Source organism: Callithrix jacchus, chromosome 20 (assembly GCF_049354715.1).
Source record: "Callithrix jacchus isolate 240 chromosome 20, calJac240_pri, whole genome shotgun sequence".
NCBI lineage: Eukaryota > Metazoa > Chordata > Mammalia > Primates > Cebidae > Callithrix > Callithrix jacchus.
The window spans coordinates 16,589,111-16,733,289 of record NC_133521.1 but is presented as its reverse complement, the minus strand read 5'-3'; the positions used below and the strand labels follow the sequence as shown (position 1 = coordinate 16,733,289).

Genomic DNA, 144,179 nt, shown 5'->3' with positions numbered 1-144,179 from the left:
GCCTCTCTATTGCTGACATCAACCATTGAGGAGATGAAGAAAAATCTCATTTGTGCCAGTATCTGGCAAACTAGCACAAGTTAATTTGTCAATTAAACTATCAGTGTAATAGGGAATGTTACAAACTAACATTAGCAGGTTAAGAGTGGCGAGCTGTATAATTCATAAAGAGAAACCCAAGTCCACAACAGGAGTTCAGATGTAGCTTAAATAAAGATGAACCACGGCAAAACTAAATTAAAGACAGGGTCTTAGTGACCTCTAGTGTTACTGAAAAGCATATGAAGAAAGTAAAAGAAAATAGCCCATGGTTCTGAATCCCGTGTGAGTGTGTGTGTGTGTGTGTGTGTGTGTGTGTGTGTGTGTTATAAGCTTCATAGCAACATAGTTATCATTTCATCCATTTAAAAGTCAACTAAGAAACAACATGTAGAATTTCACATTTCAGTCTTCATCACTGAAACTCTCTGTACTGACTTACTGACTTAGTATTAAAATGTCTTCTTTTGTATATATACAAAAGTTTAAGATCTCAGCCTTACTATTCAAATGCCTTTGGAGGGAAAAAAAGTCTTGTATTAAATTTTAAATAACAAAAGTTTGCCCAATTGATATTGGGAAAAGGTCAAGGGAATACAGAGAAGCAATAAAGTAATTCCAATTTTAGTGTTCAGAGAGAATGCTTATATTCAGTTGCTTCACCTTCTAATGTATGCATTGATTTTTCTAAAAGCACAAGCTCTGATCACCTTCCATCAAGGTTCTTCAAAACCCTCTGATTGCCTACCAAATTAAGAACCAATTCTTAGGTGGATCATTCAAGGGCTTCCATGAAATGACCCCTGACCTTCATTTCCTCTGAAGAAGGCATTGCTCTGTCACCACACCGGTACCATTCTTGCACATGCAAACTTCCCACATACTAATATCTTTTTTAACTTCTAGAATTGTGCAAACCTTTGTGTAAAGATAGTCCCAAATCTTGGAAGGGCTTGCAGCTTATTTTTAATAATGTCCTGACTTCAACTCCTATTTCTATCACTTGCTAAATGTGTAATTTTTTAAAAATTGCTTAGCCTAACTTAACTCAGTTTGATCATCCCTAATATAAGGATCATGAATATATTACCAGCGCTACTGCTGCATAACAGAAAGTAAAGAAGGGTAGAATGAAATCAAGGTCAAACACCATCTCTGTCATTGATTAACTTTGGGATCCTGAAGAAGACGGTTAATTGTCTCAGTTTTAGTTTCCTGTCTGTAAAACAGGTACAACTATAACCAACTTCATAATATCAACATGAGTATTAAAATCACATGACTTGTATGAAAAAGAACCCAGTGTATCCTAGGCACTCAATAAGTGCCTACATCTGTGCACTCTGGGACCAGTGCCTCTGCCCAACTCTTCCATTTGGGGTAGGGGCATGGATGTTGGGTGATGCCATCAAGCTTTCTAGTTGGAGTTTCTGCTTATCCTAGACCTCCTTTTCCATTGCAAATGTAGGTCAAAGATTCAATAAGATGTTAACACTACATCTGAGGCATGGTGACTACAGGCCATCTGATCATCACATTTAGTTTTCACCTATGATCTTGACCACTTGTGTCTTCTACTATAACTTACAGGATGGCCCATCCAGTTTTAAGCTATAAGCAGTAAAATCATTTTAGCCATAGTCTTGGTCTAGCCAGGCTCAGGATGAAAAGTTAAAACAAAGCTTTATTTTGTGTTTCCACTAATATGAAGCATCTAGAGTTGTCAGTCTCATAGAAACAGAAAATAGAATGGTGGTTTCCCCAGCGGAAGGTGGTAAGTTGTTTAATGGGTAGAGTTGCTGTTTTGTAAGATGAAGGTTCTGGAGACTGGTTGCACAACAATGTGAATATATGTAACACTACTGGACTATACGCTTAAAAGTAGTTCAGATTGGCCAGGCTCTGCAGCTCATGCCTGTAAGCCCAGCACTTTGGGAGGTTGAGGCAGAAGGATCACTTGAGACCAGGAATTTGGGACCAGTCTAGGAAACATAGCAAGACCCTATCTCTAAAAAATTAAAAATTAAAAATGGTTTCAATGGTTAAGATTATAAATATTACATTATGTGTATTTATCACAATTACATTTTTTAAATTAAAAAAATATGAGCTGAAATTCATTATCTCTTACATACAACTTCTTTTGGCATTTCCATGGCAGGTCACATAACACACAGTGAACTTGCATACAAGCACACACATACACAGAATAGGAAGGGTTGTTTGTTTGTTTGTTTGTTTGTTTGTTTGTTTTGAGACAGAGTGGTGCTCTGTCGCCCAGGCTGGAATGCAGTGGTGCAATCTTGGCTCACTACAAACTCCGCCTCCCGGGTTCAAGCAATTCTTATGCCTCAGCCTCCTGAGTAGCTGGAATTACAGGCATGCATCACCATGCCCAGATAATTTTTAGCGTTCTTAGTAGAGGTGAGGTTTTATTATCTTGGCCAAGCTGATCTTGAACTACTGGCCTCATCAGCCTCCAAAAGTGCTGGGATTACAGACCTAAGCCACTGTGCCCGGCCTCTTTTTTCTTTTTAATGTAAACAGAATTACAGCATGAGGTAGGATAGTTTTTGTCTAACAACATAATTTTTCTAACTGGCCCCACACCAATATCACAAATTCAACATTGTTTGACCCCATGTTAAGGATGGGAAAAAGTACACCTCCTTGAATGTCACCTAGCATATAAGAAAAGGGTTTGATTCTAATTCATTTGGCTAAAAATAAAAGAAATAAAGGGATCAACATTCATCTTCCACCTAGAGCAACTTGGGCAGAACCTGAAATAAGAACCCAGTATAAATAGCTTTGAATTCTTTTCCATTATTACCAGGATTTTGTACGATTCTTAAGATGATTTCTCAACAACAGTTAGCAGCAATTCCTGATGCTCCTGGAAACTTAGTAGAGCAAAGAAAGGAGTCCCAAAGCCACCTCCAGACCTGTGGCTATTCCGGCTGAATATACCAAAAAAAAAAAAGAGAGAAAAAACTAAAACTCTGCATTGCTGCTTTCTCAGGTTGGAAGTTCCAAATTACTTTTAAAGCCTCCTCATGAATGTGTCTCTCTAATAGCCTAGCCCCTATTATTGGCCTGATGTACAGAATCTTTAGAGCTTGATGAAAAAGGATAAAACTTGGGAGTTTCAGGTGTAAGTGAGCTGAAACAACCTCAGCCTATTTATTCTCAGATCCTTGTCCCTCTCAAGTCAGTCTTCACTATGATGCTATCTCAGTACTTCTTGGCAGATTCTAGCAATCCTAGGTGTTATCTTGCTAATGCTCATATTTTATTTAAGTTAGTCGTTTTAACTTTTTTTTCAGATTGTCTCACTCTGTCACCCAAGCTGGAGTGCAGTGGCGCTATCTTGGCTCACTGCAACCTCCGCCTCCCCTAGTTCAAGGGATTCTCCTGCCTCAGCCTCCCAAGTAGCTTGGACTATAGGTGCATGCCACCACATCCGGCTAATTTTTCACATTTTTAGTAGAGACAGGGTTCCACCGTGTTTGCCAGAATGTTCTCAATCTCCTGACCTTGTGATCTGCCCACCTCAGCCTCCCAAAGTTCTGGGATTACAGGCATGAGCCACCGTACCCAGCCTGTTTTTAATTTTTATTGATGTATAACATACATACAGAAAAGTGCACAAATTCTACTTGTACAAATTGATAAACTTTTCACAAAGTGAACATTTCTGCATAGACAGCACCCAAAGAACAAAGCATTCCCACAAAGTCCTCCTGTGCCTTGAACAAATTACCCAGGCAAGGGTAACTAGTATACCAATCAGGGTGACTTCTGATATCATGCATTCAGTCTGCTTCTTTTTTTCTTTTTCAGAAGTTTATATAAACAGAATCACAAAGAGTGATCCCTAAATTCATGAGATTCATCTATACTGTTCTAACTGTAGTTTGTTCACTCTCATTGCTGTGCAATATGAATGTATCAAGATCTGTCTATCTGGTTGTAAATGCAGGTCTCCTTCTATTGCAATTAGCCCATCATATTAGAGTCTGTGAATGCACATCAAATCATCGTGCCCTAAGTTTCTAGCAATGCTCTAATGATGCTCTGACAGCAGCCCCAGAATGGCCTTGTCAACCCCCTGTCTATGCCAGTGATTCCCAAATTCCAGCTCTTAGGTCCAACCAGCCACTGCCCCATGTAAGAACCAGGAAAGTTCTTTTTCCAAAGAACAATAAACCTTTCTATGTTTGCAGACATTCTGTTATTGCCTTACAGATTATTTTTGATATTTCTATATTCTGTCTGGTTTAGTTCCAGTCAATAAGTTTTATTAGAGTTCTCTCTTGGTACCAAGCACTGTGCTTCTTGCTGGGCTATGAAATAAAGGAAAGTATAGTCCCACGTTTGGGGGAGCTTGGACGCTATTAGAAATAAACATGAGGCTGAGCGCGATGGCTCATGCCTATAATCCCAGCACTTTGGGAGGCCGAAGTGGATGGATCATCTGGGGTCAGGAGTTCAAGACCAACCTGGCCAACGTGGTGAAACCCTGGCTCTACTAAAAATACAAAAGTTATCCAGGTGTGGTGGCACATACCTGTAGTCCCAGCTACTAGGGAGACCAAGGCAGGAAAATTGCTTGAACCTGGGAGGCAGAGGTTGCAGTGAGCCAAGGTCACGCCACTGCTCTCCAGCTTGGGTGACTAGTGAGACTCTGTCACCAAAAAAAAAAAAAAAAAAAAAAAATTGAAAAGAAAAATAAAAGAAGTAAACACGATATTGCTTATATGCCCCCCTCCACCAAAGTATATGTGCTGTCCAAATTTCTCATCAGTGTAGTTCTAACTCCAGGGAAGGGTAAGCAAATAGCCCTGGGGCTGGGGGAGAATCAGGGAAGTCAAGTAATCACTTAATTATCTTAAGTGTAAAATGCCATTTTAGTATTGTATATCAGTAAAGATTAGCTTATTAATATAATCATGCCTGCTTTAGTAGAAAAAAAATTTCCCTTCATTACTGTTAGTTAAAACACACTTAGGGACAATGTGCCCTGTTTAACACCTGAAATTTAGCACCCCTATAATTCACTAATATTTTAAACCCCTGCAGACATCACCACTGAAGTTTGAAAAGGACAAATCTAAACAACCTGCAAAAATTTACCACATAATAAAAGAAGAGGAGGCACCTCAATCAATCTTGTAGATGAGCCACAAAAACGTGGCCAAATTGTGTTTTCACGTATACTAATTGACCTGTTTTCCCAGGAGGTAAATAATTCTTCAGATATTTTATTCACTTTAAACAACCATGCACATCGTAGTAAGATCTGAGGCTTTAAATCACAAACCTCCCTAAAACACAGCCTAAAATTCTTGTGTCACTCATATATTTAATAACCAAAAAAGTAATACTCTTGATTTTCTTAACTGTTTGAAAGTAGAAATTGACCCTGGGAAGGCAGAGAAGTCTATTCGCTATGAGCAGCTTTCATTTCCTACTCTTAATTCAAACCTTCCATAAAATTCTTTGAAGTCTTGGCACAGTAGTGTCATTCCAATGTAGCTCATAGGAGGACCTTTTAGGAGGAACATTTATATGTAAAATACACTCTGCATATCAACCAAAACAGTCTGTGCATTTCAAGTCCTTAAAACGAACATCTTTTTGACCACAAAGAAGGAAATGGATGAGAGTGGCACAAGATGATCAGAACTAAAGGTGGCAATCCTTCGAGTACTCTTATTTGGACTTGCTGCATCTTTTCTGTGAAAAGAGAAACATCATCTTGTATTCGATCATATGCACATCCTCTAAGTCAGGGGAGGTCCAAGGGTATGCACAATTGGAAAACCTCAGGATGTAGATAAGAATTAAATAAAGCTTTGAAGTCAAACTATATCATCTAGGCTAAAGAAGAAAAGAAAAGATGCATGAGGTCTAAGCGCAAATCTGATCCAATATAGAGGGAGGGAACGGGACAGGCTGAAAGCGAACTTTAGAAGAAGGATCCTATGGTGTAGGAAGACAAACAGGAGTGTGGGGTGTCTTAAAAACAAACAACCAAATCAAAAAATGGGCAAAGGACATGAATAGACACAAAATGCTCATCATCACTAATCATCAGATAAATGCAAATCAAAATCACAGTGTCATGCCATCTCACACTAGTCAGAATGGCTTTTATTAAAAAGTCAAGGCCAGGTGTGGTGATTCATGCCTGCAATCCCAGCACTTTGGGAGACTAAGGCGGATGGATCACAAGGTCAGGAGTTCAAGACCAGCCTGGTCAAGATGGTGAAACCCCATCTCTACTAAAAATACAAAAATGACCCAGGCATGGTGACAGGTGTCTGTAATCCCAGCTACTCAGGAGGCTGACACAGAGAACTGCTTGAACCCAGGAGGCAGAGGTTGCAGTGAGCTGAGATTGTACCACTGCACTCCAGCCTGGGCAACAGAGCAAGACTCTGTCAAAAAAAAAAAAAAGTCAAAAAAATAACAGATGTTGGTGAGGCTGTAAAGAAGAGGGAACACTTACACACTATTGGGAAGAATTTAATTTGTCCAACCACTGTGAAGAGCCGTTTGCAGAATTCCCAAAGAACTAAGCGTTGAACTACCATCTGACCCAGCAATCTCGTTACTGGGCATATACCCAAAAAACAGCAAATCATTTCACCAAAAAGACACATGCACCCATATGTTCATTGCAGCACTATTCACAATGGCAAAGACATGGAATCAACCCAGATGTCCATCAGCAGTGGATTGCATAAAGAAAATGTGGTACATATACACCATGAAATACTACACAGCCGTAAAAAAGGAATGAAGTCATGTTATTTGCAGCAATGTGGACAGAGCTGGGAGGCATTATCCTAAGTGAAGTAACGCAGAAACAGAAAACCAAATACCACATGTTCTCACTTATACATGGGAGCTAAATATTGGGTTCTCAGGGACCTAAAGATGGCAACAATAGACACCCGGGACTACTAGAAGGAGGAGAGACAGAGGAAGGCAAGGGCTAAAAGACTACCTATTGGGTGCTATGCTCACTGCCTGGGTGATAGATTCATTCACACCCAAAACCTCAGCATCAGGCATTTTACCTTTGTAGCAAACCTGCACATGTACCCTCTGATTCTAAAATAAAAGTTGGAAAAAAATTATGTTGGGGGGGAAAAACGTTTCAACAAGAAAGGGATAATCAGCCGAGTGCAGTGGCTCACGCCTATAATCCCAGCACTTTGGGAGGCCAAGGCAGGTGGATCACGAGGTCAAGAGATCGAGACCATCCTGGTCAACAAGGTGAAACCCCGTCTCTATTAAGAACACAAAAATTAGCTGGGCATGGTGGTGCGCACCTGTAGTCCCAGCTACTCAGGAGGCAGGAGAATTGCTTGAACCCAGAAGGCGAAGGTTGCGGTGAGCCGAGATCATGCCATTGTACTCCAGTCTGGGTAACAAGAGCAAAACTCCATCTCAAAAAAAAAAAGGGATAATCAACCATTCCAAAAGCTGCTCAAAGGCCGAAAAAGTGAACTTTAAGAAGTGGCCAATGATACGAGCAAGATAAAGGCACCAATAACCATGACAAATGAAGTTTCAGGAGGTCGGAGGGCAGAAACGAATGGAGCAGAGGAAGTACAGTGAAAATGCATAAATAGGGGATACAGGTACTTTTAAGAAGTTCGCAATAAAGAAAAATACACAAGTTGACAGTATCTGTAGCAGAGTTTTTTTTTTTTTTTTTTTTTTTTGAGACAAGGTCTTGCTCTGTCACACAGGCTGGAGTGCAGTGGCATGATCATAGCTCACTGCAACCTCAACCTCCTGGGCTCAGTGGATCCTCCCACCTCAGCCTCCCAAGTAACTGAGACTACAGGCACATGTCACCATGCCCAGCTAATTTTGGTAATCTTTGTGGAGATGAGGTTTCTCCATGTTGCCCAGGCTGGCCTCTAACTCCTGGGCTCAAGAAATCCTCCTGCTTTGGCCTCCAATGTGTTCAGATTACAAGCATGAGCCACTGCACCCAGTGAGGACTTTTAGAAGGTGAAATATATGAGGCCATGTGTTTATTCTAATGAGATAAATCTGGCAAAAAGAAGAAAATGAATGACTCAGAAGAGAAAGAAGTGAATTCAGGCTTGAAGTTCTCAAGCAGATAACAGACAGGTATGAGGTTTAGTATCTGAGGTGCGTGAGGAAGAAAAATAGATAAGAGCTGGACATTTCCTCCTCTATGAAAGAGGGATTGGCAGAAGATGCAGGCATTTGGCCAATTTATCACGGGGAAGCTGGAGCGATTTTCTTCCAATTGCTTCAGCTTGTTTCAGTGAAATAAACAGGGAGGTGATAAGCTAGGAAAAGAGGAAAGAGAGGTATTGAAATTTTGAGAAAAAAAGGGATTGATTTTATAATTCTGATACCCTGTGGTGTTTTCCTCATGGAGCCCCAACTATCAGGAAAAGGATATCAAAAAATTCTCTCACAAATGCACAACAACAGTGGAGAAGAAGCCAAGTGAAGAAAAATAACCGCTGTTGGGATAGTAAACAAGGGAAACCTACTTTACCTGGGAGTGTAGCTGAGGTGCAGAGAAGTTACAGGGGGCCTCTCAGATCCTGAGACCTAAAGTTTGAGTTGGCGTGTTCCTGAAAAGCATGCAGGGAATAGTAGAGAAATTTAGTGAGTTAAAAAGATGGAAGCAAAGCCCAGTGACTAACACCTGTAATCCAGCACTTTGGGAGGCTGAGGTGGGAGGGTTGCTTGAGTCTAGGAGTTCAAATCAAGCCTGGGCAACATAGCAAGACCCCAGCTCTACAGAAAAAAGAAAAGAAAAAATTAGCTAGGTGTGGTAGTGTGTGCCTCTGGCCCCAGCTACTCTGGAGGCTGAGGTCAGAGGATCCGCTTGAACCCAAGATGAGGTCGAGGCTGCAGTAAGCTGTGATCACACCACTGCACTCCAACCTGGATGACAGAGCAAGACCCTGTCTCAAAATAAAATACTGAGAGAAGACCATTGTGGATACAATGAGTTGACGGGGCATGAAGTGAGTCTGCAGAAACAGGTGGAGGCCAGACCATGGGGTCTTCTGCGTCAAGTTGGGGACTGGGGTTTTTGTTTCAACAGTGTTAAGAAGCTCTTGAAGGCTTTTCAGCAGTGTTCACGGCAAAAATGAGCAAAAGGGCTCATTACACTGGTCCATCTGACTGCAGTATAGAAAATGACTTAGAAGTTAAAATAGTATAATTGGGGGAAACAGGCTATTGAAGAAGAGAAGATGACAGTGTCTTAAACCAAGGGGGTGATAATGAGATGGAGAAATATTTCGGAACTAGAAATGACAGGATTTATCATTAGCTTACAGACAAGGAGTAAGGAAAGAGAGATGTCAGAGATGAATTACTAACAGTACGGCATTGAGGTGGTGGGGTGGATATGGAGTTGAAAAGGAAAAGGGGGGCAATTTGAGGAAGAAGTAAAACAGATTCTAGTGGGCCAGGCTGAGCAAGAGACCATCTAACACTGGTCCTGGTGAACTTCAAATGCCTGCACCACATTTATCCTCATACCAAGCCCCAGCCCCTTGTTTCAAAGCAATGTAAATCTGGGGTCGGGGGGAAAGCTGGAGTCATTAGAACTTGCCTATGGGACTAAAGGGTTCTATATTCAGAGATGTTTTACTTCAGTCAAAATACGAAGAAAGAGAAATGTTAATTATCCAAGCCAGAACCTAAAGAGTTCAAGCTAATGACTCATAGCACTAGAACCAATTAAACACTGAGGTCTGAGAGACAGTATGGTAGCATTGCTCATAAAATGCAAACACTCTATATCATTCATGAAATGTGGTCCCACTAAATGAAGAAAACAATGAAATAAAGGAAGTCTTCACAAGCTATCTGTTGACTTCCTTCTTGACAATTTGACAGACAAGATACAAAAAGCTTCCTTTTGGAGCTGACTCCATTCTAAGAACAGTAACCAACAATCTGGCTGGCTGGCTAAAGTTAACAGTTAAGAAAGTAAATGAGTTTTCCATCCCATTCTCAACACTCCCCTCTTATGCTTTCCCCTTCACATATATTTTGAGATAGAATGAGAACCCCATCTAGAGTTTATCACAGGAAATTGCTCAAGTAGAAAACTATATGAAAATAACTCCACTTGAGAGAAATGGTTGAAAAATACTACTGGGATATCTTTACATGATTTCTAGATGTACTGTTGATCCAATGCGGATGGTAAACACAGACCTTATTGATAAATTAATACTGATGTATGTGGATATAGATGTAGATATTTGTGCAGAGCTTTGTAACAATATGAAATTAACATTTAAGAAATTAACAGAAAGTGGCCAGGCATGGTGGTTCACCCCCTGTAATCCCAGCACTTTGGGAGGTTGAGGCGAGTGGATCACTTGAGGCCAAGAGTTCAAGACCATCCTGGCCAACATGGTGAAACACTGTCTCTACTGAAAATATTAAAATTAACACATGCCTGTAATCCCAGGCACTCAGGAGGCTGAGGCGTGAAAATCACTGGAACCCAGGAAGCGGAGGTTTCAGTGAGCTGAGATCATACCACTGCACTCCAGCCTGAGTGACAGAACGAGACTCTTGTCTAGGAAGGAAGAAAGGAAGGGAGGGAGGGAGGGAGGGAGGGAGGGAGGGAGGGAGGGAGGAAAGAGGGATGGAAGGAAGGAAGGAAGGAGAGAAAGAAATTAACATTAGGAAATTAACATAATGTATCTCACTTCTTAATATGATTAGCACATTAAGACACACAGTGCCTTTTTTACATAGCTGTCCCACTCAGAAACATTTTAAAACATTAAAAGTACATCTGCTAACGTCTTCATAAAGAACGGTGTGTTCAGCCTGTTCTTTGAAATGAAGTGTCAGTCATCACTGCAATTCTTAGAACGAAGATGTTAAGAGTCCGTGGTGACAAGAATGGGCTCATTGTAGGCTGCTGCTAGTACAGACTTCTAGAAATATCTCTGTGTACTTCTGAGCCATGTAAATGATCCATGCCTAATGGATCATGAAGAGCATTTGAAGCCCCCTTGTCCCTGAACGTCATCGATTCTCAAGACCTTGTCAAAAACCACCAGTGGTTGCTACAATGATATCTCCCAAGTGCCCCTTCCCCAATGCAACCTTCAAATGCATTTGAAGGCTCTCAAAAGCTGGCAGCAAAATTCAAGCGGAATTCAACAGTGTACATCCAAGCTTTAAAAAAAAAAAAAGTTAAACCTGAAATAAGATTTGAGAAATTGATGTTTCACAGTGGGAAGAGTAAGCTATTACTACTTGGGAGTTCCATTTTTATCCAGTTAGAAAGTAATAATAGCCAATAGTGATAGAACGCTTGCTGAGTGTCAGACTAACAAATGCTTTACATTTGTATGTCCTTTAACTTTATGGATGATATCCTCCTAGATGCCAACAGACGTCTGAAGAGACATTCCTATTTAGTAAGTGGCGAAATGGTGATTCAAACACAGGTCTCTACGGTTCCGGAGGGTGAGCTTGTGAGCACCTTCCAAGGGTCCCATATGCTATTATATGGAAATCTACAAGCTCAGAAAAGTTTCCAAAACTTCAGTGGAAACCATACATTTACTCATGAAGAAACTCCCAAAAGAGAAAGTTTGGGGTTGACAGAATTAGCTTCAGATCCCAACTCTAACATTTGTAGTCTATGCAACCTCAGGCAAGTTTATTTAACACCTCAGTGTGGTTATGAGAAACTCAATGAGGTGAATGTTATAATTCCTATTTTTCAGATGAACATGCTGGTTAAGAGTAACCTTGAGTGTGACTATAACAAGATTGTTGATCCCTTTATTTGAAGACATTAAAATTTTTTTAAAGTGGTGCTTAATTTTACTCAGTCTCAACTAGACCACAAGATTGAATAAACTAGACTTTGGGACTACACAGTAGTCCCCCTGTATTCCATTTTCACACTGCTGTTTAAAAAAAAATACCTGTGACTGGGTAATTTATAAGGAAAAGAGGTGTAATTTTTTTAATTTATTTTTTTAAATTTTTTATTGCATTTTAGGTTTTGGGGTACATGTGCAGAACATGCAAGACAGTTGCATAGGTACACACATGGCAGTGTGTTTCTCCCCTTTACCCACATTTGGCATTTCTCCCCAGGCTATCCCTCCCCAGCTCCCCCCCCCCGCTGGCCCTCCCCTTTTCCCCCCAATAGACCCCAGTGTTTAGTACTCCCCTCCCTGTGTCCATGTGTTCTCATTTTTCATCACCCGCCTATGAGTGAGAATATGCAGTATTTCATTTTCTGTTAAGAGGTGTAATTAACTCACCATTGCATGTGCCTGGGGAGGCCTCAGGAAACTTACAATCATGGTAGAAGGAGAACGGGAAGCAGGTACCCTCTTCACAAGGCAGCAGGAGAGAGAGAGAAGGGGGAAGCACCAGACACCCATCAAACAACCAGATCTCGTGAGAACTCACCCTCATGAGAACAGCAAGGGGGAAATCTTCCCCCTTGATCCAATCACCTACCACCAGGTCCCTCCCTCAACACTTGGGGATTACAATTCGAGATGAGATTTGAGTGGGGACATGGAGCCAAATCATATCACTCCCTTTATCCATGGGGAATGCATTTTAACATGCACAGTCGATGCCTGAAACCGTACATAGTACCAAACCCTATACACTGTATATACTATGTTTTATTCCTATACATACATATATATGATAAAGTTTAATTTATAAACTAGGCACAGCAAAAGATTAACAATAACTAATAATAAAGTAGACCAATTATAACAATATACGGTATTAAATGTTTTGTAGGCCAGGTGTGGTGGCTCATGCCTTCAATCCCAGCACTTTAGGAGGCTGAGACAGGTGGATCACTGAGGCCAGGAGTTTGAAACCAGCCTGGCCAACATAATGAAATCTCATCTCTACTAAAAATACAAAAATTGGCCTGACATGGTTAAACATGCCTGTAATCCCAGCTATGTGGGAGGCTGATAAACATGAATATTAATCCCAGGAGTCGGAGGTTGCAATAAGCCAAGATCGCATCACCGCACTCCAGCCTGGGTGACACAGCAAGACTCTGTCTCACTTTAAAAAAAAAAAAAAAAGGGGGGGGGTATGTGTGTTTGTGTGTGTGAGTTTCAAAATATCTTATTTTATATAATGCTTTCTGACGCAGTTGACCTCTGGTAACTGAAACGTCCAGTAACTGAAATTGTAAAAAGCAAATCTATAGATAAGGAGGTACTATACTGATATGAGTTTATTGTGCAATTAACTGTCTTGAAGGGATCTCAGGTCCCAACTACATTCCCACAGATTAGAGCAGAGTTTTCTTAAAGTGAAACAATATTTTCATTCTTAGCCATCCTGCGAAGAGGTCCTTCTGGGGCAAGGACTTAAGGCAATACATTTGATATTGTCTATTCCTGGCCTCAGTGACACAGTTCTAGAAAGAAACAAGAAGCCACGCTGGTGAAAGGCCCTGATACTGTGCCAGAATTGTAAATTCTGCATGTTTTACTTCTCTTTCCTTATTACCAATCTTCAGTAAAATCTCTGCAATGAGCTAGGACAAAATTCAGCAAACATCTTCTGTAAAGGGCTGCATAGTAAATATTCTAGGCTTTGTGCCCATGCTGTCTCTGTCACAACCACTTAACTCTGTTGCAGAAAAGCATCCATAAATATGTAAATGAATGAGTGTGGCTGTGCTCCAATAAAACTTTATATACACTGAAATTTTAATTTAATATAATTTTACATGCAATAAAATATTATTCGTCTTTGGACGTTTTTCAACCACTTAAAAATGTAAAATTCATTCTTAGCTCACAGGCCATACAAAAACAGGCAAAGGACCAGATATGAACCATACATTAGAGTTTGCCAACCCTTCCTCTACGAAATTAAAGAGGAGGGCATGTTCTTCCGGAAGGCAGTTAAAGAGAAAAAATGTGCCCTTCCCTGAAGATTGAGGATGGAAACCTACTGCGACTGTCACCATCAGAAGACAGTCACATTCCACGGAATGCTGAACTTCCTTAACCAAGCCCACAATGACTGGATTTTAGGATGTCAGCGTAAGGGCAACAATGCCCTCTAAACTGCTAAAGACTGGCTATTACTGAGTAAAGCATCAATGCTTTAACCACACTTGATTCCTTCTTTTCTTCCTTTTTTTTTTTTTTTTTTTTTTTACTGATTTTAGTTTCAGTGTGATTATGTTTAATGTTTGCTAGGGTTTTTTCCTAAGTCTAATAGAAAAATAGGAAAGTCAAATCTTTATTATTTAAAACATAGTTAAGATTTTAGGGCTGGACACTGACTCATGCCAGTCATCCCAATCCTTTGGGAGGCTGAGGTGGGAGAATCATTCATTGAGCACAGAAATTTGAGACCAGCCTGGGCAACATAGTGAGATCTCTTTTATACAATAAAATATTCTTTTTAATTAACCAGGCATGTTCACATGTGACTGTAGTCGTACCTACTCAGGACACTGAGGTGGGAGGATCAGTTGAGCCCATAAGGTTGAAGCTGCAGTGAGTCATGAATGTGCCACTGCACTCCAGCCTGGGTGACAGAGTGAGACCCTGTCTCAAAAAATATATATAGTTAGTTATTGGGTTTTTTTTTTTTGAATGATTGATTTCTCAAGACCTATAGTCAAGGGAAAAAAAGTAAAATAAGACAGTATACAAAAGATTCTTTGATGGTGGTCTCTACCATTGCCCCCATATGAAAATTGCACCACGTATGTCTTTTTCTCCAAGTTCTATGTACACCTTTGTGTGTGTGTGTGCACACTCACATGCATGTGGGCCTTCTCCAACCTTTTGTGCACACTTTGAAATAAAATGTTTCATTAAATTCTCATCTTTTGGATTAGCCAGAGGAGAGCTTTGTAGACATTAATGCAGCATAGAAAATCAATACATCACAATTAGTAAAAAGCAATTGGAAAGTCTCCTGGCTTATTTTATTTTGTTTTTACTCATATACATTCAGTTTGCTTGAACAGAGAATAATTTTGCTATTCATTCCATCAGCCAGAATTCTTGAACCAATGAAGCCAATGGACACTAATGAAAAGGCATTTTTCATGTCCGTCACATTTGACTTAACACCAAGTTGCTTAATGAATTACATTTGGGTTTCACCTTAGAGTTGATTAAATATTTAACATTTGGAACAAAAATATAAATGCATTTGGTAGGTTAAGGGTGAGCCACGAAATGGTTTCTAGCAACTGATTCTGAAAACGCATTATAGGAAACACTATTAAAAATCATCTAACCCAATAAACCAATAGGTTAGGCTAGAAAACTGAGGCCCAAGAGATCAGGTGGCACACTCAAGGCAAGGTCATCCAAGGTCATTTTTTTGGGCGGGGGGCTGCATGTTGACTCCTTTTGAGAAGCAGAAGATGGGACATTTCTTTCAGGATTGTCCAATCCTAGTTTTCAGAGATTGGCCCTCTTTTTGAACAGGTGTAGATTTCATAGCTGATCTCAGTGTGCATGTGTTTCTAATGCTCCCAAATAAAGGTTCTGCTCTAAGGGAATATATGGATTTTAGCTGCTGCTGTGGGTAGGGCAGGGTTAAGTGCCAACGTGTTTAGGTGCAAGGTTTATTCTTGAAGTTTCCAGCTCTAGCTAATTACAGATGTAAAAGATATTATGCTGATTTTTAAAATATATAAAAATAAAACCAGCACTTTGCAATAAAACCACAAAATTTTTTCATTGTGCCCCTTCTTTATCTAAGGACAATTACACTAGAAAAAGCAGATTGATAAAAAATACTCTTTTATCTATCTCTTTTTTTAATAAAATACCCTTTTTTAATAAAAAAAACATTAAAAAGATTCTTCCCAACTTAAATGCAATTAAGGAAAATTAACGTTTGGTTCTGATTTAGAAGTTGTTTTGGGTCGCAAAATTGTAAGCTGCCTCAGAACAGCTATTTCCATCCAATTAACGAACTAATTTTAGAGCAATATTGAGGCATAATTGATACAATAAGCTACACATATTTAAGGGGCACAATTTGATTAATTTTAAGTTAATGTATCTATGTCCTTACAACTAATTCAGAACATAGAAAAAAAACAAACTATTGATACTTCAACAGCATGACTGAATCTCTTAGTCATTTATGGTTCTGAATTACAGAAGCCAGACATACTATATGATTTCATTTCTGTACATTTCTAGAAAATGTAAACAAAAAGCAGCTTTTAGCTTTTGGTTCAGAGGAGACCAAAGTGCAACTTTATTCTATCATCTCACATTTGGGTTTATCTAACATTGGTTGCCCCCACCATGTAGCCCAAGTTCAAACCCAATGGCTAAAACCTGCTCAAAATAAATAAATAAATAAATTGGACTTCATCAAAATTAAACGCTTTTGCTCTTCAAAAGACACTGTTAAGAAATGAAAAGGCAAGCCGCAGACTATGACAACATATATATCGGATGAAGGATTCGTAGTCAGGATATACAAAGAATTCGATAAGGCCAGGCACAGTGGCTCATGCCTAGAATCCCAGTGCTGTGGGAGGCCAAGGTGAGAGGATCACCTGAGGACAGGAGTTCAAGACCAGCCTGGGCAACAGAGAGAGACCCCATCTCTACAAAAAAAATTTAAAAGAATTATCTAAGCATGGGGTTCATGCCTGTAGTCTCAGCTACTCAGAAGGCTGAGGCAGAAGGATTGCTTGACCCCAGGGGGGTCAAAGCTGCAGCGAACTGTGACTGTACCACTACACTCCAGCCTGGGTGACAGAGCAAGACCTTGTCTCCAAAAAAAAAGCTAAAACTCAATAAGTAGACAAACAATAGACCAGGGACTGACCCCAACCTGCTGACTCTTCGCGGCCAACCTTCCCTGAGACCCCTGCCTAACTTGGACTTCCTTCCTCCTTCCTCTCTTTGCTCTTGGACTGTTTGCCGGCATCTCACCTGGAATCTGCTCTCGTGATCTCTTCAGCTACAGGATTGGATTTGCTCATAGTATGTGCTATGGATTGAATGAGTCCCCTCCAAAATTCAAGCACTGCCAATATAATAGTATTAAGATCTGGGGCTTTTAAAAGGGAAAGGACTCCCTATTCACTAAGTGGTGTTGGGAAATATGAATTGCCATATGTAGAAGAATAAAATTGGAGTTCTATCTCTCACCATGAACAGAAAGTTAACTCAAGATGAATTAAAGACTTAAACATAAGACCTGAAAGTAAAATTCAAACATAAGACCTGACACTATTAAAATCTTGAAAGGGAACCTAGGAAAAATTCTTCTGGCCATTGACCTAGGCAAAGAATTTATTATAAAGACCTCAAAAGCAAATGGAACAGAAACAAAAATTGACAATGGAACTTAATTAAATGAAAAAGCTTCTTCACAACAAAAGAAGTAACAGAGTAAACAGACAACCTACAGAATGGGAGAAAATATTTGCAAATTATGCACCCAACAAAGGATAAATATTCAGAATGTACATGAAACTCAAACAATTCAATAAGGAAAAACAAACTCATTAAAAGTTTGTCAAAGGACATAAACAAACATTTCTCAAAAGATGACAGGCAAGCAGACAACAAACACATGAAAAAATGCCAGCCAGGCACAGTGGCTCTCACCTGCAATCCCAGCACTTCGGGAGGCTGAGGCAGGTGGATCACTTGAGGTCAGGAGTTTGAGACCAGCATGACCAACATGATGAAACCCCATCTCTACTAAAAATATAAAAATTAGCCAGATGTGGTGACGTGCACCTGTAATCCCAGCTACTTGTGAGGCTGAGGCAGGAGAATCTCTTGAACCCAGAAGGTGGAAGTTGCAGTAAGCAGAGAATGCACCACTGCACTCCAGCCTGGGCAACAGTGTGATACTCTTGTCTTCACCATAACTAATCACTAAAGAAATGTAAATTAAAACCACAATGAGATATCATCCTACCCCAATCGATATGGATGTTACTAAAAAGTCAAAAAATAACAGGTGTTGGCAAGGCTGTAGAAAAAAAGGAAACACATACGTTTTTGGTGAGAATGTAAATTAGTTCAATTACTATGGAAAATAATATGGAGATTTCTCAAAGAGCTAAACATAGACCTACCATTCAACCTAGTAGTCCCACTACTGAGTATCTACCAGAAGGAAAAGAAATATTTGTATAAAAAAGACACCTGTACTCATATGTTCATCACAGCATACTCATGGAGCCAACCTAACTGTCCATTAACAGTTGACTAGAGAAAGAAAATGGGATATACATACAAAATGGAATACTATGCAGCCACTAAAAAGAATGAAATAGTGTCCTTTGCAGCAGCTTGGATGGAACTGAAGGCCATTATACTAAGTGAACTAACTCAAAAACAGAAAATCAAATGCTGCATGTTCTCACTAATAAGTGGGAGCTAAACAATAGGTACACATGGTCAGAAAGTTGGAAATCGTAGACATTACTGACTCCAACGAGGGGAAGAGTGTGTGAGGGGAAGTTGAAAATTACCTATCCAGTACAATGTTCATTCATCCCTACTAGTATGCAATATATGCATATAACAAACAAGCACATGTACCCCCAGGATCTAAAATAAAATATACTTGAAAAAAAAATTGTAAGGTAATTAGGCCATGAGGGCTCCTCCCTCATGAATGCGATTAAGGCTCTCACAAAAGAATCCATGCAGAACTCAGTTAGCTTGCCCTTCCACCTTCCTCCATGTAAGGAATATTGCGTTCTTTCCCTCCAGAGGATGCAGCCCTCACCAGACAACGGAACCTGCCAATGCCTTGATTTTAGACTTCTCCACCTGTAGGATTGTGAAAAATAAATTTCTAATTTTTTATAAATTACCCAGTCTATGGTGTTCTCTTATAGCAGCACAAAAACAGACTAAGCAGTATTTGTAAACTGAGCCCATTCATCCCAAGGCTGACACTATACTTACAGATATGTATCTCATTGGTGGTTGCAGACTACGGCAGTCACACTCTCTTGATTTACATGTGACTCAATAGCAGCTGAGTGGACAGTTTTATGTGAACTCAGCCTAACCTCATAGGCAGCATCTTGCCTCAAGGTACACTATGCTCTCTGTCTGCCCTGGAAACTCCCTAATCCTTGAGTTGCCTCTTAGCCTATGCAAAAGTGCAAGTAAGTGAAGTTCTTCCTCCTCTCAGTATGTGAAAGAATCCCCTTTTGGATAAGGTAGCCTGTGTACATGGCTCTAAAGATAATAGGAGCTTTCGCCATGCTAGCAGATCATAAGGTGTATACTGAAATACACAGGCTTATTTTGATATTTATAATCAGCACACTTTAACAAAGTATTTGCTAAGTGGTACCCTGGGCAAGACACCAACGTTCTTTCTACCTCGCGTCTCCCCTCTATAAAGCAGGCATAATAGAACATGTTGAGGATCAAATGAGTATGGCATTTTCCCAAATGAACCAGGCTCCCCAGTGATGTCAAATTATCTTCAGAAACAGTTGGAAGAAATTTCAAAGAACTCACTTAGGACAATGTTCAGAGACGGAAATTCTAGAAAAGATGACATTTTTGCAAGCGAGGATGTCTTTAGCAAAAAATGAGGAATCTTTGTCGCAACTGTGGATGCTGGTGTGTATTTTAAACTGTTGAGTATTTGATGGTTATTTCGGGGGGTCATTGTGATTGTAGACTATTCGGAGTGCACATTTTAAGCAAGGGGTAAAGTGATGTCAGCACTATATTTTATCATCGTTAAAAGTTATAGCATTTTTGGAGTACCTTTAAAAGGAGCGCTGGGCCAGGCATTGTTGCTCACACCTGTAATCCCAGTACTTTGGGCGGCTGAGGTGGGTGGACCACTTGAGCTCATGGGTTTGAAACCAACCTGGGCAACATGGCAAAACCCCATTTCTACAAAAAAAAATGCAAAAATTAGTCAGGCATGGTGGTGCACACCTGTGATCCAAGCTGCTCAAGAGGCTGAGGCACAAGAATCACTTGAGCCTGGAAGTCAAGACTGCAGTGAGCCAAGGTGGGAGGATCACTTGAGCCCAGGAGATTGAGGCTGCAATGGGCCAAGATCGTGCCACCGCACTCCAGCCTAGGCAACAAAGCAAGACTCTGTCTCGAAAAAAAAAGGCACTGAAGAGTTACTGAATGACTGCACTCCTCAGGCGTATTCCATTTCTCACCAATGCTCCCCAAACAGAAGATACTTTCTCACTCACTATAATCCAGGGAGTCATAGTGAGTATTACTTAATAAAGCCAAAATTCACATCCCAGACTGTGATCACTAAGTAAATCTTTCACCACCCAATTGTATCTGTTAAATATTGTACCTCTGATTATATTCTGAAGTGTCACAGCTCACTCAATTTCTAGGGGCAGTAAAAATTTTATATTTGAGCAGAGAAATCTGTGAGACAGAGAGAGAGAGAGAGAGCGAGAGTGTGTGTCTGTGTGTGTGTTTGTGTGTGAGAGAGAGAGAGAATCTGAATTGTATTCTTTGTATTCTAAATACCTGTAATCACAGAGAATATTCTAGATGTTATAACTCCAGAAGAATTATGCCCAGCAATTTAAAACAATCCAAGTTCAAACACACACAGAGACATACACACACACATGCACACTCACACACACACACACACACATACACACACACACACACAGAGACATACACACACACACACACACACACTCAGTAAAGCTAAATCAATGAGGCAAATGGGTGAAGAGAAAGGACTACATGCTTTAAAATGAAGCTGACCTTGGTTGGAATTCGGGCCTGCCACCAACTTAGTATGACTGACAGCATCATTCCTGCAGACTGGGCTGAAAGCCTGATTCTACCATTTCTAAGGTGTGTGATTTTGGACAAATTATCTGGCTCTCTTTGTCTCTAGCACTTCATTGTAAAATGGGGCAAAAACAGTACTATCTCATGGCAACGTTCTGAGTATCAGGTGATAGAGCACTTATAAGAACTTGGGAGGGGCCGGGCACAGTGGCTCATGCCTGTAATCTCAGCCCTTTGGGAGGCTGAGGTGGGCAAATCACCTGAAGTCAGGAGTTCAAGACCAGCCTGGCCAACATGGTGAAACCCAATCTCTACTAAAACTACAACAATTAGCCGGGCATGGTGGCACATGCCTGTAATTCCAGCTACTAGGGAGGCTGAGGCAGGAGAATCACTTGAACTCAGAGGCAGAGCTTGCAGTGAGCTGAGATCACACCAACTGCACTCCAGCCTGGGTGACAGAGTCTGACTTCATCTCGAAAAAAAAAAAGAGCTTGGGAGAGCACATAAGTAGAACTCAAATATCAGCTATTATCATCATTATGATGATCATCATCATGATTAACTGAGCACACATCCGATGCAAGTTACTACTCCCCTTATGCCGGTTTCCCCTTCCAAAAAAACAGGTTTAACAGATTTCTGTAAGACTAAAATGAGACAGTGGTAAGGAATTATCTGGGACAGTGCCTGGGTGAGGAAGCCCTCGCTCAGTCATATGGGAAAATGTCATCTGAGTGTCCGGGGTTTCATGGTCACTAGTCAAGAAACACTACACACTTTGAAGTAAGCGGAAGTGGTGAAGCCTGGAGTGGTAGCCAGCTTTATTTATTGTCAAGGCCAGCACTCTTCATCAACTATCCTCATTAAAATTTGCCAATTAATGAGCAGTGGCATACCCCTTAGCAAAGGTCAGCAGCAACCTAAGCAAACTTATCAAAAATTCAAAGAGGTGCAGAGTTTGGGAAAAGTTCATTCTTCCCTTAATTAACGGATCTAATTACAATCCTGACATAACAAAATGCAAAATTCGCTCTTCAAAAGACACCGAGTCAAAGGTTTAACAGCCCAGATAACCTTCTCCTTTGGTACAGGCTGACCCAAATGTAGAGGAGGAGGGAGGAGGGAATCTTAGAGTACAGTCAACAGGGTTGATGAAAGGGCTTTTCAAGAAATTAAAGCTTAGAAGCACATCAGAATCCCAGAGCAGCAAAGGAATTGAGAGGGAATAAAAACACTCCTACATCCTGGGATCTCAGTGAACATAGAGGCAAGGCTTTCACTAATCTCCCTTCTTAGCAAACGTCAAAGTATTTATTTGGCGAGTTTTTCTGGTTAGTTATGGATAGCACCTTAACATCCTAGAGTGTGGGTCTATAATTGTTGCCTCGTTTAGATCACACCTAAAGTGAGGTAAGATGGAACAGCTCTGCTGTGCTTAAGATGTTTCTGAAATAGCAGGTCCAGAATTTCAAACCGGGTATTGCTAACCACGGGCTTAGAAAAAGGCAGCCTCTCCAAGAAATACGGGACTATGTGAAAAGACCTAATTTATGTTTGAATGTGATGAAGAGAATGAATCCACGCTGGAAAATACTCTTCAGGATATTATTCAGGGTAACTTTCCCAACCTAGCAAAGCAGGACAATATTCAACTCCAGGTAATACAGAGAACACCACAAAGATATTCCTCAAGAAGAGCAACCCCAAGGCACATAATTGTTAGATTCACCAGGGTTGAAACGGAGGAGAAAATACTAAGGGCAGCCAGAGAGAAAGGTCAAGTTACTCACAAAGGGAAGCCTATCAGACTTACAGCAGATCTCTCAGCAGAAACCCTACAAGCCAGAAGAGAGTGGGGGCCAATATTCAACATCCTTAAAGAGCAGAACTTTCAGCCCAGAATTTCATATCCTGCCAAACTAAGCTTCACAATTGAAGGAAAAATAAAATCTTTTATGAACAAGCAAGTACTCAGAGATTTTATTACCACCAGGTCTGCTTTGCAAAAGCTTCTGAAAGAAGCACTATACATAGAAAGGAACAACCAGTATTAGCCTTTCTAAAAATATACCAAAAAGTAAAGAGCATCAACATAAAGAAGAATTTATATAAACGAATGTATAAAATAACCAGTTAACATCAAATGGCAGTAATCCTAAATTTAAGTTGACTAAATCCCCCAATCAAAAGATACAGCCAAAACCCATCGGTATGCTACATCCAGACCCATTTCACATCCAAAGATACACGAAGACTCAAAACAAAGGGATGGAGAAAGATTAACCAACTAAATGGAGAGCAAAAATAAATAAATAAATAGAAAGCAGGAGTTGCAATTCTCGCATCTGATTTCAAAGCAACAAAGATATAGTGGTAAAAGGATCGATGCAACAATAAGAGCTAATGATCCTAACACCCAGATACTTAAGACCCATGAAGAGATTTAGACTCCACAAGACAGAAAATTGATGAAGACAACCAGGACTTTAACTCAGATCCGAACAAGTAAACTTAATAAATATTTATAGAGCTCTCCATTTCAAATACACAAAATATACATTCTCCACTTTAAATACACAAAATATTGATCTGCCATTATTAATACCCATTTTTAGAATAAAGCAATATTCCCATTCTCTCTCTTTTTCTTCCTCTTTCTTCCTCTCCTTCACTTCTTTTTTCCTCTTTCTTTTCTTCTTTACTTTCTAAGAAAAAAAAAAGAAAGAAAAAGGCAGCCTGACCTACCCTCATAGCATCAGATGTGCTTTTTCCACTCATTTAGTCATTTAATTGTCCGATAATTATTTAATGGACATCTTGCATGTGTTAGACCTTGTTTAGTCACTGGGAAGTGGTTGTGTGTCCAAAGAAGACATGATGTCATAGCGCTTGCCTTCTACTGGAGGAAAATAGACAATAAAACCAACAAAGAAGCAGGAAAGATGCATGTGGGATCAGTGCTTACAGAGAATTAAAGCAGAGGAATGTGATAGTGACCGGCTATTACAGATGGAGCCACCAGGGAAGCTCTCCCTGAAAGGTGACATTTCAGCTGAGACTTGAGTGGCATGCAAGCTATTCATGTGAGGACCCGAGGGAGGGCATAAAAGCAGACAGGGATGGTTGGTGCCAAGGCCTGGGGCTGCTGAAGGAGACGATGGAGGCACAGCAGAGCATGGGTAGATAATACAGGACTCTGCACATCCATGATAGTGTGTATGAATTTTATTACAAGTGAAATAGAATCCACTGGAGGGTTTTAAACAAGGAGTGATCTGAATTCTCTTAAAAAGATCATCCCAGCAGATGTGCAGAGACTGGATTAAAGGAGACAGGAGGATCAGGAAAAATAACTAATGGGTGGTAGGCTTAGTACGGGTGATAAAGTCATCTTTACAACGAACCCCCTATGTTTGTTGTCTATGTAACAAACCTGCACGTGTATTCCTGAAAAGTTATAAATAAGCAGAAGCAGGAGAAGAGAAGGAGGAGGAGGAGGAGGAGGAGGAGGAGGAGGAGGAGGAGGAGGAGGCGGCGGCGGCGGCGGCGGCGGCAGCGGGGGGGGAGGAGGAGAGGAAGAAGAAGAAGAAAGAAATAGTTCTTTAGGGCCAAATAGATGCCTATAAGATGCCCATGTGAGATACCAGCAAGACGACTGGATATAGAAATATAGAAACCTGGAATTCTAGGAAGATGTCTGGGATAGGGGCATCCAGTTGGGAGTTACCACCGAAGGGCTGTTATTTAAAGTCATGGGATTGGATGAGGTCACCGGGCAAAAGGAGGAATGCTTGCGAAGCAGCAGTCCACCCCGCTCCTTTCCAAGAGGAGCTCTGTGCTTTTTTATCTCACACACAGCAGTTCTTTGACAGTGCTTGAAAATAACAAAGGAAGTGAGGTGACTCTCGGCGTCCTTAGACGCAGCGTGTTTGGAGTTGGTGCCTCTTCCCCATAATCAAAAGGCCCTCAGAGGTGAGACGCGAAGACGCACACTCCCTGTGATGTGCGGCAGAGTGAACCCTGGTCCCTTACTCAAGTCCTTCATAAAGAAAAAGGGGAAAAAAATCAATCTGCTTCCACGAAACTGTTGAGTTTTACTTACTGTGCACATGGGAGGAAAAAAAGAAGCCGCAGCTCTTTTCTCAGAGCCCGGGATGAGGCTGCCCCCTCGTGTCCACTAATGGTCATGACCCGCTCAGCAATACAAAATCCATTTTTCAAAGTTGGAGCACACAGAGCTGCCTTTATTTCCTCCTCGCTTTTTTCTTAAATAAGCACCATTTTCTAGAAATCAATCCTATGACTTTCCATTAGAGGAAAATAGAAGCACTAGGAAATGAAAAAGGTACAGATGACTTTAACCACCACTGAAACACCAAAAGATGAGCTTTTTAGAAACACATCCTCCTAAAAGGCACTATTGTTTTTAGGAGGGAAAAAAAAAAGCCGAACTCCGTGACTCACCGTAATCCCAGCACTTTGGGAGACTGAGGAAGGAGGGTCATTTGAGTCCAGGAGTTTGAGACTCACCTGTGCAACATAGCAAGAACCCTTCTCTACAATTAAAAAAAAAAAAATTGAAAATTTACCCTAGCATGGTGCATGCCTGTAGTGCCAGCTACTCAGGAGGCTGAAGTGAGAGGCTCGCCTGAGCCTGGGAGGTCAAGGCTGCACTGAGCTATGATTGCACCACTGCACTCCAGCCTGGGTGGCAGAGCAAGACCTTGCCTCAAAAAAAAAAAAAAAAAAAAAAAAAAAAAGAAAGAAAGAAAAATAACACACATCTTTCCCTATCGCACAAGTTATAATTCTAAAGCAGTGATATTGATGGCTTAACAGATTCCGATACCTGGTGTTCCTTTAAGATGCCCTACAGAGTATGATCTTGATGTGATTGGTGGGGCTGATGAACCAGCGTCTTGATGTGGGCTCCCCTGAAAGCAGAACCTGAGACAAGGATTTGAGTGCAGGTGATGTCTGAAGGCCAGGAGCAAAACAGGAAGGAGGAAAAAGCAGGTCTGGGTTATTGAGCTGTTTACATTCAGGTCAATTGGAGCTCAGACCCACCAGGGAACTTCTGAGAACCTATGTAGAATTGTGCAGCTACAGAGCAACAGTCTGGTGTCTTTTTCTTCTTTTTTTCTTTTTTGAGACAGAATCATTCTTTGTCACCCAGCCTCAGCTCCCAAGTAGCTAGGGTCACAGACAAATGCCACCCTGCCTAGTCATTTTTATTTTATTTTGGAGACATGGTCTTGCTATGTTGCCCAGGCTGATCTCAAACTTATAGTCTCATGCAAATCTCCTGCTTTGGCCTCCTAAAGTGTTGGGATTACAGGTATGAACCACCACACCCAGCCTCTAGAGTTTCTTCCCTAAAGGATTCTACCATCTTTTAGAGAAGACAGATATTATACACATCCTTATGGTTAGAGGCATTTAATATTATCTTCTCAGGTAGACCACAGTGACCTTAATATTATAAATTATATTTTATATAAATTATATTTTAATCACCTTTTATTTAATCAACCAACTCTCATTCCCTGTTGAAGGATTGGTCTCTTGCACATCTGGGATAAGGCAGTTGACTGTCCTTCCATGGCTTTCAAGAGTCCTTAAGGCAAAAGAGAACAAGACACACATGGAAATGCTTGAGGTGAGATGCTGGCAGGAACAGGAGCTGTCCACCTCCACTGGGCTGAAAAAGATGGGCAGAGTTGATGTGGCCCGGGTATGACCAGCATCTGTGTCCTCCAGGAAGAGTCTCATCTTGAATAATTTAGAGGACACGGTGCCACATTTGCTATTTGCTACCTGTGCAAGCTTTGGCAAACTTCTTTGCCCTCTAAACCTTAATTTCTTCATCCATAAAGTAATTACAATGGTAGTTATAATTAAATGCTCTTCTAAATAATAAACGTGTTAATATATGTGAGATGCCTAGTGCAAGAAGAAAAACACATTAAGTTGTTATAGTATTGTTAATAAAATAATAATTATATGAGTAATATCTCATCTGCCTACTGCTTTCTAATTTTGGTTCACATTTATTGACTCCGTTTTAGTCTTGCTCTTACTCAGTTGCTTCTGTTTATTTAGATACATGGTGGTTGCCTTCGCCGGTTTCCTCTCTTCCTTCTTCCTTCTTCCTTCTTCCTTCTTCCTTCCTAATAAACACTGATTGAGCCCTAACCGTGCTTCAGGCACAGTGCTCACCTGACTCTATAATCTCCTTTGTTTCTCAGGCTGTATTTAACGTTCTTTCCTGAAGTACTGGAAATTCATTGCTTGTATAAATACTGGCTCCAACTAACGCCTATTCTGCACCACATCAGTACTTTAAAATCTTGTCATGCCACACTGGAAGTGCAATAAAAAGACCAGAACTTCCATCTGAAGGAGCAGACAGTCACCTAGCAAAGTTGCACAATCCACCTCTCTGCACCTGCACCCCAAGCATGCATTTAGGGAATGGTACAGAGTTGGTTACTGCTTTTTATGTATTTGAAGACAAAAAATGATTTTTATTTCATTTGTAGGAATATGCAACAACAAACACAAACACAGGAATTACACAACACTGAAGACCACATCTTATTCTTTTGCCTCCCCCACTTTCCACCTCCCCTAGTAACCTTCACTTAGTAAGTATACAATAAGCGTTAACTACCGTATTCATTTCTTTATCAAATATTTTAAGCACTTACTATAATTGATCATTGATGTATTATGTGATAAAAAAGGAACACCAAGGTGATTAAAATATCGTTTATAATATCAAGATCACTGTGGTCTGCCAGAGAAGATAATATTAAGAGCTTCTAACTATAATGGTGTGTGTAATGTGTCTGTCTTCTCTAAAAGACGGTAGAATCCTTTAGGAAGAAACTCATGTTTGTAGTCCCCAAGGCACATAGTAGGCTCTTCTACCCATATAAGAACTGGCAGAAGAAGAAAGGAAGAAAATAGAAAACTCAGTTGCTTCAAAGGAAAGAGAATACAGTCCACTGAAAAAGGATCTTGGAGAAGCTTTATAATGGTTTGAATGGTTGTTCCTTCCAAAACTCACATTGAAATTAGCTACCATTGTAACAGTGTTGACAGGTGGGGCTTTTAAGAGGCGACTGGGCCATGAGGGCTCTGTCCGCACGGGTGGAATTACTGCTGTTATAAAAGGGTGAGTTTGATCCCTTTTGTCTCTTGGCTCTTCCACTCTTCTGCCATGTGAGGAATGGTTTCTCTCTTCCAAAAAATGCAGCCTTCAAGGCCTCATCTTGGGAGTGGAGACTAGGCCTTCACAAGGCACCAAGCCTGCGAGTGCCTTCATCTTGAACTTCCCAGCCTCCAGAGCTGTGAGAAATAAATTTCTTTTCTTTATAAGTTACCTAGTCTGTGGTAGTCTGTTATAACAGCACAAAATGGACCAAGGCAAGTTTTGCAGATACGTTGAATTGAAGTGGAGAATATTTCAACAGACAAAAATGTGAAAGAAAGAGTACATGAGGCCTGGCACATTGGCTCACACCTGTAATCCCAGCACTTTGGAAGGCCGAGGCGGGTGGATCACCTGAGGTCAGGAGTTCAAGACCAGCCTGACCAACATGGTGAACCCCTGTCTCTATTAAAAATACAAGAATTAGCCTGGCATGGTCACAGGAGCCTATAATCCCAGCTACTCAGGAGCCCAAGGCAGGAGAATCACTTGAACCCAGGAGGCAAGGCTTGCAGTGAGCCGAGATTGCGACACTGAACTCTAGCCTGGGTGACAGAGCGAGACTTCATCTCCAAAAAGAAAAAAAAAAAAGAAAGAGTACATGCCCACCAAATGTTGTTTAACAAGGGAGGACACATTCTGAGAAATGTGTTGTTAAGGGATTTTATTATTGTGAGGGCATTATAGAGTATACTTACACAAACCTAGATGGTATTGCCTACTACACGCATGGCTATGTGGTAAAGACATCGCTCCCAGGCTGCGAACCTGTACAGCATGGTACTGTACTGAATGCTCTAAGCAACTGTAACACAGTGTCAAGTATTCATCTCTCCAAACATATCTAAACATAGAAAATATAATGTGTGGTGCAATGACATTAGGACAGCCACTACATCACTAAGCAATAGGAATTTTTCAACTCCCTTATAATCTTTGGGGACCGCCATCATATATGCAGTCCATCAGTGACTGAAACATGGATGTACAGCACGTGGCTGTACTAGTCAAAGGAAGCACAAGCAAAGATACAGAGTCGGGAAATATTTATGCACACCCTGTGTTAAGAGTATGCAGTATGATGAGAATTGAGAGGGTTTATCAGGGAGTCACAGAAGAATAATCTAGAAAGAAAGTTTTAGACCAATTAAATGATTGAATCTTATGGATGGGGATCCACTTATCATCAAATGCAATTACCAGGGCACTGCGGGAAGAAGATTTACACCTTATTATTTACCAGAGAACGGCTATATTTTGTTTAACCATGAAAGGGATATTGTCCAGAACAGTGATTTCTATAATTTAGTCCATAAGTTTATGGAAGGAGCTATCTAGATATTACACATAGTACATGAATCTCTATTCGAAAGATAATAGTCTATAGTTTTTATTTCATACGTTTTTGGGGAACAGGTGGTGTTCATTACATGAGTCATTCTTTAATGGTGATTTGTGAGATTTTAGTGCACTCATCACCCAAGCAGTATACACTGCACCCTATTTGTAGTATTTTATCCCTCACCCTCTTCCTACCCTTCCCCCTGAGTCCCCAAAGTCCATTGTGTCATTCTTTTTTTTATTGCATTCTAGGTTTTGGGGTACATGTGAAGAACATGCAAGATACTTGCACAGGTACACACGTGGCAGTGTGGTTTGCTGCCTTCCTCCCCTTCACCTATATCTGGCATTTCTACCCATGCTATCTCTCCCCAACACCCCACCCCTCACTGTCCCTCCCCTATTTCCCCCAACAGACCCCGGTGTGTAGTGCTCCCTTCCCTGTGTCCATGTGTTCTCATTGTTCATCACCCACCTATGAGTGAGAACATGCAGTATTTCATTTTCTGTTCTTGTGTCAGTTTGCTGAGAATGATGTTCTCCAGGTTCATCCATGTCCCTACAAAGGACACGAACTCATCGTTTTTGATGGCTGCATAATATTTGCATCCTTCCACTTATGAGTGAGAACATACGATGCTTGATTTTCCAAAAGACATAGTCTATAGATTGAATGAATAATGTTTTGTACACATTTGAAATATCTATGTATAAGGTTTTAATAAACAAAACAACTCATTTAAAATAGCTCAACAATTTGTTCAAAATCAATGGAAAATATAAAGACTATCACTATCTTAGCGCTGATAATGGATCTAGAGATGATCGAATAAAAAATAAAACAGAGACTCTGGGTCTTCACAGATAATAATCTGGGGCAAGGTAACTAAAACTCATCATCAAAGTTTCTCTTTTTTTTCCCAACTTTAGCAACAACCACTGTTTGTTAGACACTATGCCTGGAGAACAGTTGGAAGGAAGGTGGATTGGAAACAGTGAGACCAGTTTAGTAGTGACAGTGGCAGTGATTTAAGTGAGAGGTAATGAATGTCTGAAGGTGATACCAGAAGAGGAAGCAGCTATGAGAGATGAGGTATCTGCAAAATAAAAAGGACTAGTTGAACGAGATTAATTGGTATGCCAATGAGGCATACGTTGAGAATATCGCCTATGTTTCTATGTTTCACAATTCATCCTGGTACAACGGGATGAATTGTGATGCCTTTTTCTGCATATGTTTGCATACCAGTGTGTGTCAAGAGGTGGAAGGAAGTGGCAGATTTTAAGTTCAGTTTTCTTGAATTAAGGAGTATTTGGAACATTCAAGACAGACTATTTCAGTACAACTGGCCAACAACACACTCTACCAAATGTGCCATCTTAGGTTCAGTCAGGACCTTTATAACACTCATAAAAACAAAGTTTGAATTTTCAGAAAAGGGGAGAGTTGTTTCTCTCCACAAATCTGAGCAGAAAGCTCTCACTAAGTCAATTCACTGAGAGTTTTCTATTAACTCGTAGCTCCTCAAGGGAAGGCACACTCTCATTTATCTCAGTAGCATCAGAACCTAGGCATTCAGGAAATGTTTGTTGAATTAATGTTAGAATATATTTTTGTTCTGTTCTTAAGAGTCTAAAGGACTGCTGAAAAGGAATCCAAGCCTGTAAACAGGACTCTTTGGGAATCGGGCAAGAGGAAGGAGGAGCTAAAGAAAGCATCTTCCAGGCTAGGTATGGCAGCTCATGCCTATCATCCCAGCTCTTTGGGAAGCCAAAGTGGGAGGATCACTTGAGGCCAGGAGTTCAAGACTAGCCTGGGCAACATGGTGAAACCCGTTTCTACAAAACAAAAATTTTTAATTAGGCAGCGTAGTGGTGGTATTAAATTAGCCAACGTAGTCGGAGGATTACTTGAGCCCAGGAGGTTGATGCGCAGTGAGCTGTGATCCAGCCACTGCACTCCACTCTGGGCAACTGATTGAGACTTTGTCTCAAAAAACAAAAGGGCAGGGGCAGGTGATATCTTCAGAATATAGCCAGTTGCTTCCTCCTACACTCATCCCCTGCCACTTGATTTCTATATAGAGTCTCAAACTAGAGAGATTAGCACATGTTTTAAAGAGGGGGAAGAAGAGGAGGAAAGGGGGGAGAGAATAAGGAGTAGAAAACCTGCCATAGTTCCCACTGACTTTTCAGTGTATTAGTTCCAGACATTTATGAGGCCTGGTTTTGTGTTCTTTTGATACTCTTCTATCCTTTTCTGTTTAAGCTTAACCAAATTTAAAGAGTCTTCACTCTTTGAAACCAAGTCTTTATGAACTTAGCAAATAGTGGACACTAAAAGCTGATGAAGAGGAAGAGAGGATGGAAGGAAGCAAGGACAGAAAGAAATCTCTTTACATAGGCTGGCTTTCATGCATGGTACTACTGAATGTCAGTTTTTCTAAAGCACTCAAGAATTTCACAGAGAAGCTCACTCATCTTCAAACCTGAAAATCAGCGGAAACATTTAAAAAATTAAAGAGGGCTCAAATTTTGGGTCAGTGACACACCTGTTCCCAAAGGGTAACCCAGTTCCTGTGGGGATTGAGTCTGATATGAGATAATGTGAAGGACCTGGGCTTGATCATTAATCCTGGCCACAGTCTATGGTGTCTGAGGGAAATAGAAAGGAGGCAGTAAAGAGGAACAACTGAATGCTGAATTCAGTTGATAACTAATTAAAATGGGCCTCAAGAATGAGTAAATTCACATAATCCATGGAATAGGTCACTTGGGGCACTCTACTAAGACACTGGTATAACCAAGGTAACTAAATATGGGTGTTGAAATGCACTTCCCTTTTTTAATAACAATGCAGCTTGAAAATAGGAAAAATATTCATTCCCAAAGAATTCTCTGGAGGAGCTGCAAAATTACCTGCCTCCAGCTGGTGTCTTGCTCTGTTAATGATTTGTATACAGGTGAACAAAAGGTTCAGTGCTCCTATTAATTACCTAAAAAAGGATTAATCTTCTTTTCACCAGGGAATTAGGAAATCAAAAGGTACATCGCCTAATACTTCTCTGTATCACAGATGTCAGAAATAAGTATTATTTCTTGTACACTCACCATGATTTTCCCCAGTGTTCTTTCTACTCCTATTCTGTACACTGGTCTAGCACACTGGGAAAAAATAAATTCATATTTGTCTTGGCTTTTGCTCAAATACTGGAGGTAGAAATAATGAGGCATGGACTTTGTAACAGAGCGCATGGTGGATAACCATACCTTTCACTTCACCATCAGAATGTCCCCTTCCCCTACATTCTCCCATATCAATCACTCCCTGAATGTGTATTTCACTTCAGTTGGTCATGGGATCCTCAAAATGTCCATAGCCTTTTTTTAAAAAAATGTTTAACTTTTATTTGAGGTTAAGGGCTACATGTGTAGGTTTGTTATATAGGTAAATTGTGTAGTGTCACTGGGGTTTGGTGTACGATTATTTCATCACCCTGAATTAAGAATACTACCAGATATGGTTTGGCTCTGTGCCCCACCCAAATGTCATCTCGTAGCTCCCATAATTCCCACCTGTTGTGGGAGGGACCCAGTGGAAGATAACTGAATCATGGGAGTGGATCTTTCCCGTGCTGTTCTCATGATAGTGAATGAGTCTCACAAGATCTGATGGTTTTACAAATGGGAGTTTCCCTACACAAGCTCTCTTTGCCTGCTGCCATCCATGTAAGATGTGACTTGCTCCTCCTTGCCTTCTACCATAATTATGAGTCCTCCCTAGCCATGTGGAACTGTAAGTCCAATAAACCTCTTTCTTTTGTAAATTGCCCAGTCTCAGGTATGTCTTTATCAGCAGCATGAAAATAGACTAATATAGTATCCAATAGGTAGTTTTTCAATCCTCACTCTCCTCCCACCCTCCACCTTAAATTAGGAGCCAGTGTATACCATTCCCTTCTTTGTGTCCCTGTGTGCTCAATGGTTAGTTCCCACATATAAGTGACAATATGTGGCATTTGGTTTTCTGTTCCTGTGTTAGTTCACTTAAGATAATAGCCTCCAGCTCCATCCATGTGGCTGCAAAGGACGTGATCTCATTATTTTTTATGGCTGTGTCATATTCCATGTTGTCCAGTCTACCGTTGATGGGCATTTAGGTTGATTCTATGTCTTTGCTCTTGTGAATAGTCATGGAGTTTTCTAAAATTACACTAGGCTTACTCATTTACTATACTGACTATGGTTGGAGTTTTAACTGTAATAGCCTCCAGCCTTGCAATTCACCTTCCATTTGTGACCTCTACTCTAAACTGTAATGTGGATTTTCCCCGTCTTCATTGCCTTGTGCAAATATCCCACCAGATACAACATTGTCTTAGGGGCACTCTACCACGTTCCAATTCTCAAGAAGAAGAGCTTTCTGGAATGTTCACCCCAAATTAAGTACACTAAATAGAACTTAAATCAAATAGAATATTCAGTAAGATATTTTGTGTTTTTCTGAAACTTTTTCCTGTGTGTCGTCATGTTCAGGAGTTGTAATAATCAGCACTTAGATGGATATGTATTACATTACATCTAAGTCATTAGATGTAATGACTTAGATGGAGATGTAAAAGGTAAGAGCTCAGCCTTGCAAATAACATGAAGATGTGGGGGAAGAAACTATTGAGTGAAATGCAATAGGCAACTGTCTATTACATATGAATAAGATGCCTTAAAACTTAAATCCTATTTTATCATAACAATCCCCGTAGAGAAGTTCAAGGCTGCAGTGAGCTGTGATTATGCCACTGCATTCCAGTCTGAACAGCAGAGTGAGACTCTGTCTCAAAAAAACAAATCCCTGTAGAGTTGCTATTGTTATTACCATATCACTATCTCATAGAGGGAGTATTAGGCTTTATCATCCCTAGAGCACAGATGAAAAATCTATTGCATCTGAGAGAAGGGAACAGACAAAAAAAAAAAATCCTCTGCTTCTAGGGAAGTGGCAAGAGCACATGCTGAGCCTAGACCATTACAGGCCTTCTAGCCCAGTGCGGTGGTTCACACCTGTAATCCCAGAACTTTGGGAGGCCAAGATAGGTGAACTGCTTTGAGCCCAAAAGTTTGAGACCAGTCTAGGCAGCATCATGAAACCCTGTCTCTAAAAAAGTAAAAAAAGTGGCCAGGCACAGTGGCTCATGCCTGTAATCCCAGCACTTTGGGAGGCCAAGGTGGGTGGATCACGAGGTCAGGAGATAAAGACCATGTTGTCCAATATGGTGAAACCCAGTCTCTACTAAAAATACAAAAAAATTAGTTGGGCATGGTGGCACATGGCTGTAGTCCCAGCTACTTGGGAGGCTGAGGCAGGAGAATTGCTTGAACCCAAGAGGTGGAGATTGCAGTGAACCAAGATTGCGCCACTGCACTACAGCCTGGGCAACAGTGTGAGACTCTGTCTCAGAAAAAAAAAAGTAATAAAGTACAAAAAAATACTTAGCCAGACATGCTGTAGCCAGGCAGCACATGTCTGTAGTCCCAGCTACTTAGGAGGCTGAGGTGGGAGGATTGCTTGAGCCCAGGAGTTCGAGGCTGCAGTGAGTCATGATCACACCACTGCACTCCAGCCTGGGCAACCGAGCAAGACCCTGTCTCAAAAAGAAAACCAAAAAACAAAAGCAGTTTATATTATTACATTTGGTATTAAGTTAAATATATATATATATATATATATATATATGTCCTCTAGCTAGTGGGGAGAGGAGCAGGACCCATAGAATAGCCCATCCTTCTAGACCCAAAGAAGAGTGCCAGTCTGATATAGAGACTTTGTCAGAACTACAGAAAACATGAGCCCACCCCTGCTCTCACCCCCACCAGGGGCCTATTGCTGAAAAGAGGCAACAGGGAAGACCTAAAGCTGGTGATAGAGTCTGGGCATGGTGGCTCAGGCCTGTAATCCCAGCACTTTGAGAGGCAGAAGCGGGCACATCATCTGAGGTCAGGAGTTCACGGCCAGTCTTGTCAATATGGTGAAACCCCATCTCTATTAAAAATACAAATATTAGCCAAATACACACCAGTAATCCCAGCCACTGGATGGAGAGGGGATAGTGCTGAGGCAGGGGAATCACTAGAACCTGAGAGGCAGAGGTTGCAGTGAGCCAAGATCTTACCATTGCACTCCAGCCTGGGCAACAGAGCAAGACACTGTCAAAAAAAAACAAGAAAGCCCTCTGGCAAACCAGCCTCATCTTAAGGATAAAGAAAAACTAGAGGAATTTGAAGCCTATTGAGGGTGTTTGAGTTGTTTCCCCCCTAAAAAAGATATGGTGGTAAATTTCACGTTTTTTACCATAATTTTTAAGTATTTATTTGGCACAAGAGGTAATATGAGACAGATGGCCAGGAGATCACCTACTGAGCCTAGCCTAAGGACAAGGGTGAGCAGGGGATAGGTTTTAACTTTAAAAGGAAATAGAGCTAACCAGTCAACACTTCCTCCCAGTCCTTTCTCTTTTGGGTACAGGTGAGCATAAAATCTTACCAACTATCATAGTTAACAAACAAACCATAGCAAAATATGTCTCTATGCTTTTCCTCTTGAGAGCAAAGAGTATGGGTAATCTTTCTTGGACGGTTCCCAGGACTTAAGCCAGGAAGGGAACTCAAATCTCTTACCTCTTTGTAAGGCATGCCGTCTTCAATAGGCAGAACTAAAAGAGTGATATGTTGGAGTCCTGACTCCCAGGACCTCAGCCTATGACCTTATTTGGAGATAGAATCTTTACAGAGGTAGGCAAGTTAAAATGAGGTCATTACACTGGGCCCTAGTTTAATATGACCAGTGTCCTTATTTAAAAAAAAGAGAGAGAGAGATAAATTTGGACACAGAAACAGAAAAACAGAAGGTGATGTGAAAAGACACAAGAAGAAGATGGCCATCTGCAAGCCAAGAACAAATCCTTCCTTCACAACCCTCAAAAGGAATGAGCCCTTGGCCAGGCGTGGTGGCTTACTCTTGTAATCCCAGCACTTTGGGAGGCCGAGGCAGGTGGATCACGAGGTCAAGAGTTCGAGACCAGCCTGGCCAACACAGTGAAACCCTGTCTCTACTAAAAATACAAAAATTAGCCAGGTGGGTGCCTCCCAACCCGGGAGGCTGAGGCAGGAGAATCACTTGAACCCGGGAGCAGGAGGTTGCAATGAGCCAAGATTGTGCCACTGCACTCCAACCTGGGTAACAGAGTGAGACTACATCTCAAAAAAAAAAAAAAAAAGAAGCGGGCAAAATATCTGAGCAGACACTTCACCAAAGAAGACATACAGACTGAATAAAAATCACATGTAAAGATTCTCAGCATTAGTGATCATTCAGTAAATACAAATTAAAACTATGTGATACTGCTATACCCCTAATGGAATGACTAAAAAAGAAAGAAAAACTAATAATACCAAGAGTTGGTAAGAATGCACAGCAACCAGAATTCTCCTGCATTGCTGATGGGAATGCAAAATGATGCTGACACTTGGAAAAATAGTAGGGCCATTTCTTATAAAGTCAAACATGCCCCTTCAGACATAACAATCCCACATATTCATTTTACCCAAGTGAAACAAAAACGTATGTTCACACAAAAACCTGTATGCAAATATTTACAGCCGTTTCCATCATCTTTGCCAAAAACCGGAATCACCTCAAATGTTCTTCAACTGGGAAATGGATAAACAAACTGTGGGACAGCCATACAATGATATACTGCCCAGCAATTTTAAAAAGAACTGATACAAACAATAACATAAATGAAGCCAGGCACGGTGGCTCACACCTGTCATCCCAGCACCTTGGGAGGCCAAGGCAGGTGGTTCAATTGAGGTCAGAAGTTTGAGATCACCCTTGCCAACATGGTGAAACTCCATCTCTACTAAAAATACAAAAATTAGCCAGGTGTGGTGGTGAGTGCCTGTAGTCCCAGATACTCAGGAGGCTGAGGCGGGAGAATTGCTTGAAACCCTGGAGGCAGAGATTGCAGTGAGCCAAGATCGCACCACTGCACTCCAGCCTGGTGACAGAGTGAGACTCTGTCTAAAAAAAACTAAAAATAACATAAATGAATCTCAAATGCATTATGCCAGCAGTCCCCACTCTTTTTGGCACAAAGGACTGGTTTCATGGAAGACAATTTTTCCACAGAGGAGAGGTTGGGGGTAAGAGGCAGTGGGATGGTTTCGGGATGATTCAAGCACATTATATTTATTGTGCATTTTATTTCTATTATTATTACACTGTAATATGTAATGAAATAATTATGCAAGTCACCATAATGTAGAATCAGCGGGAGGGAGCCCTGAGCTTGTTTTCTTGCAACTAGACAGTCCCATCTGGGGGTGATGAGAGACGGTGACAGATCATCAGCTGGAGTTCAGGTTGGCTGATTCATCCCCTTCCCCTGTGTGCATGAGACAGGCAGGGCAGAAGAGGCACACACACCGCCTTTTCTTCTGCATTCCTGCAAAGTGGATTCTGAAGGTCCAGCTGATCCAGTTGAGCAGCTCCGCTAGGGAAGGGCTTCAGAAGAGCTGCTGGTAGATTTGGGGTTGCGATAAGAGGTCATGCATCTACAAAGAGCAGTGGTCACTGAGTGGGTGGCTGAGTGTCTTCCCACAGACCCAGAACCGATAGCATGTCAGAGGGTCATGGCAGGCTGGCAGGGACCCACTGATTCAGGTGAAAGCCCTGTGTGTGTTTGATGATTCAGCCTTGCCAGTCCTCAGCCATGATCACAAGGAAGCATGTGAGGTCCCCATGCCTCTTGTGGTCCCCAGAAGGTAGGTTCTGGCTGCTTATGGTGAGCACTTTCAGGCACTGCAAGGGATGCAGGAATGGTCAAGCGTGAAGGCATTGCGCCTCCTAGAGTGTGGCCCTCTGCCCCACTGAAGAGCCTCTTCCTTGCTCCTCCAGGGAGTCCCACCTTCCACTCATAGATCTGGGACTTCAGGGAACACCATGGCTGCTCCTGGCTCCCTGGAAGGATGTGCTCAGGTGGTGTGCCTCTGAGAGGGTTCATCTTCAAGCCCTTCTGAAGGCCCCACGGCCACTGGTCTTCACAAGAAAAGGACATCCAGGGCCAGTTGTCTCTCTTCCCAAATGTGGTCCTGGTCTGGGTGCCTCCCCAGACCCCTCCAGTGGGAAGGCCTATTTCTCGCCCCCCTCACCAGTTCCTGGCTCCCATGCCCTTTGCACTTCTGCACAATTCCCAGCCCCAGTGCCTCATGCACCTCCCAGGTCAGCCCCAGTGAAAATGCTCAGGAAGGACAGTGGGCTACCCTCAGCCCTGTTGGAGGCATTGGATAGGTCCGGGTCTGTGCTCTTGAGCAGGTTTCTGCCCTGGTTCACACGTATGAGGCCTCACACACTGTTTAGGGCTCTGTCGGGGGCAGGTTCCCAGGGCCCTGCGTTCTGGAACAACTCCACTAGCACAGAGCAGAGTGTTATCATGCAGTGGTTTAATTGTGCAGCTGTGTTATCATGCGTGATCAAATTTTCAGCTTTACACTTTCATTTTCAAATTCCACTCTGAACACTAGAATTCTGGTACACACACACACACACACACACATCTGCCTGCTGGCTAGCAGGGATCCTTGTTGGCAAAGAACCTTCTCCCAAATGTCTCTAGAGGACACCCAGGCATTGGGGTGGCTGGCAAGACCACCTCCTCTGTGTGGGCCCCTGTCTCAGGTGGGCAAGGCCATCAGAGCTTCAGGGCTTTCACAAGCTCGCCCTGCTCTCCTGGGGCAGCCCTCATGCAGGGGTGGCCTGAGGACTTCCCAGTGTCCCCAACTTGAACACTGCACCTCCGTGTGTTTCATGGGATTTTGAATGGCAGATATTTAGAGGGAGGAGAGAGGTTCTATGATCACTGAATAGGCATTTTCCTTAGAAGATACACAATTTGCCAATTGGCTCAGTTTCATTGGTTGGTAAAAAAAAAAATACAAGTCAAACAACAAGTAATACTAATTAACTGACACCCACTTGAATGGCTATAGCAAAGGTACAGTGACAAATGTTAGAAAAGAAGTGAGGAATGTGGAACTCACATATGCTGGAAATGGGAGTGTAAAACATTGTAGCCACCTTGAAAACAAAACAGAACTAAACAAAACAAAAATGGGGCTATCCCTCAAAATGTTGCACATAAAATCACTAGAGGACACAGAAACTCTAACCCAAAGTTAGTATGCAAAAGAAATAAAATTCCTATCATCATAAAGACTCTTACATGAATGCTCACAACGTGTGGTCTTGTCCATGCAATAGAACACTACTTGCCATCCAAGAGGAATGATGTAATGATACACGCTACCACAGAAGTGAAACCCGAAATCATTAGGCTGAGTGAAAGAACCAGACCCAAAAGGCCACATAATTCACGATCCTGGGTAGTAGACATTTTTATAATAGGCTCATGTATAGAGACATAAAATTGATTGTTGTCTAGATCTGACATGGCAAAGGAGAGTGAATGCAAAGTAGACCCCCGGAAAGCATTTTAAAAATAAACATATCAACATACACTAAGGTACTTTCGACTTTCAGAAACCCAAGTCACACATTGTAAAAATGAAATATATTTCTGGTCCAGTTCAGAGCATAATAAAGAAAAGGGAGGCAGCAAGCTAACCGGCACGTGTTTGGTTACTGACCTAGGGGTATTAATGGGCAGGAACCACGTGATTCATTTAACCAGGTCAGAAAAGCAAAGGAAATGATTTTAATTTGTTGAAGACTGCTGTGACTCACAGAGTGTTAGGAATGTGACGCTGTACTCGCAGGGTTGGGCATATCCCTTATCAAGCACAGCTCAAAAGAGCCATCGCACAGGGAGGTCAGCAAGACCCTCCTGATCCCAGTTGCCTGGAGCTTTACAGTTGCCTATCCCAGCCCTAAAACTACATTCAGTCACTCATTCTAAACCCAAAGTAACAATGAAATCCAATACAAACCCCATATTTCATGACTACCACATTCAATAATTTGCTTTTTTTTTTCTTTTCTTTTTCCCCAGCCCTCCTCATTACTTCTGTTTGTATCCCTACCTGGCGTGGCTGGTTCCGGAACAAGACTCTGTGTCAGAAATAAAAAGAATCTCAAAATCTCAGGCTGTGGGTCTGCGTTTGGTGCCAGCACAGGAGCTATGGGGTGGACTTGGTGCTCACAGGGTGCCGATGGCCCCTGACAGTCCTTGGAGCCTAGATGTCACCCTGCACCAGGCCGCGGTCCCCTCAGCGCCAGCTTAGGGGGTCAGATTTCAATGAACCCTGCGTCTGGCAGAGAAGGAGCAGGGGAAACGCCGGGCCCACCCTCAGACTTGCACATCGCCAAGAAAACCCAATTCCAATTCCACAATAAAAGGATGCAGAGGTGCATAGCTCCACCTGTTCCTGCTGCCGGCTTTCAAGGGGTGGCCCATCTATTCCCCAGGGCTCAAGGAGCTTCCCCGCCCAGGAGCCCCAGGACTCCCTGAAGGGAGTTTGCCCAGCGCCAACCAGGCATAGGGGAGGAAGAAGCCAGTTTCATTTCCTTGCTCCAGGACCCAAAAAGGTCTGACCCTGGAAAACACCCCACCTGGGGTACCGGCGACCTCAGGAGCCCCAGGGATCATCTCTCATACGCCCTACAGAAAGGACCTGCAAGACAGGACCTGCTGAGGCCCCTTCCTTCCACCCCTGACCCCTGGGGGGCCCATTATTCCTGTGAGAGCTCCCCTGGGTTATTCCCACCCACCCCGCATTAACCTCCAGCCTTGGAGCACCCTCACACTTTCCCCAGCCTTTGGGACTTCACAATTATTCCCCTCCAAAGACCCCTCCCAAAACTGCCTCCTGGCATCAGCGATGCTGTCACACCTTGGTGACTGCCTAGGCTGCCCCCTTCCCTGCCCTAAGCACCTCTGAGTCTCCATCATGACTTTCCCAGGTCTAGGGCTGTACTGAGACTGCACAGCGACCCTGACACACAGGGCTTCCCTCCAGCACTCCCTCAGACATCCTGCCCACCCTACAGGGGAGATGAGGCTCCACCGCCCCTAAAAAGCACAAGGCACCTTTGCCACACAGGGGCAACCCTATGAATCCCTCTCCAGATATCCTTGGGCCTTCCCCCAAGGGAGACACCATAGGCGGAGGACTCCCCTGGAGGGGATCCTCAGAAACCATCCTCAAAGCCCCCATCACAACCAGAAAGACCCGAGGAAGAAACATGGCCACGAAACCCATCTCCACATACACACTCCCGCCAGTGGCAGCTCTAGGGACCCCACTCATGGTCACCTCACCCCATGGTGACCTCAAGACGCTCCCCCCAGGTTAAAGGGAAAAGAAAGGAAGAATCCAGCAGAATTCCCACAGGAGAATTTATTTTCCTTTATTCATTATGCATTGGAGCTAAGTGCAGAGCATGAAGGGTTTTATAGAAAATTTTAAGTTCTTAGTATAGTTTTCCATGGAAACTTTAAAAATTAACAGTGATAGAGATAATAGATAATAAACCCATTATGAGTACATTATCACTAGGTTTTAGCAAATCTCATTCTGCTGTTTAATTTCAACGATCAATTCCAAATATTCTAGGAGTTTTTTTACATCAAATATAAGATACAATATCATTAATTATGGAAGAATGTAAGTAACTATATCTAACAAATGAAGATAAAAGAGAAAATATCATTATCACATCTAATAAAAGTTTTAATATTTAAAATAGATGAATTCGTGTATTCACCAAAGAGTAGACTCTACAACCACTGAAGGCTTTGCATGAAATGTTTTAACATGTTTCATCTAATATTTCGTCTTCAGACACAAAATATCAATACACAAAAATATTCAATTATGTATACAGGGCCACAGACTATGTTTGGAGGAGGAAATCACAAATCAACAGTGGGATATTCCAAACCGCTTTATTGTGAATGTAAATGCAAGAGGCCAGGCATGATGGCTCTCACCTGTAATCCCAGCACTTTGGGAGGCTGAGGCAGGCAGAATGAGGTCAAGAGATCAAGACTGTCCTGGCCACCGTGATGAAACCCTGTCTCTACTAAGAATATATAAATTAGCTGGGTTGGTGGTTCATGCCTGTAGTCCCAGCTACTTGGGAGGCTGAGGCAGGAGAGTCACTTGAACCCTGGAGGCAGAGGTTGCAGAGAGCTGAGATCCTGCCACTGTGCTCCAGCCTGGCAACACAGCAAGACTCTGTGTTTTGACATGACCATTATAGGCCTGGGGGAAGATAAACTGATTTCATCTCTCCCTTTATAACCATGATGTGGGTGCCTCATTTCACGTGCACAGATTCCCTCCAAAGACTAGATGAACAGGCCTGAGCCCCCAAGGTACTTGAAGTAATGACAGCCTTGTCCGCATGCCATTCTCTCTTTCCACACTTGTTTTGGGCCATCGTACATTCAGTGCCTCCGTGGACAGAGATCCAAACCAAATTCCAAAGTTGTTTGAATTCCAGCTCAGCTCAGACTGTCACCTGCTTGGGACTGTGGGTGACTGTGGACTCTGAACTGGGATGTGCTGTGTCCATGTGACACTCTTCCTCCCCAAGAGTTGTTCAAGAAGGTGGTGCCCTAGGAATGCCATCTGGACTCAGTGGAACAAGAAGGGCAGGTAGCACCTGGCACCCACTGTTCATGCCACCATCACCCAGCTTCACAGTGTGGTTATTTGAAGAAGTCTCCACTCTACAAAAATCCTAATCAACAACAACAATAAAATTTTTTTTAAAAAAGATAAAAAAAGAAAATCCTAATTTTTCTGGTCTTTTTCAGCAGGAGAAGTGATATTTTGTAGTCCCTATAGTTGACAAGTCCAGGACCTTATAATGCTAATTTCTCTCTTTAATATAAGATGGCATTAGTATGCCTAATGCCGATGAAATCCATGCTGACGGCCCTTGTCATAGCGGCGGCATCTTGATGCAGGTCTTTGTATTCACATGGCCGTGACATAGCCTAGGAAAGTCAATCAAAGAGAAAACAGGCACAATTTTTTAAAAGGCTCCAGCATTTTTTAAAAGGCATCACTGATGAGAAGCCACACATACAGATTCCTTTAGAGGGTTCCCTTGCAGCTGCTTTGGCTGAGGTTTACACTCGGCCAGGTTCTGAGGATGCAACTCCCTGCCCATTCACTAAGGACGTCTCCTTTAAAAGCTATGAAAAGACTGCCAGAGCCAAGAGGAACTTACTTTATAATTTTAAAATTGGGCTCATTGCTTGATGATACTGTCACATAAAAAATAAAATAGTGCTCCTAAGAGTATTGTGACAAGCTTGTGACAATATTATCTGTTACCTGTGCACTTGTTCCTTCTAACATAGTCAACATACACTTGTGCCAAACAATCAGCTTATTCAGCGGTTCAAATTCTACCCAATCCTTAGTAGTTACTACACACTCCAAGCAGATTTTAATGAGACAGGCACGTGCTGGGCTGTTTTGGAACACCCAAGAAGTCTACTAATTGAAGCTACTTTACTTGCACATTGTGGTAAATAAATGTATTGTTCCAAAGTACCACCAAAACACCAGAGACAGTACCAATTTTAAATGTGTCTATTTCAGTTGGAATTTTCCTGTATACTCACCAACAGTCATAAACCATAAATCTTACATTGTCCCATGAAGCCATTTTCACTAAAAACCCATGTCCTTCCTACACCTAGTACTTGAAATACAGTCTAAGCACAAGTCTCTCAGCCACTACTGCTTTGTCTGATAAACTCCTGGGACTGCACCGAGATATATAGAATAGACAAGGACACAAAATTGCAAATTGCTTAAGTAAAAGACAGTCAAGAGCGGGAAGTGCATTGTCTATTTAGATATAATTAGGAATACATCTGCATTTATTAATGAATGTTATGTGAACAAGTAGAGATTAAAAACAAAACCCAAAAGAACAGATTAAATTTAATTAAAAAGATTCTGAATTATGGTCAAAGCAGTGAGAATATCAACAATTTTTTAAAATACAGATCCTTGGCTGGGTGCAGTGGCTCATCCCTGCACTTTGAGAGGCCAAGGCGGGCAGATCACCTGAGGTCAGGAGTTCGAGACCAGCCTGACCAACATGGAGAAATCCTGTCTCTAATAAGGATACAAAATATCTGGGCATGGTGGTGCATGCACATAATCCCAGCTACTTGGGAGGCAAAGGTAGGGGAATCGCTTGGGCCCAGGATGCGGAGGTTGCAATGAGCTGAGATCGCACCATTGCACTCCAGCCTGGGCAACAAGAGCGAAACTCCTTCTCATAAAATAATAATAATAATAAGGATTCTTGTATAAAACATAAAAGACAAGAAATACGATGCCAAAGAAATAAGCACTTTAGTCTGTTAATTTTAAGGCTTTCATTTACCTAATCACTACTTAATATGATTTTGTCACAGATGTTGGCTTTTGTGGCCAATGGGAAACTGCACTAAGTGACTTCACAGCCTTACCTTCAATTTCTCTGCTTTATCTTTGTGAAGAAAACTAAATTGAAAATCCAGTTCATGGTCGTATGCCAAGGCACACAGGTCAAAGTAGTATTTTGCATAAACACTGGCAGACACATGAATATTAAACTCGAGTAGCTCCAAAAAACTCTTCTCCATCTTACTCCTGGGGGAGGAGAAACACAATAAAGCCAACACAGGTCAATTTTAGTCCAGTGGGTTATCTTTAAAAATATCATTCTGAGCTACTAAGATGCTCCAAATTCTGTTTTGAAACAAATAAAGGCTGACTGGTCGGGTCCTTACACTAATGTCCAAACAAGGCACAGCTGCTTGGGGTCTCTTCATCATCCCAGCACCCCAAATTTTGGATGAGGCCTCTTCTGCACTCCTGCTACTGACCTGGGGCTTATTTTTCACAGTTCCCTTAGGGCAGCTGCACAACTCAGACTCCACATGCACTCACAAACCCCGCAATCACGATCAGATGACAGGAATGATGGGTACCATTTAGTAGCTCTGAAGAAGCTCCAGGCGTGTTTACCAGGATGATAACAAGAAGGGACTTACTGAAGTAGAGAAGCACCAACAGGAAGATGGGGCACATCACCATGGCAACAAATGGACCCATGGAGACCCACCCTATTACCTCGGAGGAGGAAAAAGCTCTAAGGAGGATTCATCCCAAATAAATACATAAGCAAGATACATCCCATGGCAAAAAGAATCCCCCTCCCTCTGCTCCAGCACACAAGGCTAGGTCAAGGAGGCATAATGCAAGTTTCTGCTCACCTTAATATTATGAAGAGACTGGGGAAGAATAACATTTACAATTTGAAAGGCAGAAAAGTGAAGGAGAGACATTTTGGCTAGACTAAACTCATTTTATAATGTGATTTATAGTAGGGCCCTGGCCTTAACACATGCAGTGTTGCTCTTGGGTTGGGAATGCAACCCTGAAGAACTCAGTATCTGTCACCCCTGGGCAGAACAGAATATGGGGCTGTTGGATGCAATGGGAGAGGAAAGGACTGGGAGCCGTCCTCTGCCTCACGGTCATCCAGCTGCCCTCACCAAGGCTAAATTAATAGGTACACAGTTAGAGTCATTCTGGCTGCTTTCAGAGTAACCCCTGTAATAAGTTAATTGCTTAAAAATGATCAATATCTGAACAATACATTTGGTTTCTTGGTTTGAAAATTTTAACATTTTACCCACTGGCTAAGTAAGCAAATGCTTGAAAGTGGAGGACAGTTAGACTACGAGCCAAGATGTGGGGATCTCATTTGCTGAACTGAAAACCCAACTGAACCTACTTCCAAAATTAATTTCCTGTTCACATATCCATAAGTCTATAGAAATGTAAATCAAACAATATTTGAATAGACAGCTAATCAGGACCTGACTTACTACAGGAATTAATGGCACTTTATGAAATTAACATATCTATTAATAGAGGTTTAATCACTGAAGAGAAGAATTCTGTGTACAGACTATGCATCTTCTAGGATTTCTGGTTTTTGAAAAGGCTAGATGATTGAATAGCATACCCTTTATGACACAGCATTTCTGAATAGTGGCTACTCAGTTTTACTAGAAAGAAAATATATTCTAGGGACACACAGAGATGTTGGAAAGTTTTAAGAAAAATCGGATGGATAGCAGTTTTTATCTGTTAAACTGACACTCAAAATGGGATCACTGCAAACAGTCAACAGAAGGGGGGTGAGACACATGTCTATTAAATGCTTGGACGTAATGCCTTTCAGCTTCCCAAGATCATACACAGAAGCATCCTGTTCAGAGCATAGCTCCTGGTGTTTTTCCGTTCACACACAAACAGCTGTGTTTGGAGCCGGTCTTCTTGGGGCTGGCCTCTGCCTCCACTGCTCCTGGAGCTCACTTCTGTGGAAAGCTGCACATATCCCCACATGCTCTCTGATCTTGAAACTAGAAATCAGAGCCCCAGCCAGCTTAGCTGCAGGTTTTGAGAACAATTCAGCTGCCAAAATGGCAGAACTAAGTGTTCATGATTACAAATTTGAAACCACCTTTGCAAAAATTGTAACTGAGAAAATTATGACAGTGAAAGTGGGTTGATCTGACTTCATCTCACTTCTAACCTCCAAGCTGTCCTTGTCCATTCCTATGCGGAGGCCAAACTAACTTTGGAAGGAACTTAGTTTGTAGTTTAACTTTGAAACAAAGATGGTAACGACCCTTTCCCAAAACAAACCCCTTTCCCACCTGGGGACTGGATAGATGACCTTTCCAGAACTAATAAATTAGCCACAAGATTAGAAATTGTGGCTTAGGAGTCATGAGGCTGAAGGCTGCAAGAATCTGAACCTCCCCATATTGCTCCTGGGAATGACATCACTATTGTAAAACCTAAAATCAGTCCTTGAGATATTTTGCAGACCTTGTACTGGGATCAGGTGGCACCACCCTAACAAATAAACGTGGCTCTTCTGGTTTTGTGGCCCCCACCCAGGAGCCAACTCAATGCGGGAGGACAGCTTCAACTCCCTATGATTTCATCGCTGACCTGACCAATCAGTACTCCCCACTTTCTGACCTCATACCCACCAAATTATTCTTTTAAAAAACCATCCCAGGCCGGGCGCGGTGGCTCAAGCCTGTAATCCCAGCACTTTAGGAGGCCGAGGCGGGTGGATCACGAGCTCAAGAGATCGAGACCATCCCGGTCAACATGGTGAAACCCCGTCTCTACTAAAAATACAAAAAAATTAGCTGGGCATGGTGGCGCGTGCCTATAATCCCAGCTACTCAGGAGGCCGAGGCAGGAGAATTGCCTGAACCCAGGAGGCGGAGGTTGCGGTGAGCCGAGATGGCGCCATTGCACTCCAGCCTGGGTAACAAGAGCGAAACTCCGTCTCAAAAAAAAAAAAAAAAAAAAAAACCATCCCAGAGTTTTCAGAGACACTAATTTGAGTAATAGTAAAACTCTGGTCTCCCGTACAGCTGTCTCTGCATGAATTCAACTCTTTTTCTATTGCAATTATTCTGTATTGATAAATCAGCTCTGGCTAGGCAGCAGGCAAGGAGAAATCAGGCAGTCACAAATCTTGCTTCCTTTGAGGGACCAGTTTGCAAATGGATGACTGTGATTAAAGTCACTTTAGCATTTGCAACTTTCAAAATACTTCCATTTGTTTCAAATTCATTTGCTGTCACACTCTTTGCTAAAATGGCTACCACAAATATTGCATGATCACTTGCTTTATACTCTTAGCAAAGTGGTGGCAAAAAAATGGTTTTTTTTATTTGTTTCTGGACTGCACACCCAGGACTGGAGTGCAGTCACGTGATCACAGCTCACTACAGCCTAATCTTACCAGGCCCAGGCAATTCTCCCACGTCAGACTCCCAAGTAGCTGGGACTACTACAGGCCCCTGCCAACACACTTGACTAATTTTTTTAAAAAATTTTTGTATGGACAGGGTTCACTGTGTTACCCAGCAGGTCTGAACTCCTGTGCTCAAGCGATCCACACACCTCGGCCTCCTGAAGGGCTGGGATTACAGGCATAAGCCACTGAGCTCAGGCGCCAAGTAGTTATTTTTGAATGTAGATAGTACACATTGCAGCATATCTACAATATACACTATATCTTCATTTGTAGACAAACACTGAGGTGATTCTGAATAACAGTCCTATCTGGAGTCATGGGCAAAGATCACAAAACTAACTTGTGCCACTGCCTGGCATCATCTTTTCTGCTGCTGCTCAATGTAAACAAGAGCTGCTCCCTCGTCTTGCACCAGATGCAGCTGACACAGCTGTCCTCACTGTCCAGCGGGCACCCAGGGCGGCTCTGCTGGAAATGCCCCCCTGCTCACCCTGCCTGCCTGCTTCAGGTCCCTTCACTTCACAGCAGTCACAAGGCCAAACTGGAGGGGAACCCTGGGGAAGCTGTGTTTCAGTATCATGTTGGTGCATCCGGGAGGAACCCCATGACCCTGCAAGGCTCCCCCCACTCTCATAAACAACTACTGGCCCCCAGCCTGCTTCTGTGAATGTCTGAGTACCCAGGGAGCCTGTGAGTGTGGTGGGCATGGGGTGATGCCCCAGAAATGCTTCTCACACTGTGGGAGGTGAACGCAGAAGCTTCTAACCGATTTCCAAACACATGCAATGTTCCCAATAGGGAGGAGCCAGGGCACAGAACATCATACCTCAAGGTTCCTATAAAAACAGATCTTCAGATTAAAGGGGGAGACAGGGACCAGCAAAAGCAAATACACAATGGGTGACTTAGGTTAAAGCTGTAACTTCTGCATAGTCCAGAGACCTTAAGACCTTAATAGTGGCCAATTATTTCGAAGACTAGATGTTTGCCCCTTAAAAGGGGACTGAAACTGGCAGGCGGCTTCTAAAAAGCTATAAAGATATTTACTGTACTGTGTCATTCTGACAGCACACTTGTAAGAGGTTTGCCAAAAAAAAATCAGAAAAACATTTTCCAGTTTATCAGCCAGTTGTTACAACAATAACACATCAAGACTTACCCATTAATGCTGGAAAATACAAACTGTTATACTAAGGCTGGATAGATTGAAGTCTGTGGTCTTATGCCTGTTTCCTTTATCTGCACAATGAAACCTATAAAGATATTTCTTGCAGTGATAACTTGGAGAGCAAATGAGGCATGGAAAATGATGACAAAGTTTGCCAAAACCTTAGAAACTCACATGGTCTCAACTGCAACATCCTTGGGATTCTGGCTGTCATCCACACTCCACAGACCACGATCTCTCCAAACCTTGGAGGCCAGATGCCCGGCTCCGTGGACAATTTGTTTCCAATTCGCAGGACAAAGATCGATGTCAGCATTAGTTAAAAGGCGTTCAATGTACACCTGCAAAATAGAGCACTTGTCTTTGATTTCAGTTCCGTTTCAGTGTGGTGATAACATTTAAGAAAGACTTCTGGTTTTGGCCAGAAAGTAAGTGCCTTTTATTCTTACATTCTGCAGAGACTTTGCTCAAAGTGAGAGGCCATGTCACAGTCATCGTCAGATACCTTTGCAGCATACTCTGCCCACAGAAATTTCCATGCCAATTTCATTCACAGGGATGTGAGCATGAAGAAAGGCACCTTCGGCACCTTCACACTCATGAAAGGCAGCACAAACACAGGCCTCAGGCAGATTCAGGTTGTTCAGGAAACACTACTGTGCCATCTGCATGCAGCGTCACACCTGGTTGGCAGGTAGATAGGAATTTTACAGGTGTGCCATGCTCGAATGTGTAGCACCCAAGTCATACTGAGAACCCTGCTGTCTTCTCCTTTTCACAACAACTAACCCACTCTTGGGACACAGGTTTAGTGCCTCCCAGTGCCTGCCGGGCAGACGCATGACAAAGGCAGATCTCTGTTGCTGAGAAACAGTCCCTGTATTCAGTGCCTTGATGAGGAATGCATGTGAATGAATGGAGGGTCCTTCTCACAGCCCCTATTTTCCATGTCTCCACAATCACTTCATGAAAACTTATTTCTTGTCCTACAGTATCTGCATTCAGTCAATTCTGAGGGTTTGAAGGCAGAGAGAGCTGCCAGCCTCTGTATCCTTGGGGTAACTCTAAATCTGTCAAGCAGTTTGTGAGATAATCTCAGAAAGTATTTCAGAAAGTATTCTCTATTTATCCAATCTCTATCCTATAAAGAACTGGGTGAGGGACCAGCTGAGTGGAGGTTACAGAGATAAGCTGTGAGGTGTTGCTACCTCAGAGGGTGCTCTGTAGAAGAGTATGACTCTATGCTACTTGAAGTCTTTGTATCAAGGTGAAAAGAAAACAGTTCATTTTAAGAGAGTTCATTTATTGTCTGAACATTATCAGATTGGCGGCTCAGATCTGGCAATGTTCTCCAAAGTCAACTGTGTTTTCCAAATCACATGGCCCTTGAACATAACATGTTCTTATAAGAGATGCTGCTCCCTTTCTCCAAAACTCTGCACTGTCGGGTATCCAAGGAAGAACCCTCCCTCCCAGGGTTCAACTCCACAGGACTCATAAGAGAGCACTGAAACAGCACTGGCGAGCCCTCAACTTCCTGTCATCTTTACTTGTAAGCCAGTGACCTGCTGACACTCATCACTACCACTTGCCCTCCTGGGCCAGTGAGATAGTTCCTCTTTTAACATTGACTCTTCTATCAGCATGATGGATCCTATCCCACTTTTGCAGAACACTGTTCCCCAAATCACCTCTTCTTGAAGACCTTCTCCCTCTCTGCCAGAGATTTTCCCAAATACAAATGTGTTGCCTGTTCCCATCCTGCTCCCCACAGCTCCTCCAGGACATCCTCTCATTTGCTCACAGTGTCATGCCCTGGTTTCGGCTCCTCACCTCCCATCTCTCCTTATCCACCCCCCACCCCCATCACTCACCTGAGACTCCTCTTGCCAAGGTCCCTGGAGCCTTCACACCCACAAACCAGAGCCCTTCACCCCAAGGCTCCACTCCCCAACCTGGCCCTAATCTTGTCCAGGAAATTGCCATTGGTCTAGTTCCTGGGGATTAATACTTACATGTGAGTTACCCTCCTCCAATCCGTGTGCAATCCCTCTATGGCTACCTTCACTGGTAGGCTGCCTGCTTCAGATTCTGGGCCACCATGTGTCATGGCTCACCTATAACAGCCTAGTTGCTTCTTAGTCCTCTTCTCTGCCCCAACCCTCCTCCCGACTATGGTCTACTCTCCCCAAAACAGTTGGGATAACCTCTAAATTAAGAACACTGCACTCCCCTGCTCAAGATCTACCATTAGTCCCCGCTTCAAACTGGAATAAAACCTTAACTTCGTCCCCTGGTCTGCAAGCCAAAGGGCTCTGTGAGCTATGGCACTGCCTGTGCAACCTCATCTTTTCCATTCTTTCCTTCATTTCTCTCACAGGCGGGCTCTCTGCTGTCTGTTCCTTGAACACACATGAAATGTGTTCCTGTCTCAGTGTTGGCACTCATCCCACAGCCTGTAATGCCAGCACTCCTTATCATTCTCGCTTTATAGTCAGGTCACTGCTCAGATGTGACCTCTCTAGAGAGGCTCTTCCTGATCATTCTATCAGAAACAGCGAGCCCCTCCCGTCACTCTCTCTGTATCCTGCTTTATCATTTTGCTATTTGCCATTACCTAAAAAAAGAAATGCTTTCCTCATTAAAACAAATGTCTCATAAAGACAAGGACTGTGCTCGACCCGTCCTCTTCTCTGCCCCAGCACTTAGAAGAGTGGCACAGGGTTGGCATCCCAGGGGTGTTTATGGAATGGGCACCTTCTTGGCAGCATGTAGCACTGTGACCACAGCCTTTCCTATTGTGAACACTTTGTTCTTATTTTTTTCTGCTCTTCCTCCTCCGACTCTGGCACTTTACTGGGGGGTTGTCCCTCACATGCTGGTAGTCTTTACAGAGCCATCTTTTGTCCATCTTCTCTTTTTTTCATTTTCCTGAGTAGCTCCGACTATAGGTGTGTCCCACCATGTCCGGCTTGCCCACTTTCATTCTAAACACCTTCTCTGCGTTTGAGCAGCTACTCTTTTTTTCTTTTTTCTTTTTTTTCCAGAGTTTTGCTGTTGTTGTGCAGGCTGGAGGGCAGTGGTGCAATCTTGGCTCACTGCAACCTCTGCCTCCCAGGTTCCAAAGATTCTCCTGCCTCAGCCTCCCAAGTAGCTGGGATTACAGGTGTCCACCACCATGCCCAGGTAATTTTTTGTATTTTTTAGAAGAGACAGGGTTTCACCATGTTGGCCAGGCTGATCTCTAACTCCCGACCTCAGGTGATCCACCTGACTTGGTCTCCCAAAGAGCTGGGATTACAGGCATGAGCCATCATGCCTCGCCTTGAGTTGCTACTCTTATTCTTCATTCCTTACCTCTAGCTCAGATTCATGCTCCAGTCCCATAGATCCAAATGATGACTACACTGCTCAGATTCATGCTCCAGTTCCGTAGATTCAAATAATGACTGCACACGTCATTCTGCTATCTCACAGGCACACCAAATTTAGCCTGTATACAGTGAACTCCCCCTTCTTCCAATCCAGCTTTCCCTCCTGCATCAGCTCTCTCTCTCTCCATCTGGAAGTACCACTCCTGCTTCCCTCCAGCATGTGCTGAGCATTCCCAATGGCTGCAGCTCCATGAAATGGCCTGCATCTGATCCAGTGCTCACAGAGAGGTTTCTATGCAGGTGTCCAGCAGAAGTCTTCACCCCTAAGTTCTAGCCGGATGCTAAAGGAGAGGGTACTGCTCTAAGTATCCTTTCTCCCCAGGCCGTGTGGTTGACATTCCTCTACAGGTTAGTGTGAGGAGGGGCCAAACAATCCCAACCATCTGAACAGGACTTTATATTCAGAATGAGTCTCACCACAGGAATTCTGTGAGACCCATGTAGAGGTAAGGACACAGCTATGGCTTGTCAGGCTAACTAGCAAAGCCCATGTCCAAGTCTTACTGGTTCCACATTCCTGGGCAATTTCCTGAGCAGGCACAAGAGGTCACCAGGAACAACAAAGCCTTCAGAGCAGCAGCTTCAGGTCAGAACTGTGGGGAAATACAGCCTGGAACTCAGCTTAGACCTACATGGGAATCTGTTGAGGGAGAAACCAGAAGTCTCTCCTGCTGCTTTTAGTAGCAATTATTCTCTGATAAGAAAAGCAATGGCATCATTTTAAAACACAACGATGATTAAACTCTAATATGTGTATTTACTTTGCTTGCATAGGCTTCTCTTAAAAGATCTGATGATAGCTTTAGGAACTGACTTTTATTTAGAAACATGGCCATACGCTGTGTAGGAGACCAGTTATTAAAGATGCTTTATAGATAAGAAATAGCTTACCAATGCTACGATTGCACGTGGAGCTGTTAGTTTTGTGACTAGAAAAAGAGTACAGAAATATCTGAAAATGCAGTGGTGTGTGGGATCATCCTCAAAGGATTTCCCTGGAATCTTTTCTTGCTGAAAGAAGAAAAAAGGCAATATAAATATTCATTCAAGAAAACTTCTTAAGTACTCTTAAGATGGGAATGTTCAAATTTGTGCCCACATGTCCCTTACAATAATTTTGCTGGGATAAAATGTCTTTTAGTTCTAAAAATATAAACAGTAGGATCTTAAAATATTTTTGGTTTTCTGTAAACATAGGTGCTAAGGTGGCCCTGTGGCTATCACATACCTGAAGAAGGAAGTTTTTAAGTTTTTATAGCATTTAAACAAATTTAAATTTAAATTGTTTTCTTATTCTATTCACAGAGTTTGTGCATATTTGTTAGGACTACTTACAAATATTTATATTGTTTGCTGCTATAAAAAATTATCTTTTAAAATGACACATTTTGTTATTTGGATGGTATGTTTATTCCCCTTGGCGCACAAATTAAACAAAGCTATAAGTCAGCTCTTACTCCAGTGTGTCCAATTTACAACACTCCTTACATAAGATGATTAGACACAACTTAGCGAAGACCTAATGGTGGGTGATTTTGACTTCATCAAGAAATAAACACGACTCTATAAGACATAAACAGAACCTCAGAGAAAGTGACACTTACTGAAAGTGGATGTATTGGCTCATCAAAAATAGCCAGAGATCTATTTGCATATCTGTAAAAGAAGAATGTGAATTTAAGAAATTAATTCAGGAACTGTTAATATCTTAGTAAAGTATCTGCTGGGAGTAGGGCATGGAGGGTGGAGGGAGATACTTCTTGTTTGCTTTGGTAAAATTTGTTCACCAAAACGGTTGTTGCCAATTTTTCTCCTGGATCCTGGCCTTCAGAGGGTTTCTTGACCTCTTTTTCATCAGCACATCACATTCTGAACTGGGAAGTCTTTTCTACATTGATGAGCCAGCCTTGCCTTTAAATACTGACCCCCGCTAACAGGCAGTGGGAATAAGCTGTATCTATTTTTACTCCTCTAACCTCATGGCGGAACACAAGAACATTTTAGAAAGCAGTAGTTGTTGGCAATAAAAATTTTAGAACTTTTTAGAATCAATTAAGATTTCCCAAATCTTTATTATACTTTATGTTTGCTGAAGTAGTTTGAGTTACAGACTTAATTGCCTTTTTATTTTAAAAGAGGCCAGTCTTTAATGAACTTTAAAAACTAACACATTATGTGATCATTAAGGAAACCAGTGGTTCTCCCAACGTGGTTTGTGGACCCCTGAGGTTCCCTAGGAGACCCATGATGTCAAAACTGATTGTTGTTGTTGTTGTTGTTGTTATAGGATTTTGCTCTTTCACCCAGGATGGAGCACAGTGGTACAAACCTGACTCACTGCAGGCTTGACTCCATGGGCTCAAGCAATCCTCCTGCCTCAGCCTCCCAAGAGGCTGGGACAAAATGTCCACACCACCATGCCCAGCTGATCTTTTTTTTTTTTTGATAGATGGGGTCTTGCCACATTGCCCAGGCTGGTCTCAAACACCTGATTCAAAGTAATTCTCCCATTTTGGCCTCCCAAAGTGCTGGGATTACAGGTGTCAACCACCATGTATGGCCCAAACTGTTCTCACAAGAATACTAATTCAACCTGAGAAGCTGATTGAAAATAAAACACACAATTTATTACTTTTTTAAAGTATTAAGACATTGACTGCTTTCTCCCTGTTCAACACTTGTAATGACTGTTTAAAAGCAAAAGTGGGTAAAACTGATGGTTTCTCAGTATGAATAAGGGCAGTGGTACCAAATTATACCAGTATTCATTCCACTCTTCACTGCCCCTTGCAGTTTTTATTAAAGTAGCCTGTTTCACTGAAGAATGTCCTTGATGAAATAGTAAAAATTAATGTTGTTATTAAACTTTGACCTCTCTTTTTAGTATTCTAAGTAGAAAGTTCACATAAAGCGCTTCTGCATACTGAAGTATGGTCATGTTAAAGAAAAGCAGTTGTGATTTAATTGTGAGCTGAGCAAGCCAATTTTTCACAGAACACCATTTTTATCTGAAAGTATAACTGACTATTATCCATAAAATTTTTCAGGGAAAATAACAAGTATTTGTCTATAATAAAGCTAAAACTTTCAAGGTAAAAATCAGGACTTTGAAAACTCATACCTACTACTGTGAGCTTGACAGCATCTCCATATCTGAAGACATTTTTATAATGGTGGTGATACTAATGAAAGTGAGTTTTTGACACTATAAATAAACCAAGTAGCCAAGACATAACATTGTAAAAGCCAGTAAGGGGAAAGATCCATTTATTGTACAAGAAAGATCAGTGACTATTAGTGAACGAATTCATTGATATGTACAATCCCGCTATAACCATTTTAATCAGTTAGCACTTCTGGAGTTTTGGTGGGGTTAAAGAATACCCACAGTTACCTGAAAGCTTCAAAAATATGCCTTTTTTCTACTATATATTTGCGTGAGGCTAGGGCCTCTTTTAACTGCTTCTTTACAAATAAATTGCAAACAAAGACATAAAGAAATACACTTTGGAACCCTTAATAATTTAAAAGAGTCTTATGGACCAAATAACCCACAAATGATTCACTGTAACCCTGTAAAATAAGCACTCTACAGCTTATAATGTCTAGAGTTATGACCTGACAGCATGTTTCGTATGACACAAAGTGATGAGCTGGAATAACAAGACAGGTTTCAAAGAGCTCACCTGTGCTTTATGTTGTAATATATTGCCAAAGTCACACTGTGGAGGGAAAAAAAAAAATTGTAAGAACTGATGTTATCATTTGTTAGGCCTGAAGATATATTTCTAAAGTGGGGGAGGGAACCCTCTCAGTGGCCCTGAAATCCTCTCTTCCAAACAGTACCATATGAGCACTTTCCTTTTGTTTTAGTCCTCTGGCTTTACAGCAAAAATAGGAGAACCAAAATGCTAGGCAATGTGCTGTTAGAAGACTTGTGTCTGCAGATGGTTATTATGTGTAAATAATGACATATTTTCCCTGTCATTTGCTCTTCTGCCCATAGAACCTTTCATTCTGTGCAAGTTGCTTATATCTATGTGTACATATGCTCACATTTAGGCCAGACAGTAGTGTTTTCCTTTTAAGTTGCTGGCCCCGCATGTTGGCTGATTTAGTTCACCATCACCTACTCACCCATTTGTCATTGTTTCCCTAAAAGCAGAGAATGAATGTGCTTTATACCAAATAAAGTAATTTAAAATCACCTATGCATGATTAGCAGAAAATTTATTAGTAAACATTATAATGCATCCAAAAATCGATGACACTTGTAGCGCTCGTAAAATAAGCAGTACTAAACACAGAGCGTAACACCACATCACACAACATTAATGGCAGGTACTTCCTCATTAGTTTAAACAAAGTATGAATGAACAAATACAACTCTTCGGATGGATGTTACTGTGTTCCAGTCATCCACAGATGTTGTGTGTCAGGAAACTGGGGCTTCTCTTTGATAAGTTCTGGCCTTCCATTCACCCTCAACATTTAAAATGAGGCTCAGAATAATTGAGAAGGCAAATTGGAGTTGTAAAAAGTAGGCCTTACAACATTATTAGCATCTAAGATAGATATTTCTATAGTGCTTCCAACAGTTTCATCTCCACATTTTAAGATCACAGAATTGGAAGTTACATGCTGAAAGGGACCACGGAACCTCACGTGACACTCCATGCACCACCCATTTTACAATTAAGAGAACCAAGGCTTAAAACTGATTTGCCCAAGGTCCCCGATCAGTGCTACTGTGAACTGCAGGTGTTCACAAAACACTATGGTATGGTATAAATTGAAGCATAAGCACACATAGATAGAAATGACTCGCACAGATGAAAGTCTTTATGGGTAAAAAGAAGAGCAAATGACAGGGAAAACATGTAATTTTTATATTAGAACCATCACTTTTTCACACAAAGGCAGCAGCAGCCTCCACATTCGCTGCACACTGGATCACCTGGAGAGCTTTAAACAGGGCCTCAGTGTCAGCTGGAGACTTTCTGATTTAATTGGCGTTGGGAATGCTTTAGGCATCAGGGTTGTTGGTAAAGTTCTCCAGGTGATTCCAATGTGCAGCAAAGTTTGGGAATGACTGAATAGGGCTAAGATCAGAATCATCTGGGATGCTTTTACCCATATAATGATGTCTCACATACTTCCCCATTTTCCTAAAAGGCTTGTGAGTGCCCAGAAATGGAGGGAAGGTGGAGCTGGGAAAATGCATGTGTTTGCAGACAATATATTTTGAAGAAACAGTGTAAGTGATTCTAACATGGCTCACTTCTTCCATTGAGAACAATGCTCTATTATCTATGAAATACATTTTTCAAAATCTTTCCCAAAAGCCAATTTGCTATATTAACTTGCTCAGTAAACCTTTATTTCATCAAAAGCAAATATACCAAATAATCCCTTCTAAAACTGGAGAGTACATTAAAACCTACTGTGCTTCAAAAATAGACTTCTAGCCCAGGCATGGTAGCTTATGCCTGTAATCACCACATTTTGGGAGGCCGACTTGGGTGTATTGCTTGAGCCCAGGAGTTTGAATCCAGCCTGGCCAACACAGCAAAGCCCCTTCTCCAAAAAACAAAATATATATATTTCAATTTTTTTAAAAACCTTGTAAAATTTAGGCTACGCTGGAAGAAAAAGAAGGACTTTTACTTGTTTGAACAAGGGTAAGCTTAAAAACTACTTTTGAATTGCATACTGAACATTAGAATCTTTTGAAATCAGAAGCAGCCAGGGACTCTAGCTGAAAAAGGGTGGCTTTTTACTTAGGACTGAATACAAACACTGAGTGATGACACCACAGAGGTCAAAGTGCAGGGCTTTAGACGCAGGTGGAGCCCAGTTCTTGCTGAAACACAATTGGATCTCAATTATTGTTACACACGAGAGAGGAAAGTCACATTATTATGAGTATAAACTGCCATTTTTGATTAAAGTAGAAGTTACTGACAAATCAGCTTAAAAACTAGTACATTAGAGACAAAATTAAGCTTGTAACTTAGTCATGTTTATAGACCAGGAAATCAAGTTAGGGATAAGGAGATTAACATTCTGAGGTACCACCTGCCAAACTGTTTTCTGAAAATCAACACTCATAATGAAAGGAGATGTTAATAATGTTTCCTGGACATCTCCATTGGAGCTGGCCTTTTAAACCAACTTGAACCCATCTTTCAAGGGTGTTTTGAAAGGACATCTCTGATTGTGGCCTATGAAGTGCTGGTGCACGATGGGAAAATTTAAATGCAGATACACTATGGTGCTGCTGGAGGACAAGCTGTTCCTTCTTCCAAGAGTAGTTTCCAAAGTAGTGCCCATCGTCTTAGGCCTATGGCCCATAAAGAACTAATAATTTTTCCTAGAAACATCCGATAAAAAGCACCTCTCCTGTCCATTAGGTTCAATACTGTCATAACATAAATGCATCAAATAAATAGCCATGCTATTTCTGGGATTGCTTATTTGCTAACTGGCTTTCCCTTTTACCACGCAGTGTCTAAGATTAAAAAAGAAACAGAAAATTCATACTTAGGTCCTGAAAAATCCATATATCATTGACCACAACTTCTTCAACTGCTTGCTGAAAGGGGCAATCAAATGGCTGAAATAACAGCAGATGGCCGGGATGCTTTTAGCATATGGCGGTCTGTCACTCAGCCCTTGGAAGCCTCGTTGTGCTCACCTTTCTAATATGTGGCTGAGATCAGGCTCACTGACTGTGCTGTTATCTAGCAATATGGTGGAACACGAGCTGTATTTTCTATCAAGATGCCACGGAGGTATCTGAAGAAGAAGGAAGATAGAGAAAAATATCACAGTAGGCTGAACTTACAAAAGTGTGGGTTTTTCCCTTTGTCAAAATGTTGAACAATAAAGCATTAAGGTATTTTTTATACCCCATGACCTGCCTGAGTGTGGTCTCATGTGCAGCTCTATGGGAAACTCATTGGAGGCTCTTAACTTTCACAGATGATGTTTGAGAAATGGGTTACAAAATGCTGCCCTGGATATGACACCGATCATCAAACCTGGTAAGCCTCTATTATAAATTCCCTTTATAAATAAGGGGAAACATTTAAAATGGGATTTCAGGTTTTTTTCTTATGCAGTAAAAAGCACTGAGATTTTCTATTTCCGTTATTCATTAACTGCAACAAACTGTCATACATTAAACAATATTGACACAAGAGCATTTGAATGCAGTAAATGAAGACCTAATACTACATTTACTAAGTTACTAATCCTAAGCGTGTGCATTAAAGAGAGAGTGTGATGGAACCAGTGTGTTAGAGTCAGAGGCTGTGTGTGCCAGAGCTGCTCAGTCACCAAACAAGTGAGGGGCCATAGGTCTCCCTGGGCCTGTTTCCTTGTGGGAGGATGGAAAAAGTACTGCTTTAGGACTCTCTCACATCCAAAAATCAGACGATGAAAACAACTTTGGGAATTTAACTTTCACTTCATGTTTCCATAAGACTGCTATGACACTACTCAAATGAGAACTTCTGAGAATACTCTGCATTCATTTCAAAAGTTAATTGATTTCATTCTTTAAGTTATTTGATGCACATTATGGCACATTCCTGCCTCACTCGTGCTGCTGTCTGTCTGGAATATTTATTCCTTTCCCCCTTGTCCCAGCAAGCTTGACCTCATCCACCTTCTGGGATCCCTTTGCCTGCAGCCACACCACAAAACATTTCTGGTTTTGTGACTCAACAGTCTAATTCACCATGTGTTACATGATACAACTGCCTGCAGAGCATCCCCTCATGAGAAAGTGAGCCTCTCCAGGGGACGGAGGACCCCTTCTCTCCTACCTGCAGCTGCTGAGCACAGAATGTGAGAGAAATTAAGGAGTTCAATAAGAGCTTGACAAATATTTAAATCAGTTACAATTTGGAAAGTAAATCTTCCTGCAGATACAAATCAGTGAAAATTCATCCACAGTGCTATCAGAGATATGACAGTGAGCCCTGTAGAAAATAAACTATCTCTAAAACACTTTCAAAGTATCTATTCATTTGTTGAAAGTGCAATAGTCAATACGGAAGCTGCCTCAACTATGTTAAGTAAATGTTCCTCCTTGCCAGGTGAGGTGGTTTATTCCTGTAATCCCAGCACTTTGGGAGGCCGAGGTGAGTGGATCATACGGTCAGGAGTTCAAGACCAGCCTGGACAAGATGATGAAACCCCATCTCTACTAAAAATACAAAAATTAGCCAGTCGTGGTGTTGGGTGGCTGTAATCCCAGCTATTCAGGAGGCTAAGGCAGAGAATTGCTTGAATCCCGGAGGCAGAGGTTGCAGTGAGCTGAGACTGTGCCACTGCACTCCAGCCTGGGTGACAGAGCAGGACTCCATCTCAAATTTTAAAAAAAGAAAGAGAGAGAGAGAGAAAGTGCTCATCCTTAAAAATAATCCCAGTAGCCAAATGCCAGTCACCAAATCGTTGAAAAGATCAACAGCATTATTTAAAACCACAAAATACCCATTATGTTAACTGGAAAAAAAACTAACTCGGATGAGCCTTCCTTCCTCCTCTTAATATGCTTGTTTGCATCATGTTATCACACTCTTCCATCAGGGTCCCTCACAAACACATTAAAGACAGAACAGGTTTGGATCTACTACTAATGAGCTAGTATGAAACAAAAGGCAGGGTAGGGAGAAGATCTAGCGGTTGTTTATAAAACTACACTGCATTTAAACATTGCCAGTAGCCAATAATCAGAAATATCCATAGAGTCCAACAGCATTTTGCTGCTTCAGATGGTTTTTACTGCAAATTCACTTATTTCTTAACCAAAATCCAAGATGTTTTTGAACAATATTACTATTTGAAGGACCAAATTACCCTTTAAGATAGAAATGTTTTAACTCTAGCTAAAAACTCTTAATGTTTCTTAAGCTATTCTGTTACAGTTTACATTAACAGTGTATGTGTGTCAACGTATATACTTTTATTGTCTCAAAAACAAATATGGCATAAAAAATAAAAATGGACTCATTCAGACACTTTCATTCAAAGGGAAAGAAGGTATCCCTTAAGGTCACTACTATTAGGGATAATGCAGCGTAATATTTTAACATAACAAAAGTCAACTCTGAGGAAAATTCCATATATGAGAATAAAAATAACAGGAAAAATGCACCAAAATACAGACTAGTTGGTATAGCTTTAGGTGATATCTGTCCCCATTTTTTTTTATTTAAAATTTCCTCTCACTCACTGTGACCTCCACCTCCAAGTTCAAGCAAGTCTCCTGGCTCAGCCTCCCATGAAGCTGGGACTACAGGAGTGTGCCACCATGCCTAGCTAGTTTTTGTATTTTTAGTAGAGCCGAGGTTTCACCATGTTGGCCAAGCTGGTCTCGAACTCCTGGCCTCAAGAGATCCACCTGCCTCAGCCTCCCAAAGTGGGATTACAGGCATGAGCCACCACACCCGGCCTTCAAGATCACTTTTTTCTCCCCACTTTTTTATAAGACATGTTTTAGACGTTTTTAAAATAATTAATGACTTTTAGCTAACTTGAAAGTTTCCAATACTTTGTGTGCTAACAAAATCATCTCCATCTATGTTGCACAGCAATGGGACCACATGGCAGGTATGGAGTTTGAATAGAATTATTACATAAGGCCTGAGTGGAAAAGTGTAATATGCTTATTATAGGTATAACTAGAAAATTGTCTGAATTAATGTCATAATTATGTTCAATTTAAACTTAGATTTACACTTACATATAGGTTCTAAATTTGGGTTAAATATGATGAATTGACCACAAAATATGATGGATTGACCACAAATTTATTTTCTCTTCCTTCTGGAATCTCATGAGAATTAGTCATAAAATAAACACAATACACAGGACCAGGAGACAGGATTGACAGCAGATTCTGAGTCAATGTTGCAGGGTGACAAGCAGATAGAGGAGTGGTAACTGACATGAAAGCACAACCCTGGTGCCCACAGGGAGTGACCTGAACAGAAACAAGCAATCCTGTGTATTTTGAAGGACCCAACACAGTCTCCAAAATCAGAGCACATGGTACCAGGGAAGGTAGGGTGAAACATACAACAGAGCCAACAAGGTCAGTAGTAAATCTGTGGTTAGAACCTCAGGTCCACCTGTCCTCCCATCTTATAAGGAATGTGGATGTGTATTCTCTGGATATATTATACCTGAAGGTTTCTGAGCTCAGACCTACCAGGACTGAAACCTGGGAAATGGGAGTAAATGGCACACACAAAGTGAAACTCCACCTTGCTTCCCAACCCTACTTCTGGAAAGCCAGCAGCCATGCTTACACTGCCCAGGCAGAAAATTGGGAGGCCCTTCTTGGAAGAAAACTGAACCATGGCAAAGAAAATACCCTCATTCCCTCATATATACACTGATGTCCCTCAAAGGAAACGCTGCCTCGACATCCAAAATCCTACAGTGAGACCCCTCAGTGAAAACAAGGTCCTTCTTTCAATGAGAGAAAGCCAAAGACCACCACACATTTGAGCAAAGCCTCCAATGGGAGATCAAAACAACAGGAAAAAGGAATTCCTGGGACCAGTAAAAATTCAGGAGCAAAACTTTTTTACGAATCTTAAATCACCCTTAAGGAGATTTTTTAAAATTCAATAGAAAAGTTAGCATGGACAGTCAAAGAATCTCTAAGAACAGAACAAAAGATAAACTGGAAAATCGGAGGTAAAGAAGTTACAGATCAATGCAGAAATACTGGTCTAAGAGGTCCAACATCTGAATCATTAGACTAAAATAATAATAATAAAACAGAGCACACAGAAAAATTCTCTAAATTTTATTTTAGACTTAATGGTCACAATAAAATAAAAGGTCCCTACCAAGCTTTGTGTTACAATTTCAGAATCTCAGGGATAGAGAAGGTCCGAAACCTTGACAGATGGAAACGTTGATTACATATGACGTATCACACAATGGCAATACTTTCAAAAACAGTATAATAAAAATGCAATAGAAAAATGTCTTCAAGCCATGACATTTAGTTTTCACTCTAGAATTTTATACTCTATATCAAATGAGGGATTTTAAGAAAGCCCAGATCTCTAAACATGTGTGTACATGAGCCTTTCCTCAGAAACTGCACTCCAGCATTACTGGGGAGTAACACAAAGCAGAGCGCAATTCACAGTCTAGGACTCAGGGACCCAACATTAGTCGCCCCAGATTTCAGAGAGAGCTCCCAGGCCAACAGGTGCAGGGCAGCCCAGGAAATCACAGTTCATCCTGAGGATGATAATGAAAGGCCAAGGAAACTTGCTTCAAGAAAAAAACATGGAATGTATATTTTTTTAGAAGATAAAACACATTTTTGATAGGCATGTGACAAATGTTACAACTCTTGGGGAAGAATAGTTGTTAGAGAGCCAAAGGAATATAGTCAGAAAATCAATCACACACACACACACACACACACACACACACATGAAGGATGTGAAAACAAAGAGACCAGCGGAGGCTAATGGTCATATTTGGCTTTATGAGCCATCATGGGCTAGGAAAGGGGAGGTTATCTGGGAGAAGTGCAGAAGTGTTCAGGTTTCAGAAATATTTAAGAGAAAGAATGAAGGATGTATAAGGAGGAGGCACACTCAGAACATTATATGATCAGCAGTGAATAATATGTGCATAGTCATAATCATGTAAATATCAATTCATGATTTAATTAAAAGTGTGTTACAGGTGGAAGAAACGGGGAGGGAAATAAGGGTGCAGTGGAGTGAGGATGCTGCGCTTTCAGCTGCTATGACGGAGTCAGCAGAAAGTGTTGAAGAAAATGGACTTGACTATTTTCAATTTGATTTGATTTTAAAAGATTAAATATTTAAGGCAGATCTTTATATCACAACCAAATTATTTAAATTTAACTTAAATGTCAAACAGCCTTAAAAATGGGCACAGTAAGTTAAAGACTTTCCGGCATAAATCTGACACTTAGGAAAACAGAAAAGAGTTAGAAAATTCACCAAGAAAGGATCATGCTAACAGCACTGGGTCCCTGTTACATTTCTAAGGAATTATGACAGATAGACTTTTAATTTAAACAATTAATTTCTTAACTTTTCAAAAGCTTACTTACAGAATATAGGCGAGAGCTTCTCCTCTTTCCTTGCACTAAAAATAAAAATATAACTAATCAATTCTGGTATAACAAAATACCACAGAATAAAATTAGATGCTAATCATCTGATCATCACTATATAAAACAAGATAAATCTGATTATCACTATATTAAAAATCAATTTTTAAAACATTTTTAATTTAAACAAAATTTAACATTTAAATAATCTGGCATGATGAATCTCATAATGTAAAATTTAAAAACACAGTTTTACTTTTTGACCTAACACATATTCTATTATGTTCAAATGAAAGAATCTCCATGTACATAAGGAAAGGCAAAACAAATTAGGCAAAGTGTGTGCCCTCCAAATCTCATGTTGAAATGTAATCCCCAGTGTTGGAGGTGGGGAAGTCTTTGGATCACGGAGGCAGATCCCTCATGAATGCCTTAGTGCCATCCCCTTGGTGATGAGTGAGTTCCTGCTCTGAGTTCATGCATGATCTTCTTGGGGTTTTGTTGTTACTGTTGTTGTTCTGAGACGGGGTCTCACTCTGATGCTCAGGCTGGAGTACAGTGGTGTGATTATGGTTCACCGCAGCCTTGACCTCCTGGCCTCAAGTGATCCTCCCACCTTCCCCTCTAAAGTAGCTGGGGCTGCAAGCATGCACCACATCTGGCTAATTTTTAAATTTTTCATAGAGACAGGGTCTCACTATGTTGGCCCAAGGTGGTCTCAAACTCCAGGCTCAAGTGATCTGCCCATCTCAACACCCCAAAGTGCTGGGATTGCAAGTGTGAGCCACTGCACCTGGCCTGATCTGCTTATTTAAAAGCCTGCAGCAACTCCCACTCGCTCTTGCTCCTCCTCTCACCATGTGAAAGATGACTTCTTCACCTTCCACCACGATCATTAGCTTCTTGAGGCCCTTGCCAGAAGCCCATGTTAGCACCACACCTCCTGTACAGCCTGTAGAAATGTGAGCCAATAAAGCCTCTTTTCTTTATAAATTATCCTGTCTCAAGTATTCCTTCATAAAAATGCCAAAATGTGGGACAGATGAGAAATTTAGCTAATAAAAACGTTTACCTATTGTATTTCTGAACCCCTATGCAGCAGTGTTTTGTTTTCTGATTCTACATTTACACATAGCTTACTTTCATTACCAGGATCTAATAGCTGACAGCTCTAAGAACCAGTTTCTGGCCAGGGATGCACTAGATTCTCGAGATGCATTAGAATAACTGGAAGCATCCCAAATGACTTCTCAGTCATCTATTCCTACATTACTGAAAAATAAATGGGTCTTTACTCAACTGAAAGGTAGCCTATCTTAAACTTAAATATCAAAATGAGTGTGCCAACCTAACTGCACGGGGTATCCTCAGCACACACAATCATTTTGTTCTAACAAAGGTCCAAAGAATAAAAGCTCCCAAGAGGGTCTTGGGCCACACTTTCTTCCCTATAATGCCTCCTCCTTTGAAGTTGAACTGGTCTCATTGACACACATTTCTCACCACTGAAGTGACAGGGGCAGGGGATCGGTTTTCTTCTATTTCCATTCACTATGTGTGAGAAGCCCATGGCTCTTGGAAGAAACTGAGAAATAGAACAATCCTAACCAGAAATTACTAGCTCAAGTCAGACAAAGTCCACACAAATATGAAAATGCAGGTGAACAACCCCTTTTTTATGGTGCTGCATTACTTCAGATGTTATTCTAGAACCCCCAGTTCTTGTATTCTTGTTGTTAAAATTAACTGAAAAACATGGTGTATGGCTTTTTTGAAAATAAATTAAGACAACAGAATGTTATGTAACATAAGCAACAGTATAGAAAAATCCTACACTTCAAATTCTCATCCTAAAACAGGCAGGATATGGAAACTTTACACTAGTTTCACACACTAAAGCTAATACAGAAAACAGCACAGGGCATGTTACATTTCTATTACATTCCAATGAAAAAGTTCTAGCATCGACTTGGATGTGACAGTGGTCAGAGCACTGTGAACAAGGAGCCAAAATCACAGATCCAATCTAGAACAATGGATTCTTTTGATTTGCTCAAGTGAAATCCAAGCTGTGACCTAAATCCTATCAGTCATTATTAAAACATACTCTTTAGAGCAAGGGGAAAATGGCAAAGACGTATGAAGAAAAAGGTATAAATCTGTGACTACTACACTAAATCATGTGGCCAATTAATCATGTTGGTAAAAATGTCACCAAATGTGTAAACACAAAGTCTATATGTTTCCATGCACAGTGACAACTAAAGGGAATTATATCACATATGAAAATAAGACAAGGAAATCTATGAGAAGTTGAACATTTTTAACTAATATCTGAGTTTCTCTAAATACTTTCTGTAATACACAAGACAGAAAAGTTTTAGGTTTTCCTTGAAGGCAGAAACAATATTGTCTCACCACTCATTTGATACTTTCTCAGGAAGAGTGTGCTTGCCCTTGGATGGTAAGAAGCAGTATCTGTAGAGGAAGAAGAGGAAACAATGTCATAAGTGAGGTGAGTAAAAAAGATTCTTTTTAAAGCTACATAACCATTTGAATCACTTTTAACAGTCTTGAGAAAAGATTTTAGTAATAAATGTCAAGAAAATAAAGGCACCAATGTCCCAATTCTACTGGAGAATGCAAAAATCACAGAATCTCTCCATGCATGTGGAAGAAAACCAGGCTGGGGCTGGGACTTCTTTTTCAAACTTGCACCTAAATAAACAGATGCAATTTTTAGATGAATCACATATATGCCCTCCTCCCTCTACTTATCAAATATAACCACCTTCCTCTAGGCTGCTCTTACCAGCACCTTTCAGGGAAACTCTCAAGCAGTAAGAGATGTTGCCATCAATTACTGTGGTCAGACACCTGCTCAATATTTCAAATGTCTTAAAACAAAGAGCTGTTTGGGGCAAAAACAATTTTTTAAGCAATCAAAGTCTCACTCTGTTGCCCAGGCTGGAGTGGTGCAATGGTGAGATGGAACCAGCAGAACTCACTGAAGGCGCAAACTCCTGGGCTCAAGAGATTCTCTTGCAGCTGGGACTGTGGGTGCAAGCCACATATCTGGCTAATTTTTAACCATTTTTTTGTAGAGACAGGGTCAAATGAGACATACTTGTAAATGTGTTATAAATCCCCACAAATGATATGAAGAGTCTATTTTGGGCCGTCATCCAACACTACCCATCTGCTACCTGGTGTGTGAAAGCACTCAGAGGCTTACTTTACACCACCGAACAAGGAAAAGCTTTCACAAGTACTGGCATGCTTTGTGTATAAAGGCACAATTCATTCACATACTTTGTTCATTCTTTCACCATTTTGGAATATTCTGAGAGAACAATACCTTTCAGCTACAAAGTCACATTCATCATGAAGCTTAATTATTCTAACGTTTAAATAAATTAAGAGGCCAACCAAAGTAAACAGAAGAGCTGTAAGACACTTCCTCTACAGCAATGAAATCTGTAGCGTACATTTTCTATCGGGAAAACTTAGCTTTCGGCCAGCCTGGGGTTGAGAAAGGGGCCAGAACTGGGCATTGGGGTAGGGAGGAGGAAAGAAACCTCCAGATGCAGCAGGGAAAAAGAATAAAGGGTGGGGGCAGGCACGAGGCAGGGCCAGTCCTCCCACCTGGTGCATGGGCCTGGGAAAGCTGGCTAGGGGCAGGAGGGAGGAGCCCGAGGTTGTGGATGCCTCTGGGGTGGGGGGAGGGGTGAGAACTGGTATCAGTGTCAGCCAGAGTCGTGCCTAAGGGCAAACAGTATCATTCATCGCCTTACCTTTGGGCATCACCTGGTCGCTGATGTGCTGCAGGTCATGGCCGTTGCCGGCTCCCAAATCCCACCGGGCAGGCTCCAAGGCAGTAGGGTCTGGCGCTTCCACCACCTCCCCCTCATTGATGTTATTGCTGCAGATCGGTTCTGCCCAGTGCACCTTGCGCTGGCTCTGCTTGGGTCTGCCATTGGGGAGCACCAAGATCCCTCTGCCTGGCCTCTGCTCCTCTCTGCCTTGGTCTGCACTTACGCTTGACACTGCCTCATAGATGTCATCACAGCTGCCAGACACCACCCCACACAGCCAGCTCGGGCCCCAAATGAGTCTGGCACTGGTGTTGGACATGTTCCTTCTGTCTTAGCCCGCACCTTTGCTTGCCATTGCCTCATTGATGTCAGAGATGAAGGACAGATCCTCAGACAGCCTACGCAGACCTCGCCTGTGGCTGACTTTGGGGCACAAACAACTCAGCGTGTTCCCCATGGGGCACCTTGGCTCCTCTCCTGCAACTTGGACCTTCCCTTGCCTCCCAGTCTGCAGAGTTCAGCACTTCACCTCTTTCAAACACAGGCACCTGGCAGGGCCAGCCCCTGGCGATGGGGCTGCACCCCACTAACAGCTCACTTTCTGCCTCCGCTGCCTCCCCTGAGATGACTGGTCTGAAGCGAACCTGCTTGATTTAAAATGGGTCTAGATACAACAAGCCTGAGAGCTGAGATCGCGGAGTAGACAGCGCAGAGGGAGCACCTCCTTCCACTGTTTTCTAACAACTGAAGGAGGTTGCCCTACCAACCACCAGAGTTCCAACCTGGCGCCCAGGTTCCAACCAGAGGAACCAATCAGAGTCTCCTCCGCGAGGCGCCCCACCCACACTGTGATGCGGAAGCCCAGGCACTGGCTCACCAGGCCCCACTCTGTAGGCAGCCCCGCCCACACCTTTCATTTATTGCTGGCTGCTGGGAGCTTTCAGGTTTCTCCACTGTGATGATGTTCCTAGAGATCATCACCTTACAATGAATTATACCAGAATTACTGTAACCACATCTGCTTCATGCCTTATCTGGTATCCAAAGAACTTCCTTTCCCCTGTGGCCTCCAAGTTCTTACAAACTAAAAAGAAGAGAGAGTAAATTTCTGCAGTTGCTTTCAGAGAAAGCACTGCCATGAACTAAGTGTACTCTGTGATGTCAACTTACATTTTCAATACATATGTAGATTCAATACATATTTATTCAGTTTACATTTTTTAAAAATCACACACATATTCAATCAAACTAACAATAGTAGTAAAGGAAATTTTCTAAAATTTATGCACTAAGTACATCACATTTTTCTTTTTTTTTTTTTTTTTAAGACAGAATTTCGCTCTTGTTACCCAGGCTGGAGTGCAATGGCGCGATCTCGGCTCACCGCAACCTCCACCTCCCGGGTTCAGGCAATTCTTCTGCCTCATCCTCCTGAGTAGCTGGGATTACAGGCATGTGCCACCATGGTCAGCTATTTTTTTTTTTTTTTTTTTTTGTATTTTTAGAAGAGACGGGGTTTCACCATGTTGACCAGGATGGTCTTGATCTCTTGACTTCGTGATCCACCCACCTCGGTCTCCCAAAGTGCTGGGATTACAGGCATGAGCCACCGAACCCAGCCCCATCACATTTTTCTAATTATCACTTGGATAGAGCAACTTAGAATCTATGGTTTCAGCAAATGAAAAGGCTTATGTAAAAGAAAACTGGGCCGGTGGGGTGGCTCAATCCTGTAACTCCAGCACTTTGAGAGGCTGAGGTGAGTGGATGATGAGGTCAGAAGATCGAGATCATTCTAGCTTACACAATAAAACTCTGTCTCTACTAAAAATACAAAAAATTCACTGGGCGTGTGGCACACACCTGCTGTCCCAGCTACTCAGGAAGGCTGAAGCAAGAGAATTGCTTGAAACCAGGAGGCGGAGGTTGCAGTGAGCCAAGATCGCACCACTGTACTTCAGCATGGGTGACATAGACAGATTCCATCTGAAAAAAGAAAAACACCACATAATACAAGATTTTATGTGCCATAACCTCACTTTTGGTTGAATAACTTGAAATAAAGTGGTAAATTTAAAAAAATTAAAATATATATCCTGCATTTTATTCATTTATGTATGTCAAAAATAGTAACCTAGACTAAGATATCCAATTCAATTAGTAGATGTTTCAAGCCACAAGATTTAACAATAAACAACATTGGGTCTAGGTAACAATCCCCAGCTGGTTCAGGGAAGCGTTAGCCCTGTGTGGTACTATGGTGTAAAGATAGTGTCTCTTTTAGAGAGGGCTGGCCTATCCCTGAATGTAGGATGGAGTCAGTCTCACTGCACCTTCATGACCCATTGTATTTACCACACTTTACATTTCTTTCCTAAGTTAAATACACATCTTTTTGGGAGAAGACAGAGCACTACATGATATTAAATACTAACCAAATAATCATACAAAGAAAAACACAGATAAATAATAAAAACATTCAACTGCTGAAACACAGCAACATTAAGCCACCTCGGTTTTCTTTTCCCAATGCTCGCAACACCCCCAATCCGTCATCTTATGAAAACACGGGAAACAACACATAGTATGACGTGGGGAAGTTACATCTCAACACCGTGGAAAACAGTTTTAGAGCTCAACATTAATTTCCAACAGGTATTGAGCCTAGTAGCCAGTAGCTATTTTTCCTGATCCTCTCCCTCCTTCCAATCTCCACCCTCCAGTAGGGCCCAGGGTGTGTTTTTCCCCTATATCTGTTCACATCATTTAGCTCCCACTTATAATTGAGAACATGTGGTGTTTGGTTTTCTGTTTCTGTGTTAGTTTGCTAAGGATAAAGACCTTCAGCTCCACCTAGGTTTTTGCAAAGGACGTAATATTATTCTTTTTCCTAACTGCATACCATTCCATGATGTATACATACCAAATATTCTTTATTCACTCTACCACCGATAGGCACTTAGATTGATTCCATCTCTGCTATTGTGAATAGTGCTGTAATGAAAATACACGTGCATGTGTCTTTATGACTGAATGGTTTATATTCCTTTGGGTATATACCCAGTAATGTGATTCCTGGCTGAATGGTAGTTCTCCTTTTAGGTCTTTGAGAAATTGTCACACAGTTTTCATCAACGGTGGAACTAATTTATCCTCCCACCAACAGGACATAGGTATTCCTTTTACTCCAAAATATTGCAGCATCTGTTATTTTTTTACTTTTTGGTAATAGCCATTCTGACTGGTGAGAGACAGCATCTCATTGTGGTTCTGATTTGCACTTCTCTAATGATCAGTGACATTGGGCTTTTTCTCATATGCTTCTTGGCCACATGTATGTCTTCTTTTGAAAAGTGTCTGTTTAGGGAAAATGTGGCATATATACACCGTGGAATATTATGCAGCCATCAAAAACGATGAGTTTGTGACCTTTGTAGGGACATGGATGAACCTGGAGACCATCATTCTCAGCAAACTGACACAAGAACAGAAAATGAAATACCGCATGTTCTCACTCATAGGCAGGTGTTGAACAATGAGAACACATGGACACAGGGAGGGGAGCACTACACACTGGGGTCTGTTGAGGGAAACAGGGGACAGACAGCACGGGATGGGGAGTTGGGGAGAGATAGCAGGGGGAGAAATGCCAGATATAGGTGAAGGGGAGGAAGGCAGCAAATCACATTGCCACATGTGTACCTATGCAACTATCTTGCATGTTCTTCACATGTACCCCAAAACCTAAAATACAATAAAAAAAATTGAACACTTTCTAGGAATATTCATTTCTTCATAATAAAATATTATAATATTTTATTGTAAAAAAAAAGAAAAGTATGACCTCTTTTCACTTTACAATGTTTGTTTTTTCTTATAAATTGGTTTATGTTTCTTATAGATGCTGAATATTAGACTTTTGTCAGCTGTGGTTTGCAAAAATATTTCTCTCATTCTGTAGGTTGTCTGTTTATTCTGTTGATAGTTTCTTTTGCTGTACAGAGCTTTTTAGTTTAATTAGGTCCCATTTGTCAATTTTTGCTTTTGGTAACTTCATCATAAAATCTTTGTCTATCTCTATGTTCAGAATGGTATTGCCTACATCGTATTCCAGGATTTTTATAGTTTTGAGTTTTACATTTAAGTCTTTATGCCATCTTGAGTTAATTTTTGTAAATGGTGTGAGGAAGGGGTCCAGTTTCAGTCTTCTACATATGGCTAGCCACTTATCCCAGCACTCTTTATTGAATAGAAAATCATTTCCCCATTGCTTGTTTTGTCAGTTTTGTCAAAGAGCAGATGTTTGTAGGTATGCAGCCTTATTTCTGGGCTCTGAATTCTGTTCTATTGGCCTATGTGTCTGTTTTTGTACCAGTACCATGCCGTTTTGGTTACTGTAGTATAGTCTGAAGTCCCCACTTTTGTTCTTTTTTATTATAATTGTCTTAACTATTCAGGCTCCTTTTGAAATTGAGATGTTGGAAACCATTCAAAATATCAAGGAATTCAGGAGCTTGTTTTTGAAAAACTTAATAAAATAGACTACGAGCTAGCCTAACAAAGAAGAAAAGAGAGAAGATCCAAATAAATACAATTAGAAACAACAAAGGGGATATCGCCACTAACCCCAAAGAAATACAAACAACATCCGGGTATATTATGAACACCTCTATGCACATAAAATCGAGAAAAATTTCATAAATTCCTAGGACATATGCACCCTACCAAGACAGAATGAAAAAGAGATTGAATCTCCAAAAAGACCAATAATGAGCTCTGAAATCAAGGCAGTAGTAGTCTATCAACCAAAAAAATCCCAGGGCTAAATGGATTCACATCTGAATTTTACCAGATGTACAAAAAAAGTTGATACAGTTTCTGCTGGAACTGTTCAAAAATTGAGAAGAAACTCTTCCCTAACTCATTCTACAAGGCCAGCATTATCCTGATACCAAAACCTGGCAAAGATACAATAAAGAAAGAAGATTTCAGGCCATTATCCTAATGAACATAGATGAAAAAATCTCAACAAAGGCCAGATGCAGCAGCTCACACCTGTAATCCCAGCACTTTGGGAGGCCGACGCAGGTGGATCACGAGGTCAGCAGATTGAAACCATCCTGGCCAACACAGTGAAACCCCTTCTCTACTAAAACACCAGAAAATTAGCTGGGCGTGGTGGTGCACACCTGTAGTCCCAGCTACTCAGGAGGCTGAGGCAGGAGAATTGCTTGAACCTGGGAGGCGGAGGTTGCAGTGAGCCAAGACTGTGCCATTGCACTCCAGTCTAGCGACAAGACCGAGACTCTGTCTCAAAAAATGAAAGAAAGAAACCTCAACAAAATACTAACAAACCATATCCAGGAACACATCAAAAAGTTAATCTACCATGATCAAGTAAGCTTTATTCCTGCAAGGCTGGTTCAGCATATGCAAATCAATAAATGCGATTCATCACATAAATAGAACTAAAAACAAAAACCACATGATCATCTCAAAAGATGCAGAGAGGCTTTCCATAAAATTCAGCATCTATCATGTTAAAAATCCTCAAAACGCTAGGCATTGAAGAAACATATCACAAAATAGTAAGAGCCATCTATAACAAACCCACAGCCACCATCATACTGAATGGGCAAAAGCTGGAACCATTCCCCAGAGAACCAGAACAAGACTAGGATGTCAACTGTCATCCTATTCAACACAGTACAAGAAGTCCTAGCCAGAGCAACCAGGCAAGAGAAAGAAAGAAAAGCCATCCAACAAGGAGAGAGGAAGTGAAATATCTCTTTTCACAAACAATGTAACAATATGATTCCATACCTAGAAAGCCCTTCAGTCCCCGCCCAAAGGCTCCTAGGACAGATAAATAATTTCAGTTGTTTATCAAGTCTCAGGATACAAAAGCAATGTACAAAAAGTGGCATTTTTTTCTCTTCAAGGTTGTGGAGAAAAAGGAACGTGTATATCCTGCAGGTGGGAGTGTAAATTTCAACCATTGTCAAAAACTATGTGGCAATTCTTCAATGGCATTCCTCAGTGGCATTTCTACACACCAACAATGTCCAAGCTAAGAGCCGAATCAATTCAGCAACCCATTCGTAACAGCCACAAGAAGAACGAAATACCTAGGAACACAACTAATCATGGAGAAGAAAGATCTCTACAGTGAGAATTATAAAACACTGCTGTAAGAAATCAGAGATGATGGCTGGTGCGGTGGCTCTTGCCTGTAATCCCAGCACTCTGGGAGGCCGAGGCAGGCAGATCACCTGAGGTCAGGAGTTTGAGGCCAGCCTGACCAACATGGAGAAACACCATCTCTACTAAAAATACAAAGTTAGCCAGGTGTGGTGGTGCAAACCTGTAATCCCTACTCAGCTACTCAAGAGGCTGAGGCAGGAGAATCATTTGAACCTGGGAGTTGAACATTGCAGTGAGCTGTGATCATGCCATTGCACTCCAGCCTGGACAACAAGGGCGAAACTCCATCAGAAAGGAAGGAAGGAAAAAAGAAAGAAAGAAAGGGAGGGAGGGAGGGAGGGAGGGAAGGAAGGAAGGGAGGGAGGGAGGGAGGGAGGGAGGGAAGGAAAAAAATCAGAGACGATACAAACCAATGGAAACACATTCTATGCTCATGAATGGGAAGAAATAATGTTAAAACGGCCTTACTGCCCAAAGTAATTTACAGATTCAATACTATTATATCAAACTACCAAGTCATTTTTCACAGAATGAGAAAAGAAACTATTTTAAAACTTATATAAAACTGAAAAATAGTCTGAATAGCCAAAGATATCTTAAACAAAAAGAATACAGCTGGAGGCAACACACTACCTAACTTTTCAAACTATACTGGCTAGCCATATGCAGAAGATTCGAACTGGACCACTTCCTTTTATCATATAAAAAATCTATTTAAGATGAATTAAAGACCTACATTACAAAATCTAAAACTATAAAAATCCTAAACAAAAACCCACCAGGACATACCATTCTGGACATAAGCCAGAACAAATTTTCCAAGACCAAGTCTCCAAAAGCAATTGCAACAAAAACATAGACACATGGGACCTAAGTAAGCTAAAGAGATTATGCTCAGCAAAAGAAACTATCAACAGAGTAACCAGACAACCTGCAGAATGGGAGAAAAATTTTGCCAACTATGCACCTGACAAAAGCGTCATCCAGAATCTATAAAGAAATTAAACAAAATTTTAAGCAGAAAACAAACAACCCCATTAAAAAATGGACAAAAGACAAGAACAGACACTTCTCAAAAGACATTCATGCAGCCAACAAGCATATGAATAAATTCTCAACTTCTCGAATCACTAATTATTAGAGAAATGCAAATCAAAACCACAATGAGGCACCATCTCACACCAATCAGAATGGCTAGTAATAAGAAGTCAGAAAGTAACAGATGTTGGTGGGGCTGCAGAAAAGAGAAAACTTACACAGTGGGCTGGGAATGTAAATCAATTCAGACATGGTGAAAAGCAGTTTGAAGATTTCTCAAAGCACTTAAACAGAACTACCATTTGACACAGCAATCTCATTACTGGGTTTATACACAAAGGAACAGAAATCATTCTACCAAAATGACATATGTACTTGTATGTTTATCACAGCACTGTTCACAATAGAAAAGACATGGAATCAACCCAGAGGCGCATCAGTGGTGGACTAGATAAAGACGTGTAGTACATACACAATGAAACATTATGCGCCACAAAAAAGAATGAAATTATGGCTTTTGCAGCAAAATGGATGTAGCTGGAGGCTACATCTACCAAATTCACAAAGCAAATTAACACAGGAAAAGGAAACAAAAACCACATATTATCACTTGTAAGTCAGAGCTAAACACTGACTACACATGGGCAAAAAAGGGACCAATAGATACCTGTGTGAGAGGAGAGGGTGGAAAGGGGTGAGGATTGAAAAACTACCTATACCTGTCAGGTACTATGCTCACTACGTCAGCGACTAAATTGTTTGGCCACCAAACCCCAGCAACAGGCAATTTACCTACATAACAAAGTTCCACTCGTGCCCCTTGAAACTAAAATAAAAACTGAAAAAGAAAAAAAAGTCAATATTATTAAGATACTTAGTAAACCACAAGTGTTTGGAAATCAAATATCAAACTTCTAAATAATTCATAAAGAAACAGCGATCGAAATGAAATTTAGACTATATTTTGAATTCAAAGACAATAAAAATCTGAAGTGCTAAAAAAAAAAAGATAGTTTTACTCCTAAAATACACACCTAAAAACACTGAAATTTCAACAGATGGTAATTGGCATGTGATTGGATAAACTACTTCAAAGTTAATACAAAAATGAGAACCCATATAAAAATCGTTTCTTTATTCTCTGGGGAAAAAAGAAGCAAGTGAGTGGAAGTCCGCTTTTACCAGACACCAGATCATTTGACAACCCTACAGTACTGTGCTGGTGCAAAACACATCCACAGCAGTAGTGTGGCAGTCAGACATGAAATACATAGGAATTCCAGAGATGACAAATGTGGCATTTGAAATCAGTAGAGAAAAGAATTGCTTTGAGAAATTTGGGTATTATTTTAAATGTGAAAAAACAAACAATAATGAATTTCAAATAACAAAGACTGAGACAAAAAATAAAATCTGTACTGCAAGAAACTAAATTTTACAAATAGTCATGCCTTTGATTCATGACATGAAACACAACTATCACGAAGTAAAAGAGGGACAAATTTTACTACCTAAAAACACCATTTTAGCAAACTATTGATAATATTAAAAGACATAACAGACTCGAAGAAAATATTTACAAGGTATATATAACAAGAAGGGAATATTCAGAATATGTAGAGGTTATTTAAATAACTTGAATCTTGCAAACCCCAGTGGAAAATGAGTTCCAAACTCTTTTGAGAATATAGATTTTTTAATAGGAAAATTCCTGGCTTTTAAATATTAATCTCTAGCCCAGTGTCTGGAACACACATAGTAACATTCACTTATAGCACATTAGGCCAGGGAAAACCTTTACTTATTGTCTGAGAAATAGATCCCTGGAAACAAGAAGGACAAATCTTTAAAGCTGTGGCTCAGCAGAGAGAGTCCACAAAATTGGACCCAGCTGCCCAGACTCCCCAAGGCTCGTCATTCTTTTTAAGGCAACAACAGAATCTATCAAGAATGTGATTCTTGCCTTTTTCAAATACATGAAGGACTAGGGCTTTAAATATAGAGAACTGGATACACTGTGCAATCCGTTCCTACGCTTTGTAAGCTCCATTCAGAACCACAGAAAGTCTGATACAATATCCTTGACCTGTGAATGTAGATGCAGTTCCCAGGAGGGCAGGAGCTGCCTTTTCATTCTTCAGCCACATCTCCATTCCTACACTATCTCGTAGAACAGAGAAGTTGCTGAATACATAGTCAAGATTTAAAAATGAAACAATTGCTCCCTACTTAAAGATGTAAAGGCTGCTTTCTTAGACAGAGAACCAGATCCCTCACATGCAGAATCATTCTCACTGAATGTCAGAATCAGAAGGGATCCTTGAAACTCTGCCATTCCTCTCTCCCATCACCCCATTTTACAGATAGGAAAACTGAGGCTTGGAGAGCTACAATAGGCCTGCCCGGGGCCTTACCAGACTTTCAGGATGGTGTCATTCCTTTCAAGGGCCTGCAGGAGGGCTTCTGCCCCTAGGTAGGTGATGCAGTTTTTGGACAACCTGGAGAAGAAGACAGAATGATGAGCTTCAAGGATTCTTGGTTTTCCTCTTGAAACTGTCCAGTTAAACAGACTTTAGGAGTTAGCCAGCCTACTGAAGCCCACCTGTCCGCTAGACATACCCCACTCATGTCTGAGATTCCCAATGAGCTCAGCAACAAAGGCTCAGTCACTTCAGTGAAATGTACCCATCTCTCTTCCATTCACCAGATGAGTTTATCAACTTAAGTAGCCACTCCCTTAGGATAGTGGTTAAGTATCTGCATTTTAGTCCTAGACTTCCTGGGTTTAAATCTCATCTACACCACTTCCATTTTGCTCTCAAGCAAATGAGTCCCAATGTCCTCATTGGTAAAATGGGCCTAAAAGAGTACACATGTCATTGAGCATAAGAATTGAAATTGTGATGGCCATAAGCAGACTCCTGTTCATATCTGTCATCCTTTTGGCACAAGTCCCTGGCCACTAAGTCAGCCACCAGTGCCCCCATCATCTCCCCACACTCTGCTTGCTGGGAAGACCCTCCACTCTCTGCATACCTAAAACACTTATGCAGTACTTGGTATGGTTTGGCTGTGTCCCCACCCAAATCTCATCTTGAATTCCCACATGTTGCAGGAGGGACCAGGTGGAAGGTAATTGAATCCCATGCTGTCCTCATTATAGTAAATAAGTTCCATGAGATCTGATGGTTTTAAAAAGGGGAGTTTCCCTGCACAAGCTCTTTTCTCTTGTCTGCCACCATGTGAGATGTGTGCCTTTCAAATTCTGCCATGATTGTGAGGCCTCCCCAGCCACATGGAACTGTAAGTCCAATAAACCTCTTTCTTTCATAAAGTGCCCAGTCTTAGGTATGTCTTTATCCTCAGCGTGAAAACAGACTAATACTGTACTTAATTGATAAAAATAACCAATGAGTAGGAGTATTTCCATTTTCAGGGGAGTCTTTGAAGGCACAGAGACAGAGATCAGAGAACATATGAGGTAGCTGGCAACAGGGAGGGGAGATAGGATAGGGCCAGGGACAGCAACAAAGGAGTCACATGTTTCCCATGTTGCTCTTTTGCTTATAGCTTTGCCTACCAATAATGTCCACTCCAGGTCTTCCCCCTTTCCCACAATCTTAGTAATGTCTTACAAGCTGACCATAAGGCGACACTAATCATAATAGCCAGTAGTTGTTGAGCTTCTATTAGGTTGGTGCAAACATTACTGCAGTTTTTTCATTGTTGAAATTTGTTGTTTGATATTGGAATACATTCTTAAATAAATGTGGTTATGTTATACATTTTAATGCACATTTCCTGTTTTATTTTTTTCTAATGACTTACTACTTGCTGCTTTTTTTATATTTATTTTAGGCTATGGAACTGATGTTAGACAAAAAGCAAATTCAAGCAATTTTCTTACTCGAGTTCAAAGTGGGTCATAAACCATCAGAGGGAACTCACAACATCAACAACCCATGTGGCCCAGGAACTGCTAACGAACATACAGTGCAGTGGTGGTTCAAGAAGCTTTGCGAAGGAGAGGAGAGCCTTGAAGATAAGGAGCATACTGGCCAGACATCCGAAGTAGACAATGACCAATTGAGAGCAATCATCAAAGCTGATTTTCTTATAACTCAACATTGATCTTCTTACTCGAGATCTTACAACTCAACGTCATCTTCTTACTTGAGAACTCAACGTCGACCATTTCATGGTCATTCAGCATTTGAAGCAAATTGGAAAAGTGAAAAAGCTTGATAAGTGGGCGCCTCATGAGCTGAGTGAAAATCAATAAAATCATCATTCTGACGTCTTGTCTTCTCTTATTCCATGCAGCAACAACGAACCATTTCTTGTTCTGATTGTGACGTGTGATGAAAAGTGCATTTCATAGAACTGGCATTGATCAGCTCAGTGGTTAGACCAAGAAGAAGCTCCAAAGCACTTCCAAAAGCCAAACCTGTGCCAACAAAAAGATCCTGGGTACTGTTTGGTGGTCTGCTTTCTGAATCCCAGTGAAACCATGAAATCTGAGAAGTATGCTCAGCAAGTCAATGAGATACACAAAAACTTGAAGACCTGCAGCTGGCATTGGTCAACAGAAAGGGCCCAGTTCTTCTCCACAACAACACTTGACCACACATCGCACAATTGGACTATGAAGTTTTGCCTCATCCACCATATTCACCTGACCTCTCACCAAATGACTATAACTTCTTCAAGCATCTCAACAACTTTTTGCAGGGAAAATGCTCCCGCAATCAGCAGGATGCAGAAAATACTTTCCAAGAGTTCGTCGAATCCCGAAGCATGAATTTTTATGCTACAGGAATAAACAAACTTATTTCTTATTTGCAAAAAATGTGTTGGTTATAATGGTTCCTATTTTCATTAATAAAGTATTTTAGTTATAATGATTTAAACTAGTTATAATGATTTAAAATTCATGGTTGAAAACCACAATTACTTTTGCTCCAACCTACAACTTACTTTTGTTACCTACATTCTCCCAGTGAATGCTCATGACCTATAATGAAGGTCCAGCCACTATCTCCATTTACACTTGAGGCAACTGAGGCACTCATCCAAGGAGAACCAGCTGGTAATGGTGGAGCTGGGGCAAGACCCAGGCTGCCTGCTTCCAGAGCCTGGACTCTTAACCAACTGTCAGCAGAAACTAAGCCTGAAAAAGAAAGATGCAGGTATCTCTCTTTTTAAAATGATATATCAGAAGTTCAATTTTTGTGGGGGATGATATAGTTCAGGATGCAGAATAATAAGGCTGATGACAGGGTGGCATGGGGCAACCCCAACCTCATTGCCTGTCATCCACCAGAGTCAAGTGGGGTAAGGCCGTGACAAGGGGGGGAAGACAAACTGCCACATCCCTACCGGGTTGATAATGGACCTGGTGTTCCCAAAGGCCCACCCTCAGTGCAAAGCTGGCATCTGGCTCAGACACATACGGGCTTCACCCCAACTTCCCAGCCCACTTCCACCCAAATGATGAGTGGAAGTGTTTTCTCCAAATATTTGGAAACTACTTCCTAGCTTGTGAAAGAAAGCAACACAAACAAGTATCACCAGAGTGGATGGCAGCCTGGCAGCAAAGCTGGCACTCACAGAGCCAGCTGTCTGTCTATAAAGGCAAGTGTTTTCCTAGGGCCACATTTGCCAAGGCAGATGCCACTTTCCTCCAGCAAAAGGAGCCATCTGATGGGGTTCCTGAGGTCTCCTTGAAATAAGAATTTTGGCGTCAACCTCAGAGAGCAACCTGACAAGCCCGTGATGGTCACTAGTGGGTTCTGTGCAGTGTTCTGCACTGGCTCCAGGAATGCCCCAGAGTACTGAGCTCCAATTTCCCTCAGTGATAACTGGCTTGATAACTACCCTTTCCTGGTTACCTTTGCTTCCCCAACTCACTTCGCCACTCTCCTATCAGCATTTGCTGGGACCACCTCCCAGATAAATGACTTGCGCTGGAATCCTTGTCCACCAAGACCAAGGCAGGCCCCCTCGTGTGAATCACCCCAGCTGGGAGCAGCCCAGATGTGATTCAGAAATGCCCTTTCCAAAGGCCAGCAATTATTATCCTGGCTCCTGCTTATAGGTTCCTTACTTCAGGATTTTCAAACTTGAATTTCTCTTCAGTCCTTCTGCGAGAGAACATACACCTTCATCCTGGAGATGGTTCTCCTCCAGGCTGTGAGAACAAGAAAGAAAATCCAGCTGATACAATAATGTTGATTATGGAAGATGATGTCTATAAAGATGAACTCACAGGCCCCCCATACAGGAAATCCAACACCTGAAAACCCAAACTTATGAATAAAGAAAGGACAGATAAAGTACAGTGTGGGGATTCTCGATTCCAGGGACATATTTGCAAGAGAATTCACATCAAGGGCTCCACTATGTAGTAAGTTAACTCATCCCCCAGCTCCCCAATATCCATCTTTTCTTTCTTCTTTATTAATGGAGTCTCATTTCATTTGAACAGCCATAGGCTTGGTGAAAATACTACATTTCCCACTCTCCATTGCAGCCAGGGTTGGTCAAACAACATACACGTGGGTTGGTCAAGTGACATATACGTGGTTGATACATAAGGGGAAGTTGACAGGTGGGGCTTCCAGGAATGCTTTTTAAAGGAGAGAAACCCAGATGGCTTTCCCAGGTATATAGACTGAATTCTAAAATACAGAAGTAGTGCTGCAGCTGGAGCAGCCATACTGTGATCATGAGGCAGCCAACCATGAGAATAAAGTCACAGGCTAAGGATGATGGAGCAGAAAGAGAATGAGACAGAGCTGAGACCTCTCTGACCTCTTGTAGCTACAGTACAAGCCATACACTGCCTACCTCCAGCTGCCTATACAGGAAAAAAATTAACCCTTTCCATGTTTAAACCTCTGTAGATGGAGGTATTCTGTCACCTGCAGCTTCACATAGAGCTAAACTAAATTTGGCCTGAGACCGACTCCATACTTTTGAGTTTCTATGTGGCAAACTGCAACTTAACAATATATTCTTATAACAAACAGCTAAGTGTCAGCCAATCACAGCAGCCAGACTTCCGTCAGTCACAGCCTGCCAGCTGATCAGACTATGTCCATATAAGGCAAATGCCTTATCACACCATGTCCAAATATGGCAAATACCCAGCTGCAACCAATCAAGCTGTTTCTGTACATCACTTCCTTTTCCTGTCCGTAGATACTGCTTGCCCCCAGCTTGTTGAGTGGAGATCTCCCAGTTCTGAATGCTGCCCAATTCATAAAGTGCTATATGCTCAAACCAGCTCTGCTAAATTAAATTTGCCTAAAGTTTTTCTTTCAACAGTAATCTTAACTGATGCTCGCAATAAGGTTTTCCTCTACTAAGAAATTCCAAGTAGCAAAATCCAATCAGGATAGAATCAATCACACTGTAGTAGAGCTACTAAGCCCTGCCACAGCTGAGGTCCATCTACAAAATCTGCTTATGGCGATGCCCATATGCTGCAGTGCCTTTCTGCTTCCAGGGAAAATCAAACATTCAGCATTTTATCTCCCCGATATAATCTGAAACTGCCCAGAACATGTCAGAAGACTATACTAGTGGTATCTAAACATGGGAAATGTAGAATCTGCTTCAGGTCAATAGTATAAGCATAATTCATGGTTCCTCTTTCAACTATCAAAACTCCATTTCCCCTTCCAAAGTGACCCCTGACTCTAATACCTAGTGCTCTTGGGAACTCAAATTCACTTTAAAATAACAAAACTTTATTATTAGTGGTAGTCACAGTACTAGTAGTTGTAGCAGCAGCAGCTGTAATAGTAGTAGTAATCCTGCCACTATTCTAATTTCACATTTAAGGAGCATGTGAAAATATGCCAGGCACTATGTTAAGGTCTTCGCAGGCACTACCTTATCTAATTCTTGCAAAAATCTTTTATAGTTGCAAGTATTCTTACCCTCGTTTTACAGACATGAAACTTAAGATTCTGAAATTGCTATTTAACTTGCCTAAGATCACAGCCTGCTTGATTCCAGAGTCTGTGCTCTCAACACTTATGCCATGTGGAGGCAGACATCAAATCAGCAAACCGACATAGGTTATTAAATTAAAAAATTAGCATGTACATACCAGGCTCTATAAGCTTCATATCACTCAGTATGTATAAAGACAAACAGAATCAATCAATGAATCAATCAATCAATCATCCACCTTTGTCTACCCACACAACTGTTCCTGTGGATAAGGCCAGGGGATCAACAAAGATTATGCTCCATCTCCCCAGAACAGAGAATCCCCCAAACTCACCAGAGGTCTTCTAGCATGACGTTCTTTGCCAGCATCAGTGCTAAGGCTTGAGCACCCACACTGCCAATGTTGTTCCCCACCAGGCTGGAGGTAATCATGGAACAAAAACATCTCAGAACAGAGAAGAACCTCAGAGATAAGCTAACCTATGGAGGGAAAAATTCATGGCACCCTCCTGGTCTGCTCCATTTCAGACATCACTAATTGATTGCTGTGTTCTTTTCTGTTTTTATCCTTTTAAGACATCACTAATTGATTGCAGTGCCCTTTTTTTTTTTTTTACATTTTTTAGACATCACTAATCGATTACAGTGTTCTTTAAGCCCAGGTGCTGCTTTAGAATTCTTCTCATTTGTGGTGCACTGTGCAGCTACTACCAATGATTGGAATTGGTCCTTAAGATAAAATGTACCTGGTCCATCCCAAGATCTTCAAGTTACACATAGTGAATCAAAACCCTGAGAAGACAGGGACATTTCCAAAGTCACCCAGAAAGACTCCAGTGTTCTGTATTGAAATCCAATGATCTTTTTTGCTTACTCCATTGCCTAACATTGTGGGGTAAAAATAAAGTTCAAAGACCTTCAAAATTGGCCCCAGCTCCTCCCTCTTCATCTGGTCTCCCCATGAAAATTGCGGAATAGACTCTGAAGCTTACCTGAGCCACCTCAAGCTCTGGTGATCACTCAAGGCTTCAGCCAGGGCCTGGGCCCCCTCATCACCCACTCTGTTCCCCCAGAACCTGAAAAGGCCAAAAGAATCAACACACGGTGTCAGTGAGTGCCTGATATGTGTTTTAGACATGAACTAACAGTCCTGCTCTCTCTGCAGTCCCAGCCAGAGGTGCAGGACCACTCAATCCCAGAGTGGCCTCACTGGGGCTCCTGGTCTCAGCAAAGTGGACCTGCCTCCATCTTTTGTGTAGGATGGCCAAACTTCACCAAGAGTTTTCAGTGGCTTTACATTACAGACTTAGAGAATAGTAGATGCCTACCCAGCCCAAACCCTTAAGGACAGGAACTGACAAGAGTAATTTACAGTTGTGACACTTTTTCTGACACTTAGTTCAGATCTACTTCCCAGTAACTGCCACCCGCAAGTCCTTAGCTACCCTCCAGTACCTGCCCGGAACAAGTCTAATGTTTCTTCTGCAAGCCAGCTCTCTATCTCCTGCTTCTTCCTAACACCCCCAATTCCTTCATGTCAAACTCCCTCAGCTTCTGGGCCATCCTCCTCTGACTCACTGCAGTTCAAAAACATCCCTTTCCAAAAGGTAGAGCCCAACTCACACCTTCTGACTCATTGACTAAGGACCTACCCTGGACAGGTATGTGCACAAGTTAGCAAAGGACAGTTAAACTAGGAAGTCCACTGCACTTTCTTTTCTTTTTTTTTTTTTTTTTTTTGGATGGAGTCTCACTTTGTTGCCCAGGCTGCAGTGCATTGGCATGATCTCGGCTTACTGCAACCTCTGCCTCCCAGGTTCAAGCAATTCTCCTGCCTCAGCCTCCCAAGTAGCCTGCCACCACCCCTGGCTAATTCTTGTATTTTTAGTAGACATGGGGTTTCACTCCATTGGCCAGGCTGGTGGTCTCAAACTCCTGACCTTGTGATCTGCCCACCTCAGCAGCCTCCCAAAGGTCTGGGATTACAGGCATGAGTCACCACGCCTGACCTGCACTTTCATCCATCAGGTACTTATTTATTGAGCCCTGGCTATGTGCCAGCACTGCTCTGTGTCCCAGGGATATGACACTATAATAGCAAAAAACCTGAGAACAATAGTCTTCAAAAGCTAACCAGTTAAATAGATTATATAACACTGTGCACTCTTTTTAAAATGTGTTCAGGCTGAGAGAGGTGGCTCACATGTATAATCCTAGCACTTCAGACACTCAAGGAGAGAGGATCACTTGAGCCCAGGAGCTTGAGACCAGCCTGGGCAACATAGTGAGACCCCATCTCTACAAAACACAAAAATATTGGCCAGGCATGGTGGTGTGTGCCTGTAGTCCCAGCTACTCAGGAGACTGAGATAGGAGGACAGCTTGAGCTCAGGAGTTCAGGGCTACAATGAGCTGTGATTGCAACCACTGTACTCCAGCCTGGGTGACAGAGCGAGACCCTGTCTGTAAACATTAATAAAATAAATAAATAGGTAAGTAAGTAAGGAGTCATAATGACCTTAAAAATTTCCTATAATATATTGTGAAGCAAAAAAAAAAAAAGGCAAGCAAGTTACAGAACACTTTGTATCATATGACAGTGTTTGGAGGTTTTAGCACAGTGCCTGGCCCAGAAAGGCAGCCTAATAAATATGTGTTGAAAGAGATAGATACCCCCGATGTGGCAGATGTGACTTGAAGTAAAAGAGAGCTCAGTGGGGCTGTGGCCTCCTTTATTCTAGACTCTGTTTCTACTAATACAGTGTTAAAAAGAGGCTGATTTCTAGAGCCACGTAGTCCCTTTCGTGGCTCAGACTGAGCTTGGGGGCCGGGCACCGTGGCTCATGCCTGTAAACCCAGCATTTTGGGAGGCCAAGGCTGGCGGATCACTTCAGGTCGGAATTTCAAGACCAACCTGGCCAACATGGTGAAACCCTGTCTCTACTAAAAAATAAAAAAATTAGTTGGACATGGTGGTGGGTGCCTGTAATCCCAGCTACTTGGGAAGCTGAGGCAGGAGAATCGCTTGAACCAGGGAGGTGGAGGTTGCAGTGAGCCAAGATTGCACCATTGCACTCAGCCTGGGTGACAGAGTGAGACTCGGTCTCAAAAAAAATACAACTGAGTTTGGCAGCAACTTGCCTCCCTGTGAAATGGGCTGGAACACCTAAGCCCTAAGGTTATTCTCTCTTCCTACAGTCCCAGGTTCTCAAACTCTCAGTTCTTGTCAAATGGAACCCAGTTAACTGTAAGGCGTGACAGGATAGGAGAGCGGCTGCTGGGAACAGCATGGGTGCAAGCCTGGGTGCCTAGCAAAGAGAGGAAGCCTGTCCTGGGGCTGCCGTCTGGGGTGCTCCCCTCCCTGGCAGGCCCTAGCGTGGTCCTACAGGGATCAAGAGCTCTGAGTGACCTAGCACAGCCCCTCCCATCCTGGGTGCCTTCCTATTCTTCCCCATCTCCTTCTCTTTCTTAGGTCAGGGGTCCTCACTCGTGACTGCACATCCCCTGGGAAAACTCCTGATACCTGGGCCCTGCACCTAGATATTTGCATTTCATCAGTCTGGGATAGGGGGGAGGGCACCTGGCAATAGTGTTTAGAAACTCCCAAGTGGTTTTAATATGCAGCGAATGTACAGCCCTAGCACCTCCTGAGGACCAGAGGGCTTTCTGTCACCAGCTCATGAGCACTGCCCTCCCCCAACCCAACATCCAAAACTTCCTGCTTGACCGATATAGCAAATGTCAAGGTGGCAGTCAAGAGCCACCCACTGTCTCCCTGGCTCATCCTCCCCACTGGAGCTGTACTGCCCCCAGGCCTCCTGGCTGAAGAGTTTCACCTGCCCCTAAATCCTCAAAAGTCCCAAGCCCCTCCATGCAGGTCCCTCTTCCTGGAATCCAACCTACCCCAGGAACTGCAAGGAGGTGTTGCCTCGGAGCCCCTCGGCCAGCACTTGGGCTCCCATGGCGGTGACGTGGTTATTCCCCAGCCTGGAAGGGAAGACAGAGGAGGCTGGGGGAACACAGCGGCAACCAGAAGTGGAGGGCTGGCCGTCTGTGTCCTGGCAGGAAGAAAGCTTTGAGGACCTGCCCGAGAGGCAGCAGCCACAGCGGGTGCCCTCGCTGCTCGGTCCAGTTTACTCAGCGGCTCCCATGACTGCGTTTTCCCCAGCAAAGGGAAAGGGATGGAAGCACCCTGTTTTGCACAGCAACATGACAGCTCCGGGCAGGAGCCACAGCAGGGAGTTGTCCTGGGAGGTGGTTTCCCCAGGACAGCGAGGATGACTCAGCGTCACACCTTTCCCTGCGGTCTCAGCCATCCTTGATCCAGACCCCACTGTGCCCTCTGTAGCCTTCCCAGATCTGCTGTTGCTTCACGTAGGTTTTACCTGTTGCACAAGAGCCTTGGGCAGGTCCAGGTGGCTGGGGGAGAGGAGTAGAGCCCGCTGAGCCTTCCAGGAGGGAAGGAGGAAGAGAAGACCAAGGCTAGGGGTCAAGGAAGATTGCAGCAAGGAAGGATCCTGCTACAAGCAAATCCAGACACCTCGAAATGCTTCAGAGAAGCCCTGGAGCTCACCTGCATCCCCAGGCTTCCTGGGGTTACAATAGGCTTTCATCCTTTCAAGGAACTTCAAGCCACTCAGCTCACAACAATCCTATAGGGCAGATATTATTGCACCCTTGGAAATGGGTGTGGCAGGTAGGAGAACTCGCCTTTCAGGTCTCCAGCCTCAGCTCCCTGGAGGTAGGCAAGGGCCTCAGCTGCTGTGCTCCAAAATCAAATGTCCTGGTGTGGCACCAAGGCTGCTTGCCAGCCCCTGCCTGAGACAACAGGCTCCCTCGCCGGGTGAACGTCACTCAAGAACTCCTCCTCAGCCTTGCCCAAATGTCTTAGGACTTCCCTGAAGTCCAAGGTGCCCCGTCTTAACCTTCCTTCCTTCCCTCTCTCCTTCACTCAGGGACACACACCCCAGCCTCCCCCAGCTCCCTTCCCCACTTCCCCTCATAGGAATTTTCCTTGATAAATGTGTGGCACATCGGATCCCTGCTTGGAGGACTGGACTCACAGAAGGAGAAACAAGCTGAGTGCTTGTGTGATTTACCCAGCATCTTGCAGCCACTCGCCTACTATATAAAGCCCCTGCCAGACGGTGCAGCCCTTCATGCGGATTAACTCGCTCGCTCATCACTACAGCCGGTGAGGTAGCCGTGGTTATTACCCCCATTCTACAGAAGAGGAAACAGAGGCACACAGACATTGGGCTGACCTGAGGTCACACAGCTAACAAGAGTTGAAACCTCGGGCAGTCTGACTCCAGAGCTTATGCTCTCAATTACAATGATATACGGTAGTACCCCGCCCCCTGCTTATCTGCAGCTTCATCTTCTATGCTTTCAGTTATCTGAAATCAACTGCATTCCAAAAATATTATATGGAAAATTCTAGAGATAATTTATACATTTTAAATTGCATGCTATTCTGATGACCCACTATCCGGCTCCATTCCGCTCAGGACGTGAATCAGCCCCCTGTCCAGCGTATCCACGCTCTATATGCTCCCACTAATCATCAACATTATCTGCTCCTGATGGCCAACCACCGACCTCATCGGGGCTCAAAGATTCAGGATCTCCTGGAGCAGATGATTCTCCTCCTGACGTGTGGTCAGGTCAACAGCAGCCCAGCGCTAGGTCACAGTGCTGCGCCATCCACCTCACTTCCTTCCATCACACAAGCACTTTACCTCCCCACATCTTCCCAAGAAGAAGGGTGAGCAGAGTACGAGAAGATATTTTGAGAGAGACGGAGAGAGACCGCATTCACATAGTTTTTATTATAGTCTATTGCTATAATTGTTCTATTATGAGTTGCTATTACTTTCTTACTGTGCCTAATTTGTAAATGACACTATCGCAGGTGTGTAGGTATAGGGAAAAGCATGGTGTGTGTAAGGCTTGGTCCTCTCCTTGGTTTCAGGCATCTAGGGTCTTAGAATGTCTCTCCTGCACATAACAGAGGACTACTGTGTTGGCCACAAACAGCCTCCATCTGTGAAACTGGCACCCTTCTCAGGGTTAGGTCAGCCACATCTGGCCACAGCCTATTCCAGGCTTGTGAGTCTGAGGCAATAGGCGGTAGTGGCAGGACAGAGTCCTTTGTACAAATATACAGATTGGCACCTGTGGTCCTGATCTCAGTAGCCCTCACCGAGACTGAGCTATGTGGCTAGCCATTTTAAGATGGCAGCTTCCATCCACAAATCCAGCCCAAGAGGTAAAAGAATAGAGGGAAACAATTTTTAACTTGTCTTCTTTTACTACCTCACAAATCACAGGAGGCAAGAATATCTGGGAAAGAGAGAGAGAGAGCCAGGCCAACCCAGGGGCCAGCTAGAGAGGCAATTTAACAGTGCCAGGTAGGAGAGAGAGACTCCAGTTGAAACTGGGAGACACTGGAGCATCAGAAATGCAGACCCAGATGAGACTGCAAACCTTGCATGCTCTGAATGGTGAAAGGACCTTCTGGGAGTATTGCAGCCACTGGCTGCCACAGCTGGGGTGGCAAGTAACGGTGTATGCCTTCCCCAGTGAGACATGCTCAACATGCATCATGGAACTCAGTCACCCCAGAGACCTGTGACAGTCTTAGACACAGAAAAGGAAAGGGGACTAGAAAAACATTTTTGCCCTATGGGTTAAAGGTCAAAAGACAGGAAGCCCTCAGCAGGGCTAGTCCAGAGTTTACAGGGGAGATGATGGCAGTACATAGAACCCCTGCTCAAAATGACACAGTGCCCCTACATTCAATCAGAAGGTCAGCAGCCAGTGTGGGCAGCGCCAGGCCAAGACCAGACCAGACTGACTCAGCTGTGGGGCAAAAAATAGTTTCCAGGGAATAAGGAAAACTTGGGCTCACCTCAATGCCAAGAAGTTCTGCTTGCATGCAAGGAGCTTCGCCATGGAGTGTGCACAGCCGTCGGTCAATTTGTTATTGAACAGACTGTTCAGTTTCCAGAAGAGAGGAGACACAGAAGCAAAGCACACTGCACAGGGAGCACCCAATCCCAGGTTGCCCTTCCCCTCTGGGCAGGAATCACCTGCACCCCCCATCATGCAAACAGCCCCTGCCCCAGCCCATCACTCACAGCTACCCAGGCTGCATGACCGGGGGTGAGACCAGGGGACTCAGGGCCCAATGTCCACAGCCCAGGCTGACTTACGCTAACTTCTGCAATGGCTCGCAGTGAAGAGCATGTTCAATGAGCTTGCAGACGCCTCGGTCTGAGATATTATTATCGCGCAAACTAAAAGAGACAAGATAAATACATTAGAAAACGGAGCTGGAAAGACAAGAAAAAATCTACAAATCTACAAAAAAGACTTTCATTCATCCCTGAAGTGCCAGCATCTGTGCTTCCAGGAAACCCTGCAAAGATGGAGCACCCCAGAAAAGTGGAGACCCCAAGGTCCCTGGCGGGGGAGGTGACGTGGTGTGGTGCTCTATGACAGAGACGGTCCAGGACGTAGGGCCCAGATCCGCCACTAAAGCACCCCGGAATCCTAAGGAAATCACAGAGCTAATTTGAAGCAATGTTTCCATCTCTGCCAAAGGAACATGATAATCACAGCCTCACAAAGGGGACGATGGTGGAAAGGAGCTGACATATGGGAAAGGTACAGCCTGAACTGGACAGGCTACCCCTGGAGAAATTTACCATCACCTAGGCCAGCAGACAGTAGACCAGCTGGATGATACCGGCCACAAATTTTGGAAACAGGCAGGCAGGCTGTGGCTAGTGCCCAGTCCCTAACCCCAGTGATACCTCTCCCACAGGCCAGTCCCTGCCCTGCAAGCCTGGCCTGCCATTCCTCTTGGGGCACCATTCCCAAAACTCACCTGATCACAAGTTCATCTCAAAGCTTCCCTAAAATACAGATTCTCAGGCCCGTATCCTGGAGCTAGTGATCCAGTATGTGTGGGTGGGCCCCAGGGATCTGTATATTTTAACAACTGTGCACATGATTCTTTATCTTCAGGCAAACCTGGGAGGCCCTGACTGATTAACAGCTCAGGCTCTGGAGCACCTCAGCTGGATACTGTGATCCTGATCAGCCACTTACTAGTTATCTGTTGGTGTCTTCCTCTATGATAGTATTATCAGCCTCACCAGGCTGTGTATATAAAGCCTCGTGACACCTGGTACATGGTAAAAGTCACCTAGAATCGTGATCGCTAGCCCTGGTCCCTATCCTTAGCACTGCCCAATAATAACACTATTTAATCCTCACGACAAGTCAGTGAAGCAGGTACCATGATTTGTGCATTCGTGAGAAAGAAACTGAGGCACAGACAAGTGAAGTGACTTTGCCAAGGATACACATAAAGGCTTTGAACCCAGGCAGCTTGGCTCCAAACCCCACTCCTAACCCTGACATGGTGCAGCTTCTGCCTTAGGGCCTCTTATGGCCACTTCTCTAGAGCAGTGATTTTTTTAGACTGCAGGTTGTGGGGCATGCAAACCATTTTGAGGTCCTGAGCAGCATTTCTAAAATACAGATTGAACAGAACAGAAGAGAGCACAGTGCATCAGAGTTCACAGAGCAAAGCCATTTCATGAAGCTTTGGTTTCACGTTTACATGGTGGTGGATTCTCTCTCTCTCTCTCTCTCTCTCTCTCTCTCTCTCTCTCTCTCTCTCTCTCCCTGTCTCTCTCTCAATCATTGTGGGTCACAGCCAAAAAACTTTGAAACCCATCACTCTGGAGTCAGAAAGAGCCAGAGTCTAAAGAAACCTATACAGGGGCACTGTGTATATAGGGTTTCCTAGAGGCTGAGGATCTCGGTTGGCATGGAAACACTTCAAGTGGGAGAGAGACAGGTTGGCACTGTAGGAGAGCCCTCCCCCTTCCTCCCTTCCTCCCTTCCTCTCTCTCTCTCTTTCTCACATACACACACACACTGCACTCACAACAACCTCATGGTTGCTTCCCCTCCCCTACGGTCTTGGCAATTTTAGTGCATGTAGGGTAAAGAGCAGAACTTGCTCAAGGACAGTAATTGCTAATGGAAAACCAAGCTGGTTGCTGCTGACCAGTAGTTCTCCCAGGGTGAGACCACTTGTATCAGAATCACCAGGGTTGTTTGTTAAAAATATAGATGCCCTGGGCCCCACCTCAAACTTACTGAATGGGAATCACTAGGGACAGATGCAAGAATCTGCATTTCCACAAGTGCCTTTACACACCGCAGTCTGAGCACCATGAGCTAGAACCAGGCCATCCTCACCTTTCTCTGAAAATAGAGACAGACCCACAGGTTTCCCAGAGCCCTTCTGCACATCCTGGGAAGGGACATCCTTAACCAAGAATGGAAGATCCATTCCAGAATTCCAGGGATGCACTGGCCTATGAGGATCACACAGGCCAGGAGTGTCTGGCATCTTGGGGTAAAAACTATGAGTCTACTACCCAGGAAAATGCACATTCTTATTTCCATCAGGAAAATTGCTCCAACAGATAGGTTTCCAAATTCCCACTCAAGTGTCATGATCCTCCCTCCTAGGGAAATAGAGTTTGGTGCTGGCTGTCTTCCACTTGCCTGGCCACATCCACTCTCTCGCTTCTCCACCCGTCTCCGGCTCATGGGAGGCTGATGTCTGAGGACTACTCCAGCAAGCAGCCCGCTTGGCCTCCCTAATGGGTCCACCCAGTGGAAGACACTGGCCAGAAGCAAGGATCGGGGAAGGGAGTTAGGGGCCAGCTGTATTCTTCCATGTTGCAGAATCTCAGGCAGCCCTCTCCATACCTTCCCCCAGCTAATTAGTCTCCCTCCCGCTGCCCCTTCAGGTCTACCCTCCCCCAGCTGTTACTAATCCCGGGCCCCTGCACCAACCCTCTTGCTCTTCCTAACGCCTGCCCATAGCTTGTAAACAATCTCTTTATTAAACTCTCCCCAAATCACCCATTTGAAGTGTGTCATTTGTTTCCTCCAAGACCATGATGGGTATAATCGTATTTATATTCACTGCATAGAATACATATATATATTTGCTATATATGTTATGTATTATGCTGTTATTATGCCATAACCTTATGACCATCATCCCTATGTCAGGGTTAACAAAAGTCACTGCATAGTTTCTAGTGGATATCCATGTGTTTGGTCCATAGAGAAAAATAAATCTCATTGCTTTGCCTCAGAGAAGATGTATACCATCCTAATACTCTCAAGAAGAGGGTCGTCCCTTGCTGAGGGTCAATTAAGGTCATCCAGGGGTAGCCTAAAGCCCCAGGAAGCTGGGAATAGATCTTAATTTTTATCTAGAACCTATGCTTTCTCATAGGTTCTACATAGAAGCAAGGCCTCCCCTTTCAAGGCTGGAAGGATGTTGGGGAATCTGTGGGATGCTGATCCCCAGGCCTAAGATGTAGAAAGAGACCCCTGAGTTCAGGAGCACAGATTCGGCAAAGGGAAAACCTCACATCTTTGGCTGGGGCTCTAAGCAATACAGGTAGTGCTGAAATCCTGCTTGGACACTGTGCTACCTACGGAGTCCAAGAGTGGCTGATACCCTGCAGCCCCTTTCCATCTCTTGGGTCCTGAAATTCCCATCTGGCTGGAATTTTAAAGTCTCTGATGGGGCACAAATCACCTCTGATTTGGTGTCGTTTCTGATACCGACACATATTACACAAAACTTTCTGCATGTGACCTCAAGGTTTTTAGGGAGCCCCTGAAGTGTATCCACAGACTGGTGGAGGGACAGGAAACCTGTAATCAGAAAGATGTGATTTGTGAAACCCAGCCCTGCCATTTCCTGTGTGACTCTGGACTAGTTACTTCACTTCTCTGAGCTTCAAGTCAAGGATAATGGAGATAATAACATTCCTGCCTACAGCCCAAGGAGGTTGTAGAGGTTAGGGGAGGTCATTCTGGAAAGCACCAGACCCAGCACCCAGGCCAGTCAGAAAAGTATGACTGTCATTGTCACACATGGAAATTAAGACCCAGAAGGGAAGAGATCTGGGAAGGGTTGCAAAGAAGGGTGAAAGAGGTGAAGCTGGGCCCAGATTTCTGGATCCCAGCTTGGGGCTCCCATGATTAACCTTGATGGTACTCCCCGATGCGTGAAGAGCAATGCCCAGCAATACACTACAGAGCCTTGCAGACACCAAGGCAAGGCAGAAGCTGCTCCACATCAATGTCACCCACAGAGTTGTAGTCCAACTGCAGGGCCACGGGCTGCTGGAGGTGCCACCACACGAAGGCCAGGGCAGCACACTCAGTGGGGCCCATGCTGCAAAATGTCAACTTGAGGTGCCCGACATTCAGGCCACGTACAGCCTTCCATGCCAGCTGCTCGTTTGCATCTCGTACAGGCTCTGTATGAGCCAGATGAACCTGGACATGGCGTGCATGCTCTTGGCCTCACCTGGCACGGCTGGCAGGATGGAGTGGAAGTGCTTACAGAGGCTGCGGGCCAGACACTAGCGGGCACAGACCTGGCGCCGGAGCAGGGCCTTCTCGGATGCCTGGCACTCGGCCAGCAGGCCCCAGTGCTCTCAGGACAACAGCCCTGCCAGGAAGGCTGCTGTGATCTAAAGGCTGTGCAGCTCAGTCTTCTGCAGCAAAGCTGCCACACTGCCGTCCTTCCCCTGCAAGCCCTGGATGCACAGCATGGGCAGGAGCCTGGCCATCAGCGAGTTGCCTGGCCTGCCACAACTGAAGAGGTGCCTGATCAAGGCTGGCGGCACATCAGCACTGAGTGCCAGGTAGAACACGGCAAAGAAGCACTGGAAAGTGATGTGCAGGAATTCCAGGGGCACTGTACTCTCTGGCATGACACCTTTGGCACATACCAGGAAGCCAAGAGAAATGTCATCAGGACTGACCTGTGCTGCCTGGAGCTGCTGGGCTGAGAACACATAGCAGCACATGCCCAGGCCCCAGAGAGCAAGTCTGCCGAGGCACAGGAGGGTGGGGAGGTGGCCCAGAAGGAGACTGGGTCCTAGACCCTGGCAGGCTGAGTCTGGGGGGATGGCATGCAGCAGAAAATGCTGCAGGATCAGCAGGTACATATCTGTAGTGGTCTTTGGGGATCCCCCCCGCCCTCTGCAGCAACAGTTCCTGGTGGCATTTGGACACCATCCATGAGAACACAGGAAGGTGGCACAAACCACTCAGGGCTGAGGACGCTTGGAGCAGGCGAATGAGGCGGTCTGCCACTCCAGGATCATGATGGCGCTTCCTCAAGTACAGCTCGATGCCCTCTTTGGAGAAGCCCTTGAGGATGAACTCGGTGTGGATGTACTTTCTGAGGAACGCCGACATGGAAGCAGGACGGCTGGTCACCACCTTGCGGGCATTCTTCAGCAGGTTGACCTGCAGAAGGTTAAAGAGCAGAGTCTGGACAGAGGTGGGGTCTGTCAGGGAGCAGTGACATTCACAATCCGTGAACCTGAACTTGAACTCATCAAAGCCATCAAAGGTTAGCCGGACACGGTCAGGGTGGTCAAGGAGAAACTGGAAGATGTCCTGTTGATCAAGGTCAGGCCAACAGCAGTGCTCAAAGAGTAGCATCCGCACAGAGAGTGGTTTAACCATGCACTGCAGCTGCCAGCAGCTGAATGGGAAGACAAAGAAAAATTCCTGGAAGTCTCGCCCTGCAGCCCACAGCAAGTGCAGACGCTGCAGGAGCATGCTCTTGCCACTGCCTGCCTCACCCCCCACCAGCACATCTTCACTGAGGTGGCCAAGGGTGCTGAAGAGCTCCTCCAGCCCCAGGGTGTCCGGGCTCTTCTGCAGGGATCCAGCCATGCCCATATCTGCCCAGACCTCCAGGACATTCTCTGGGTATATGTCCTCCAGGCAAAGCGTCTCTGCCCCTTCCTGACTTCCTGAGGAACGGGACTGAGGAAGGTAATGAGGAAGCGGGACTGAGCAGACACTGTGGTCCTCAGCTTGGCCATGCACTTCTTGCACGTGGCAGCTGGAAGGGAGAAGAAGAGGCAGATGAAGTTGGCAGCATGGTGAAGATAGGACCTAACCAGACAGTGGGCTGCTGCAGGGGAAGGTGACATAACTGAAGGGATAGGCGAGCCAGCAGGCGCCCATCCTGGCTCCTCCATTCACAAGCTGTGGACTTTGACAACAGTCAAGGAAACTTCCTAACCCTCAGTTTCCACCTCTGTAAGGTGGGAGAAATGTTGGTCACAGCCTTACAGAGTTTTGACACAGATCAACTAAGATAATGTATGTCAAACGCTTAGCACAGTGCCCAACGCAAAGTAAGTGCTTAAAAGACATCAGTGACTGCCGTTATCATTACTGACACCAGGAGGAGTTGTAGATGATGGGAAGAGGCTCTCGGCTGGGATCAGAAGACCTGTATTCTGTTATCTGTCCTGCCATAGTGGCCGGTGGCTTTAGATAAATCCCTTCACCACTCAGCCTCAGTTGTCTTTCTCTAAAGAGAAACAATAGACTTAAGGGCTCAGAAGCCCAGTCTCTGAAGTCAGAAACACCTGAGTGAAAACCTGGGTCCACCATTCACTTGAGCAAGCCATTTAGCCTTTCCAGGCCTCAGTTCTCTCATCTGTAAAAACGGGGACAATATATACCTGGAAGTATTGTTTCAGGAGGCAGTGAGATAAAATAGAGTTTAGAAGAATATCTGATATGGCAAACTCCCAAAACACAGTGTTTATTATCATGATTATTAATGGATATAGTAGGCACAACAATAGACCCCCAAAGATGTCCATGTCCCGATCCTCAGAACCTGTGAATATGTTACCTTACGTGGCAAAAGGAACTCTGCTGATGTGATGAAACTAAACTTCGAGATGGGGAGATGATCCTGAGTGATCTGGATCTTCCCAGCAACGGAAGGCCTCAGGGTCACCAGGGCACCCCAGCCGAGCACTCAAATGAAAGTCTGTGATCCTGCCTCTACTTCCCCATCCTCCCCATGCACCCCATGCCGGGAGACTTCATGCACTGGGTGTGTTTAAAAGGCTACTGCTCTTCCTTTCTCATCCTGAAAGCAATGCGAGCAAACCATTTCCTGTGTCAGGGTTTAGTTCCCCTTTCAGGGGAAATGGGGAAGTGCTGGTTTAGTCCCAGGCTGGTGGAACGGTCCCCGGCCATCACAGCCTCACTGCTCCCAACCAAACACTCGCCCACTTATTTTCAACTCCAAAACTAACAAGCGATTTTCAGAGAGCTCTGAGCTCATTGATGGCTATCTGTGGTCATACAGAGGGGACGTGCTGTGTTTATGTCACCTCTGTTGTTCCCAGAGTTGATGATTATTGTTGAGCTTTCTGCCCTCTGAATATGCCAGGATTGCTGAACTTAGACCATAAGATAGATATCTTCCTCTCTAAAACATATCAGATATATATCTTCCTCTTCCGACCTGATTTCCAATGCAGGCTTCTATCCATCACCAAGGATACTAAAATTCTCCAGAAAAAAAAATGTCATTTTATAGAGAAATAAACACATCAGTTGTCACCTTTAGAAATGTGGGAAATCTTGCACCCTGGCCTGGTCTTACAGTGACCAGTTGTGCTTGATGATATCAACAGCACACCTCAACCAGGGGCTGAACCAGGCCCCACGCTCCATGCTGTGCACCCCTGTGTGGTTGACTGATGTCTACATCCCATTCTTTGATGAGACGGTGCACACCTGAGTGCCAGGCACAGGCTTCCAGCCACCCCTCCCACAGGCCTGCTCACTGCCCAGAGGGCAGGGCCCAGAGTGATAGACCCATCTGCCAGAACCACGCACAGCTCAGGGGGCTTCGGTGCCAGTGAGCTTTCCATACAGCAGTGTAGGAACACGCCATAAAGAGTGCCAGGCTTGCACTCTCTCTTTACAACTGACATTTCTTCTCCCAAGAAAAGAAAAAGTATAGGTGGGGACAGTTTACAATCAGACCTATCTCCCCCTCCCTTGTCACTTAATCTCCCTGCCCAGTTTCCACATCTATATGGTGGAAAAAAACACCACCTACTTCTCAGGGTTGTTGCAAAGGGTAGACATTGTCCATAAGGTGCCTGGCAGGATGCCTGGCATGGTTACATGGTGCTGTCCACGCCCCACCTGTTCCTGAGTTTGGATGGTGACCCTGGGCACTGAGGGATACCACAGTCTCTAGATCCACTTGGTTCTTGAGTTTCCAATTGTGAGCTGCTAAATTTCAGAAATCAAGAGATACCAGGCCTAACTCCAAACATATGTCCATATCTTTTTGGTACAGATAATGAGAGTTTGGATAGTAAGTAGCACCTTTAGTTAGCCCTCAATATATGGTAGCTCCAATTACCATTACATTGTGTGGGAGATAATGAAAGCTAATAGCTAACATTATACACTTTTGTCCTTTTAATCCTCCTAAAAGCCCAATGAGGAAACTGAGTCATAGGGAAGCTGCACTGCCAGCATATGGGATGCTAACTGGGCTGTGTTCTGCTCCTAACTCTGGATCTGCACTGACTTGCCTTCCCTTTCTGATTAACTGAGAACATATACCTACCTTCCAAAGGTAGGGCCAACGGGACTGGTAATTCTTGAACATGCTGTACAAGGAAGGCAGCCAATCCATTCGCCTTCACTGTGGCAAGATCGAGCAGCCTTCTGGCCTATGGGGAATGCAGAAGACATTATTTTTCCAAAAAGGCTGATGTGGGAAGGTTTACTGACTACTACAACTTCATAGGCATCTTCTTCTATCCAGAATAAAAGATTAGAAAAATAACCAGACAACCACATGAGTTTAAAGTAGTTAGACAGTGTTAGACGATGAATTGAACACACGCATCCAATCTGGCTCCTACTCAAAACTCCCTAAAACAGTGAATAACTGAAAAATAGATGAAACAAAATAAAGACATAAACCTACGAAGATAGGGAAAACGATTCTGCGAGCTGCAAATCATCTGGAAGAGAAGTGATTTCATCGAGGCTCATGGATTGAATATTTGAATACAACCTCTGCTCAGACTCCCACATCTTCATCTCCAGAACTCCTCCCCGAACCCTGGACTTACACTTCCAACTGCCTATTTCCATCTCCACTTCAAAGTTTCATAAACACCTCCAACAAATTCAAAGTTAAACTCCTAACCTACCCACGCACCTGCCAAACCTAAAGCCTTCCTCATCTTGGCTAATATTAATCCCATTCTTCCAGGTGCTCAGCCCTGAACTCTTGGAGTCACCCGTGAAGCCTCTTCTCTGTAATCTGTCAAATCCTGTTGACTCCTCCTTCAAAGTATGTCCCAAAGAGCACTGTCCAACAGAAATAAAATGCAGGGCACAAATGCAAGCTGTATGGGTAATTTCAAACCCTATAAGAGACACATTTTTGGGGGGGGGGAGGAAGGCAGGAAGGGAGGGAAGAAGGATGTAGGGAGGAAGGAAGGGATGAAGGAAGGAAGGAAGGAAGGGAGGAAGCGGGGAGGGAGGGAGGGAGGGAGGGAAGGGAAGGAAGAAAATCAAGCAATGAGAGAGACATTGCCGACCTGGATCTAGAGGTTTACAAGTTGATTTCTTTTTTTTTGAGAGAAGGAAAGAGAAAAAAAAATAAGTAAAGGAGAGGAAGAAAGAGGAAGAGAAAGAGGGAGAGTAAATGGAAATATTGCTTTATTTTGAAAAAAATTGAGTATTAATAATGGCCAATCAATGTTTCATTTAAACTTATGGGTGGGTGTGATGTGGTATTGACAAGAATGTATATTTTGTGTATTTGAAGTGGAGAGCTCTATGAATATTTATTAAGTTTACTTGTTCCGGATCTGAGTTCGAGTCCTTGATATCCTTATTAATTTTCTGTCTCATTGAATCTAAGTCTCATATCTGGGTGTTAGGATCGTTAGCTCTTGTTGTTGCATTGATCCTTTTACCACTATATCTTTGTTGCTTTAAAATCTATTTTCTCCGATACGAGAATTGCAACTCCTGCTTTTTATTTATTTATTATTTATTTTTGCTCTCCATTTGGTTGGTAAATCTTTCTCCATCCCTTTGTTTTGAGTCTTTGTGTATCCTTGCATGTGAAACAGGTCTGGATGTAAAATGCCATTGGGTTTTGGCTGTGTCTTTTGATTGGGGGATTTAGTCAATTTAAATTTAGGGTTACTGCCATTTGATGTTGACTGGCTGTTTTATCCATTCGTTGGTGTAAATTCTTCTTTATGTTGGTGCTCTTTACTTTTTGGTGTATTTTTAGAAAGGCTAATACTGGTTGTTTCTTTCTGTGTGTAATGCTTCTTTCAGAAGCTCTTGTAAAGCAGGCCTGGTGGTAATAAAATCTCCGAGTTCTTGCTTGTTCATAAAAGATTTTATTTTTCCTTCAGTTGTGAAGCTTAGTTTGGCTGGATATGAAATTCTGGGCTGAAGGTTCTGTTCTTTGAGGATGTTGAATATTGGCCCCCACTCTCTTCTGGCTTGTAAAGTTTCTGCTGAGAGATCTGCTGTAAGTCTGATAAGCTTGCCTTTGTGGGTAACATGACCTTTCTCTCTGGCTGCCCTTAGTATTTTCTCCTTCGTTTCAACCCTGGTGAATCTAACGATTATGTGCCTTGGGGTTGCTCTTCTTGAGGAATATCTTTGTGGTGTTCTCTGTATTACCTGGGGTTGAATTTTGACCTGCTTTGCTAGTTTAGGAAAATTTTCCTGAATAATACCCTGAAGGGTATTTTCCAGCTTGGATTCATTCTCTCCGTCGCATTCAGGTACACCTATCAAACGTAAATTTGGTCTTTTCACATAGTCCCACATTTCTTGGAGACTTTGCTCATTCCTTTTTATCCTTTTTTCTCTAATCTTGTCTTCTTGTTTTATTTCATTAAGTTGGACTTTGACCTCTGATATCCCTTCTTCTGCTTGAACAATTCGAGTGTTTAAACCTGTGCATACTTCTCGGAGTTCCTGTATTGTATTCTTCAGTTCCATTAATTCACTCATACTCCTCTCGAAGTTGTCTATTCTCAATAGGATTTCATCAAACCTTTTTTCAAAGTTCCTAGTTTCTTTACGTTGGGCTACAACCTGTTCTTTTAACTCACCGAAGTTTGTTATTATCCATTCCTTGAAGAGTGATTCTGTCATCAGGAGGCGCTCGTTCTCCATCAAGCCTTGTTCCATTGTTGATGTGGAACTGTGATCATCTTTAGAGGGAGAGGCATTCTGACTTTGAGTATTCTCAGCTTTTTTACTCTGGTTTCTTCCCGTCATTGTAAATTTATCCTCCTGTCTCTTTGAAATTACCAACTTTCAGATTAGGTCTCTTGAGTGGACGTCCAGGTTGTTAGTTCCCAGGGCCAGAGCAGCGGCGTTAAAACTGATGGTGCTTTTCTGCCCAGGATTCTCCTGTCGGGCTTCCTTCTTGTGTCGGTAGTAGGCGACTCTGCCTTCCCGGGGCTCCAAACCTCGGTCAGAAGGGGAACCGGTCCTGTTTACTCTGCGCAGCGCTCCCGCGCCGAGGTGCCGTCACAGCCGCTGCCGGGCTCTGGTGTCCTGCTGGGGACCCGGGCCCGGTCCTCCGAACCTGTTTACTTTGCTCCGAGAGCTGCCACGCCAAGGTGCCGGCGGAACCGCTGCACCGGCCACGAGAGTCGCGCTGGCCACCCGTGTGTTTCCTCCACTGGGGGATCTCCTGCTCCGTGAGCGACCAGAATTTGTCTGAAAGTGTGGCGTCCTCTAGTTGTCCGCGCCTTCCCTGAGAGCTGCAATCCCGAGATGTTAGCGATCGACCATCTTGGATCGTTTCCAAGAGACACATTTTTTAAAGTAAAAAAAAAATAGATGCAATTAACTTTAATCATATATTCTATTTAACCCACAATAGTCAAAACATTACCATTTCAACATGCAGTCCATGTAGAAAGCAGCAAGATATGGGCTGGCATGGTGGCTCATGCCTGTAATCCAGCACTTTGGGAGGCCGAGGCAGGTGGATCACTTGAGGTCAGAAGTTTGAGAGCAGCATGGACAACATAATGAAACTCCATCTCCACTAAATATACAAAAATTAGCCAGGCGTGGTGACACAGCCTGTAATCCCAGCTACTTGGGAGGCCAAGGCAGGAGAATCACTTGAACCTGGGAGGTGGAGATTGCAGAGAGCCAAGATCATGCCACTGCACTCCAGCCTGGGTGACAGAGCAAGACTCAGTCTCAAAAAAAGAAAAAAAAGGGGGGAAGGGAGGGGAGGGGAGGGGAGGGGAGGGGAGGGGAGGGGAGAGGAGGGGAGGGGAGGGGAAGGGAGGGGAGAAAAGAGAAGAAAGAAAGCAAGATAGATTTCATTCTTTTTGTTTATATTAAGTCTTTGAAACCTGGTGTATATTAGGTGCTTATGGAAACTCCATGTGGACCAGCCAGGTTTCTAGTGCTCAAATGCCATCTGTGGTCAGTGTCTACATACAGACACACAGCTAGAGAGCCCTGCCAATTCTTGTCACCTCCTGCACACCATCCTACTCCAAGCCAAATCCCTGTTCAACTGGAAAGCTGCACAGGCTGCAAAACTGGTCACCCTGCTTCTGTTCCTATCCCCAGAGCCTAGTCCTAATGTAACAGCCAGAGCCTAACCCTTTACAAACAAAACTCAGGTCATATCGCTCCTGTACAGACATTCCAACAGCATCCCTATTCTCTCAGAGCAAGAGCCCAAGTCCAACAGCCAGCAACCTTCAGGGCCCAAAACAGACAAAAATACCTGTCTAGAACCACCTAGACTCAAGGTTCTCCTTTGACCCCCGCTTACTCCACTCAGCATCCTGGCCTCCTGTTTCCGAAAACTACTAGGTATGCTCCTGCCTCTGGGCCTTGACTCTGGCTGTCCCCTCTACATGGAAGCCTTCCCCCAGCTGTCCACATGGCTAATTCCCTGTCCTCCCTTAAGTTTGTTTTGTTGTTTTTTTTTTTTTTTTTTTGAGACGGAGTTTCGCTCTTGTTACCCAGGCTGGAGTGCAATGGCATGATCTTGGCTCACTGCAACCTCCACCTCCTAGGTTCAGGCAGTTCTCCTGCCTCGGCCTCCTGAGTAGCTGGGATTACAGGCACACGTCACAATGCCCAGCTAATTTTTTTGTATTTTTAGTAGAGACGAGGTTTCACCATGTTGACCAGGATGGTCTCAATCTCTTGACCTCATGATCCACCCACCTCAGCCTCCCAAAGTGCAGGGATTACAGGCATGAGCCACCGCGCCCGGCCTCCTTTAAGTTTTTACTCGAATTTCACCTGCTAAGTAAGAGCTCTCTGACTACTCTATTTAAAATTGCCATCGATCCCCTTCCTCCTTCCCAAACTCTCAACTCCCGAACCCACTTTACTTACTTTCTGAAACACCACGTTCTAGCACACTCTGTAATTTCCTTCCTTTGGCTTATTGTTCCTCTCCCCTGACTGGTGTGTGTATTTCCAGGGCAAAGATTTTTGTCTGTTTTGTTCACTGAGGTATCCCCAACACATAGAAGAGTGTCTGGCATAAATCAGGTACTCAATTTGCTGAATGAATGAATGGTAATGGATTTAGGAGACTCCTGAAAGCCCAATCTTAACCCCAAAATAAGAAAGTTGAAAACCATGCAGTGTGTGTCCTAGAATCTGTAAAGAATTCTGGAATGATCGGCATGAGGGACCTCTGGAACCTAAGGAAATGATTAAAAAAAGGAGGACTGAGTCAAACTGAAACAGATTTCTGGTTTATCCCCAGGCAAGAGGTCTGTGGTCTACTCAGATAACTTGATCAACCCAGGAGGCAAGATCTAAAGATACAAACACTGTCATTTCCCAAAATGTCTACAGTGAAATTCATGGTAGACAAGTTTCACCCACATGCTCAACAAGTTTTAAAGTCCTACCTGCCAATCATGAGAAAGAAAACCAAAGAGTATCATAAGCCCAGAGAAGGCATCTAACATGGGGGATATCAGCCAAACAAGGGAAAAAGGGAAAAGCGACTTGTAGAAAAAGTTTACAAAGGGTGAAAAACAGTCAAACAAACAAACAAAAAACCCACCAATCTTATGATCCTAAGTCAAAGAAGATGTTGCATCCATAAAACAAGAGTAAGATACTACAAAAAAGAACAGTCAAATGTACCACTTGCTCAAATTTCACCTTCTAAGTAAGAGCTGTCTGACTACTCTAGAACCACCAAATTAACAGCATGACAACAAAAATGAAAAATTCAAGAATTTAAAGATAGAGCTGTGACTATCACACAAAAGCAAAGCAAAAAGACACAGAGATGGAAAATGGAAGAAAATTAAAGAATTAGTCAAGGAGTTCTGACATTAAAGTAATAGCAGATCCATAAAGAGAGAAGAGATAAAATGGAGAGGAAGAAATCATCTATAAACTAATCAAGAACATTTCCCAAAACATAAAGAGAGAAGTTTCCAGTTTCAAACTACCTCTTGGGTGACTAGCACAATGAAAGAACACCAAGACACATCATTGAAATTTTAAAATGCTGAGGACTAAAAAAAAATTTTTACAAGATTCCAGAAAGAGTTTTAAAATGGTTTTGGAGGCCAGGAGTAGTGGCTCATGCCTGTAATCCCAGCACTTTGGGAGGCCAAGGTGGGCAGATCACCTGAAGTCAGGAGTTCAAGATTTGTCTGGCCAACATGACAAAATCCTGTCTCTACTAAACATACAAAAATTAGCCAGGTATGGTGGCTGGATCCTGTAATCTCAGCTACTTGGGAGGCTGAGGCAAGAGATTCATTTAAACCCAGGAGGCGGAGGTTGCAGTAAGCTGAGATCAGGCCACTGCACTCCAGCCTAGGTGACAGAGTGAGACTCTGTCTCTAAAAGAAAAAAAAATGGTTTTGGAATTCTTAGAAGCAATATTGAAAAGAGATGATAATGAAACAATGCAATCAAAATTCTGAAGGAAAATGATGGCTAGTGCAGAATTTTATGCCCAGCCAAACTATCAATCCAGTATGAGGGAACTTTTAGACATGTAAGAGCTCAGAAATTTTTAACTTTCATCATTCATTCTAAGGAATTGACTGGAGGATATGGTCTAGCAAAATAGAGTAAACCAGGAAAGTAGAGTCCAAAGAGGAAGTCAATGCAGGAAGACCATGTAGGGAAATCTCAGGTTGATGGCTGTGTACTCTAAGTAGATAGATGGCCACCAGTTCAGACAGAATGGAGCAGTGACTCAAGACTCAGACACATTGAGGGCAGTTATCCTCTAGATGTCCAGGCAAGCCTGACCCTAACCTTTATCTATATTTGACTTGTCTTCACCGTGAAGTAATACCATTTCTTCTCAACTCCTGCTGCCTGAGTCAGCTGAGGACATTCATTTCACTCCACAGAAGTGTTTAGTCTCTGCCTATTCCTGTGAGCTAGAATTGCCTTTGGCAAGTTTACCATGGACTGTATGAAGCAGTGTGCTTCCTCAGGCCATTTTCCTCTGGACAGCCAGCACCTAATTCACATCGGCCTTACCAGACCCTCCAGCTGCAATGAGCCCCATATTCCCCCAGACTCACTTATGTCATTGCCTACTGACTTCCTGGAAGGGGTCCTTATAAATTCCCAGGGAAGGCAAAGCCAGACCAAGTCCCTGAGACTCCACTCAGCTTCCCTGCCTTGGGAACCTTCATCTAACAAAAGGCAATAGTGACCTCTTTATTTCTTTCTTTTTTCACTGTTGCCCAGGCTGGAGTACAGTGGCACAATCTCGGCTCACTGCAACCTCTGCCTCCCAGGTTCAAGCAATTCTCCTGCCTCAGCCTCTTGAGTAGCTGGGACTACAGGCACATGCCACAGCACCCAGCTAATTTTTTGTATTTTTAGTAGAGACAGGTTTCACTGTGTTAGCCAGGATGGTCTCAATCTCCTGACCTCATGAACCACTTGCCTCGGCCTCCCAAAGTGCTGGGATTACAGGTGTGAGCCACCACCCGGCCTAATAGTTTCTTTACACAGCTATTTTTGGCTTGCTACTCAGTTTTTCAAAATAGAACAATACATTGTTTGGGGATTTATTTTAAAAGATGCTAAAACATTAAAGAAAGGCAAAGGAATGATTTACACAAAAGTCAAGCCAGTATTTACCTCCGGTAGTTGCAATTATAGAAGGCCCCAGGTACTAGAAACATCCTGTTTTTTAACCTGGGTGATGGGAACAGTTTACACCATACATATGAAATATACACACTCTTCTGTAGGCATGGTGAATTTCCCAATTTGAAAATGTTTAAGTCAATATTGTTACAGGAATCAGGCAATTCAGAGCTCAGTCTGACACCTCAGCCCTATCAACTTTAACAGTTGCATGAGTCAGACGGACAGCTGGTATTACAGCTGGTGTTACCAGCCTCAGGTTTCCTAACAACTGCTATGCCCAACTGAGCAAATTTACACACAAAGCCCCCACATTTTATGACAGATAGAGAATAGAACAAGCTTTGGAGGAAAACAGGCCTGGATTCAAATTCTAGCTGGGCCACTTCCCAGATGGGCGATTTGGGCAATTTCTTCATTGTTGAGAAACAGTGTGACCACACTACACCCTCGTGGGGCTTAAATAAGACAATATAGGAAATGGACTGGATACAGGGCCTGGCACACAGTAGGCACTCAGTCAATAATAGCAATGGGTACTTTTGGAATTTGGTTCTTTAACTTGTATTTTGTTTCATTCCACAGCATTTTCTGTCCCTAACCTGCAATCAATGACAACTACTTCTTTTTTTTTTTTTTAATTTTTTATTGGATTTTAGATTTGGGGGTACACGAGCAGAGCATGCAAGACAGTTGCGTAGGTACACACATGGCAGTGTGCTTTGCTTTCCTTCTCCCCTTCATCCACATTTGGCATTTCTCCCCAGGCTATCCCTCCCCACCTCCCCCTCCCACTGGCCCTCCCCTTTTCCCCCAATAGACCCCAGTGTTTAGTACTCCCCTTTCTGTGTCCATGTGTTCTCATTTTTCATCAACTACTTCTTTATAGGAAATTAAAAGGTCAGTTGGGAAGACATATTGGTTGAACATACCACAAGCACCATCCAAATGAAATCAGAAAGGCCACTTAGGGAAGGCCACCAAATCAGAATCACAGAACATCAGAGTTCAAAGGAGGCTCAGAGAGAGCTGGATTCTAAAAGATTAAACCTCAGGCAGCACAAACCGCTTGTAATCTCCTGCAATCCTCAGATCTGTTGTCCCTGCTCCCCACTCAGCTCAGTTCAAGCCTTCAATGTTTTCTTTTGCTGTCTATTTAGCCCTTTCTTAAAATGAATTCTTGGCCAGGCGTGGTGACTCACAAGCCTGTAATCCCAGCACTTTGGGAGGCCGAGGTGGGCAGATCAAGAGGTCAAGAGATGGAGACCATCCTGGCCAACATGCTGAAACCCCATCTCTACTAAAAATACAAAAAAAATTAGCCAGGCATGGTGGCACGTGCCTGTGGTCCCAGCTACTCAGGAGGCTGAGGCAGAAGAATCGCTTGAACCCAGGAGGCGGAGGCTGCAGTGAGCGGAGATTGCACCACTGCACTCCAGCCTGGCCACAGAGCAAGACTCCATCTCAAAAAAAAAAAAAAAGGAATTCTTAGCTCATTAAAATATGGCCTTTGATGGATGCAGTGGCTCATGCTTTGTAATCCCAGCACTGTGGGAAGCCAAGGGAGGAGAATTACTCGAGCCAAGGAGTTTGAGACCAGTCTGGACAACATAGCAAGATCCTGTGTCTACACTCCCCCCAAAAAATTAGCCCAGTATGTTGGTGCTAACCTGTGTCCCACCTACTCGGGAAGCTGAGGCCGGAGGGTTGCTTCAGCCCAGAAGTTCGAGACTGCAGTGATCCATGATGGTGCCACTGCGCTCCAGCAGCCTGGGTGACACAGTGAGACCCCACCTCAAATAAATAAATAAATGCCTTTCTTCTTTCCTAACCTAAGCATTTAAGGTTGTATATTTCCCCCATGTTCTGCTTTAGCTGTATCCAATAGATTTTGATAAATAATATTCTCATTGTTTAGTTCTGAATATTTTCTGATTTCCATCAGAACAGACAAAAAGCAAAACTAAAATGTTTCTCTATTCATACATTTTTGGAAAACAGACAAAAAGAAAAACTAAAATGTTCCCCAACCCAGTCCATTTTACCACTGCAGTGTAATTCTAATTCAATCATTCATTCAATAACTCATTTATTTCATCAACAAATATTTATGGAGTACCTACCATGTGCAAAGCACTATGAACACAACAAACTTTAAGCAAATATGTATAAAGTACCCAATAGATTCTGGCGGAATAAATGAATGATGGATGAATAAGTCAATGGCCAAGGCTGGACAACTGGTCTAGCATTGGCCGTCTCATTAACTACTGTGAGCTTATTCAAACTACTTTCCTTGGCCTCAGTTTCCCGATTTATAAAGTAGAATGTTAGTAAGTGTTCCATCTGTCTCTCAGTAGCCCTACGAATCACTGTTTGGAAAAAACAAAAGTTTCAAAATTACTCAGTGGTCATTTCTCTGTCTTGGTGGTCTCTGTTGAGTCACACTGTTGGGAGCAGTTGTATCCCAACTCTGAACATCTATGATCTAATGCAATTTCATACCATAAATCCTACATAAACATTTAAGCTATGTTAGTGTATAATATGCTAATATTATATATTAGTGTATAATATGCTATGTTAATTATAACATAGCTCTTTCCTCCTCATCAGGAGAGCCTGGACCACCCTCTTCCCCCATCAAAGCCCACTAGGCTGGGGAAGCAGGCATGGCATCTGTGTGGGCCTTGCATAGAATGCCAAAAGTCCAGTGGCACAGGACTGGCGAGCCCGGCCACCTCCCAGGGAAATTCCCAAAGGAAGAGCCGGAGACCAGAGTTGGCCAACCAGCCATCCAGGACTAAGTAATTCCAGGCAATTCTGGCACAAAGACTTGTGTATCCCGGCGACCATGACCCTCACTGAAAAACCCCACTGGGGACATGAGACATATTCACAAGGGGACAGGTCAAAAGTAAGCAGGGACCCCTCCCTAGCACACCAAGGCTAGAGCAGCCTGGCGTACGTGTGAGCCATACACACTCTGGCTAGTGACATCTGGTTTCTGTGGACACCAGGAAGGGGAGACCCACCCAAGCCACCAGCAGCTGCATCACCACACCTCTGCCCTTGCCTTCTTCCAAAAACCTCAGAGCAGAGGGAATCCTGAGGATCAATTCAGCCAGCCCCCGTCTCTGAGCAGGCATTGTCCTGTCTCATTTTAAACATCTGAGGAGGACCTTGCCTTAGTGCTGTCATCACTAACCAGCCCGGGAGCTCCCCAGCTTGGGAAATTCCTCATTATGTCTAGCTTCAGTTTTTCCTGCTTCCATTTAAATTGAGAAAGAGAGAGAAAAAATAGACATTCACTTATTATCCGTTTCCTAAAAATTGTCCTTAACATCCTTCCTCTTACCCCTTTATCACCTGGTCGGGCTTCCCCTCTTCAGACAAAATCTATCAGTCTACCTGCATCACCTTCCGCTCTCTCCTTCAGTTACTACAACTTCAAAGACACCATTGTCCTCCCCAAAGTGACGGCCATTTAGAGAAAGGGGCACTTCCTTGCTGAAAGAGAGGTTCAAGGGGCAACCCACATGGGCCCTCCCTGAACCCCAGGCCCCAGCCTGAGCCCGGACACCTCCTTCCTTCCTGAGAGCACAGCCAACCTGGTTTCTCTGGGGACAAGAGCAAATGCTTGGCTTAAGTGCTGAAGTCTCAGCCCACTGACCCCTTGCAGACAGGAGAGGAGGGGAAACTCAGGGAACCTCAACTTCCCAAGCCTTCTGGGTCTCTGCTGGGGCCAATCCCCACACCCTCCCACAGCCATCCTCCATTCTCCCTCCCCAGCACTGAGTTTCTGGCCCTAAAAGACCAGTTCCCCCACCAGTGAACAATGCACTCTAATCCTCCATTGTAAAAGTAAAGCCCTCTCTTGACACTCCTCTTCTTCATTTGGCTCCATTCCCATTTCTCTGCCTCCTTTATAGCAGACCCCCTTGTCTGTTGCCTGCACTGCTGTCCCCAAATCCTCCCATCCCTTCTCATCCCTCAAGTTCCCCATCCAGCTCCAGTGAGACTGTTTTGGTCATGGTCACCACTGACCTCCCATTGCCCAATCCTAAGCCCTCAGCCTGCTTGCTCTGCCAGGGGCATTGGTCATAATTGCTCCCTCCTTCCTCCTTGGGGCACCCCAACTCTCTCATTTTCATTCTGTCTGTCTTCTTGGCTGGTTCCTAACTCTGGGGGCCCCAGTGCTCAATGGCTGGACCCCTTCTCTTCTCCATATTGCTCCCTTCCTAGATGAACCCACCTGCTCTTGTGGCTTTATTTTTATTTATTTTTTTTTTTTTTTGCGCCAATCAGTTTGAGCTTATGAGGTTGCTCAGGTTAGCCTTGAACTGATGACCTCGCCTTCGCAAGCGCCATGACCTCTGGCGGGAGCCACTTTGGACCCCGCTCTTGTGGCTTTAAATACCAGCTATATGGTGACAATGCCCACAGTTTCATTTCCAACTCCAACCTCCGGCCTTAACTTTTCCCAACTGCCTTATCATCATTGATGCCTAATGGACAGCTCACACGACAAGCACAAACCCAAACTCCTGATCTCCCCGTCGCAACTCCCATTTCAGTTCACGGCAGCTTCAATCCTACAGAAGCTTAAGCCAAAAACTCAGAATCATCCTTGATTCTACCTTTCTCTTGCACCCCAAATCCTATTGACATAGCCTTTGAAATATATCCCAAATCTGAAGGTCAAGCTCACCTACATGTTGGAGGGAACCAGACCTGCCTTGGGAGTGCAGGGACCTTAGCCTCAGTCTCTTCATAGTTAGAAAAGGGCAAGAAAACCATTTCTTTTGAAAAATCTAAACACAAGGAGATGGCAGCACTTAGCGATGAATGAGGAGTGTACAGGCTGGAGCAGGATTGGGGTCCAGCAGCTGTGTGCCAGGTAGGCTTGGGCAGGAACCTCCCAGACTCAGTTTCCTCATCCCTGAGTAACAATAAAACAGTAACAGTTAAGGTATTGACATTTACAAGGTTTCCCAAAGACTATAGAAAATAATGTGTAGAAAGCAGCTGCACCATCCCTGGTCAAGTCAGTACCAAAGAAATTCCAGCTCCTACTTCTTCCATCATCATCTCTAGGCTGTAAGATTATGAGAGTTTTACTAAGCCACAACTTTTCCTCATTTCTCTTGGCAACAGCACTAGAACCTTTAAACCCCAGCAAGCCAAACATGCTATGCAAATGAAATCCTGCACTTCAAAGACCACAGCTGGGCTGTGTGGGCCCAGGTGTGGGCCCCATTGTGGTCAGTGAAGGACAGGAGGCTGGATGGCCCTGCCCACTCAGCCCAGTGGGAAGCTGGGCCCTCTCATCCCAGAGAATCAGAGAGGCCAGAGAAAGGCACTGAGGTAGCCTTCCAGGAAGCAGAAGGCTAGGAGGCCTCACAGGGGACCCTGAACAGCCTTCAGGGCACCTGACAGGGCTGGCCTGTGCCAGCTTCCCCCACCTTCCTCCTCTCCACAGGACAACCCGGCAGCACGTGGCAGGTGGGTCTGAGGCTGCCAGTCACTCACCAGAGGCTGTGGGCACCTTCAATATGGCCCTTTTTTAAAGCAGTGGTTCAAGCAGATCCTTGGGGGCAGCTTCCTTGTCATCTGCAGCTCCTCAGTCCAGGCCCAGGTCTGTAGAAGAGCCAGGGAGGGAGACACAAGCTCCCCTATGCCTGAGGCCTCCTCTAGGATGTCCCTTCTTCCACCTCCCTGTGGACAGGCCCAGATGCCTGAATGAACAGCCCAGCATGGAGCCTACAGAAGAGTGTACAGAACCATCCAGCACCCAGGAGGGAAGTGGGTGCTGGGTGAGCGCAGGGCCAGGCCGCAGGTCCCTGTCCAGAAATGTGCTCTTTGCAGTCCAGCCTGAGGTGGAGGTGTCCTTTGTGCACACACAGTCCATGGTGTGTTCTCCCTGGGGGCCATCCAGCTGCACACCTGGAGCAAGGTGGACGTTCCTCTGGACACTGTCACAGGCAGGGGATGGGGAGATGGGACAGCCCCCCAGGCTCAGTGCCCTGCCATGGGCCCCTTCTACTCTGAGGCCCTCCTGGCCTTGGTTCTCCACACCCTGTGACACTGCCCTGAAGTCAGACAGAAGCAGATGGGTCCTCTCCCAGGGTTGCTCTCTCCCATGCTGGCTGATGACTCCCTAGAGAGGAACTGAGGCAAGAGGGGCTGGGGACAGTTTCTTCAGGTGGAAGTGCAGGCATTAGAGTCTCATAAAAAGCACGCAACCTAGATCCCTCACTTGTGCAGTTCATAATAGAAACTGCATGCTCCTATGAGAATCTAATGGCACAGCTGATCTGACAGAAGACAGAGCTCAGGCAGTAATGCGAGCTGTGGGGAGCAGATGTAAATACAGATGAAGCTTCACTCACTCACCTCCTGCTGTGCAGCCTGGTTCCTAACAGGTCATGGACTGGTACCAGTCCATGGCTCAGGGCTGGGGACCCCTGCATTAAGTTAAGTGAAATAAGCCAGACCTAAAACGTTACACATTATATAATTTCATTTATTTAATATTCTTATAAAGGCAACACCGTAAGGACAGAAAACATGTTAGTGGCTCTCAAGAGTCCAGGTTAAAGGAAGGGGTTGACCGAAAGGGGGCACAGGAGAATTTAGGGGGTGATGAAACTTTTATATCTTGATTACAATAGTAGCTATGTGACTATATATTTGTCAACATTCACAGAACTATACACTCTATAGTAACATTTACATTTTACTATATGTAAATGTTATTTTAAACAGGAAAATGCTATTGGCATGTAGTGACAAATCAATAAAGCTAATAATGCACTTTTTTTTCCAAGATGGAGTCTTGCTCCATCCCAGGCTGGAGTGCAGTGGTGTGATCTTGGCTCACTGCAACTTCTGCCTCCAGGGTTCAAGCAGTTCTCCTGCCTCAGCCTTCCAAGTAACTGGGATTACAGGCACCCGCCACCTGGCTAATTTCTTGTGTATTTTTAGTACATACGGGGTTTCACCATGTTGGCCAAGCTGGTTTTGAATTCCTGACCTTGGGATCCGCCTGCCTCTGCCTCCCAAAGTGCTGGGATTACAGGCGTGGGCCACTGTGCCTGGCCAAAAAAAGATATTTTTTAATCCTAAAATTATAAATCAAATATTTACCATACATAGAGTACCTAATAACTGACAAATAATCAATACAATTATTTCTAATACTTACAAAATTCCTTCAAATATGTACCATTACCCTTACTATTATGTTAAGAAACTGACTTTCAAAGAAACAGAAGGACCTTCTAATAAGTTATGGAGCAAAAATGCAAATCTAAATTTTCTTGATTTAAAACCCAAAATAGGCCAGGCATGGTGCCTCATGCCTGTAAATCCCAGCACTTTGGGAGACTGAGGCAGGCAGATCACTTGAGCTTAGGAGTTCAAGACCAGCCTGGGCAACATGTTGAAACCCCATCTCTACAAAAAATTAGCCAGGTGTGGTGGTGCACATCTGTAGTCCCAGCTATTCAGGAGGCTGGGGTGGGAAGATCGCTTGAGCTTGGGAGGCGGAGGTTGCAGTGAGAACAGATTGAGTCACTGCACTCCAGCCTGGGCAACAAAATGAGACCCCATCTCGAAAGAAAGAAAGAATGAAAGAAGGAAGGCAGGAAGGAAGGAAGGAAGGAGGGAGGGAGGGAGGGAGGGAGGGAGGGAAGGAAAGAAAAGAAAGAAAACCTAAATAAAATTTGTTGCACCACTAAAATGTGTCTTTATTTTCACTTTCAAAGTATCAGCTCAGATTTACTGCAATTAGAACCTAAGAATTTTAGTTGGCTACAGGTCATTTTGAGCCCAACCCTGTACTATGTCTGCTCAAACAATAACTTGGATAAGAGGCTAGATTAACAAATGAGGTGTGCACTATTCACACATCTGGAACATAATGTCCACATCCGGGCAGGTGCAGTATGTTCTTAGGATGCTAACTACTATAGAGGAGGATTGAAGAAAAATGTAAGCCTTGGAAAGAAATATCCCACAGATGGTAGTCTCTCTGAGTCTTACTTACTCTTACTCACATAGTCTCAGAAACCATAGCAAGGATCAACGTGTAGTGGTTTCCAGGAAGCAGATTTTGGTCCCATATTGCACTTGCAATGTTTTCTCACAAGCATTCAGTGTGGAGTAAATTGTCTGAGAACTCAGTGATAGCCCCGTCTTTCCAGGTATTCAAGGAAAAACTGAATTCACATAAATTAGGAGTGCTATAGACAAGTTGGATAAGGCGCAGTGGCTCATGACTATAATCCCAGCACTTTGGGAGGCCAAAGAAGGTGGATCACAAGGTCAGGAGTTCAAGACCAGACTGGCCAACATAATGAAACCCTGTCCCTACTAAAAAATACAAAAAAAAAAATAGATTAGTTTAGCATGGTGGCTTGTGCCTGTAATCCCAGCTACTTGGGAGGCTGAGGTAGGAGAATGGCTTAAACCAAGACCCGAGGGGCAGAGGTTGCAGTGAGCCGAGATCGTGCCACCACACTCCAGTCTGGGCTACAGAGTAAGACTCCATCTCAAAAAAAAAAAGAGAGAAGTTGGATAAGTATGTTTAGAGGAGATGGAGCCTGATGACCTCATATTTATCTTTCAATTCTGATTTCACTGCAATTTGTGTACACTAGGTTCTAATATTATTGATTTATTGTGGTAAAACATATTACCGCTTTTTAGAATTCACTCTAGCACATTTCCTCTTAGTAACATTAAGAGAACTTTAATTTTTGTTCTTCCAAAACTGAACTGTATCTAAACAGCTTTAAGCAGGAGCCATGCGCTCATGTGTAATCCATTCTCAAGAAAAGTGAATCTTATCTTCTCTCTATAATACCTTCCAGCAGGTTCTCACCATGATATTCCAAACTTCTTTCTCTGGGTGACCTGAAATTCTTCCTGATGTTTATCATAAGTGTGCCTGATCCTTTGAATTCAGTGGACTAAAAGAGATTGAGATGGTAGTTCAGATACAAAGCATGACCCCACAAATGCTACGCAGACCTTCCCAGCACCAAAGTCTATTAATGTAGAACAAAGGAGTCACCATTGGGTCACAGGTCAGGAACCAAGCCATGAAAGACAACATCAGATCACAGTAAGAAAAATCAGAATACTTGTAGCCATAAAAAGGAATGAAATCATATTCTCTGCAGCAACATGGATGTATCAGGAGGCCATTACCCTAAGTAAACTAACTCAGAAACAGAGAACCAAATACTGCATGTTCTCACTTATAAGAGGGAACTAATAGGTACACATGGACAAATGAATGAAAATAATAGATACTGGGGCTTCCAAAAGATGGGATGGGGAGAGGGGTGAGGATTGAACAATTACTTATCAGTTACAATGTTCACTATTTGGGTAACAGATATGTTAGAACCCAATCCCCACCGTTATGCAATATAGCTATGTAACAAACATGCACGCATACCCCCAAAACTCAAATAAAATAAATTTTAAAAAAAAAAGAAATGCTATTTGATGCTTATCTTTTTCTCTTTTAATTTTTTAGTGTTCTATTAATATAAAAACCAAAATCAAACCTAACAAAAATTAAAGCTATTAAAAAAGAAAGAAAATTAGAATATTATGAGCCACCTAAGACCAGGGCCAGCAGAAGCTGATGGGGAAGTAAGACACAAGGAATCCAGGGAGGAAGGTGAGGCAGCAAAGGAAGAGACTTGGCAGGCATTGTGCTATTACAGGCATTGTTTCTCTTAGACCTTAGAACAAGCATGCGAAGTAGGTAATCACATCCCCATTTTACCTCCCTATGAAGCTACTGAGACCTAAAAGGTCAACTAAGAATCCCAAAGCTATCCAACTGATAAATAGCAGTCACATCTTACCCAGGTTTTCCTGATTCCAAGTCCAGGCTTCTAACTACTGTGCCAACAGTTCTCAGTCAGAGGTGATCTTGCCCCTCTCCCTACCCAAGGACATTTGGCAATATCGGAAGACCTTTTTGGTTGCCCAACCGGAAGTATGTAAGGGTGCTATTGACATCAAGGAAGTGGAGGCCAGGGGTGCTGCTAAACATCCAACGAAGGACAGCCTCCACCACCACAAGGAATTACCCAGCACAAAATGCCAATAGTGCCAAACTTAAATAACCTCGCACTATGCAATGCATAGCAGATATGGAAGAAAAGTTTCAAGTTTAAGCATTATTGGCTTCAGTGGTGCTCTTTCCATAATTCGTAATCTCGGTCCTGGTGGCATGTCTTGGCCAGTATTAAAGACTGGGGAAGCCATGTGTCTAATTTCTGCCCTTTAGGAAAAAGGAGGTTTGAGTGACACTCCGGTACTTTTTTTAATATAAACCACAAGATGACTGTGTTGAATAGAAAGAGAGATTTTGGAATGCCTGACCCCAGCTCAAAAGGCAACATAAAGAGCCCATAACCAATGCCCCATGCAGCAGGCAGCAGGCAGCTCTGAGTTCCCGGGGCAGGGCCGGCATGGGAATCGGAATTATGCCCCCATTATCCACAAAGTGAACATTTTTCTAACAATAACACAGTGATTTCAGGAGCAATTTTAAAAACAAGAATCTTTTCCCCCAAACTCCAGAGCTTTTCTGATTTTTATCAGCAACAAAAGAATTCAGCTTCCAAAACGCAGGCTGCATCTCTGAATATTTAAACTCCCACCTTAGGAAATGTTTTAAGCCTTCAGACAACCTCTTTTAAAGTTACAAATGAAAGTCATTCAACAGACAACAGTGCTCATGGGCCCCTTTTATCTATGGAAGAAAGACAGAAAGAAAAACAGAGTGATAACGTAGGAGCAGAGACCAAATTACTGACCTTGAGTCACCTTCCACACCACGTCTGGCCCAAACAAGACAGGGAGTAAAAGCTTCAACTAGTAGCAACAGCAAATGATGTAATTTGATAATATTTTTAAAACCCATCAAGGGAGAATAAAAAACCTAGATCGTATTATGCATAGAGCTCTTAGAGGTTAAAAAGAATCTCAATTTGCCTTTAGCTAAGCCCTTTCATGCTGAAATCAACCACTCCACTTTCCTCTCTGTCCCAAGAACAAGCAATTCTAGAATTAAAGAACTAGTCCACTGAAGCTTGCACTGACTGAATTAGATTATTTTTTTATCTGTATGTAAAACCGAATGGGTTTTCTTTTCAGGGCTGCATGGGTGAATTCCTCAGTCATTCCCCCAGCTCTGTCAGTCTGATTTTCCTTCTCCGTGATGGTGATGATTACGCCGCACTGATACCCATTTGTCCACATCTTCAATATGGACTCCTGTTCCTCCACCCCAGCTGCATTTTTGATGCAACTCAACCATGAAGCTTTCTGAATTGCCACCAAATGCGAGCATCAAGGGTCTAATCTCCAAAATTGCCATAGCAGGGAGGCACCCTAACAGTTTATGGCATTTTTCCCAGGGCACACAGATTGCTCAGATCTGCTCCTCTCTGCCTTATTTTTCCCTAACTCATGACCCTAAGCATTAACTACCCATTCTTAGGCATTCACTATGTATCTGGCACTGTACTGGGTGTTTTACAGTTTTATTCAGTCCTTGCAGCAACTCATGAGATAAATATCATTACCTCTACAATTTAGATGAGAAATTCAAAACTAAAGAGTTTTAATAACTTATAAAAGATGACGCAGAAAATGAGTGGCAGATTTAGTCCCAAGTCTCCAACCCAAAAACCATTTTTACTACACAGCATACAAGACTTGTGGAAGACATTGAAAAAAAGTCAATAATAGTTATTTCTAGAATATAAGGTGATGACTCATTTTATGTCTTTTTTAATTAGTACATATATTTTTATATTTAAAATTGGGCACACGGCTGGGTGCACTGGCTCACGCCTGTAATCCAGCACTTTGGGAGGCCGAGATGGGCCAATCACCTGAAGTCAGAAGTTCAGGACTAGCCTTGCCAACATGATGAAGCCCTGTCTCTAATAAAAATACAAAACTTAGCCAGACGTGGTGGCACACTCTATAATCCCAGCTACTCAAGAGGCAAGAGAAGTTCTTGAACCCAGGAGATGGAGATGGAGGCTAGACAGAGTGAGACTCCATCTCAAAAGCAGTAAAATACAATTAAAATTATATTGGGCACATACGATAGAATAACAGAGACTAGATTTGCTCTGACGTCTAAAACAACAAAAAACAGACCAAGGCTGGGTGCCGTGGCTCATGCCTATAATCCCAGCACTTTGAGAGCCTGAGTCAGACAGACTGTTTGAGCCCAAGAGGAGTTTGAGACCATCCTGGGCAACGCAGAGAAACTCCATCTCTACAAAAACTTTTTAAAAATAAAAAAAATAGCTGGGCATGGTGGTGCATGCATGCCCATAGTTCTAGCTACTCAGAAGGCTGGGGTGGGAGGATTGCTTGAGCCTGGGAGTCTGAGGCTGCAGTGAGCCATGATGGTGCTGCTGCACTCCAGCCTGGGCAACAAAGTGAGACCCTGTCTCAAAAGTATATATATGTATATATAAGGTGGCTGTCCAGAACCCAGGGGAGTTCAGGTCTCAGTTCACCTTTCGCTTGTTGCAGAACCTTGTGTAAGTCACTCAAAATCAGGCTCAAAAACAAAACAAAAAACTAGACCCAATATGTGAAACAAACATTTTCAAGATATACTGGACATGTAGGCAACAAAGGCTGTGAGCTCCTACAGATGGGAAACAAAGAAGGTGAGCCAAAGGATTGCCCCAGTATGCTCTGTTAAGTTTTCCGACCTCTGCACACAAAGGGGAAAGCAGGTCGAGCTTTGCAGACTCCCTGAGTTGGGAAGACTAACTGGGAAGTCCAGTAAGAAAGAAACTGGAGTTCACAGCACAAAGTAGCAGAGAAGAGGCAAATGCACAGTCAGAACTCCTGAGATCTGCACAGGGTGCCCCTCAAGTGTATAATGAATACTGACCGATCCATGCATATATGTTAGGAAACTACCCAGGCCAGGGAAAGAACCATCCAAAAAGATTAAAGTATCCAGTGTTCAAACAGGGCTTGAAATAGTGCCTATTCCCACCGGCAAGATTAGAAAACCACAGGACTCATAAGTCATTGGGTGGAGTACACAGTAGGGTTTTGCCTCGGTCGTGGAAAATAATTATCCTTACACTGAGCTCTGCTCCAGTCCCATCTAATAATTATTACAAGAAATACCTGAAAGGATCAAACTACTTCCAGGTAGCTTAAATATGTCCCAGAACATATTTAACCTCAAAAAATATGTATAGAGGTACAAAAATATCCAGCACTCAGTGCTATCATCTGAACGTTTGTGTTACTCCGAAACTCATATGTTGGAATTTAATCACCAATGTGATTGTATTAAGAAGTGAGGCCTTCAGGAGGTAATTTAGGAATATTACCCTCGTCAAAGAGGCTCAAGGGAGCCCCCTTGCCCCTTCTGCCACATGAGGACACAGCAGCAAGGCGCTGTCTTTGAAGCAGAGAGCAAGCCCTCACCAAACACTGAATCTGCTAGCACCTTAATCTTGGACCTCCCGGCCTCCAGAACTGTGAGCAATTAATTTCTGTTATTTACGAATTAGCCAGTCTATGGTACTTTGTCACAGCTATCTGAGCAGACTATGACTGACCTTGGTACTGAGAAATGGAGTGCTACAATAACAAATATCTAAAAATGTGGAAGCAGCTTTGAAATTGAGTAATGGGTAGAGGCTGGAAAAGTTCCAAGGTACATCACCATGAAAGGAGTCTTCAGGGCAAGTTGGTGAGGACTCAGAAAAAGAAGAAAGCTGTAGAGAAAGCCTCACTCAGTCTTCTTCGAGATTACAAGTGGTCATGATCAGAATGCTGGTAGAAATATAAACAGTAGAGGCCATTGTGATGAGGTCTCAGATGCAAATTAGGAGCGTGTTATAGGAAACTGGAGGAAGGTGATTCTTGTTATAAAGTTGCAATGAACTTGGCTTAATTGTGCTTGTGGCCTAGTGTTTTGTGGAAAGTGGAACTTTTAAGCAATGAAATAAGATCTTTGGCAAAAGAAATCTCTAACTACTGTTGAGAGGGCAGAATGGTTTCTCTGGACTGCTTATAAACTGCAAAAGAAGAGACACAAAGTAAAGGTTAAATTAATAATCAAAAGAGAAACAGAACTTAAAGATTTGAAAAATCCCCAGCCTGCCCATGTTGTAAAAAATAAAAAAGTAGCCAGGTGCGGTGGCTCATGGCCGTAATCCCAGCACTTTGGGAGGCCAAGGCAGGCAGACTTGAGGCCAGGAGTTTGAAACCAAACCTGCCCAACATGGTGAAACTCTGTCTCTATTAAAAATACAAAAAGTAGCTGAGCGTGGTGGTGGGCATTTGTAATCCCAGCTACTCAGGAGGCTGAGGCAGGGAATCACTTGAACCTGGGAGACAGAGGTTGCAGCAAACCAAGATGGTACCACTGCACTCCAGCCTGGGCAATAGAGCAAAACTCTGTCACACACACACACACACACACAGACACACACACACACACATTATAAAAAAGTGTATTCAGGAGAGAACAAGAAGGTCACGGCAAAGCAAACATTTAATAAGGTGATCAGTATAGGTAGAAGGAAGCTAGATGCTATCTGTTAAGACAATGGAAGACTGACCTCAAAAGTGTTTTAGAGATCATTGGGGCTGCCACTACCATCAGAGGGCTGAATGCCAAGGCCTGAGGGACAGAATTATGTCAGAAAAGGGTCCTCAGGCATCGTGGGACCTCAGCACTCACTTCACTGTGCCACCTCAAGTTTCTGTTTTCTATATTCTAGCACAGAGACCCTCAGGCATCCCCAGCCTGGCTCCGGTGAGCCCAGGTGCAATGCAGCCTGCAATGACTTTCCCTTGAAGGGTGCTGGTGCTAAATCACAGCAGCTCCCACATGGTGCTAATTCTGCAGGGGCACAGAATACAAGACCTATGGAGGTATGGCTACCTCCACCAAATTTCAAAGGATGTTCTGGAGGCCCGCATGGCCCCAGCAGTGAATGGTCACAGGGGTGGGACCACTGCAGAGAGACCCCAGAACTGTAGAGGCACCCACGCACACCCAATCTGGGAGAGCCACGGGCATCACAATCCAACCCATGAAAACTGCAGCATGGCTTATGCCCAGCAAAACCATGAGGCTGCTTTCGGGGCCCAACCCTTGCCCCAGTGTAAAAATTATCTTCAAGTCTTAAGATTTGCCCTGTTGGGCTTTGGACTTACTTGGAACCAGTTACTCCTTTCTTCCTATTTTTCCCCTTTTGAAATGGGGATGTCTATTCCATGCCTATCCTGCCATTTAATTTTGAAAGCACCTAACATGATTGATTTTACAGGTTCACAATTGGAGAGCAATTTAACTGTCTTGAGTCCCATTTGCCAGAAGTAAAACACTATGGTCTGAATGTTTGTGTTCCTCCAAAATTCCTATGTTGGAACTTAATCCCCAGTGTGATTTTATTAAGAAGTGAGGCCTTTAGGAGGAGATTTAGGAATAGTATCCTTCAAAAGGGGCTGGAGGGAGCCCCCTTGATCCTTTTACTACACGATAACACAGCCACAAGGCACTATCTTTGAAGCACAGAGCAAGCCCTCACTAAACACTGAATGCATTAGTACCTTAATCTTGGACTTCCCAGCCTCCAGAGCTGTGGGCAACACATTTCTGCTGTTCATAAATGACGCAGTCTGAAGTATTTTGTTATAGAAGCCTAAATGAACTAAGATACTCAGTTAGGTAAAATTCATAATATCTGGCATCAAATCAGAAATTAACAGAAATGCAAAGAAGTTTTAAACAAATACAAACATAGGCCAGGCACCATGGCTCATGCCTGTAATCCCCACACTTTGGGAGGCCAAGGCGGGCAGATCATGAGGTCAAGACCATCCTGGCCAACAAGGTGAAACCCTATATCTACTAAAAATACAAAAATTAGCTAGGTGTGGTAGCACACACCTGTAGTCCCAGCTACTTGGGAGGCTAAGGCAGGAGAATCGCTTGAACCCAGGAGGCGGAGGTTGCAGTGAGCCAAGATCGTGCCACTGCACTCCAGAGCAAGACTCCATCTAAAATATACATATATAATATAAACATAATGAGGAGAAAAAACAATCAAAACTCACCCAGAATTTAGACAGATGTTAGAATTTGCAGGCAAAAACATTAAAACTATTATTATATCTCCATTTCACATGTTTAAAATTTGAAGTGCAGGCATAGAAGATATTAAAAGACTCTAACTTCTAGAGATAAAAAACTACAGTGTATCACATGAAAAATATATTGGCTGGGAGTAATGGCAGATTAGACACTGCAAAGAAAAAATCAGTGAATTAAAAACATAGCAATAGAAACTATTCAAAATGAAACACTGAGAGAAAAAAAGAATCAAATAAAATTAAAAGATGGTAGTGTGTGCCTGTAGTCCTAGCTACTCAGGAGGGTGAAATGGGAGGCTCACTTGAGCCCAGGAGGTCAATGTCACGGTGAGTTAAAATCATGCCACTGCACTCCAGTCTGGGCAACAGAGCAAGATCCTGTCTCCAAAGAATAAATAAATAATAAATAAAGTGTGAGGTGACAGTGACCAGAGTGAGAAGTGAGCTGAACATTATGCATGATAAAAATAAACTGTTTTACCTCACTGATGAATTTAGTAGTTTCTTGACCCATGAAATGGTAAATATAATGCATAAAGAACACAGCATTAACCAGACCTATAAGGTCTTTGAACCTTGGAAAAGTGACTTATCTTCTGAGTCTTTTTTTTTTTTTTTTTTTTTTTTGAGACAGAGTCTCACCCTGTTGCAAGGCTGAAGTGCAGTAACGCAATCTCAGCTCACTGCAACGACCACCTCCCAGGTCCAAGTGATTCTCCTCCCTCAGCCTCCCCAATAGCTGGGACCACAGGTGCGCACTACCACACTCAGCTCATTTTTGTATTTTTAGTAGAGAGGGGGTTTCACCATGTTGGCCAGGATTGTCTCAATCTCTTGACCTTGTGATCCACCTGCCTTGGCCTCCCAAAGTGCTGGGGTTACAGGCATGAGCCACCATGCCTGGCCCATCTCCTGAGTCTTAAGTTCACCAAATGTAACATAAGAACTTCTTTACACAAAATTTCTTGAGCCTTCAGATTCATACCTTCAGCTATCTGAGGGCAGTCCCACTTGAATGACCCATAAGCCCCCAAAAACTCAGCATGTCTAAACCATGTTCTGCCCTCTACAAACCTATACATGTCCCAAGTTCTATGTTCTTTATTAAATCCCCATATACATAGCCATAAATCTGAAACACATACTAAATAAGTCACTTTTCTTCTCCCTTACCCACCCACATTGAGCTAGTCACCAAGTCCTGCCATTTAAAAACGAATGTTGTCAGAAATAGACACACTGCATGATCTCACTTATACACAGAATCTAAAATAGCCAGACTCATAGAAGCACAGAGTACGATGGTGATTGCCAGGGGCTAGGAGGAGAGGAGAATGGGGTGATGTTGGTCAAAGCGTACAGAAAATGTGACTATGCAGAAGTGATTGACATGTTAGTTCCTGGAATGTGATGATATCTCACAGTGTCTATCAAAACATCACATTGTGTACCTTAAATATACACAATGTTTTTCTTTTTTTCTAAGCAGTTAATGATCTGATTGACAACATCAAAAGCCAGTGTCGTATATACAAAATTATCATTTTATGTCAGGAGAAAATGTATCAGGTTGACAACAGAACATGTCGTGGCAACCCCCAAGTAGCTGGCATAGTACATCCACCCCTAGACAGGCCCCCTGGGGCTGTGTTGAACATGCCTGTACCTCAGTACAAAGTCCCCTTTCTGTTGAGATTGACTTGGGGTGGTTGGCAAAATATTACAGAAAATATTTAGGGAAAGGTATAGATTATAGTCCCAAAGCTTTTGCAAGGCTGAAAGGTTTTATTGGGCAGGCCAAAGGCGACTGGCTGGCTGGTCCGTTAGGTTAGGGAGAGAGAGAGAGACCCATTTGTCTCCACTCTGTTTACTCATATTAATTTGTGCTAGGTGGCTCTCCAGGAAGATCAAAGGGGAATTACCTGTTAATTGCATTTATGCTGGGCACCCCCCAGCTTAAAGCTTTTACCAGTCGTAAAACCACTCTCTTAACCATATTAATTATCCACAAGAGTGTTAACTTAGAACCTCTGTTGTAAAATCTTAAGGGAATGAATGTGTGGACAGACAGAGGGTCTGGGTCAATTGGTTGCACTTAGCCCTCTGAAAGCAGCATAGCCCACTTAAAACACTGTAATGATGTGAGAGCGCATTCATTCTTCGGACGTTGAATCAGAGTCTGCAGGTCAGACTTCCGTAGGTGGTGAGACCCACATCTCCCCTTTCCCTGAGAAATGTACATAAGGAGAGATGAAGAGTCTACCCAAAAGGAAGAGGGAGAGACTAGGTGCCCTGTGCCCCGAGCTCAGAACTTCAGGGGGATGACTGGCCAGTACTTGGGCTACTTTCAGTCCTAGTGCTTGTCAAAGCTCAAAGCTCAGCTGCACTGACACCTCCATGGCCTGGATCTTGGCAGCACTGTCCCCATACAAATACTACATCTCAGACTGGCGCTGATTGCCAGGCTCCTCAGTCAAGGTTCCACTGACTGGTGGGTGTTGTAGCACAGGTCGTGGTCGGTGTCCATGTGGCCATCCAGGCACTCTGCATCCAGCTGCTGCTGCCACCCTCATTCTTCTCTGTGCCTCTCGGTTTCTGAAAAGTGCTGGCAGAGCTCCTTGGTGATTTCCATGTTGCTCAGGTCACATTCTACCTCTGCGTCTACCCACCACTCTTTGGACAAAGGATGATGCCTGGATCCCACTGCTGTCGGGTTGATGCTGCCCAGACCCTCTGAAATGTGAAGAACTGAAGATGGAGTCCAGCCAGGCCACATGATGGTCACAGAAGGACGGAGGATATCCAGCCTGGTTGTCGTAAGAGCTCTGGAAAACAAGTGCAGAAGGGAACTACCAGCAGGAGGTGGTGGCTCACACCTGTAATCCCAGCACTTTGGGAGGCAGCAGCAGGCAGATCACCTGAGGTCTGGAGTTTGAGACCAGCCTAGCCAACAGGGCAAAACCCTATCTCTACTAAAAATGCAAAAACTTAGCTGGGCGTAATGGTGGGCACCTGTAATCCCAGCTACTCGGAAGGCTGAGGCAGGAGAATCGCTTGAACCCAGGAGGCGGAGGTTGCAGTGAGCCTAGATCGTGCCACTGCACTCCAACCTGGCAATAGAGCAAGACTCCGTCTCAAAAAAAAAAAAAGAGAGAGAGAGAGAGACTCCATCTTAGAAAAAAAGGGAAGTGCCATCGAAGACTGAAATGGGATTCCGCAGCCTTCCTGTAGGCGTTCTGGTGGCTTTACATCCAAGCCATTGCTTGATGATAATGTTGCCAGTATCTTGCATACACCGGATGAGAATACCAAGGCCTGGTAGCTTTTGATGTTGATGCCTTCACCACTGTCATCTCTGATGTGAAAGTCCAAATAGGCACTGAAACTCATGGGCACGCAGCTTGCAGATCCTGGGCAGTGGGGGAGTAGGGGCCTAGTTTTCATTGGCGAGACAGAGGCTAGGGATAGTGGGGAGAAGGTGGCTGTTTGCTGCTGTGACTGGAAGCATGCTAATATATACAGTTGATTTAATTCTTTTTTTATTTTTAATTTTAGTTTTAGCTCTGGGGTACATGGGCAGGATGTGCAGGTTTGTTCCATAGGTAATCGTATGCAATATTATTCTGCTGCACCTATCAGTCCATCACCTAGGTATTAAGCCCAGCATGCGTTAGCTACTTTTCCTAATGCGCTCCCTCCCCTGACCCTACCCCTCTGACAGGCCCCGGTGTGTGTTGTTCCCCAATATTTGTATGTTCGAAAAACTAAGTGGTCACAAAATGAAGAATTTAAAAGACAAAAAAAAAATACAAAAATTAGCCAGAGGTGGTGGCGTGCTCCTGCAGTCCCAGATACTAGGGAGGCTGAGATGGGAGGTTGGCTTGAGCCCAGCAGGCTGAGGCTGCAGTGAGCCATATTACACCACTGCACTCTAGCCTGGGCAATAGAGTGAGACCCTGTCTCAAAAAAAAAAGGAGGAAAGAAGAGTACAAAATATCTAATGACTTAGATTGATGTCCTAAAGCATCGTTCTCTGCTACACACACACACACACACACACACACACACACACACAATTAAGGGAAAGTAAATTGAGAGAGGGAGAGAGAAAGAGAGAGATGGAGGGAGAGAACAATAGAAAGAAACCCCAAACTATTTTAAATCGTTTTCTAGAGGATGTTGGAAATGGAGTTTTCCTTTTTGCTTATCAGTGCTGTCTAAATTTTCTATAATGAATATTAAATAAATAAGAGCTGGGCGAGGTGGCTCACACCTGTAATCCTAGCACTTTGGGAGGCAACTCAAGTGGCATCTTTTCTGAAGACTTTTCTGAACCCCCAAATAGAAGAGATCTTTCTTCTCTGAACGCTCTCTCATACCATTTACTACAGTGTGACGGCCTACAGGACTGAGTTCTTAACCAGTTCAGTCAGCTCCCTCTCAGAGTACAACAAATCAAACTCCAAGGAGCTTGAATCCTGGCATCATCACTGATTAGGCATTTGACCTGGGGTTATTTATTTAATCTCTGCCAGCTTCCATTTGCTTGCTTATAAGATGAGGATAAGAATGATTCCTACTTCACTAGCATGGGGATTTTATGAATGAGGATTTCATGAGATAATACATGTCAAGCACTTGGCCTGCTGTCTGACACAGAAGTGCTCACTAAATTTTAGTTATGGCTTATTTATTTGTATCTATGGGAGATATTCTCCAAAAAGACTTGCTGTCAATCCCCTCCTTGCCTATAACTGTGTGCCACTTCACCCATTAAATTCATTACCTTTCCTCTTGACTCAGGACTGGTACTGTGACTTTCCTTGACCAATAAAATGCAGCAAAATTGATGCTATTTCTGATCTTCTCTTTCAAGAAGCCCAGAAGAAGCCAAGAGCGGTGGCACATGCCTGCAATCCCAGTACATTGGGAGGCTGAGGCATGCAGATTACTTGCACACAGGAGTTGGAGACCAGGCTGGGCAACATAGCAAAACCCCGTCTCTACAAAAAATACAAAAATTAGTCAGGTGTGGTGGCATGCACCTGTAGTCCCAGTTACTCAGGAGACTGAGGTGGGAGGATTGCTTGAGCCCAGGTGTTCAAGGCTGCAGTGAGCCAAGATTGCACCACTGCACCCTAGCCTGCATGACAGAGCAAGACCCTGTCTCTAAATAAATAAATAAAAAGCCCCAAAACCTCCACTTTCTCCCTGGTGAAGCCAGTCACCTTCCTGTAGAGAAACTTGGACTAGACTACTGAATGATGAGACACTACAAAGAAAAAGACCACAGGGAAAAGTACTCAGGCACCAGCTATATAAATGAACCCAAATAGGATCTTCCAGCCAAGCTGAATGCATCTGCCTGAAAGGCCATTAAGCAAGACAAGCAGAAGAATCTCCGAGCTGAGCCCCAGCAAGCCTACAGACAACCCACAGATTTATGGAAAATCATAAATTATTATACAGATAATTAAGCAATATTCATTCATTTTCTTTCCTATTAAATGATGCACTCCTTAAGGGCAAGGACTATATCAATTTATATCTGTATTGCTAATTCTTAGACAGAGATCTCAATAAAATCATATATCAATATGCCAGTGGAGTGAGTCTGTGAGTAGCTAAGGCAGAGCATTTGAGCACAAAGCTACTGAATGAATTCTTTCTATCTCTTCGTGAAAATACTGTACATGCAAAATCAAAGCCCAGTGTAGGAATACATTAATACAGTCTGACAACATAAGCAAGGGGATCCACCTTTAAAAACTCTAAGCGCAACATCTTGGGCAAACAGGTCACTTCCAAAACAACCTAGCTGCCTGGAACTTTCTAAAACAGAGGCAACCTGAGTAGCCTGAAGAGGGAAAGTACAGAATTTGGATTTTCATCAAGTTGAAATTGCAGAGGGAAACAGATGGAAGATAAAATGCTCTGTGAAGTTTACATTTTTCTATCCATTCATTCAGTGATTGCTGCTCACCATCTGTCTTGGCTCTGTAAGTTGGATCTTTAAGCATTGAAAGAGCCTCATTCTGTCACTATTGCAGGATGACGTTGAATGTACCCCTTCTAAAGATTATACCTTGTCTAACAGAGCCCAGTTCTGTCCCATTGAGCCTGCTGCCCCCTCCCTACATCACAAGACTAAAATGAAACCATCTCTGGCAGGTTTTTCTCATTCTCAAGCTTTGACCTGGACCAACCCCCTCTAGTTTTTTTTGTTTTGTTTTGTTTTGGAACCTCTTTTCCATTTAGAATTTTTCATGTGTCCTCACACTCTTACTGTGCACCAATGGTTCTGTCCCCAAGCTCTCTTCACCAACCATAATGCCTAATTTTCCCATTAATTTCCTACTTCTGGTACTATAAACAAAGTAAATCCCTCACTCACTACAGCCAGGCCACAACACTGGGTATAGGCCCTTGTAATCTCTGTGATCCCTGGATGTTCACGTGATGCTCACTTCCTGCCTGTCAGTCAATATTTTACCTGGATCCTATGGAAGGAAGGGAAAAAGGATCAGCAATATGACCCTCTTAATTTGAGTAGTTGCTAATAAAACTCAATAACAGGCTGGGCATGGTGGCTCATGCCTGTAGTCCCAGCACTTTGGGAGGTGAAGCAGGAGGATCACATCAGGAGTTTGAGACCAGCCTGATCAACGTGGTGAAACCCTTTCTCTACTAAAAATACAAAAATTAGCTGGTCTTGGTGGCGAGTGCCTGTAGTCCCAGCTACTCAGGGAGGCTGAGGCAGAAGAATCACTTGAACCCAGGAGGCAGAAATTGCAGTGAGCTGAGATTACACCATTGCACTGTAGCCTAGGCAACAGAGCAAGATGCCATCTCAAAAAAAAAAAAAATACAAGAAATTAGCTGGGTGTGGTGGCAGGCACCTGCAACTCTGGCTACTTGGGAGGCTGAGGGAGGAGATTCACTTGATCCCAGGAGGCGGAGGTTGCAGTGAACCAAGATCATGCCACTTACTCCAGCCTGGGCAACAGAGCAACTCTATGTCTCAAAAAAAAAAGAAAAGAAACAAAAACAATAACAGATGTTTTCTTCAGCTTTCACTCTTTGTTTTGCATCATGTGAGAAGTCATGCCCTCCCCAATAATTTTTGCTCCATTCTAAGATCTTTAGATTCTCATTACCACTCCTTGCAGTAATTCCCTAACTCCATTGAATTCTTATTTCTGATTTTAGTTATGCCACGTGTTCATTTGCTGAGCCCTAAATATCTTTCTTATATCATCAAATTTTTCTCAAGTTGGAGAAGTGTGATGGCTTCCACCTGTAATGCCAGCACTTTGGGAGGCCAAGGTGGGCAGATCACTTAAGGACAGGAGTTCAAGACCAGCCTGACCAACATGATGAAACCCTGTCTCTACTAAAAATACAAAAATTAGCCTGGTGTGATAGCACGTATCTGTAATCCAAACTACTCGGGAGGCTGAGGCAAGAGAATTGCTTGAACATGGGAGGTGGAGGCTGCAGTAAGCTGAGATCACGCCACTGCACTCTAGTCTGGGTGACAGAGCGAGACTCCGTCTTGATATTATATATAAATATATAATTTATATAAATTGGAAATATGAGAAATATTTATATATATATTTCTCAAGTCCTTCACATACGAATGTAACAAAACCCAATCACTGTTATCTAAGACAGTCGGGGGGACAGAATAATGAATAGGTAGTTAAACACTGTTAAGTGCTCTTATTGCAAAAGTAGAATGTACTTCATTCTGGGGTGAACTGAGAGGTCAGAAAAAGCTTCCCAGAGAAGCAAGAAGCAGGGAATACCTAGATACTTGCTACTCAAAGTGTGGTCCATAAAAATAGACAAATCTACAATTATACTTGGAAATTTCAGTATATACCTCTCTCTCTCTCTCTCTCTCTCTCTCTCTCTCTCTCTCAAAAATGGATAGAACACTGAGCACAGTGGCTCACAATTTTAATCATAGCACATTGGAAGGCTAAGATGGGAGGATCAGCTGAACCCTGGAGCTCTTAACCAGCCTGGGCAAAAAAGTGAGACCCCATCTCTTCAAAAAATGTAAAAAGTAGCTGGACATGGTGACACACACTTGTGGTCCCAGCTACTCAGGAGGCTGAGGCAAGAGGATCACTTAAGCCCAGGAGGTTGAGGCTGCAGTGAGCCATGTTCCCACCACTTGACTCCAGTGCTTGGGTCACAAAGATAAACCCTGTCTCAGGAAAAAAAAAAAAAAAAATGATATAACAAGAGGGCAGGAAATCAGCAAGGACAGCTTTGAACAGTCTTGAACAGCTATGAACCAACTTGACCTAGCTGACATTTATAAAACACTCAACTAAACCACAGCAGGATAAACATTCTTCTCAAATGCATAAAAAAAACAGTTACACACCAGAAAATCCTACTCTGGAACATAAATTGAGTCTCAATTACTTCAAAAGAATTCAAGTCATACAAAGTATATTCTCCACCCACAAATAAATTAAATTAGAAATCAATAACTGAAAGAGCTCTGGAAAAATCCCAAAATATTTGGAAATGAAATAGCACACATCTAAGTAACCCATGGGTCAAAAACAAAATCAAAAGGGAAATCAGAAAGTTTTCCAAACAGCATGAAAATGACAACACAACGTATCAGAATTTATAGCGTGCCGTAAAGCAATACTAACAGAACTTAGTGCCTGTATTAGAAAAGAAGCAAGGTCTGAAATCAGTAACTTCAGCTTCCACCTTAGAAACTAAGAAGAAAGACTAAACCCAAATTAAGTAGAAAAAAAAGGAAAAATAAAAGTCAAAGTGGAAATCAACGAAATGGAAAACAAAAGAGTCAATAAAGAAAAACAATGAAACCAATCGCCAGTCTTTTGAGGAGATTAATAAAATTAACAAATTTCCAGCCAGAAGGACGAACAGAGACACACAAATCACTAATATCATGAATAAAAGAGTTGCATCATTTAAATTTCTTCAGATGTTAAAGATAAAAAGCAAATATAATAAACAACTTTATGGCAACAAACCAAATACTTAGACAAAATGAAAAAAAAATCCTTAAAGGACACAAATTACCAAAGCTCATTAAAGAAAAAATAAACTGAAAACATGTCTCTGTAAAAGCAATTAAAGTTTTAATTTAAAACATCCCCACAAAGAAAACTTCACAGTACATTCTGACAAATATTTAAAGAAGAAATAATGCTAATCCAATATATTAAAGAGATTAATATATTAATATAGTTTATATAAATATAAAAATTAATAAAATATATTAATATAAAGAGATTAATACTCCTCCAAAAATTAAAGAGAGGGGGATACTTTCCACCTTATTCTATGAAGCTAACAGTACTCTAACACTAAAATCCAGAAAAAAAAGCATTACAGGGAAATACACAGATCAATATTCCTCTTGAACTTCGATACAAAAATTCTAAACAAAATTTTAGCCTGTCAAATGCTAAATTATATATTTAATAAAATATAAACAAATAAAGCAAAAAATAAATAAATATATTTATTAAAGAAAATAAATATATGTTTAATAAAGAAAATATATATTTAATAAATATGTATTTGGTAAACCATATATTTAGCATGTCAAATGCTGAATTATATATACATTAAAAGAATAGTATACCAGGGCCAAGTCACAGTTGGCCAAGGTTTATTCACCACCACACCGTCTAATTTTTTGCAGAGACAGGGTTTCACTGTGCTGTCTGGGCTGGTCTCAGACTCCTGATCTCAAGTGATCCACCTGCCTTGGCCTCCCACAGTGATGGGATTATAGGCACTGTGATGAGAGGACCATGTATTAGGCTGAAACAAGGTTAAAAAATGAAAAAATAAAAAGTGCTACCGAGTGGTTTAAAACCTTTGAGCTACCTTGGGATTGTCAACAAAAAGACAGGAGGAAGACAAAATGAAGCTTTGTTAGAATGTGATGGACAAAATTCAATTCTCTAAAATTTCCAGAAGAATACCTAGAAGGGGGAGGGGCTTTTAAAGTTGTCTTCAAAAACTTTGTCTCACACTTAGCTTTTTTTGTTTGTTTTTGAGACAGGGTCTCGCTCTGTGGTTCCAGGCTGGACTCATGAACTGCAGTCACATGAACTGCAGGCTCAATCTCCTGGGCTCAAGCCATCCTCTCACCTCAGCCTTCTGAGTAGCTGGGACTACGACCGGGCTCATTTTCTTTTTTTGTTTTTCTAGAGACAGGGCCTCACTAGGTTGTCCAGGCTAGTCTCAAACTCCCGACCTGAGCAATACTCCCACCTCAGCCTCCCAAATGCCAGGATTGCAGTCACAAGCCGCTGTGCCCAGTCATGCTTACCATTTCTAAAAAACACTAAACCTCTTCCTCAGAGGGATTCAGGGGTAATTCCAGCAGGCAGATGGGAGCTGAGCATCACAGATAAATAAGCCCTAACTGTCCCTTTAAGGTTTTTTTGGAAGGAGGATGAGAAGTACTTCCTTCCATATGCTCTCTGTAACCAAGGCAAAAAGACCCAGTATTTTCATTTCTAGGGTTCTCTGCTTCTAGTCCCAAGTCTCACAGATCAAGAAGAAGCCAAACTGTGTGTCTGCTCTCTCCATCTGATTGTGACATAGCCCAACTGTCTTAATCCCTGGACATACACAAACACACACACGCACAAACACACACACACAAAACATAGCACATCTTCCAGTGCCCACCTGCTACTCCACTCTGGAGAAGTAATGACGGTTGTTTTGGAATTTGGCTCAGAAGTTGACATAGACATACATTTAGGCCACCATCATTGCCACAAAGATTTCCCAGAAGGCGAAATACAACAGGATAACATTTTGAAATCTCTCCATGGAATTTCTGTGGCATGCTTTTCCGGTTTCTCTTCCATGGAGACAAGTGAATGATTGATCCTATTGTTCATTGCCTTGGGAGAAAAAAAGCAACACAAAGTAGAAATCAGACATGTTGCAAATGCTCCTGACATTTTAATTCAAATTTTAAGCTGCAAAAAGATGATTCCGAAGTATGGACACATTAGGGCATCTTGGCCTGTAATCGCAGCACTTTGGGAGGTCAAGGCAGGCGAATCACCTGAGGTTGGAAGTTTGAGACCAGCCTGACCAACATGGAAAAACCCTGTCTCTACTAAAAATACAAAAATTTAGCTGGGCGTGGAGGCACATGCCTGTAATCCCAGCTACTTGGGAGGCTGAGGCAGGAGAATCGCTTGAACACAGGAGGCAGAGATTGCAGTGAGCCGAGATTTCGCCATTGCACTCCAGCCTGGGCAACAAGGGTGAAACTCCATCTCAAAGAAAAAGAAGAAAGAAAAAAGAAGTTCCTCTAGGCTGAGTGAAAGAGGAGAAAAGGAGGAAAAGAGGTTGCTGAGGGTAGAGTTGGAGGAGGAAGAGAAAGAGGAGGGTTGTGTTCTGGCAGCAATACCCAAAAGGCTGCAGAACTTGAGAGAGGCCAGGTCAGAGACACATCTATGCAAACAGATACAGGGGCAGGGTTGGCTGGGCCCCATGTGCTGAGCATGCTGGACCACCTAAAGGGCCAGAAAACACGCACATCTCAAAGATCCCCTGTAAGAAGGGATGACCAAGGACCAAATGTCCCTCATCAAATCCCAAAAGCATAACATGCAATACGACTCTCAGAAGCGGGGGTTGCAATTTTCAACCAACCTCTCAAGATGTGCGTTCAAAATCAAAGAAAGTAACTGTTTCTAACAATAAAGGCATCCGTCTTTCACACCTTTGTTTGTGGATCAGATTCATACTTTATACATAAACACGTGGTGTGTTTAGATTTTTTTTTTATTTTTTGTAGAGATAGGCTCTCTACACTTTACCCAGGCTGGTCTCAAACTCCTGGACTTAAGTCATCCTCCCACCTCAACTACCCAAAGTCCTAGGATTACAGGCATGAGCCACTGCACCTGGCCTGATGTTTTATTTATTTGTTTGTTTGTTTATCTTTTGAGACAGAATTTCACTCTGTCACCTAGGCTGGAGTGCAGTGGTGCAATCTCCACCTCCTGGGTTCAAGTGATTCTCCTGCCTCAGCCTCCAAAGTAGATGGGACTACAGGCATAAGCCACCATGCCTGGCTAATTTTTGTATTTTTAGTAGAGACGGTGTTTCGCCATGTTGGCCAGGTTGGTCTCAAACTCCTGATTTCAAGTGACCCGCTGGCCTTGGCCTCTCAAAATGCTGGGATTACAGGTGCACCATGCCCAACTTGGTTAAACATTTAAGCCCAAGTGCGGTGGCTCACGCCTGTTATCCCAGCACTTTGGGAGGCTGAGGAGGGTGGATAACCTGAGGTCAGAAGTTCGAGACCAGCCTGACACACATGGTGAAACCCCATCTCTACTAAAAATACAAAAATTAGCTGGGTGTGGTGGCGAGTATCTGTAATCCCAGCTACTTGGGAGGCTGAGGCAGGAGGATCACTTGAACCCAGGACGTGGAGGTTTCAGTGAGCCAAGATTGCACCACCGCACTCCTGCCTGGGTGACAGAGCAAGACTCTGTCTCAAAGAAAAAAAAAAAAGGAACCAGCCTTGTCAACACCTTGATTTAAGACTTCTGTCCTCCAGAATTGTGAAACAATAAATTTCTGATCAGTTGAGGTCAGGAGTTCAAGACCAGCCTGGTCAACATGATAAAACCCCGTCTCTACTAAAAAATACACACACAAAAAAAACTAGCCAGGTGTGGTGGCACATGTCTGTAATCCCAGCTACTCAGGAGGCTGAGGCAGGAGAATCGCTTGAACCCAGGAGGTGGAGGTTGCAGTGAGCCAAGATCACACCATTGCACTTCAGCCTGGAGGACAAAAGTGAAACTCCATCTCAAAAAAATAAAAATAAACAAATAAATAAATATGACACGCATTTTACTCTAGAATACATCTATCTCTTTCCATTTATACATTTTTAAAATTCCTTTCTGGTAAAATCACTCATTCTCTTTGAAAAGCAGAATCTGGCTTACTGAGAAGCTGGGTAAAAGCTCAGCCCTTGCAGCCAGCATTCTGCATGAAGCATCCTGAGACTTCTACCACCAGATGGCAGCTACTGCCTAGAGACGCTACAACCAGCAGAGGCCACCTCTGTAACACCTTGCAATAAGCTCACAGAACACTAGAGGGCCCTGAGAACTGTTGATGGGGGCAGGGGCTGGATCAGAAAACATCTAGTCAGGGGCCGTCTTCCCCGTGCAACCACAGGTACACACTCCCGCCCTCATTCACATCAAGGGTCCTGTTACCTTCTCTATAGGAGTGCCTATTATACACACACACACATACTCATGCGCATGCCACCCTGCACAAGATGTCCAAATCTGAACTACCAAATCTCAAGGTTCAAAAGGATCTTGCAGCTATCTGTTCCTGACTTCCTGTTTTAAACACAGAAGTCACAGATCTAGCACATTCAGTAACAGTTTCAGTGGCAGTACCTATCAGACCTCATTGTCAAGCAGGGTGCCAGCTGGGGAGGATGAACTCCACACATCCAGGAAACACATCCACAACCCACAAAGAGCTGGAGTTGACAGTGCTGCTCACGCCAGGCTCTGTGACATAACTTGATTTCCTTTTTCACTTCAGGAAACTGATTTTCAGTGCAGTAATTACCTCTCCATTGTCATACAATTACCTAGTAGTAGAAAGGAGATTCCAAGCCAGATGTGTCTGATTCCAGACCCCATTCTTTCTCCCATTCCAGCATTTTCTAAAATACTGGAAAAACAAGAATGTCCAGTTCTCTGAGGAATATAGTGTCACTTCCAATTTTTTTCTTTTTACTGATAAAATCCAGTCAAATGACACAAAGAATTTTGCTAAGTACTAAATAGAAATTGTCCTACCAAAGACAAGCCATAGCTGAATGGAATGAAACTCGGAATTCCAGCCAACGTGAATTCTCAAAGGTACCGTATAAAATGCCGTTTTGGTATTGTATAAAATGCAGTTCTCTGTGATCACAATCGTACCTAAAATGCTGCAATACCACATATACTTTTTTAAAGTTATATGAAAATGATCACACTCTCAAAAAGATTAATAAATACAATAAACTGTGCACTCTTCGTTTTTTATTTGTTTTTGTTTGTTTCTTTCGGTCGGTTGGTTGTTTTTGAGACAGCGTCTCGCTTTGTCGCCCAGGCCGGAGTGCAGTGGTGCGATCTCCGCTCACTGCAAACTCCGCCTGTTAAAATGTCATGGTAAGAATTTAGAACCATATCACTCCTGCTTGTTTGGTTTTAAAAAAATAAAATTAAACTTTAAAAAATTTTAAAAAGAATTTAGTACCACAGGAGATGTCTGACCGAGGCAAAGTAGAGTGAGACGATCACTTTTACTGTTTAGAACTTTATCCTTTTATTAATACAACTCAAGCACATATCGATGTGTTGATGATAACAGCCTGTGGCCAGCAGTAGCATATGTGAAAAAGGAATCCTGAGTCAGAGTTACTTTACATCTAACTTCAAACTAAGGGCTGAGTGTGGTGGCTCATGCCTGTAATCCCAGCATTTTGGGAGGCCGAGGCAGGTGGATCACCTGAGGTCAGGAGTTCAAGACCAGCCTGACCAACATGGTAAAACCCCATCTCTTAAAAAATAATAATAATAATAAATTAGCCAGATGTGGTGGCAGGTGCCTGTAATCCCAGCTATTCAGGAGGCTAAGGCAGGATAATTGCTAGAACCCAGGAGGCGGAGGTTACAGTGAGCCAAGATCACACTATTGCACTCCAGCCTGGGGGACAGAGCGAGATCTGTGTTCCTTGCCAGACACAGTTTTCTAGAAACTCCTTCAAAGATGGAGTTAGTAATTAAAACATCCACAAGAACCTTCATTTAAGGTTACATGAAATTATGTGAAAGGGTCTACTTCAACTCACAAAAGCAAGGAAAGAGCTAGCCCTGGGCCTGGAAGTGGGCCAGACACCATGGCTTAGATTAAGGCAGGAGAATAGCTTCCAGTTGGAAGTCAAACTTTGTTCTTACTTTTAGAGCTCTTTCAGGTGCTCAGTGTGAGACAAAGCAGCAAGTGTTAAGAGGCCGTAGTTGCTCATTTCTGCTTGAACCGCTGACTCTGTGATAAAATACAGCTCTCAAGAAGAATGTCTTAAAGTCAGAAGAGGATTGCACACACAGCCTTCCACATCTCTCACCTGAGTCACTGCATTCCTTAAAAGATAAATGAGGCCAGGTGCAGTAGCTCATACCAGTAATCCCAACACTTAGGGAGGACAAGTCAGAAGAATTGTGGGGGCAGGAGTTAGAGATCAGCCTGAGCAACATAGCAAGGCCCATTCTCAAAAATCAATTTTTTTAAAGGTAAATGATCTTGCCTTGCCTTTTCCTACACATAAGATAATGTCTGATAGGGTTAGTGGTTATGCTTCTATAAGCTATAACCAGATCTACTCTTATATCCAAACTTTGATGTGATTCTGCTTTAGTGTAACTTCTGAACACGTTGAATGCAACTTTTTTTTTCACTCTGTCACCCAGTCTGGAGTGCAGTGGTGCAATCTCAGCTCACTGAAACTTTCACCTCCCAGGTTCAAGCGATTCTCCTGCCTCAGCCTCCCGCGTAGCTGGGACTACAGGAGTGCACCACCATGTCCAGCACCACCAAAAAAATATATAATTTTTTATATTTTTAGTAGAGATGGGATTTTGCCATGTTGGCCAGATTGGTCTCGAACTCCTGACCTCAAGTGATCTGCCCGCATTGACCTCCCAAAGTGCTGGGATTACAGGCGTGAGCCACTGTGCCTGGCCTGGATGTGATTTTGCATGTACTGAACTTCTGCCACCTGTGTATAAGCAGTGGCCTAAAGCACTGCTGGAGCAGTCTGATAGGACACCTCTAACAGGCCGCTCCCAGGTTGTATGCTTCGCTTTCTAGCCCTCAGTAAGACTTCTGAATAAAACTATCTTTAATTCTTTTTTTTTTTCTTTTTTTTTTTTTTTTTTTTGAGACAGAATCTCGATCTGTCACCCAGGCTGGAGTGCAGTGGTGCAATCTCGGCTCACAGCAACCTCCGCCTCCCAGGTTCAAGCGATTCTCCTGCCTCAGCCTCCCAAGTAGCTGGGATTACAGGCATGCACCACAATGTCTAGCTAAATTTTTGTATTTTTAGTAGAGACAGGGTTTCATCAGGCTGGTCTTGAACTCCTGACCTCATGATCCACCCACCTCAGCCTCACAAAGTTCTGGTATTATAGGCGTGAGCCACCACACCCAGCTACTATCTTTAATTCCTTAAAAGCTTGACGTTGGCCGGGCTCAAGCCTGTAATCCCAGCACTTTGGGAGGTCGAGGCGGGCGGATCACCAGGTCTAGAGATCAAGACTATCCCGTCTCTACTAAAAATACAAAAATTAGCTGGGTGTGATGATGTGTGCCTGTGGTCCCAGCTACTTGGGAGGCTGAGGCAGGAGAACTGCTTGAACCTGGGAGGTGGAGGTCGCAGTGAGCTGAGATTGTGCCACTGCACTCCAGCCTGATGCCTGGCAACAGAGCAAGACTGTCTCAAAAAAAAAAAAAAAGCATGATGTTTTACCTTTAGTCAACATTAGCATGATTTAAACAGAACTATTGGGAGGAATTAAATGTTGTGAATTCGTATACTGGTTTCTATTTCTCCAAATTGTGGTTAGGAAGGCAGAGTTCAACTCCTAACTTTCGGCCAGGTGCAGTGGCTCACACCTGTAATCCCAGAACTTTGGGAAGCAGGCGGATCATTTGAGCCCAGGAATTTGAGACAAGCCTGGGAAACATGGTGAAACCTGGTCTCTACCAAAAAACAAAAGTTAACCAGTCTCATAATCCATCTCTAAATAAATAGGTAAACATTTAAAAATAAAATCCTATTGAGCACAGAGAATCTCTCCCAGTAAAGCCTCAAGCCTGACTGCATGTCTCTCCCTGCTCTCCACACTCTGCAAGCTGACTCAGGCCTGGGGTTTATCTGAATCCCCTCAGTGAGCTATGATCTTGCCACTGCTCTCCAGCCTGGGTGACAGAGCAAGACCGCTATTTAAAAAAAAAAAAAAAAAAAAAAGGTTGGACATGGTGGCTCATGCCTATAATCCCAGCACTTTGAAAGGCCAAGGTGGGTAAATCACTTGAGGCCAGGAGTTCAAGACCAGCCTAGCCAACACGGTGAAACCCTCTCTCTACTAAAAATATAAAAATTAGCCAGGTATGGTGGCATGCACCTGTAATCCCAGCTATTCAGGAGGCTGAGGCACAAGAATCACTTGAGCCAGGGAGGTGGAGGTTACAATGAGCCAAGATCATGCCACTACACTCCAGCCTGGGAGACAGAAGGAGATTCCGTCTCAAAAAAGAAAGACATAAAACCTCATCAGGCTGGTGGGACATCTCTTACCCACCTCCTACCTGCGAACATCTAGACTCTGACTGTACTACCTTGTTCTTTGATGTCTTCTAGCTTTGACCAGTGCTGCTCCGTCTGGCAACATCTGTCCTTTTTCTGCTTAATGAACTTCTTACTCGTTTTTCTAGGCTCAGCCTAGATGTTCCTGCCATCCCAAGCTTGATGTCTGTTCTGCAATCTCTAGCAGTTGCACTTGAATTTAGTAGCACTTGTCACTGCGCTTAGAGAACCCCAAATCACCGTTCCCACCCTCAAGTTGCTCATAGCCCTGCGGCAGATGCAGTGTATACTTTCATAATTGCCCTGTTTTTCAGCATCTCCTAGGGTGGCTACTTCTGCTCTCAGCACATAATGGTTGACCATTGAGAGTGAAGGCACACAGCAGGGAGGGGACACCAAGGCAGTTGAGGGCCCCATTGGACATGGTTGAACTTACTGGCATTGAATGCTCATAGGAGGAGGCTGGCACTTGCTTCTCTCTGTCGGTGGGCAGATCTCCCAGGGCCTCCTGAAATTATGTGGAGTTACACGGGTTACATGGATTTACATAAAGTTATGTGGGCTACATGGAGAAGATTAGACTCAAGGCTGAGGGCACTAGGGAGCCTCTGAGGGTTTTAAGCAAGGGAGAGATGAATGGCTGCTTGTTTTAGAAGGATCCCACTGGTTGCTCTATGGGGAATGTTCTGAATGAGTGAGACGAGTCATGCAGTCCATTGAGGGGCTTTGGGTGTGGCCCAAAAGAACGCTGATGACGGCAGCCATGCGGATGGAGAAAGCAGGGGGTGAGGAGGAAATGGCTGGGACTGAATCCCCACTTTGCTCCTCTCTGGCTATGGATCTTGGGCACCAACTTCATAGCATCACTGTGAGGAATAAATGAATGAATGAGTCTTTGTCATTACTGTCATTATTATTACTTGAGGAGATAAGAATAGCTTTATTTTAAATGCCAATCCACCATGTGACTCCTGATAAATCCCAAGTCTAGGAATGCCTCTAAAATGTTTAGTTGATGTATTACTCTTTCTGTAAAAACATCTATTCATTGTAAGTTTCACCAATTCCTCAAACAAAACAAAAAACCCGAATGCTGTTGCAGAGTCATAAGCTGTGATGTCCAGGAGCACCTACACATTCCTCCCATAGCCTGCAGACTTTTCCCCCAAGATGTAAGCCCTGGGCCTGGGGGGCTGTGTGCAAAAATCTGCCTGTCTTGCCTGCTGCCCAAGACCACGTTTCTGTTAAGTTCCCCCAGTTCCTTATACAGGAAAAACTAGATTTGTCTGCCTCCCTCTTTGGTTTGGGGGTTCCTTCAGCCTTTGGGGGTTGCTTTGCATACACAACCCTTTCATGAAACATTACCATTCCAGACATGTTCTGGAGATGAATTGGGAAGCATGGGAAGTGACAGACAGACAGACCAAGTATGACTCTTGGATCTCTGGCTTTAGGGAGATGGATAGATAAGTCAAATATGACTCAACCATGGGCATGTCAGGTCTTGGGAGAGGCAGGAGGAGGACATACATTTGGAATCCATGGTGGGATATCTTCAGGCCCTCATGCCTCAGCCCTGGTTGGTGCTGATGCCTGGTCCTCACCCCCTGAACAGGACAGGGTGGATGCAGCACAGGCTGCCAGAGGAGCAGGACTGATTGAAAAATGATCGGAAAAAATAATAGGACACTTATCTGAACGGCAAGGCTGGCAGAGGTGATCCACGTGGCCCTGGGTAAGTTACTTCACCATCTGGGACTTGTGGTCACAGGCATGAATGGGGAAGATACCTGTGCCCAGCCCAGCCCTTCCAGACACTATGGCCATGAAGTACAGATGATGATGTTGAAATTCCGGCTCTTCCTTCCAGGCCCTGCTCAAACACCACCTCCTCCATGCACCTCTCCCAGTTCCCCAGTCAAAAGCAACCTACCTCCACTCTAAGCTCCTAGAACCTCCACACTCAGTACTTCTATCCTCCCCAGGCCCTGGCACAGGGTAGGGCACACCCTGGAACTCACCAGCACATTTGCTGCTCTGTTCCCCATCCCCGCAAGTAGCCAGCAGGAACCCAGGGCCAGCTGAGAACCTGTAGCTCCTGCTGTGATGACCCAAGCCAGCAAGGAAACTGGGGTTCTTCTGGTGAAAGGTCTGAGTGTGAGGCAGAACAAAGGGCAATCAGGACACCCCCGCAGGGGCTGCAAAGCGGGGGCCACAGATGGACACCACTATAATGAATTTTTTTAGTTATTTATTAAATTCCTTGTAATTATCAGGTAGGCTTTGTGGTTGTACTCTTTTTCTTTTGAGACAGTTTTGCTCTGTTGCCAGACCGGAGTACAGTGGTGCAATCTTGGCTCACTGCAACCTCCACCCCCTGGTTCAGATGATTCTCCTGCCTCAGCCTCCCAAGTAGCTGGGATTGCAGGCGCCCACCACCACGCCCAGCTAATTTTTGTATTTGTAGTAGAGACAGGGTTTTGCCATGTTGGCCAGGCTAGTCTCGAACTCCTGACCTCAGGTGATCCACCTGCCTCAGCCTCCCAAAGTGCTGGGATTACAGGTGTGAGCCATGACACCCAGCCTGGTTGTACTTTTTCTGAATAATTTCACATGTACGGAAAAGTATCTGGAGACACTCTGTGAGCCAATGGGACAGGTCTCCAGAGAGGCAGCTAGCCAGAAACCAGTATGTTCTGTGGGGGGTTCAGGAGATGCTCTCTGACCATGAGGAGGAACAGTCACCAGCGATGACCCCTCCTGCCTCTTCCTGGGCCAGGCTGCTGGGGGCAAGACAGTGCCTCCCCCAGGACTCCTTCAGTTCTTCCTGAGGCTTTGCATTTCCCTGGGAGCAGGCTGAGCATGGAATGCAGGGCTGTGGGGATACAAAAGACCCTGGTCCAAAGGAAGGGCTACTGCTCCAGATAAAAGCAGTCCTTTTCAGCCACGCATGTTGGCTCATGCCTGTAATCCTAGCACTTTGGGAGGCCAAGGCAAGAGGATCACTTGAGCCCAGGAGTTTGAGACCAGCCTGGGCAACATAGTAAGACTCCATCTCAAGAAAGAAAAGAAAAAGCAGTCATTTCAACCAGCACCATGCCCCACGAGGCCACTGAGGATACCCAGCATCCCTGTCCCTGGCTCACTCAGCCTCCACTGTCCTGGCCCGATAGGTCTGCAATCTGACACACAACTATTCCTCATGCCTCCCACACAGAATACAGGCATGCAAACAGGCACATACACAGACACCTGCACAGAGACACATGCCACTCAATGACTTTCACATACACACACATGCAAAAAACGACAACGTCATGCTCAAACGCAATAACCCCAAGTCCACACCCTCCAAGGTCAGCTACTCGAACACACACA

General features: G+C 43.2%; 1 protein-coding gene and 2 pseudogenes across 2 annotated transcripts; all 3 read right to left on the bottom strand.

The window, feature by feature from the left end:
• Positions 1 to 42,372: 42,372 nt before the first annotated feature.
• On the bottom strand, positions 42,373 to 69,606 carry LOC103789454 (cyclin-Y-like protein 1B). The gene is made up of 10 exons (XM_035281970.3): positions 68,840 to 69,606; positions 67,464 to 67,523; positions 65,046 to 65,080; positions 59,616 to 59,716; positions 56,605 to 56,640; positions 54,523 to 54,574; positions 53,810 to 53,929; positions 49,659 to 49,825; positions 44,946 to 45,108; positions 42,373 to 43,448 (listed from the first exon to the last, which is right to left on the bottom strand). Exons 1-10 carry the CDS (start codon positions 69,177 to 69,179, stop codon positions 43,335 to 43,337), a joined length of 1,188 nt encoding a protein of 395 aa, XP_035137861.1. The 5' UTR covers positions 69,180 to 69,606; the 3' UTR covers positions 42,373 to 43,334.
• Positions 69,607 to 70,046: 440 nt separating this feature from the next.
• On the bottom strand, positions 70,047 to 97,471 carry LOC100396406 (nucleotide-binding oligomerization domain-containing protein 2-like; annotated as a pseudogene). The gene is made up of 10 exons (XR_013530191.1): positions 97,393 to 97,471; positions 95,214 to 97,121; positions 91,282 to 91,365; positions 90,978 to 91,061; positions 87,968 to 88,051; positions 85,057 to 85,140; positions 84,399 to 84,482; positions 82,209 to 82,292; positions 78,517 to 78,600; positions 70,047 to 70,846 (listed from the first exon to the last, which is right to left on the bottom strand). The product of XR_013530191.1 is annotated as a nucleotide-binding oligomerization domain-containing protein 2-like (transcript).
• A 28,195-nt stretch (positions 97,472 to 125,666) lies between these two features.
• On the bottom strand, positions 125,667 to 126,714 carry LOC118149783 (gem-associated protein 8-like; annotated as a pseudogene).
• Between the last annotated feature and the right edge of the window lie 17,465 nt (positions 126,715 to 144,179).

Coding starts and splice junctions, on each gene's coding strand:
- LOC103789454 (XM_035281970.3), bottom strand. CDS start 69,179: ATGTCCAACACCAGTGCCAGACTCATTTGGGGCCCGAGCTGGCTGTGT. Junction 65,081..67,463: donor GAGAAAGTATCAAATGAGTG/GTGAGACAATAT, acceptor TTTTATTTTTAG/TGCAAGGAAAGAGGAGAAGC. Junction 45,109..49,658: donor GATGTTGCAGTTGAGACCAT/GTGAGTTTCTAA, acceptor CTCCTCCCCCAG/GAGTAAGATGGAGAAGAGTT.